The sequence below is a fragment of the Abrus precatorius genome, unplaced genomic scaffold, assembly GCF_003935025.1.
Source record: "Abrus precatorius isolate BTA unplaced genomic scaffold, Abrus_2018 Scaffold5, whole genome shotgun sequence".
In the NCBI taxonomy this organism is placed as follows: Eukaryota; Viridiplantae; Streptophyta; class Magnoliopsida; order Fabales; family Fabaceae; genus Abrus; species Abrus precatorius.
Genome location: NW_020874395.1, coordinates 12,197,661 through 12,339,910, shown reverse-complemented (window position 1 = coordinate 12,339,910; position 142,250 = coordinate 12,197,661). Strand labels below are relative to the sequence as shown.

The following is a 142,250-nucleotide window of genomic DNA, read 5'->3' as shown; positions in this document are numbered from 1 at the left end:
TTCGTGGTGGACTAAGTCGATTCATGGTGATAGTTCTTGGCGGTCTAATTTTTTGTAGTTCAAACTTGGTGAGATATGATGTAAGTGGGTGATTTAATCACAGATTGTGAGAAAAAGAAAATAAAAATAAGTTAGCGAACAGGAATATAATTTTTTATTCTATTTTATTTTTTAGTTTAATCACTAACTGTATGTGGTTATATATATATATATATATATATATATATATATATATATATCTATATATATATATATTTTAACTTTTTAAATTTTTTTATACATATACATCCCAAAATTAAATTAAAAATGAGCTTAATTTATTTTTCTTTTTTTTCTTTTTAGTTCCTATTTATTACTATATTTAAGTTTTTGAGAGGAACTAAAAGCAAAAATTGAAATAAAAAACACTAAAAGTAATTTATAAAGGTTAAAAACAAAATAAAAAAAGCATTAAAAGGTAGAAATAATAGACAACGTATTAAACAAAATTGAACATTATTTTTGAAGTCCTTAATATGTATATATTGAAAAAAAATTTCTTTTAGACATTATTTGAGAGTTTGGAAGGGAAGAAAAGAGAAAAATTTGAAGAAAAAAGGATGGGAGGGGAAGAAAGTTAAATCCCTCTCTTGTTTGAATGTTAAATATGGAGAAAGAAGGTGATAAGGGTTAATTATATAAATGAGATTATTGTCATTTATATATTTTATTTATATTTTTAATTTTTTTTAAAATACAAAAATTAAATTTTTTCTTCTTCTAAAGATTAATATTTTTAAAAATTAATATATTTTGAAACTATTACTCTAAAAATATATTTTTAAAAATTATATTTCTATTTTTTATAAATTTTTTAAAAAATATCACTTTAAAAATTAATATATTTTAAACAAAAATTGATTTATTATTATTCTTTTCTTTAATTGTTTTAAAAAAATACACAAATTATATATTTTTCTCTCTCTAAAAATTAGTATTTTTAAAATTTATATTTCTATTTTTTAATATTTTTAAAAATTAACATCACACCTTTTTTAAATTTTTTTCTATTTTATTCATTTAATAATTAATATGAAGAAAAATCTTCTAATAGACTAAAAATCCTTCAAAATGTGGAAACTCATAAAATCAAGGTTAGGAGGTTTTAGAAAAATCTCCTAACCCTTTCTCTTTAAATTAATTAATTCTCAAATAACAATTAAACCTCCCTAGTCCCTTCATGAGTTCATTTCCTTCCTTTCTCTTACTAAACTCAACTCCCAAATATACCATTAAGTGTTTACAAAATTGTTACTTCTAAAATTTTCCTTTGTTTCTATGCTTCAAACTTTAAAATGTGTTCGCGAACTCTCTTTTCATCATCGGTAGCAAGATGAGTTTGGCCTAATGGTGGCCTTTTAATCCACTAAAAGTTTAACAAGAAGAGTTAAGTCTACTCACATTGGTTCAACCCAATAACAATAACACTACAGTCATATCCACTAATAATTGTAAAGTTATTACAAATAAGTCCAATAATAATAATTATTTATAATATGGGCTAAATAACATAGTTTAATATTTTGGCATTGAATCAATCTGAAATTAAATTAAAGTTATAACAAAAATTAATTTATATTAGTCTACACATAAAATATCCAACAGTTACCCACTTGAACAACATAAGTAAAAAACATCATATCATTCTAGATTAATCAACAATATGTGGTTATAACAAGATGCCAGAATAAGCTAACACAAACTATAAGCATCTTAATAATGCAAAAAATCATATTTGAAGGAATAATGATATCATACATTATAAGACATATGTATCGATAACTCAACAATAAAGTGAAATATGAAAAAATGGAAAAGCACAACAAAACTGCATGTCAAGCTATAAATGAAGTACAATTTTTCTAACAAAATGGTCAAAGTATTTGCCCAAAATGCTTTATAAGATTTAATAAATCTTATTACAACAACAAAATTGAGATTGGATGCAAAATGTCTCCACACATAAACCCAATCACGAGAGTGTAAAGTTATTACAAATAAATTTAATAATAATAATAATTTATAATATGAACTATATAACATAATTCAATATTTTGACATTAAATTAATTTGAAATTAAATTAAGGTTATAACAAAAATTAATTTATGTCAACCTACACATAATAAAATATGACCACTCATTTCAATGTTAAAATGCAAGCTAAGAATTCATGTGTTTGTTTAATTTTAATTTTTAATTTTAGTTTTTGTATTTTTTAATTTATCAAATTTCATATTAAGTTAAGTTATTATTTAATTTTAATAGGAATTATATATATATATATATATATATATATATTTTATTTTTTTTTCTCTTCTGTTACTTTCTAAACCTCCTTTCCCTGCTCCTTGTACATCTCTCCACTTTTCTTCTTGACAATTGTCTCTATTCTTCACTTGTTCATGAGCTTGATGGTGTTACCTTCCAAGTTTGAGATCACGTGTGAACGGGAATCAAGTTGAAGATCGTGGGGATGAAGGACAAAGCTGCATGACAATGACAAGTGAGACTATTTAAGGTAATGACAAAGAGAGGAATATTGGGTTCAAGGAAAGGAAGGTCACTACAAGATCTTACTTGCATCTCGAATTCTATTTATTAATCATTCAATGAAAAATTTAAATTCAATATATATATATATGTATACTTAAAAAGAATCAAATATGCATTACTTGAATTAACCATCCATTAATTTTTAAATATTAGTTAACATTAAATTAATGACTCAATAAATAAACTAAACTGTATCGAAAATTGTGATGATAACGACAGGAGGTGTGTTATTGGAGCCACATTGTTACTGATTCAAATGGTAGTCTTTTGTGCCTCAGTAGTTGCGAAACTGACAAGCTAATATGGATAAGGAGGAAGTGGATATGAATGTGTTATCGGATGGATATCGTTGTAATTTTTTAGTTTATGGTGAACAAATTTTCAGTAGAAGGTAGATAAAAGCGAACAACACGAATAAAACAAGGTTAATTAATATGATTGCAATCAAGATAAAGATAGGATTGCTTTGATTGGACTGCAAAAGTCAAAACAAACTTTGATCAACAAAAGTCTCCTTGAATTGGTTCCGTGTTTCGGGATACCTTCGCTTGTGGAAAAACTTATTTATAAATATAATAAGAGGTATAGTTGAGAATAGAATTATGAAAATAAATAGTTTTATAATTATATAATTATAAGTATGATATTAATTTTATAAAAAAAATTATAGATATACATTTAAAATTACATTTAATTTTATTGTATTATTATATATATTTTTAACTCTTTAACGAGACCATAAAACTCAAAAATAAGAACAAATTAAGCCAAAAAGCTCTCAAACAATCAAGTCTAATAACGGGAGATGGATAAGGGAAAAACTCCTCAAAACTAGAATTAAGCTCACCTTCAACTCCAAACTTAACCAACGAATAGACTTCTCTTAAGATATATCTGAATCTAACAAATTTAATGCTTCTAAAAAGAGTTCTAATTTCCTGAATAATAGCAAAAAGCAGATGACCACTACTCTGAATATTTACAATTAAAGAAATGACCTCTTTACAATTACTCTCAATCCAAATAATATGGATATTCTTAGCAATAACCAACTATAGCCCCTAAACAATCCTCCAGAGCTCCACTGTAAGGGGAGAACAAAAATGTAAGGGATTTAAAAAATCAGCTATGAAGACTCCATTATGATTTGAATAAGACCCCACAACTAGCCAGACTCGAATCATGCAGAATAGACCCATCTGTGTTTAACTTGTATCGATTGACCAAGGGAGGTTGCCAACTTATTTGAACATAAGGCTTTAAGACCTCAGCAACAGACTTCAGGAAGTCCTTGCTACAGAGATAAAAATAATCAAATTCATGAACAATCTTATTTAGCAAAGCATCATTACTTAAGGGGGAATTCTAAAAAACACAGCAGTTCCTATTATTTCAAAGAAAACAAATCACATAACCAAAAACAAAAGAATTCCAAAAAGGCTGCAGAGGAAAGTTAGCATTACACAAATTAAAATTCAACCAATTAGAAAAGGCAAGACTAAAGAAGGACCCCCATTCATCATCTTGCGTTTGAAATGCTCTTCATTGGTTAATAAACGTCTATGGACCACTTTCCAAATAAAGACAGAGATTTTAGGAGGGCCTTTCCAATCCCAAATTAACTTAAACAACTGGTTATTACTATTCTTATCATGATTACAATTGACACTAAAATTATAAGCAGAACTGATAGAAAAGATACCATTGCCTGCACCTCTCCAGTAACACCGGTTCTGACTACTAGTTAAATAAGGCAGATCAATTAAAGCAATCAAACTACATATATGATTTGGTAAAAATTGTTTGATTTTCACCCAATCCCCACACCTATTTAGGGTAAACAGGGCTACAAGCAAATCGAACTCAAACTTATTTATAGGCTAACTAGCAAAATTAGTTAAATTTTGAACATTAGGTAACCAACTATCTTGCTAAAATTTAATAGTCATGCCATTACCTAAAATTCAACCAAGACCTATATAAAAATAGTCCCAAACAACAATTTTAATTATCATATACTTATTATTCTTATTAGTATTATTCAAGGAATGGACAGTTTCCTGCAGAACTAGGGTATTATCAATACCATTCTGCCCTTAATAAAGCTAGTTTGATTGGATGAAAAAATGTCAGGCAAGACTTCCCTAATTCTATTGGCCAACGTTTTGGTTATGGTCTTATAACTTACGCTACACAGAGAAATATATCTAAAATGTTTTACCTAAAAACGAATGTCAATTTTAGGGATTAGAGAGATCACAATATCATTGACCTTAGAAATGCTAGTTGAATTATTAAAGACCTCAGTGACAAACCTATAAATAAAAAGGGCTAGTAGATCCCATTGGTTCTTAAAGAAAACAGCATGAAGCCTATTCGGACCAGAGACTTTAAATTTACCTATATTGAATAAGGCAGCTCTCACTTCATCAGAAATAGGATCAAAACTTATAGCCTCAAGGTCAATTGAACTAAGAGCAGGAAAGTTAGCTGTAGTAATTAGAGGATTATCAGATGGATAGGTGTTAGAGTATATATTCTGAAAATAGCGAAAGATCATTTTTTTCCAGATTACTGTGATCAAATTCCCAGTCCCTTTGCTCATTTCTAAGGGCTTCAATTTGGTTGGTTTGTCTGCAAATCATCACAGCTCTATGAAAAAACTTATTGTTTCTATCACCTATGTTGATCCAACTAGATTTATAGTGATGAAATCAAAAGACTTTTTCAGAATCCAAAATACTCTGATATTTCATCCAAAGAGATTTCCTAAGGTTAACCAAAAAAGGATTAAACTAAACACCTAATTTGTTTGAAATGCCACTGATTTTATTGAGAAGTCTCTTTTTCCTCCTAAAAATATTGCCAAAAACGTTTAAATTCCAATCAGAGATATTACTTTTAAAACTATTAACATTATCAGTCCAAGATCTTGAAGGAATCTAGGAATTCCTAACTTGATTTTTAAAATCCTCATGAGCTAACCAAGAAGCTAAGAACTTAAAAGATTCGTTACAAGGCCTACTATTATTCTATCCTCTAATTTTTAACCACAAAGCAGTATGGTCAAATTTTAATATAGGAAGATGTATTACAAAACTATTATGGTATGATAATCTCTAGGAATCATTACTCACCACTTTATCAATTCTTTCTTTGACAAAGCTTTTTTTTTGTTTTTTTTTTTTCAGGTAAAGGGACTCCCTTTGAATCTCAAGTCGTGAAGCCCACACACATTTAGACAATCGATAAATTGGTTTAAAAGTTTAAGGTTCACAGGCCTTACTCCAAATTTCTCATTTTCAAAGAGAATTGAGTTAAAATCTCCAGCCAAACACCAAGGGCCTTTAACGGTATAACTAAAATAAATGAGGAACTCCCAACATTGAGCTCTCAACCCTTCTTGAGGGCTGGCATAAACAGAGGGCAACACCCACTCATGCTAATCAAACCTAACTTTTAGATGGATAAAATATTTATTTTTATCTAGAATGTCAACCTTAATTTTTTTAGACTTCCAACAACACCATATTTCCCCAAAAAATCCCACTGCAACTATCTTTACTAAACTATCTAAGTTAAGATTTTTTATGACTAGGTTAGCTTTAGTAAGATTTATCCGAGGTTCAAAAAGAGCTAAAAAATTCACATTATGTATCCTAATCAGGTCATTTATGAGTCTGGGGAAGGTCTTACCTCCAGCACCCCTACAATTCCAACATAAACAATTCATCAAATTAAGGGATAGGGCTTAAAGCATCCACATAATGTTGAACTAATAGCTGAAGGATTACAATTAATCAAACTAATCTACTCCTGACCAGCAACACTATCAAGCTCCATCTTTAAGGGCTAATCAGGTGGTTTATCTGTAGGAACTAGTTGAGGAAACTCTTGCTCTTTCCAAAACAATTCAGGGTTAAGGCCAATAAGGTCTTGAATACTATTACCTAAATTTTTCTTTTGGTGAGTTTACTGGTAAGTATTCATTAAGTGCATGATTTCTTTGCTTTCCTTATTATATGTACTTTTTTGGTCCACCTGTTTATTATTTTTAGTAGTATTTTGGGCAAACTAAGAATTTACTTCTAAATTTTTGTTCGTGCTGCCCTCTTTTGGATGGGTATTAAGTTTGGTTCCTTTCTTAGTAAGGTCTAAGGTCTTGGAAGAACTATAAGGCTTATTTGGATGTTTACTAGAAATATGGTTTCTATACGAAATAGCCTTGTTCTGGGAAGAGCCTAGTGATTTATACTTATCAGGTTCAGCTTCATGGTTCAGGTCCTTAGTAGGGTTGCTTAAGACATCAAATCTTGTTCCTAACACTTCCTTAAATTTATCAAGTTCTTAGATGGAACTCCAATAGGAAGATGAGGGCTAGATTTTCTCCTAAATTATTTTTTAGCTAACATCCAAGGCCCAAAAAGTTTATCCTTTTTTCTACCTCATTGTCCTAATTATCAATGATTGTGTCCTTACTTAGATTAGAGTTATTCCCTATTAAGTCCTCACCCCTTTCAGGCTTATATGGTATCCTAGAATTATGCTCCACACTAGGTTGATTAAATTTAGCTATCTGTCTACACTATTCCTGACGATGTCCATATTTACCACAAGTAAAATAGATTAAATGAAGTCCCTCATATTCCACTTTAAATTTCTGCCCTAAAGCTCTAAAAGCAGGAACAAATTTCCTTCTAAGATCTATTTCAATACAGATGTGAGAAAATTTGCCTCTAGAAAGCAAGGAGGTATAGAGGTCAACCTTTAACATCAACCCTAGACATGATCCAACTTGCCAAAGAAATTTATTGTTATACAATTCTAAAGGCAGATTAGGGATACGAAACCAGACCACAATTCTTTTAAGATGATAGTCTTCAGTCCTAAAGAGGGGTCTCTACCTCTGAACTAACAAATAATGGTCCAGGATCAACCAAGGCCCTTCAAACAAGGTCAGCTTATAATCCTCCATATTTTCAAACTTAATATGAAAAATTTTATTATTTAAGTCCAAGATTTTAGGTTTCCATTTCCCCCCCAAATATTATTCAATTTCTGATTCAAGTAATTAAATCTAACTATTTTTTCAAGAAGTTTCACTATTAAGGTATACTCTCATAATCCTCGAGAGAAATTTTGAGGTCAGGGTAAAGGTTTTGAGCAACACTTTGAACTTCTTCATTATCTTCTAGTTTAGAACTTATGTTAAAATTTTCTAAGACTGATTTAACAATTTTAGCATCATTCAAAACTAAGTTTAACTCATTATTTCCTATTACTTTATCCTTATATGAACAAGCTTTAGAAAGTTTAGGGTTAAAGGACACCTGATCCAACAAGTCAACATCAGATTTGCAATCCTCTTGCATGCATTCCTTCAGTAGATCACTTGATTCCATGGAAACAAACTTTACCTTCTTTATGCTCTGGTCTATCAAATTCGTCTCTTCCTTCGATCTCTTCTCCCTTTCAGTTCGCTCCATTCTTCAAAGTCAGATAGAACTAGGGACCAAGTCCAGGTTGCAACCACCTCGAAGAACTCTTAATTTCCTGCAAGTTTCTCTTAGATATGATTTGTGTGGTAAGCTAGGATGAGGACCCTAGCAACACCGCCCCACTCTCTGGAAAGACAAATAATGCTTCTTGAAAAAAAAAAAAAACTCTATTGTGTGATTTGTTAAGTATGATTTTATTTGAATTAAATATGATTCTATGAATGATAAAAAAATATTTAAATTTAAGACCACAAGTTAAGTTATAACAACTCATGTTTAATCTACATTTTTAATAATTATTGTGTTCTTATTTGTCTTATATTATTTGAATTTTATAATTTTATTTCTTATAAAACTTAAATGCAATATTAAAAATTCTTTAGTGTTATTTTTTCAATTAAAATTAAAATTTTATATTAATAATTTATAATAATATTTAATATAATTTTTTTATTAAAATAAAATTTTATTTTTAATTAATACTAAATTTAAAAAATAATGTATAAACGTGTCCTTTTAATTATGTGTTTGCATCATTCTTGAATGGAAGGTTCTCATGAAAGGAAATTTATATAATTTGTAAAAATAATATTAGTCCTTATTAAGGCGGTTTTGATGGTTTGTTTTTTAAGTAAGGTAGATTTAATATTAGTTAATAGATAAAAATTTAAGTGTAATATATTAAGTATTATTAGTATTTTTTAATTAAAATTAAAATTTTCATCAGTAATGTTTATTTATATTTAATGTAATTTTTAAAAAATTAGCATATCATCATTAAAAATCAACACATAAATAATATGAAACTTCAACATTAACTAAAATGGTAAACGCAACTTAAGAGCTTGTTTTATTACTTATGATACTATATTTAAATTTTTTTCTTTAATTTACGGAATTTACTCTTGAGTGAATAAACAAATTAAATGGTAAACGCAACTTAAGAGCTTGTTTTATTTGGTTCGCGGACAGTTGTCTACTTGTCAAAATAAACAAATAAAAAATAATTTTCAAAATAATTATTTTAAGAAAAGAAAGAGTTGATATTTATGAACAAAATATAATCTGAAAAAAACAAAAATAAGACAATCTAAGATTTTTTATAAAACAAAACATTAAAAAATGTTATACATTAATGAAATCACATGTTTTAAGACAAAGGATGTATAGCTAGCTATAATATTTCACTTTTAAGAACAAATAGTGGATTTAAAACGTAAAATTTTGGCGAAAAAAAAAATTGGTATGAATTTTGAGAAGTAAAAACCTCTCGATACTTATTTAAAAAATAAAATAATTATTGGTTAATTTCATAATTTTAATTATTATTTACAATCTGATAAAGCAAAACTTTTAAGAATTTCAACGATAACAAATATTACAACAACTGACATAAAATTTTGAATTAGAAAATCTGAAATTTTTAATTGATCGTTTTGAATCAATGGTGGAATCATTGGAAAAAAACAGGATCGATGTTCTAATTTCCAAAAGCTCTTCAACGCTGATTAGGTACGTGATGTTTACAAAATTGACTGAGATTAATTTGTCACCATGCAATATGCATTCATATCTATCTATCTATATAATTATAATTTACAAATTATAATATACAAAGAAGAAATTAATCAATGCCTTCCACATATATACCATTTACTTAGTACAAGTTTCAATATTTTAATCATTTATCTTTTTACTAAACCATTTACTGCTACAAAATAATTATTCGATAAGATAATAAATATAAAATTTAACCCAAAAAAACAGTAATTTATTATATTCAAATAAATAAATCTAGAGTAAAAAGTATGATATATTTTATCCATATTTTAAATATGTGCCGAAGGACATATGCTAATAAATAAATAATAATAATTTTTATTAAAAATTATAACATTAAATATAATAATTTTTAATTTTATGATATTTTATTATTTAAAATATTATTATATATAAATTCTTATTGTGTCTTTGACAACATTGAAAAATTTATATTTTATTTTAAATAAGCATTTTTTATTTATGTTTTAAATAAAATAAAAAAAATGAGAAATTATGATAAGATACCTATAACTTTATAAATATTTAACATTTATTTAAAGTTTAGGTAAAATTAGTTTTTTTGTCTATTAACTTCAGGATAAACTTTGTTTTAATCCTTTAATTTTTTTTATTCAACTTTGGCTTGAAGTATTATTTTTTTTCTCACGTTAGTCTTTTTTGTTAGCTTTGTTAAATAATCTAATAGATACGTCTTATGTGGCGGTAAAGTGACTTAATGCCATTTATATCCTACCTAAACCCTAGAAATAAAAGCTTTGAATTAGAAGCCATTGTTACATGTAGTTATTAGTTACTTGAAACATATTTAAGGGAGGAAAACCGTCACTGTGTTTCGGAGAAATTAGAGAGATTAAAATGAAAAATATGTTGGTAAAACAAAAAATTGTGTTATAAGGAATTTTTTTTGGCAAAAGCTTGGAAATTTGAAGTAAAACGAACATTGAGGTTATAACGTATGTTTATATTACTAAAATTTATTGTTTACATGTGTTGGGTATATTATTTTATTTATGTTTTGTGGGGTTATAGAAGTAATTACACCGTTGAATATTTGAAAATTTTTATCTTTTTGGAATTAAAGTTTTTTTGTTATTAACTTTTGTGGATCATAAAAGATGGATAAATTTTGCGTAGAAATTTACTATGATGGCAAGTTTTAAAAGTCACGAAAGACTAAGTACGTTGGAGGTGAAATAAAAATATGAGACTCTGAAAAATATTTTTTGAGTTATTTTGAGTGTTTGAATGAGGTACATGAATTAGGATATGATATAATTGATAATATGTGGTACAAAATAGGTTGAAAAGGTCTTGGTATTGGACTGAAGAAATTAAAAGATGATAAAGGAGCTATGGAGATGGCCATAGTGTCTAAGTGTTATGAAAAAAGTGGAGTTGTATTTAGTACATGTAGTTTCACAAGTTAAGATATGAGATACATATGAATGTTCTATTACTTGAATATCTCATGAATGTTGATGGGGCGCAAGTTGAGAAGATAAGTGTTGAAAGAGAAAATGTTGAAGTGGAACAGGAAAAGGTTCGAGTGGGACAAGAAGAGTTGAAGTGGAATAAGTAGAAAAGGATGAAACTAACAAAAAGGAAAAAAAATAGCTTGAAAAAAGGGAGGAAAATAGAGAAGTTAACCAAAACATCAAGATCAAGTGAGAAAAAAATAACAAAAACAACAAGAATAAGTGAGAAAAAGCAACCAAAACAGAAAGACAAGTGAGAAAAAAACAACCAAAATAATAAAAACAATCAAAACATTAAGAACAAGTGAAAAAAAAAGGAAAATTGAAACTCTTATTGACTTTCATATTGATTCGAGTTCTGATAAAGATTTTGAAGCTGAATATCAATTTGAGGTTGGATCTAGTTCTTTTAATACAAGGACATTTGTTGCAAGCAAGAATTTTTATTATTTTGATGAAGATTACAGTAGTAAGGATTGGAGACTGAGGTAGATTCTGATGAAGAAGAAGATATGAACAACTTTAATTTATTGAAGATGGCATAAAAATTGACTAATTACAAATAGGAGTTAAATTGACTGATTACAAATAGGAGTTAGGCACATTATTTGCATTAGAGAATATTTTAAAGAGGTTATGAAGACATATACTATTCACTTTGGTAGGTCAAAAGAATGACAATGAAAGAGTGAGAGTAGTATATAAAGGTGAATGCAGTGGATAGCATTTTATGCCAAGTTATTGAGAGAAGACACTTGGCAATTAAGAGAAATTATTGATAAGCACATTTACAATATAGAGTATAGTGTGAAGAATAATAATGAAAGAGTAAGAGTGGTGTGTAAAGATGAATGCAAGTGAATGACTTTTTGTGCTAAGTTAGCGAAAGAAGACACTTAACAATTAAGAAAAATTATTGATAAGTATATATGCAGCGTAGAATATAGGGTGAAGTTGTTAAGTTGAACTTGGTTGAATAAAAAATTATAAGATGGTGTAAGAGATTATTTCCTTTAATTAAGTGTTTATTATTGTTCTTAATACTTCTATGGATTGATCAACCATTGATTGATTTTAGATCCATTTTCACAATTGTAAAATTGATTAATAAATTGAATCTTAGAGTCATTCACAATGGTTGTTGATATCCTAAGAATATAAATCAATGATTATGTGATACTATAAATTCTTAAACCTAATAGTTGTTCTAATTAAGAAAACAGTAAGAATTAAGATTCTTGAACTCAATATAGTGAATATTATCCTTACTTGAATATTACAACTTGAGTTCAATGGAAATTTGTTTGCTTAAGGTTTAGGAAGATTATAATTTAACTTTCTTAAACTCTTAAATTTCACCCTTTTATATCAATTAGCTTTGTTTTTGTTACTTTGTATTTGATATAATAAACATATCCTTCAGTTCAAAAATAAGTTATAGTTATAATTTTATAAGTTGATAATTGAGTTTATTCTCCATAAAAATAATATTTGTTCTTTCTTTTTATTATTTGACACAACTCGATACACTGATTATTAATTTTACCAATCAAAGTATAAATAATAAATGAGAGTATTTTAGTCACGAGATCATAATATAGTAGATTAATTAAGAATATCTTAACTTACAGATTATCATATTTTTTAGATTACTTTTTTGCTAATAATAAGAAAATAGTAGTTGCTTCCATTCAATAAAGAAAAAAAATAACATAATATAAACTGTAACATTATTATCTAATGTTGATAAAATCTTATAATCTAAGTGTAATATAACATAATAATTGTGATAAGATGAAAATCTTATATAATAACTAAGAATCTAATCTATTTTAGATAGAATTCCTTTAAGATTATAGTTCATAACCATTAGTATTTATTTATAATATATTCTTCAAGATTTTTGGATGATTTCATAGTTTTTTATCCCCTTGAGAATAAGACTTTTTTACTTTCCTTATTTTATCAAAACACATAAATAAACTTCTATATTTGGTTTAAATAATATAATCTCACTTGTTCATAATCTTATATACATAAGAATCACTTTTCTCACTTAAGTATTGGAGTTTCTTTCTATAGCTACGTCTATTCATCATTCACCTTCATTCTAGATAAGTTATAGCAGAAAAATCATAAGATAGGAGTATGAGATTTACTAAATAAATGATTTCATGACCATAAGAAGATTTCAATAGAAAAAGATTATAGAATAAAAATAAAATAGCTTATAATTATTTGATATTTAAGATTTATTGAATAAATGATTTGATGACCATAAGAAGATTTTAATGGAAAAATATTATGAAATAAAATAAAATAGCTTATAACTATTTGATATTTACCAATTAAATGTCCAAGCAACATTTTATTATTATGCAACAAACATTCATAAACAATAGTATCAAAAGGATAGCTTATTACCTTGGAAAAAATTCACTAAGAGATGTTTCATTGATGGACAATGGTTTAGAACTATTGATAGATTGACTAGAACTTGATTCTTGTGCAATAGTTGTTGAATTCATTTCATCTTGTAATAAAAATGCAGGTTCTTCTGGCGTTGGCAATTCAGTTGAGTAATTATTGAGATACGAAACAATTGTTGTTATTGTTGGTCTAACATTTGGATATTGTTGAACACATAATTAACCAATTTGAATGCACTGTCTAACTTCAATTTCAGAAAAGTTTCCTTTGATATATGGGTACAATATGCTTAACGGTGATTGATGAGTCCATTGTCTCCAAACCTATAATAATTGTCAAATTAAATATCACACTTACTACAATAAAAATAAACAATTTGCTAAATGTTTATACTCACATAACTTAAGAGGGTATCACTAATTCGTTGTAATTCATCAGAATTCACATTTTTTCTTCCTGCGATAATTTCTAAAATCATGACTCCAAAACTAAAAACATCTGATTTTTCTGAGAATTGTCCAAGCATTGCATATTCTGGAGACATATACGTAAAAAGAATCAAATATGCATTACTTGAATTAACCATCTATTAATTTTTTAAATATTAGTTAACATTAAATTAATGATTCAATAAATAAACTAAACTGTATGGGAAATTATGATGATAACTGATAAGATATGGATAAGGAGGAAGTGGATATGAAAGTGTTATCGGATGGATTGCAATCAAGATAACGATAGGATTGCTTTGATTGGAGCATTGTCTACTTGTTTCCATTATTTGGAAGAAGCATCTTAACTTTATCAAACTTCGTTTTTTGTGTAAACTAAGTAAACATCTTGTGTAGTTTTTAAATTTTTTAATCAAACTATTAGAAAATTTGAAATTGATATTTTTACATATTTTAAGTTATGAAAGTGATATGAATAGTACCCACCACTTTTCACCGGTCAGAGAGGCCCTCTGTAATACATTAAGAAAAGATGTTAAGCCAGAAAGACTCGGTCATAGGAACTTAGACCGCCTATGCGCTGGTAAACGAAAATCACATCGACAGGATCAGAGTAAACAACAATGTCGAATCAGGCCTCTCGGTTCTTTTCTTTTAGTGCTTCGACCCGAAACGATAGCTTCTAGCTAACTCAGTGAATAAGATAGCTGCGCTCCAGCTCACTCAAGAATGGAACGGCAGTGGTCCATCGGCAAGCTCGTTCTAATCTGAAACGCAGTACATTGGAATGCTGAAGCATCGCCACGAACACTACCGTGCATTCGCCTGCGGTGCGGTAAATCACCACCCTGTTGTGCCAGCAGCTAACTCCAGCGTGTAATAAAAATATAATATATATTAAAAATTAAATTATATGGAGAATCTTAATTATTAGACCACACTCAAGGTAGGGTAGAAAGAAATTTATTTGAGAAGTAAAAACCTTTCGACATCTTATTTAAACACTCAAGTAAGTCAACGATAAGGTAAGTCAAGATAAACAGTTAAGGAAAAGTTAAGGCCGTCGATTTTAAGAATTTTTTTTTTGTTTTTTAATTATAGAAATGTTGACTTTTTTATTTAAATAATATATTTTTAAAAATAAGATTTTTATAACTAATTCTTTATGATTTTTTTGCCACGTCAGTTACAGTGCCATCCTCAAATAGCTGATATTATTTAGAAACCTATACGTATCACATGTATATCAGACAAAATAGAGTGATAGTAAAATATATTTTATTATTTTAAAAACTTGATATACATTGAAAGAAATGGTTCAATAATAAAATTTTTATTATTATTTTAATATGTTATTATACTGATATTACGTACACATTTGACTATTTAACTAAACTTATCATCTGAAAATAATTGATTCTCCATTCAAATATCAAAAATATTTATCATCAGAAAAGATTGATATTAGAATGTGTTATCGAGTAATTTTATTCCATAAAGGTCGACTGTCATTTCTATTAATATTTTGAGTTATTAGCCATTCCATATTTACACTTTAAATGTGTTGATATACAGTATTTACAGTATCATCACTTCTTCCCGTTAACTTGAGATATTGTAATGGAACATGATCCACAGGGAAGAAGCCCATTGTGGCACCATATTCAGGAGACATATTAGCAATAGTTGCCCTGTCAGCCAAAGATAATTCACCCATACCATCACTTAAGAGAACAAAACAGGGACATCTATTAATTAGCAAGGAGCCAAGGACAATCAGCATAGATTGAAAAAAAAAAAGAATAAATATAAATGTGACAGTAAGCCTTCAGAGAATTCAATTACCGTAAAATTCAACCAATATCCCCACAACACCATGCTTTCTTAGAATTTGTGTCACACTTGGAACCAAGTCTGTTGCTGTAACACCATTGCGTAGTTTTCCATTTCTTCCAATACATGTACCCAAGTGTTCTCTCTCGTATGTTTCAGTATAACTGAATGTGCAGTTTCTTAGTATATACTAACAAACAGCCAAACTTATTCAATGATGTGCACATAGTGTAGGATATTATCAAACGATAATATATTAAAAAATAATAAAAAATTTATTATTGTTTCATTTCTTTTTGATACATATCAAATCTACCAAAATAACAATAAAAATTTATTATTGCTCTATTTTGTTCGATATACAAGATATATGTTAATTTTTAAATATTATTAATTATTTGAGAACAATAATTTATTAAAATAATAATAAAAATTTATTATGGTTTATACATAGATGATACTGTTGCTAATATGGCAAAAAAAAAGCAATAGATAGAAAATCAGTTATTACTTATTTTATTTATTCATAATTAATTAATATTTATATAAAAATATTAAAATTTCTTTTTGAATATATTTAAATATAATTTTTTAAGTCATATATATTTTTTAATTTAAAATATGTTTGGATAAAAGAGACAATGAAATAGGAGTAAACCTATTGCATGAAATAAAGCTATTACATGAAAAAAAAAATAGAGAAAAGAAGAAAGAATAAAATTATTATGTTAGTAAAAAGAACAAAAGATAATAAATTAATGTAGGTGAAGTTTTAACTGTATAATAAATAAGTTGTCTAAAAGGATAAAAATATAATAAAAATATTAGTAATTAATTTTTGAAAGTTAAATATTATCTAAGCTCGTTTTCTTAAAAGGTAAAAACTTTTTTTATTTTGAATTTATTAAACCTATCTACAAGTTAATTGACAAAGTTAATAAATTATAAGATTCCTTTACCAAATATAACCTATGCCAAAGAGATTTTTCTATTACATAGAAAATGAGGCATCTTAGAAAATTTAGATAAGAATTATTTTACCTAAAAAAAAAATTTGATACAAATCATAAAAGTGTTTATAACAAAATAATAATAAATTTTAAAAGAGATACTTCTATTTGGCATAGGTTATATTTGAAAAATATTAATCCTGTAACCTAGTTTGAAAAATATCTGAGCATTCCAATATCTCATCATAAATCTTCTAGGTCTCAGTTCTCTTTCTTTATAGATAACGTCAAACAAAAGTTGTCCTTATAGAAAATGAATTATCTCTTATTGGTTGGAAGGGTCACTTTAGTTCAATCTTTAATAATGAGTATTTCTTCCTATCTAATGCAATCGTTGTTAATTCTCTCTTCAGTTTATAATGAAATTTATAGTATTTGTAGAAAGTATATTTCGAGATCTTTGGATAATAATAAATGTCATTTGGTTGGTAGAAACCATATTTGTAAATTCAAATCTGAGGGGGGAAGGGCTAGGGTTCAGGGCTCTGCATATGCTTAACAAAGCCTATGTTATGAAGTTGTGTTGGAGGTTAATCTTTAACCCATATGATCTATGGGCCCATATTCTAATCCATAAGTACAATTTTAGTCTTAGTAACTTTATTAGATTCAGTAGATCCAATAGAGAGTCTCACTTTTGGAAGAACTTCATGTTGGTTTGACCCTGTCCTCTCAGGGTCTAGGTTGGCAGGTTAAGGATGGCTGGTCTATCAGGTTTTGGACTGATTACTATCTCCATAACTTTGGTAAGTTGTCCAGTTATTGTAGTACTCCCTTTTCTGATCTTGATCTAAATTTTCCAGTGGCTCTGTTTGCTTGCTGCCAATGGAGCCTGGGATTGGAGTAAAATTCAACCTGTCTAATAATGGGAATTTCTCCATTAAATCTGCTTACTAGCTCCTTGTCTCCCATGGCCCATGACTTGTTTAAAGTAATTTGGGCATGGGATGGTCTAAAATTTTCTTTCCTAACTAATGAGTGAAGAGTTAGAAGAGATATGGCTAATTCCCAAAGCTGTCTTAGGCGTGGTGATGACTTTAAATCTATTATGCATGTTTTGAGAGATTGTCACTATGCTAGATTTGTTTGGAATTTTTTTATTTTACCTACTCATTTGGTTCAGTTTTTTAGCTCTGGTTTAACTGACTGGTTATCTTCTAATTTAAGTAGTCTATGATATTTAGTGTGGTGATTTGGCATATTTGGAACAATAGAAATGACTTTTGTAACGCCTTGAGTTTTATAATATATATTTAGAATATTAATATGATGTGTGGGTTTTTATTTGAATGTGTGTTTGATTCTATGTGATGATATGAATCTGCATATGTATATATATATATATATATATATGTGTGTGTGTGTGTGTGTGTGTGTGTGTATTACAGTTGAATGAGAATGTGGACTTGTGATTGGGCTAGAGTTGATTAGAAATGTAGGCTGGGTTGAATTGCATGGACATTCTTGTTGTAGCGAGAAGGTCTTGGACAAAAGACGTGATTCTGTTGCGTTCTTGCTATAGTGAGAGGCTCCTCGATGCAGCAAAAAAGCAACAGAGGAGGTGCATTTCTGGGGTGCAGTCTCGCTGTAGCAAGATTATGCAGAAACCAGAGTGCAATTTGCTTATATATTTTTGCTGTAGTAAGAATATCGTGACTCTTAGGGTATTTTAGGGGTCTAGGATTCAAAAAATTCATTTCCCACTTTTCTTCTCATTCTTTCTTCGATTCTCTCGACACTAAACCCTTTGCCACCGATTAAATTGCCTCGAAAGTCGTTTGTAAGCTAGTTTAAAGGTTGGAATCACATTTGGAACGTTTGTTTGGAGGTGTGTTTAAAGAGTTAGAGTTTATGTTTTCTATTCTTTCTTTGTTCTCATTTATTTCTCATGGGGTTTTCCCTATATTTAGGACAAAAATCTGTGTGGGGAGCACTTCAATCATTGATTTTGTGTTTGAATTTTTATTCCGAGATAAGAGAGGACTCTACCCTATCTCTTTGAGTTAGAACATAGGAAAATGAATATTTTTAACCAAAATTTCGTAGAAAGTATGATATGGTAGTTATTGAGTGATGTGTATGATGGAAATTATACAATTAATTATAATGTGATTGATATTGAGTATGATGTATGAAGAAATGTGTTAATTGTAATGAAATGGTGATGAAAATAGTATGGTTGGCTACAATGTGGTCGAGATATGTGGACATGTCATTGATTGATGATGAATAATGTGAAATGATTGAAAATACGTGTGATGACATGATAGGTGTGATTGTAGTTATGTCTAAATATGTTGAAAAACTATGAATGGTGTGTAGAAGATGGGAGTGGTAGAAATTACTTGGGGAAGAGAGGGTGGTGGTGACACCAACAGTGAGCGTGGGGTACACCGCAGGCCACACACTATCCTCCTGACTTGACCTCTGACTAACACCTTTATTAGGAAGGTTCAGGACTACACACGTTGTATCCGTGAAGTAGAGGCTATTCAACGATTATTCATGGTGTCTAACTGAATAAGTCCCTAAGGTTGAGGGCGTCAGAAATCTGTGATCACAGTTTCATAATGAGCGCACCTGTGTGTGTGAATTTGGAATAAATTATTTGAAAGTATGAGTTTGCGTGTGTTTGATGTATGATTTAATGTATGTTTGAAATTGGGTGAGATAGGCAAGGTGAGTATCTATACTTGTGTGTGGTGATAGTATAGAGTATTCACCTTTACATTTATTTTTCAGGTGATTAAGATGATTAGCACCAGACTTAGTAAAGGGATGGATGGACTTAATATAAGGATGGATGAAACTGCTATAGGAGTTAGAAAGTTATTTTTTTTAAAACTATGATGTATTTAAATTAGTCCTGTAGCAATTACTTGATTCAAATTATAATCCATCCTTATTTTAAAATACTTTATTGAGATGATGCATCGGGAACCATTTGAATGAAATTTTTATTATTCTCATTTATTGCGAAATTGATTTATTTTAGAAAAATACATTAAGGTGTTAGAATTTTATCTTTCAACAGCGCTCTATCCAGCCCATTACTCTTGCTCACAATGCCTTATTTGATGCTGGTAATTTTCCTTGGTGTTGTAGGAAAAATTTCAAGTCATTGTCCAACATGATTTTGGATCATGGAAAGGAGAATTGGATCCCTCCTCTTACTGACCAATTAAAATTGAATGTAGATGGTGATGTGTCTAAGTCCAACAGAGCTGCTGCTTTTAGAGGGCTAATCCGGGACAGCCTTGAAAATTTTAGAGCTGGTTTCTGCTCTATTTTCAATCCTTGTTCCTCTATGTTTGTAGAACTGTGAGATTTGTGTTTGGATTTTTAACTGGTTGTTCAAAAAAATATTTAGTATATTTAGATTGAAAGTGATTTTAAGGATGCCATTAGTCTTATCCTAACTATCTAGCCTCCTTTTCACCCTTTGTTTGATCTTCTATTTAATATTAGATATTCCCTAAAAAAATTTAATTTTTTTAAGTTGAATCATATTAGTAGAGAAGTGAACAACCTCCTTTCTCCACTTTGTCAGTTTGAGTCATTTCCTTCTCTCTTGGTTCCCCTGTTAGCCAGAAATTCTTGTAACTGCTGGTTAAGGGTTCTTATTAGTTGGGTTGATAAGTCCCGTTTATTAGCAAAAATAAATAAATAAAGAATATAATATAATAAATTAAATAAATAATGTGTTAATTCAATATGAATTGTATTTTTATGTTTAAAATAAGTTTATTTTAAATATAAACGGTTTGGTTTTCTAATTGCACGCCCATCCAAGCATGGAAATCCAGCAAAAGTCCATTAAAAACAAGCAAAAGTAAATAATAAGATCAAAATAAATACTAAATGTTAAAAAAACATTAAATGAGTTTTGATATTTGAATAATAAATATTCTTTTCAATTCTATTTTTAAAATATAATTAAATAATTCATCCAAATTAATAAAAATTATAAAAATTTAATAATTAATATATTTATAAATAAATCTTGATTTCTTATAATTTAGATAAACAATATTAATAATTATTTTTATGAATAAAATCAGAAAAAATATTAATTAATAATGAATTAATGAGTAATTAATTTAAGTAAAATTTATTTAATTTTATTTAACTACTTAGCAATGCACAAGTATTTTATTTATATACAATTTAATACTTAGAAAATTTATATATTTTGTAAATAATTATATATAAGATATAATTATTTATAATATTATTTTTAATAATATTTTAATTTAAATCTATAAGTACAAATAGTATATATCAAAATAATAAATATTTAATAAAATTACAATAATTTTAAAATATATATTATTTTAAAATAAAAAATATTAAGTATTATAAATTTTATATAAAATAATGAAACAAATTTTATAAATATACATATAGAAATCGAAAGTTTATATAAAATAATAACAAAAATCAAAGTAATATTTTTTATCTTTAAAATTTAAATAAACTTAACAAAATAGTAAACAAAAAATAAAGTTATTTTATTAAGAAAGAATGTAACTTTAAAGAGATTGATTAAAAATTTATATTTAAAATTTAAAATAAAAAGATTATTGTATAAAAAGGTAGCCTTGTTTTTCTAGGAAAAAAAAAAGGGTAGCCTTGTTACACGATAAATGTCAGTAATTTAAATTAAGCATTTTTTATTTAATTATTTGTTTTTACTTTTTAGGCATGCATATTTTAAAAATATTTTCTAAAACTGATAATAATGTTTTTTATTGTTTTATTTTATTAGAGAAAAAACATTTTTAGTTGGAGCAGTGATGGGACAGAAAAGCGTGAAGTTGGAGACCAAAAAACTGGTAGACGACAGCTAGTCTCCCAGAAGATTTGCCGTTTTGAAAAAGCAAAAAGAAGACAAAACATAATAATTTAATTTTATTTATTAAATAAAAATTAAAAAATATATTTTCGAGTAATTTTGGTTACATGTTCAAAGTAAATCACTCAAGATCGATCTATTTTAAAAAAATATAAATCTCGTATAAGCAGAGCAGCAAATAGCGTCTGTAAAGTAGTTGATGCTTTCTGAACAATAATTATTTTTTTAAAAGAAATAATTTTGTTTAATTAAAAGAAGTAAATTCCTTTTTTTAGATATTTAATATAAATAGATTCACTGAAACTAAATACATGACAATACTTTAAACTTTATTAATTATTTTAATAATTTTAAATTATTTAAATAAAATCATTTATTTAAATTATATTAATTATCTAATATTTTTATATTATTGATTATTTAAATTTAATTAAAAATATTAAATTTTAATTAAAAAAATATGTATTTAGTTAGTAAAAATTCATTTGATTTTGATTTTTAAAATGAAAAAAACAGAGAAAAATACATGGAAAATTTATTGAAAATTTAATTATACTAAGAAATTATTTTATTGCTTTTACATAATGTTTGTATTTTTTATTTAATTTTTTGTGCTAAATAAGTATTATGAAAAAAATAAACATGTGAGTTTTGCTAAATTTCTTCCACTACAAAATTATATGGCATTTTTCTTAATTTTTAAAATTTTCACTGAAATTGCATGTGACATTTTTTTTATATTTACTTTACAAATTGATGTCAAATAATTTTTTTAGGTACTAACTAAATATTTTAATATTTTCAATTAAAATTTCACATTTTATGAAATATATTCAAATAATTAATAATAGAAAACATTAGATAAGTAATACAATTTAATAATTAATTTAGTTTAAATAAAAAACTAAATTCAGTGTAAAAATATTTAATATTAATAAAATTATCTTTGAAATTATACAGTGTTATCTTTAATAATTAGTTTTTAAAAATATAAAAAAATAAGCTGAAAATATCATCTACTGACACATATATATTTTTTTATATATATAGGCTAATGACGCATGTTAGTCATCATAATTATAATATATAGATGATTATTTTATATTTCATTTGTCCATATTGGAAAACAAGTCTTGTTAGTACACTTCAATGAAAGAAAGGTACAAAATATGTTGGTAGAGATGATAACGGGTAAATGTGAGGACATATAAAATTTGCATATAACGAGTAAGATATTTACTCATTACATAAATATGAGTATGAGTATGAATAAATATTTATAAATTTTAATGGAAATGAGTACAGATATAAGTATCTAAATACCCATCTCACCTTATATATATATATATATATATATATATATATATATATATTAATTGTGTTATTTATATAAATTTTGATTTATGTTTGATTTTTGTTCTACAACTATGTATTAAAATTTTATATTATATTACTTATGTGAAGTTATATAATATTAATATAAAAATATATTCAATAATAAAGTAAACTAAAAAATTTATTTTGGTTCATATTTTTAAAAGAAAACTTTATTTACTATTTTATATCATTTAGTTAGACTAATATAATTTAATTATTATATAATTGATATAAGATTGACTTTTTTAAAAAAAAATTATTTAGATATGACACACATATAAAATATTTTTCACACAAACATTTTTATTAATAAAATCATATTGATATTTTAAATCATAAAGTGAATGATAAATAATAAACATATTATAAATATTTTATAAAATTTACAATCACTTACTATCAACATAAGCTTATTATTTATTGATAATATTTAAATTTTATTTTTTATATTTTAATTTAAAATAATATTTTTCTATGCAACATGTGCATTATAAACACTACTATAATCTATTGAATCTAAATAATATTATTATTACTATTTATTTATATTTAAATAAGTTTTTGAAAAGATATAAAATATAAAAAATATTATTAAATCTTATTTGTTAATTTTTTCTTTGGATAAAAAAGTATATTTTTTATTATAAAATTTTATTGTGACTATTTATCTTTTATTCAAATTCTTTCATTTAAAATTTATATACATTATAAATATTTAATTCATGAAAATAATTTTTTAAAATTTATATTTTTGACAAAATAGTTTTGTGTAGTACATGAGTTAAAATACTAGTATTAATATATATGTGTGTGTATTATTAATTATATTATATTATTTTAATTAAATCCATTATTTTTCTTATAATTTCAATTTAAAAGTTTTAAAAAATACGTTATGTGTCAACTTCTTATTGTTGTTTAATTCTTGAACTTCTCTGCCCTACTCTACTTTCATTCTTAATGTTTGCCTCATTCAAACTTATTGCAGCAAATATGAATCATTATTCATTAGAGCTAGTTGTTTAATGTCTCTGCAAGAGGTAAGTGATCCCACACGAGAGACCATCCAATATGCAGATCTATCTCGTTGTCGCTTTGTTATTGTCGTTCGGTCAGATCTCACACAAGATAAGTCATCCTTGATAAATAACTTGATTGTTTAATTTCGCTTATGGTTTCTAAAAATTTTAGTTTAGAAAATTATTGTATTAAGATACATTTAACACTTGTAATCTTTGACTATTTGTTTTTTTTTTTATCTATGATGGTACCTTGTTCGACAATTGCGTATTAAATTTTTGTATTATTATAATACTTATGTGAAGTTATATAAGCATATTTTTCTTTATAAATATCATTTTTTATCAAACAAGTACAGATAATGGGTACGAGTATGAGTATGCAAGTACTCAGAGAGTACAAGTACGAGAATTAATGTTCATACTCACATATGTAGGAGCCTAACTACGTGTATTATTTTAAAATGCGGGTATGGGAATGAGTACTATAATATCCTATCCATTACCATTCCTACATGTGGACACCAATAAGATCCAAAAAGACTGTCTAGTGCAAAAACAAAAACTATCCAATTAGACCTCCAAAAATAAAACAAAACAAGGGGTTGGTGGATTTGATTAGATTAAATTTGAAGTAAAAAGATATTAAGTTTAATTATAAAATTATATAATGTTTTAGTTTAAATTAATTAGAAAAATTTGAAAGCTAATTCGATCTAATCATAGAAAATTATTTTAAATTGACTTAGATAGTTCATTTTTTATAATTTTATTTTTAATTAAGTTTGATATTACCAATAAATTATTTTATTATTTTTATATAATTTTTAATTTAAAATAATTTTTTATGTATAAAGTTTATAGAAAAAAGTTATGATACATACTAATAATTTTTAAATTAATATAAAATAAAATTATAACACATAAAAATAATCAAATGAATCCTTAAAGTACAACTCGAAAGAAAAAAAATAAATATTGAAATTTAAAAAATACGATATTGTGTGATATATATATATATATGTAAAGTAATGTTATAAATTAAATTAACAATGTTACAATAACAATCAATAGTATTTGAAAAAAATATTAACTTTTAAATCCATCTACGTTTCTTTACATATAACTAAACATGGTTTGGGTTTCTAAAAATGATATGCAATTGAGGTAAAAAATAAAATGTAAGGTAGATAAACAGTGATACAAAGTTAAGAAATAGTTTATTTTTAACTTTTAAAATTTTTTCTCAATACTCGTATAAGAAATGATAAAACAATTTTTTATTCTTTCTATTTATTATATACATTTTCAAAATAAAAAATAGAAAAACATTGACAGATTTATACCATAAATGAAAATGAAAAAAAAAAAAAAAACTTTGTGAAATCAATTAGTGCGCAAAACAAAATAACAACTTAAACGAGAAATGTTATTTGTATAATTAAATTGTAAAATTGTTGTAATCTACAAATTAGAGAACGATTAAAGGGATTATTAATGTGTGATAAACTTGAATACCGATTTTATTACGTAAATTTTTAAGATAAATTTTTAATTTAAATTAAAAAATAACATTAATAATACTTCTAAGTTTTCTTCCGATACGAAATCATGCCTCAACTTGTGCACTTTAATTTTACTTATTTTGGTCGGAGAAATTCATTAAAAACACTACATCCCTCTTGTTTTCATTCTACAATAATAGCAAATACCTTAAAGTAACGATAGGTTAAAAAAAATGCCAAAAAAAAAAAAAAAAACAGTCCCACAACAAGCAAGCCCACCCATGATATTGAGACCCGACCCAAGCTATGCCACAAGCACAAGGTGTGATAAGAGTTTTATGTTGTTGTAATTGTGCAAATAACTCTCTGTTTTTCTTTAACTTTGATTTATAAATATTTCATTTGTGTCATCACCCTTAATATATGTTTCGTTTCTTTTAATTTAATTTCTTTTTAACATCACATCATTCATCGTAGTTATTATTTCTCTTTTCTTTTAATATTATATATCTTTGTGGATGTAAATGCTTTTTAGATGTTTACCAAACATTTCCTCTTTTCTTTGCTTAAAGTTAAGTAGTCCCAATGTTTAATGTTGAGTAGTATAATAGGATAAATATTTATAGAAAAATCCCAAAACTGAAGCCAGGGAATGCTTTGATTTAGGAGTCTATGTATACAATAAAAGTGTGTAAACTTGAGTATGTTAGTTGTTGTCCTTGGATAGGATCTCCCCTTTTTGTCCTTACTAAGCAGGGAGAGGCAATCCATAATTGGGACGTGCTTAATAGTCTAAGGATCATGCTCAACCATCTATCTTTTGATAATTATGGTAGTATCACAATTTTGACTTAGTAAATATTGATGAATACATGCAAATTAAAATTTTTCATTTTAATTTGATAGAATAATTTTAAAAGTGAAATAATCTTATTTAATTTGAATTGATAGAATTTTCTATTTTTTAAAATACATTTTTTATATTTAAAATATAATTTTAAATAATTTTTTTAAATTATTCTCTAAAAAGATGTTTATTTATTTATTTATTTTATAAAATTATTATAGGAACATCAACAAATATTTGTAAAGTTACAATAGAAATATAAAAATAATAATAAAAAACAAGTTAGTTAAATTTGTTAAGTCATTTATTAATTACTTCTTATTCACCACCATATTCTTTCCATGTCAAACCAATTCCTTTAAAAGATTTTAAATACTGTGTTGTAATACTCAAGGTACAACCCTCTTATCCTGCAAGTTTTAGGAGATAAAAAGAGTACAATTTAGTTAAATTAGGTAATATGGTTGATAAATTTGTTATTGGTCAATCACATGTTAATTGTTTATTGTAAAATTTTCTATCTAAATATAAGATTGTATTTCCATAATAGTACCCATGAATATCTTTTTGTATTACATAATATATTCTCTCTTAATTCTTCTTTTGCTATAGTGCAAAAACTATAATAATATAAATTTTACTAACTGTTGTCAGTTGTCACCCAAACAATTACAAATATATTTTTTTAAATGTATTCTCTCTTGTAACTTCTACTTTTGTAATCTTGATTTTAAAATATTTACAAATGCATCTTTAGTTAAAAAGAAATAAAATAAATATTAACACTTTAAACTTATAAATTAAATATAAAGGTAAAAGAAAGACATGACACTTAAGTGTATGAATTTATGATAATATATAAGTAAAATTTTCAGGAAAATAAATAAATATAATATTCATCTATAATTAAAAATAACACAATTATTTTTTATGCATTCGTGACAGATTTCTATCAATTTATATTGAGGTATATATTTATTTCTAAATTTATTTTTTCATTCTAGAAAATAATGGAAATATCTAAGCTCAATTTAGAAAAAGAGAATTGAACTTGAAATTAAAATTAAAATTGAAATATTACCAAAATGTATTTAAGTTGTGAAGTGTTAACACGTGGTTTAGCATCAAGCATGCTTGTTTTTCAAAAGAAAGACTGATTTTTATAAATTTATCATTAACAACATTGGAAACATAATAAGAAATATTATATTTACGCTAAGTTCTTTAAAAGGGTGCGAAAACTCATATATAATTAATATTTGTAATTTTTTTATATAGTTTTGTGTAATGAGAACTTTGATTCTCTCTCTTTGCATCATTAAGGTCGGTGAAGATTCTAACTTTGAGGAATCAAGTTCTAGATTCATCAAATTCTAACAAAGTTCTCTTATTTCTCTTTGATATTTTTTTTTATGATTTTCTTTTCTTCTATGATGTATAATTAGATTTGTATGTTAGATCGAACTTCTTGTAAATTGAAATCTTACATTTTAATTAAAGTTTGTTTCTTTTAATTAAGTGTTTTTTTTTTCTTAATACTTCTATGGATTGATGTTAGATCCATTTTTACAATTGTAAAATTGGTTAATAGATTGAATCTTAGAGTCATTTATAATGATTGTTAATATCTTAAGAATAAGAATTAATGATTATGCGATACTATAATAATTAAGAGAACAGTGAGAATTAGGATTCTTGAACCCAAGTGAATTTGACATTTAATTGAATGTTAGAACTTGAGTTCAAAGAAGATTTGATTGCTTAAAGTGATGTTGGGAGAATTATAACTTAACTTTTCTAAACTCTTGAAGGTTTCTTTTTTATATCAATTAACTTTATTTTTGTTACTTTGTGTATGATGTAATAAACATATTCATCAATTCAAGAATAAGTTACAGTGATAATTTTGTAAGTTGATAATTAAATTTATTCTTCATGAAAATAATACTTGTACTTTCATTTTATTATTTGACAACACAAGTCGATATACTTACTATTGATTTTGTCTATCAGAATATAAATAATAAATGAGAGTATTTTAATCATGAGACTGTAATATACTAGATTAATAAAATTTTCTTAACTTTCATATTATCATATTTGGTAGATTATCTTCTGCCAATAATAAAAATAATAGTAGTTGCTCCCATTCAATAAAGAAAACAAAATAACATAAAATAAACAATAACATTATTATCTTCTAATGTTGATAAAATCTTATATAAGATGAAAATCTTATATAATAACTAAGAATCTAATATATTTTAGATAGAATTTTTCTAAGATTATATTTCATAACAATTAGTATTTATTTATAATTTATTCTTCAAGATTTTTGGATGATTTTATAATTTTTTTTATTTCCTTAGAAACAAGACTTCTCTACTTTCTTTATTTTATAAAAGGTGAAATCTATGATTCCTAAATAAGTGAGAGGGTTTGGTATCCTTTCTTACATATAAAATAATCCTAACCGTTAATTTTATATGGATAGATAATTAAGTTAGTAGCTTAATTAAAAAAAACATTAATATCCTCTCATCTTTAAAATATTGAAGAAATTACAACTGTCAATCTCAAGAGAATATAAAATACCATATTAAATTTATGGGTATCACAACAAACACCTTTTTCAAAACACATATAAATAAGCTTTTATACATGGGTTAAATAATCTAATCTCACTTGTTCATAATCTTATATACATAAGAATCACTTTTCTCACTTAAGCATTGAAGTTTCTGTTTAGCTACATCTATCCATCATTCACCTCCATTCTAGATAAGTTATAACAGCAAAATCATAATATAGGAGTGTGAAATTCACTGAATAAATGATTTGATGACCATACGAAGATTTCAATAAAAAAGATTAAAATTTCAATGACCATACCAATTAAATTTCCAAGCAACATTTTATTATTATGCAACAAACATTCATAAACAACAATACCAAAATATAACTTATTACCGTGGAAGAAATTCACTAAGAGACATCTCATTGATGGACAATGTTTTAGAACTATTGATAGATTGACTAAAACCTGATTCTTGTGCAATAGTTGTTGAATTCATTTTTTCTTGTAAGAAAAATGCAGGTTCTTCTGGGGTTGGCAATTCAATTGAGTAATTGTTGAGATACGAAACAATTGTTGTTATCGTTGGTCTAACATTTGGATATTGTTGAACACATAATAAACCAATTTGAATGCACTTGATAACTTCAATTTCAGAAAAGCTTCCTTCGATCCAATATGCTTAATGGTGATTGATGTGTCCATTGTCTCCAAACCTGTAGTAATTGTCAAATTAAGCATCATAATTGCTATAATGAAAAGAAACAATTTGTTAAAGGTTTATACTCACATAACTTAAGAGCGTATCACCAATGCGTTGTAATTCATAAGAATTAACATTCTTTCTTCCTGTGATAATTTCTAAAATCATGACTCCAAAACTAAAAACATCTGATTTTTCTGAGAATTGTCCAAGCATTGCATATTCTGGAGACATATAACCTCTATAAAATAAAATTAAACATATATCAATTAGCTAACAGATACAATATGAAGAAGTAGCAAATGAAAACATAGGAAGAATATTAAAACTTACAATGTTCCAACAATTCTGTTTGTACTTCCTCGATTTTGATTTATTTCAACAATTCTAGCAAGACCAAAGTCTGAGATCTTTGGAGTCATATTTTCATCTAATAAAATGTTACTAGGTTTAAGATCACGGTGTATAACTTTGAGTCGAGAATGTTCATGTAAATAAAGAATTCCTTGAGCAATTCCTTTTATAATATTGTAACGCTCAAACCAACTTAATATCTTTTGTCGTTTCAAATCTACAAAATTGTTGAAGTAAGAAATGTATGAGAAATACACATTTGATAACTATTTAGTCAAATTGACTCAAGCTTAAAGAATGCACGCGTGCAAGTGTGCACACATAGGGAATGTACGTATAGTAAGAAGACTTCTTTTTAATGTAAGAGTGGGAGATATAAATCTTAAGCATACAATTACATATATGATTAAGATTAGAAGCCATTTAATGAACACATGACCATTTTAAAATGTGACGTGATTAAGATATTTTAATCTTAATCATATATTTATGGTTAAATCTAATACTTAAGACTTATTCCTCTTACTCTCATAAAAAGACCTCTTATTTGATACATTCCCTCTCACATAAATGCTAACTATTTAAGGAGTTTAAGGTGAAAAATGTCTAACCAAATAAGAAGTAATCAAGGCTCTTGTTCGGCACATATTCATAGATAAGTATTTTTTCTTGTTCATCTAGGCAAAAACCAATGAAGGCGACTAGATTTCTATGTTGAAGCTTAGCAATCAATAAAGTTTCATTTTTGAACTCAGTTACACCTTGATTAGAGGTTCTTGAGAGTCTTTTTACTGCTATTTCTCGTCCATCAAGAAGAACACCCTACAAATCAAAATATTAATACATTATAAACTAAGAACAATATATATATATATATATATATATATATATATATATATATATATATATATATATATATATATATATATAACAATAACACATTGTTAATAACCTTGTAAACTTCTCCAAATCCACCTTTCCCTACGTAATTCTCATCTGAAAAATTATTTGTTGCTGCTTCAATTGTAGCCAAATCAAATTGCAGTGGCTCTAAGGTAGCACTTTCATGACCGACTAAATCAAATATAATGAAGCTGTTAATCTAAATTCTTAAACTTCTAATATATTTTATTTAAAATATTTATTTACTTAAAAAATTATAACACGTACAATTTTCTCTGAGAATAGTTTTAAAACTCTTTCTTATTTTTCTCTTTAGCAAATAATAGCCAATAGAGAAAAGCATCACCAGAATAACCACGGACACAGTAATTATCAAGATAATTGTTCGTGACTTGCTATTTCCTTTTCCTGCAAATAAAATAAAATAAAATTATATATCTCACATAGAGTTGTATTATATTTCCTTAGTTTCTTTTTATTTGTCATTGTTTTTAAAAATGATTTTTATTTGTTACTTTAGAAGATCAAGTATTATTTTTTTTTATCATACCCTTACTCTTTAAAAACTATCAATAAATAGAAAAATTAATTAAAAAAAATAAACTTAAACAATAATTTTTATCTAAACTAGAATATTAATTAATCTTAAGCATATAATTTTCTTAATATTGAGAAGGGAAGATGATAATGAGTTTAATTATATAAATAATTTTAAAATTAATTTTTTAATTTTTTTTAAAAAATATCACTTGAAAAACTAATATTTTTTAAAAAAAATAAAATCTTATTTATGAAATAGTATAAAATAGTGAGAGAGAAAAAATTTCTCAAAATGGGAGAACTCAAAAAATAAACTTTTAGAGAGTTTTAAAAAACTCTTAAAATATTTCTTTACTAATTAAGTAATTCTCAAATATGATTAAACACTTTTTAATTCTTTCCCTCCCTTCTTAAACGTAACTCTCAAACATAGCCTTAATTTCTATAAAAAGTTCAGAGATATTTTTTCCTATTGTAATTTAATAAAATATTGATATGTGACAACTTTTTAATAAATTAAATTATCAGATTAAAAATAAAAATTTATAAAAACATAAAAATAAAAATTATTGAGAAGTAAAATATAAATAATTGTTAAAATAAAAAATAAAAAATGTATTTAAATCATATTTCTAAAAGTTACGTCATTTAAACTTCTAAGAATTTATATTATATAAAACATTATATAAATCATATATATATATATTTTATACAGATATACATTAGAAAACGCATAGGGACATCCCAACACGCCTCTTGAATCACCGTTCCTAGAATCAGGAACTGTGATCGTATGCCGTCAGAGAACATCTGCACAACATGTAATTTTAGTATGGTATATAAGTTTTAAACTGTATATACGATATATATATATTGCTTAAATATATATTTAGTTATTATAATTTAGTTATTTAAATTTTTTAGTTTAAATTTTATGTTTTAAAAATTATTAATTTTAGTCTATTTAGTTGATATGATTAAAATAATTAACGTTTAACAGTATATTAGTAAATTAAATCAGCGATGGAAACTAAAAAAAATTTAAAAAATACGGAATAAAATAAAGAAAGATTATTTTAAAAAAATTAATATAAATAATTCTTTAAAATACGAGGAAAAATATTCAAGTATATATTTTTACTTAAAATAAAGACAAAATAGTTAGATGAATCGTCTATACAGTTTCTATCCAAATTGCAAGTATTCTTGAGGGAGACATCACCTGATGAAGGAGGACTACTTGGCATGATAGCTTCATCAACATCCTTGTAAAATTGGTCCAATTCAAACCTGAGATTGCAACTCGGATATAGAACTCTTCCACCAACACTTCCCAAATTAGACCATGGAATTGATGTTCCTATCAAATATCCCAAACAACCCTTGCAGTCATCACTTGACAAATCTTGGGTACATTGAGCAAGAGTATAAAGGGTTTGCAATTCATTCAGTTTTAATGATTTTGTGCCATATCTTTTACCAATATCCCCTGCCTCAATTGCCACTTTTGATAATGTATTGGATATTGCATAAGTGAAGAAGCTTTGCTCATCCTGGTTGGGGTTGGAGTCATTGGTTACATTTACCTCCGAAAATATAGGACTTCTCTCCACTTTGGAGAAGAAATTCCAATATGAAAAGCGAAGCAAGCAGTGACTGTACCAAATTATAGCCTCTTGGGAAGAGCTACACTCTAAAGTTATTCTTTGGGTAGCATTCTGAATGCATTGTGCACAAAGTTGAGAGGAAAGGTCACCCCTACACATGTAGAGGCCAAACACTCTGTCAGCCACATCAGCCTTATGAAAATTCTTGCTACTTTTGGTTGCATTGGAAGACAGGTAAGAGAGAAGAGTGGGGAGGAGCATTTGGAAAGTGCTATTATTGACAGTGAAGGCTTTGTTTCTTGAGCAATTGTGAGAAAGATACAAAGGGTCATCTGAGAATTTTGAATCTGCATGGGAAGATTTTGTTGCAAGAACTAGCTTTGGTGATGATTGGGTTGAGAGATAAAAAGGGTACAATTCATACCTAACATTACAACTAGGGTATAGAACTCTGCCTCCTATCCTTCCTTCACAACATGATGGAAGTTCCTCTATCACTCCATTGAGACATGTTTTACATTCACTAGGTGATAAATCTGGAGTACATTGAGCAAGACAATAAAGGGTTTGAAATCTAGACACGTTTGCTTCCCTTGTGGCAAACTTTTTGTCACCAATGGGAGAATCAGATGCTTCATTTGCAGTTTGATTCATAGTAAAATATAATAAATGCATGAAGCTTTGTGGGTTTGAGACATTGGCAGTGTTCAACAAGGAAAAGCTAGGCGTAGTGGCCACATTGGAAAAGAAAGAGGTTGTGGAATACCAAACCATGCACTCATCGTACCAAAACACAGCTTCTTTGGACAAGGAGCATTCTGAGGATAGTCTTTGGGATGCATTTACCACACATTGTTGACAAAGCTGAGAGGGTATGTCACCCCTACACATGAACATGCCATAGATTGAATCATAGGGGTTTTCACCAGTGAATGTGGTGTTGTAGAATTGGGTGTCACCTGTAGCATTAGATGATAGGGAAGAAAGAAGGGTTTTGAGGTTTAATTGGAATGAAGAATTGGCTGTGGTTCTGTTGCTAGAGCAATATTGGTACAGATAAAATGGGTCATCTTGAGCCTCAATTGTTGCAAAATTTAGGAATATAAGAAGGATAAAGAATGAGAAAATCTTACAAGGAGTCATGGATTTGCTGCAGAGGCTGGTTACCTTTTGAGCACTGCTAGGGATGGATGGCTATCAGTGTTGTATGTAATCATTTCCACAAACAGTTCCCATATTTAAACCCTTAAAAATTGCCATAGGCTCATGTTGGGGAAGTTTTCGTAGAAATATACGGATAAATAAATAATTTTGTCATAAATTAAAATTTATTTTTTTATTTTTTAAAATTAATTGACATCTTCATAACATACAATATAAAAGGTAATTTTAATTTATGAAAAAAATATTTTATTTTATCTTTTTGCCCTTTTAGTACAAATGTTTCTGTAAAAACATTCAAATAACTATTGTATGACATATATTAAAAGTAGACTTTTAAATAGAAAGGAAATTGAGGTCTTCCACTAAGACAAAATTCTAAAGTCGTGTGTGTTACGGCGTGTAGGGTGCAGCTTTCTTTCCTGAAGCTTTTAGATGAATTTGGTTTCGGTTTTCGATTGCACAAATCCATGCGATCAAGTCAAGTCAATGATAAAGTAAGTCAAGCAAAAGTAAATAAATAGTAAGGTCTAGATAAACATAGAAAAAAAACAGTTAAGGTCCTTGGATTTCAAGGAATGTTTTTTGTTTTTGTTTTTGTTTTTATTTTTATTTTTATTTTTAATCATAAAAATGTTATTTTATTCATATTTTATATTAGTGATGCTATGATATCGTAATCTTAATTTTGGAAGGATATATATTTTTTCTAAATTAATAATTATAACTTTTCTAATATTTTAAAGATTAAAAAATATTTATATTTTTTAAATAAAATATTAAATTTCATTATTTATTAATTTAAAATTAGTAGTGATAATTATTTAATAAAAAATATCAAATGTTTCGTTAATTTATAAAAAATACCATAGAGATTATATTTTTTTATTTATATTTAAAAATTTGCGTAAATAAAAATTTATTTTAACTAGCTTTTGTATAAACCTTTAAAAAAAATAAATTAAGTAAATATAAAATTATACGTGACTAATTTTTTTTTATTAATTTTTATAAAAAACGAATTGTACCATAATTTCTCTCTCTCGCATTGTGATCATACGCAATGAATTATTTGATTGAACAGCAATCATGCAAGAGAGTCAACGATAAGGTAAGTCAAGAAAACTTAGGCAAGTAAATGATAAGTCAAGATAAACAGTAAAGGAAAAGTTAAGGCCGTCGATTTTAAGAAACTTTTTTGTTTTTTTAATCATAAAAAAATTATATTGTTCATTGTTTATATTTTATATATTTTCTTTAAAGATTTGTATAAATAAAATGTTATTTTAACTAATTTTTGGGTAAATCTTTAAAAATAACATAAATTGATATTTTATTATTATAAAATAAAAATAAAAATAATAAAACAATTTCTAAAACGACACACCTAAATTTGGGGTGCAAATAAAAGAAATGATAACCGCAGCTCTCTTGCAATAATTTGTGTTGCTTAGATATCCTCCTCACGAAATACAAATTATGTGTAAAGTAACACTTAACTAAATTTTTGTTATCACTTTTAAAATAAAAATAAAAATAAATTTTATTTTTATATTTTTACTTTTTACAAAAGTATACCTGATAAAAATTAATAAATAGTAATATTTTATGTATAATTACAGAATTTAACAGTATTGATGTATTAATTTGCATTAAAATTTTAATAAAAAAGTATTAAATATAAATCTTTATTATATATAATTTTACACAAACTAAAATAATTATTTTTAATATAGATGAAAACAGCTTGGATTTCTAATTCCACGCTCATCCAAGCAGGCAAATCCATCAAAAGTCTATTAAAGTCGAGCAAAAGTAAATAATAAAATCAAAATACATGTTACTCTTTCAATTGTTTTTATAAGAAATAAGATTAAGTATTTTTTTATTTTAATTATAAAAAACATATAATATATTTATAGAAGATTGTATTTACTGAATATGTTGTATGTCTAATACATACCACACAGTATATATTTATACTTATTTACAAAATCAAATACAATTAATTTTACCTAATAATGAATCAAATCAGTAACAGTTAAAGCTATTTACATTCTAATAATCTATAACGGCTAAGTCTATTTATATTCTAACACTTCCCCTTAAGTTAGAGCATATATGTCATATGTACCAAGCTTGTTACAAATGACTCAACTCGAGCGCCTCTAAGGAACTTGGTGAACAAGTTAGTCAGCTGATCGCTAGAATTGACAGAATCAGTAGTGATTTCTCCAGAGAGCACATTTTCTCTCACAAAGTGACAATCAATCTCTATGTGTTTGATTTTTTCATAGAAGACTGGGTTTGATGCAATATGAAGTGCAGCTTGATTGTCACAAATAAGTTTTGTTTCATGGACGTCCCCTATTTTTAGTTATAGTAGTAGTTGCCTAAACCACGTGAGCTCACAAGTGGTTGCTGTCATAGCACTATATTCTGCTTCTGCACTGGATCTGGTAACTATGTTTTGCTTTTTGCTTCTCCATGAGATCAGGTTTCCTCCGATAAGAACATAGTACCCAGAAGTGGATCTTCTACCTGATGGGGATCCTGCCCAATCCGCATCAGAATAACAAGTGATTTTAGTATTTCCTTTGTCTTCATACAATAACCCTCGTCCCAGAGCATTTTTTATGTACCAAAGAATACGTGTCACAACATCCCAATGGCTATCAAGGGGCATTTAGAAACTGGCTTACCACACTAATCGCGAAGGTGATGTCAGGGCTGGTGATGGTGAGATAGTTGAGTCTGCCTACCAAGCGGAGATATCTTTCCGAGTCTTTCAATGGCTCCCTCTGAATCAGAAGAAGTTTGATATTGGGATCAATGGGAGTATCACAAGGACGACAGTCAAGCATACCAATTTTAGTAAGAATGTCCATGGCACACTTATGTTTATTAATAACAATGCCAGAAGAAGATTGGGCAACTTCAATGCCTAAGAAATATTTGAGAGGGCCTAAATCTTTAGTATGAAATTGCTGTGAAATGTGCTTTTTGAGTTGTTGAATTCTAGTCTCATCATCACCAGTGATAACAATGTCATCAACATAAACAACAAGATAAATGCACTTACTGGAAGAAGAATGAATGTAGAAGACATAATGATCAGCCTCACACCTAGTCGTGCCAAACTGTAGCAACGCAGAACTGAAACGAACAAACCATGCCCTAGGAGATTGCTTCAAATCATAGAGAGACCAATGAAGCTTACAAGCAAGACGAGAATCACCAGGAACAATAAAACCAGGGGGTTGATCCATATAAACTTCTTCTTGCAACTCACCATGTAAGAAGACGTTTTTAGTATCTAGTTGATGAAGAGGCCAATGACAAATAGCAGACAGAGCCAGAAAGAGATGAATAGAAGTAATTTTGGCCACAGAGGAAAAGGTGTCCCCATAATCTAAACCAAAAATCTGTGTATATCCTTTGGCAACCAATGAGCTTTTAACCAATCAACTTGACCATCAAGTCTAATTTTCATTTGTAAACCCAACGACAACCAACACTTGTCTTGCCAGGAGGTAAAGGAACAAGTTCCCAAGTGCCATTGGAATGTAAGGCTGCCATCTCCTCTACCATTGCCTGGCGCTATCCGGGATCAGCCATGGCTTCACCTGTAGTCTTACAAATAAACACAGAATCCAAAGAAGAAACAAAGGAGAAATAGGATGGAGACAAACAATTATAATTAATGGTAAAAGCATAGAGAGGGTTAGGATTATGAGAGGACTGAATACCTTTTCGGATTACAATAGGAAGTTCATGACCAGGAGGCATGAGCAAAGGGCTGGTTGGAGCAGGAGATGATGCTGGAGGATAAGTGAAGTGAGTCACAATTGGATTTTGAGACCGTCTGTGGTATTGAAGCAATGTAAGTGGAGGAAAAGCAATTACTTCAGCTAGAGCAGGCAAAATGGATGAGACTTTTAAAGAGTCGTTGCAAAATTGGCATTATGTAATATCCTGTGAAAACTAGGATAATTCCAAAGTTCTAATCATTAACTTTTGACACATTTTGAAGGGAGTTTTTTTTTTCCTTTTCCTTTTCATTTCTTTTTTCCTCCTACTTGTCTTCATTTCTTTTTATATGTCATAACCTGTTGACATGGATTGCTTCCCTAGTATACAGTGTAATTGTTACCATTATTATTTCTTATTTCTATTATATCTTAGTATACTCAGAATTAGACCATTTTGCTGCAACAATTATTCAATTGCTAAGTATATTGTGAAGGTATTTAGTAATATATTTTATGCCTCAGTTATGTACTGGATGTAATGTTGGACCCTTCTCTCATCTCTCCTTGGACGATGAGCTTGTCTTGATCTTGTATGTAATCTTCCCTTTTAATTTTATTTTATTTTTATTTATTCCCCAGCCAAGGACCTTTGGTGCCTTCCTGAAATTTCACACCTAAAATTTCAAAATAAATTCTGCATGGCCTTCGCACAATATATTAGATAAGGTGTAAATTTCATACAAATCTTTCACATTAGCTGGCCTGCGTTAGATTTTCCCACTCATAAACTCTTCCATGACTAGATTATATAACGAATGAACCATGCTGGACAGAAGTTGGGCTAAGGGTCATACGGGGCCAAGTTAACTTATTAGAGAGGATCGCCAAATTCAAAGGCTATAGTGAAGGAGAGAGAGAGACGCAACTGCATTAAATGCTTCGATTAGGTGGCACCTGCTTAACATGAATCATCATGAAAAGTGACATTTCAATTGGAAAGGAAAGAAGGAAGTTATCGGCAAATTGGATAGATTTCAAAATATAAAGGGCACAAATATAAAATGGGTACTTAGCTTAGCACGTACCACTTTCCTTTCGTTACCACCTTGTAGAGGGAGAATTAGAATACTATGAGACTGAAGCTGGTATTCTCAAATTCCAATTGCCTAAAAGTACTTCACTCACTCTAAACTCCTTGTTCGTTGACGACCAACTCAGGAGCTGCTATTTTTTCCAGTTAAAACTCTGCTACATGAAGAAATCCCTGCACCTTCATCCTCTCTTAATATGCAGATAAACCACGGTAAGGGAGAGTCTTAGTGTATTTTGTAAGTTCGTGTGTGCATGTCTACATTTTGGGGGTACCTTGGTTCTGTTGAATCCTGAGTGTAATCCGATAGACTACATGTGCATTTTCTGAATGTCTATCATATTAAAATAGTTTGTTGAGTAATACATGACTAAATTTTTTTTCAAAGAACACAGCCATAACGTGAAAATCATTGCATATGGAAAAGTCTGCACCTTTATTCATCTTTCCTTCCTGCATGCAATTATTCTGACTTGAATTGGATGACCACGATTATATTATTGGCACAGTAGGTAAATTCTCTATGTCTAGACTTGAGATTTCATTTCAAATAGTGAGATTTCCCCACAATATTTGCTAGTGTGTGATTTCTTTTGTCACCTGGTAATTAAATGAAGAGTGGGAACGTGCTCTGTAACTGAAGACTACAAATTACTATATGCATGCATGGACCAAGTGGGTTATATGATGAGAAAGGAATTCTTTACTATAAAATACAAATTAGATTACTTACATTTGATTGTTTGCTAATAATCTGTAGAAGGATTAAATATCCGTTGGATTCCATTTTATTTTTATTTTAGTTTTAAATGGTCTGAATATACTGTTAAGTTAAAAGGAGATAAATCATGATTTCAATGACACCATAAAGTCTATTAACTTGATTGCTGCATTTAAAGTGAATCTAGGGGGAGTCCTAGTGTGTTTCGTAAATAGGTGTATGCATGTTTAAATTTTTGGTGTGTTGTGGTTTCTAGTAAATTCTGAGTATGATCGTATGGACTGCATGTGTGTTTTCTGAAGATCTACTACATCTAAATAGCTTATTGAGTAATAAATGATTTAAATCCCTTCCAGGGAGCACAACTATAACAAAAAATATGTTGTATGTTGAAAATTATGTACTTTTATTCATATTCATTTCCTGCATGAAATTACTTTGACTTAAAATTGGAGGATCACGATTGTATTATTAACAAAGTAGGTGGTTTCCTTATATCCTTGATTTGAGATTTTATTTTGACCAGAAAAGTACGTGAGCATGTACATGGCCATGTACTTGGCCGTGTATATCTTTGTCCCATGTTTAGTAAGATTTTATTTTGACTAGAAAAGTACTTGAGCATGTATATGGCCATGTACTTGGCCGTGCATATCTCTGTCCCATGTTTTGTAAGATTTTATTTTGACCAGGAAAGTACATGAGCATGTACATGGTCATGTTCTTGGCCGTGTATATCTCTGTCCCATGTTTTGTAAGATTTTATTTTGACCAGAAAAGTACGTGAGCATGTACATGGCCATGTACTTGGCCGTGTAGATCTCTGTCCCTGCATTTTCTAAAATTTTGTTAACCTGAAAAGTACATATGAGGATACATGGTCACGTATCTGACCATGTATCTTGCTGTTTTTACAAAACTCTCACAAAAGGTTGTAAGTGTCTATTTTATTCATTACCTATCAACTAATTCTTGCCAATTCATGCAAACCAAGGTTCTCTTAATTAATGGTACATGGTGTTTTGTTTTTCTTCCCTTACACGTTTCAGAATTTTGATGCAAATCAAATGAGTGGTTTTAGTTTGGCCTCAGGAGCATATTAAAAGATACGTGTATATATTTTCTGTGCTGTATTGATTTTGACTAATATGTTATTATCATTTTGGAACAAAATCAAGACTTGCCTATGAAGTAGAAATAGCTGTGCTTCTCAAAATATGTTGTTGTGCAACTTGCTAAGTGGAATGGATGATTTATGTTTTTAATGTTAGAGATTTCCTATAATTGAGAGTTTGAATGTATTGTATTGTTCCTTGTGTTTTGATGGACTGCAATTATGGACTGTCGTGTTGGTTACATCCGAGTTTTGGAGGTTGATAGAGAAATATATATATATATATATATATATATGTATATGTATATTGAATTTAGCTGTGTGTACATATACATTCATGGGAAGTTGCATGGATCACATGGAAGGTTGGAGAGGAGTCAAGATTTCAGAATAGCACACTGTGGAATGCAAGTGCCCAGGTTCATGGAGAACCTTGGGGGTAGTTAAGGGAGGGGATGGCCTAAAGGGCGGGGAGTAACGTACCTCTGTTGGGCCACGTCGCCGTAGGAACCCTTACTAATCCCGACGTAGGCACACATTACCAAGGTTGAGGTAGGCTCATTGCTGAACGCTACCCTGCTAGCAAGGGTTGAATGATTAAATCGAACGTGAAAAGGTGCTGTACAGTAGAGAATGGAGTCTTCCAACCATATCGACTGGAGGGACGTTGAATATTGAGGGAGAATAGATTTAGGAAGGATATGCATTGCATTCATCAATATAATTGTAGCATTGGTAACTTGATTATGATAATTACTTTCCTTCCTGCAAGTATTTTCACGTAAGAAATTACGTGTTTATATAGTTATTTCCTTGTGATGAATATGGCTGTGTATTTTGTCATTTGTTATTGGACTCACCCTCTTGTTTTTTGTCTCTATTGTATCTTGCTGTATGTTATGTATTTTAGACGGAACCCTATCAAGCAACGATCTGGATAGAGACCGGCTGCGATGAAACATGGACGTTCGATCTTCAGAGCCGGAGGTACGTCTTCAAGGGGATGGCTCGCTTGACCCTAGGCCCCATCACTGAGGATGAGTGGGACGCTCACTGGAGTGACCATGTATATACCCACATTTTTGTGTCAACATCTGAAAATGAGCCTTTTTCTTTGAATCCCCCTACTGCCCTGCCTACTATATCTCCAATTCATTCATCCACCTCTGGACCTTCTTTTGATATTGGGCTTGACACCACTCCTGAACTTGTTTGGAGGGACGTGGGCATCGTTGAGTCATCCATTCAGCCCACACCCTACTCCTTACCGAGAATTTTCTTGCCGCCTGCCGATGAAGCTGGACCTTCCTTCCGTCATCCATCTCCACCACCACCACCACCACCAGCCTCACGTTCACCACCTTCCACTTTCGAGTGGATCAATAGTGATGATGATAGTCCGCCTTCTCCGCATCCTCAGCCACGCAAAAACTCGCTTGATTCCGATGGGATTAAGTACGACCCTAGCGAAGATTCTCTTCCCTTAGAGGCTTATGATTTCATGTAGCTATGGATATGTCACTGCTCGTAGGATTCTGTTTTAGGGGTTTAGTTTTTGAAAAACTTGTTATTATGGGTTTTATTTTGGGATGTATTTACTTTGGTGAATATGTTGATCCCTTGCATTATATATATATATATATATGACAAGCATATACTTCAGTATTCCTTTATTGCATGAAGGTCTCCCATTTGTGCTTCTTTTGGATTAATTATATCCTGTGTTGTATAATTTCCTGATATAGGTTGTGGCAAGGACAAGAAATTATTTAGTGAGCTATGTGCAGTAATTTCACTTTTGGGTGAAAAAGGATTTGAAGATTTCAATTTGGATGGGTGCTTGAAACTGATATTAATTGGATGATGTAAGACTTAACAACTTGATTTTGCATGTAATTCCAAACTTAAATTATTTGGGAACATGCGACTGAGTGTTTGGTTGCATATACAAAATTACATTCTTTCAGGATCTTAATGTTCATGATTATCACCATTCGAGTCGTTGTCATTATGTGTCCAATAATTTTCTCTACTATGAATTGATTCGGGTGTAAGTGGCAGATTAGTAAATAGGGTGTTACACATTCAATATAGTAGAAGTGGAGAAGGGAGTAGTTTCGAAAAATGTGACATCAGCAGAAATAATATATTGTTGAAGTTGAGGAGAAAAACATCTATAACCCTTCTGAAGGCGTGAGTTGTCAGATTGGTGTAATTATATGTTTATTATTCCCTTGGAATTGTGTCGTGTATACCTAAGTGTATGAATTTTCATCTGTTGGAATGTATCTATATATATATATATATATATATATATATATATAATTGCCAGATAATAAGCAGTATATTCTCAAATGTCGTATTGTGATGTTGTCGAGTATGATGTGCAGAACGGGTTAGAAATTAATTGTTAAGTATGTTGTACATCAGAAAAGCTATGGAGTATGACCGAGAACCTATATAATCTCATCCGAGAGAGAGATTGAGAGTTCTGAGTGCAGGGTGTCTCGCTCAAGCGAGAAGTTGTCATGTAGAATTAGACATTTTGGAGTGTTCTCGCTCAAGTGAGAGCATATAGGATCTCCTCAACTGTCTCCTCACCCAGGCGAGAGGTGACCTCGCTCAGGCGAGATAATCTAGCCCAAGTGTGGAGTCGCAAGAAAAATGGGTAGCTCTTTAGACTCAATCTCGCTTAAGCGAGAATGCTGCTCGCCCAAGCAAGATGTAGCTCGCTCAAGCGAGAATAGTAGAAATCTAGGAGGTTTCACTGTCTGGTTTTCTCGCCCAGACGAGAGAAGATCTCGCTTAAGTGAGGTTTAGCTCACTTAAGCAAGAGCACGCGGGCCTAGAGAAGTATTTAAGGAGTCTTAGTGCATATAAACATCCATTTCTCATCAGACAGGTTTCCTTTCTCATTTTCTCTCTGTTCTCTCATCATTTTATCTTACAGAAACTTTCTCAAGGCTAAATTTCTTCTCGATCCAAGTGAGAATCACTGCTTAGTGTGGATCTATGTGAGATCTCAAGACTTTAATCTTTAACTCCGAATTTTATTTTTTGGGTTCCTCTTCTCTAAAGTCTTAAACTCTTGATAGTGAGAAAATCTATACCCGCGAGCGTTGTTTCTTTCATTGGGGACCACGTGGAGTTTGATCTGAGGAAAACTTATTCTAGGTAAGGGGAGTTTACTCTAGTTTGTTTTATCTACCCATCTAATGTTGAAATGTTTAGATGCATACATAAAGATGTTATTCTAACTAAGGATAGGTTGATATATGAACAAAACTTTAGGGTTGAACCTATAGTAAACATGGTTGAACGGTTTGATTGTTGTTGAGGTCTAGGATGAGCCTGGTGTGTATGTGATGAAATCTTATGCTGATTAGTACAATAATTATTATGTTGAGAAAAATCGTTGAAGAATAATTATATATTATGTTAAAAGTGACTAACGAATGATGGTGTTGAAATAATATGGAAATGTTGTAGGCAAACGTGTCGAGTGGTAGGCAAATATGCTGAGCTATAGGTTCTTTCTGGACTTACTAATGTTGTGATGCCAGTGGAGCTGAGTTGTTGTTATTATTATCATTGTCGTAATTATTGGCACTTAATAAGTTAATAAAAAGAGGTTGTATTACTGAGAAAATATTGAGGAATTGTTGAATAATGAGTTGTACAAACAATTATATTTACTTCTTTCTTCTATAATCATGTTTGTTAATTTGTAAACTCACTCTTGCTATTTTGTTTGTGTTGGTGCGTGTGTCTAGTAATAATCGTACTGTGGTACGTGAGCAGATATGACAGGTTCTCTAGCTGAGGAAATAATGAAGTTAAGAATTTTGTGAAGATTGTAATTTTAAATAATTAGTCTAGGTCTGGGTAGTAGGTCTAGAATATCGACTTACAGTCTTCAATAATGTAATTATTATTCTTTGAAACTTGTATTTTGAGCTCCTCATAGAACAATCGTTGAATATGTATAAACATATATATGTAACTTCTTGAGTTATATGAAAATGCCTTCAAGGCATTGTTATTCTGTTGATTGAGGTACTGAAATGAAAATTCTAAAATTTACACCCTAACTATGTGTACATTATTCTATGAGTAAATAATTAAATCAAAAATAGTAATGCAGAATGTCATCGATCCTTTATAAAATAGGTTGTGACATGAGTAATCAAGGAAAATACACTTGAGAGACTTGGCAGAAAGTTTATCTTTACCTGGAGTAAGGTCATGGACAAAGCATGTGCAACCAAAGACACGAAGAGGGATGGAATAAAGATCTTGTATTGGATATAAGATAGAGTAAGGAACCTAATTATTGAGGACAAAGGAAGGCATGCAGTTTATTAGATAACATGCTGTGAGAATAACATCTCCCCAAAAACGAAGAGGAAGATTATGGTGAAGAAGAAGGATACGGGCAGTCTTAACCAAGTGCCAATTTTTTCTTTCAGTGACATCATTCTATTGTGGTGTGTGAAAGCAAGATGTTTGATGAAGAATACCCTGTGAATGAAGAAAAAATTGAAACTGGGAAGATATATATTCACGAGCATTGTCAGTGCATAAAATTTTAATAGATGTGCCAAATTAAATATGAATTTCAGTCGAGAAACCTTGGAATATAGAAAAAACATCAGAACAATTTTTCATTAAAAAAAACCAAGTACATCAGAAAAAATTGTCAATGAAAGAAACAAAGTAATAAAAACCTAAAGTTGAACTAACATGACTAGGACTCCAAATATCTGAATGAACTAAGGCAACTCCAAATATCTGAATGAACCAAGGCAAAAGGTGACAAAGTACTTTTATTAACTTGAGTACCATAGGTATGACAAGTGTGTTTTCCTAACTGACAAGACTTGCATTCAAAAGACAAACTATGAGAAAAACTTGGAACCATTAGACGTATTTTGGTAATGCAAGGATGTCCTAAGCATTGATGCTCAAGAGCTGTAGATGCAGAGGAGATATAAGCAATTGATTATGACAGAAAGTATAATCTTCGAGACTCATATCCTACTTTAATTGTCTGTCTGGTATGTCAATCCTGAACAAGAACAAAATTATTAGCAAAAAAAACAAAGTAATTTTGGGTGCAAGTGAGTTTGCTTATGGAGAATAAATTAAAAGGACATCCAGGAACATAAAGCACAGAATCAAGAGTAAGATTAGAAGAAGATCGTGTTTGACCGATACCATGAACTTTTATTTGAGAACAATTTGCCATGGTAATAGAGGGTAAAGAATCCAAATAAGATAGATGAGAAAAAAGGGACTTGTTACCAGACATATGATTAGAGGTACCGGAGTCAAGAATCCAAGGTCCAAGGGAGGAGGACTGAGAAACAAAGGCTATAGGATTACCAGACTAAGCAATGGCAATGACAAATTAGGTATGCTGCATGGCTGCCTTATATTGCAGAAATTTATTGTAAGCATCAGCTGAAATTGAAACTTCATCAGATGCTCTTGGAGAAATAACCAGAGCAGTATTAGCTATCTTGGGTTGTTGTCTTGCCTTTGTACGACATTCTGCTTTAGTATGACCATACAGTTGATAGAAATTGCAACAATGGCATTGACCATGATGGCCACCACGAATTCCACTTCATCCACCTCAGTAGGAAGAGTGGGAGTAAAAAGCAGATGAATTGGTTGGAGATACAGGACAATGCCCAAACATGTGAGCAATTGAGAGGTGAAGTAATTGTTTACTAATAGTGTCATAGGATGGAATAACAGTGCTCGATAATATTTGATTGTAGACAGAGTCAAACTCAGGAGAAAGTCTAGCAAGGGCAATAACCATAAAAAAAACCTTCCACGTTATTCAGCGTGTTTGTCTGCATCATTGGTGAAAGGCATGAGTGCATCAAAATCAGCAATTAGGTGATCGAGCTTACCAAGATAAGTTTGTATATCATGATTTTTCAGCTTCACCGAAATAAGGTTAGAGACAATATTATAAAGGCAATGAATATCGTTAGAGTAGACTTTCTTAGCTTTGTTCCAGACATCATAACAGGTAGTAAAGGCTTGGTATTGAGGAAGCCCACCCAATATATTGAGACCCGACCCAAGCTATGCCACAAGCACGAGGTGTGATAGACTTTTATGATATTGTAATTCTGCAAATAACTCTCTTATTTTCTTTAACTTTTATTTATAAATATTTCATTTGTGTCATCACCCTTAATATATGTTTCGTTTCTTTTAATTTAATTTCTTTTTAACATCACATCGTTCATCATAGTTATTATTTCTCTTTTCTTTTAATTTTATACATCTTTGTGGATGTAAATGCTTTTTAGATGTCTACAAAACATTTCCTCTTTTCTTTGCTTAAAGTTAATTAGTCCCAATGTTTAATGTTGAGTAGTATAATAGGATAAATATTTATAGAAAAATCCCAAAACTGAAGCCAGGGAATGCTTTGATTTAGGAGTCTATATATACAATAAAAAATGTGTAAACTTGAGTATGTTAGTTGTTGTCCTTGGATAGGATCTCCCCTTTTTGTCCTTACTAAGCAGGGAGAGGCAATCCATAGTTGGGACATGTAATAGTCTAAGGATCATGCTCTCCCATCTATCTTTTGATAATTATGGTAGTATCACAATTTTGACTTAGTAAATATTGATGAATACAAGAAAATTAAAATTTTTACTCATTTTAATTTGATAGAATAAATTTTAAAAGTGAAATAATCTTATTTAATTTGAATTGATAAATTTTTTTTATTTTTAAAATACATTTTTTACATTTAAAATATAATTTTGAATTATTTTTAAATAAAATAATTTTTTAATTATTCTCTAAAAAAGTGTGTCGCAATTGGGCAGTCGTAACGGTACGGTGAAAAATGTTTTCAAAAATATCAGAGGAGTAGTCACCAAAGTTTATTTTAAGAAAACCTTGGAAATTTTTTTTTAAAAATATCATGATCTTTGAAATAAAAAATGAGTTCGGGGTCATTTACGTGTGGAGAAGGTATTAGCACCCCACAACGTCCGTTTAAAACGGTTACGTAAAATTAATTGTGCAAATTTATTTAAATTCTGAAAAATATTTATTTAATCCCTAAACATTTATTATTTTTATTTTAGAAGAAGAAATATTATTTACTGAGACATTATTTAGGTTATTTTGAAAATTATTTTGACTTGACGGGTACGGTTCCCGCTCCTACGTATCCCGAGTGCAATGGAGAACTCAAAGCCACGTAGTTCTATATAAAAAATTATAAAGTTGGTTAATTAAAATAAAGTTTAGTAAAGAAAATTTATTTTGAGATTAAAATTATTTTCCATAAAATTATAATGTTTAGGATATAAGATAACGCAGTTATACATGTACCCTACGAGAAAACAATACAGAAAGTGAAGGAAAATCGCACAATTATATTGCAAATCGTTAAAAATATTTTATTCGTAAATAAAATATTTGAATTTGAATTTTAATTATGATTAATATTAAAAGAGAATTAAAGATAGCGTAAGTTATACATTAATCTCTTATAATTTTTGGACAATCGAAGGTAATGTAAATCACACATTGATCTTATAAAAAAAAGTATAATATAATAAAAATGGAGAAACGATTTGTTATTTAATTTATCAAAATTAGAAATATGATTTAAGAAATTTTAAAATATGAAATTAATTTCATTTAATGAAATGAATAAATAAATTTGAATTGATTTAAAAAATATTTAATAATAATAATAATAAATAAATAATTAAAACTTTATTTGATAAATTTATGTTATATAGAACCTAAGGTAACGTTGGTACACACAGGTTCTAATAATTTATAATGCATAAAGGTAGATTCGCTACACATTAGCATTATAAATCATTGTGTTCATAAAATAAATTTTATTTAAATTGATTGATTAGTAAAATAGTAATTATAGAAAATAGATTTTGATTTCATTATTAAGATAATTAAATTTTAATAACATATGATAAATTAATATTGTCCAAAGTCTCGGTAAAGTAGGTACACGTAGACTTTATCAATTTATAACATAAGGCGATAGAGAAGTTACACGTTAATATTATAAATTGATGCAATTATATTATTTATTTGTTTAAAATGTAATTTATTAACTAATAAACAAAAGATTACTAAACATGAAATTAAATTACATAAATATTCTATAATTGTGTAATACAAATAATAATAATATATAAAAAATATTTCAAAAATTCATAAATATACCAAATCTAAGTAATAATACCATAATTATTATGAGAATTGTTATTCTCACATTACTTTACCTATCCTTTACATAAATTATTTATCTATTTATTTCCAGATTTAATTGGTTGAATCTGATTTTCTTAAAATAATAATAATGATAATAAAATATATAAAAAAATAAAAATAAAGTGTTCATATCTAACACAGCAGTAATTCTAGCTCAAATTTTTTTGAAGTCCCGTTACTTTTTTATTACACAACAAAGTAAACAAATAATTAAACAAAATAAAAAAAGAAAAAAAAGAAAAAGGAAGTAACTTGAATTGTTGTAGGTTGCAGCTTTGAGCATGTCTCATCTCCCTTCTTATCAATCACACAAAGCAATAAAATAATGCTATAATGGTGTAACTTTATCAATTGCATAATGTAAAACTAGTTGCATTCGTAAATGCTTCTAGTGCTAGCAATCACGTCAAACATTTATTGTCTTTTAATAATAAAATAATAATTCTATTAGCAATGATAAATGGTCCGTTGTTACTTCTCTTACCATTCGTCTTCTATCTACTGTTTTCATTTCATAAAAGCTAATACATAGGTATTTGGATGTAAGTTTACGAACAAAGATAATATCTTGTTATCAGCCGAGGAATATTTTCGAGCAACAATAGAAGATGAAGAGCAGCTGCTAACGGTGCAATTTTTTCTCCTTTTTTCAGATCTTCTCAACTTTTCTTAAAATTTTTGTCTTTCCCTCTCTCATCCCCTCTGAAAAGCTCTATCCTAATCTTAAAGATTTGTTGACTCTCTAAAATTTTTCTTCTTTTTGAAAACTCCTCCTAAATCTCTCGCTTGAGATTTTATATTGGGTTCATTTAGGGTTTTTACAAAACGCCAAAATCTTGAGTATTTTCTCTTTTTATGTTCAAAATTAATTTTTAATTTTGGGGTATAAACCTGTGTAATGCAAGTTGCTGTTCCGGGAAGCAAAATAAATTTTCATTTTGCTGTAAAACAATTTTATTTCATTTTATTTAATTTTTTTTTAATTTTGAAAGTAATATCTGGAAAGCAAAAATTGGTATTCACAATGTGTCTATTTATTTATTTGATAAAATTATTATAGGAACTTCACATGTTCAACAAATACTTTTAAAATTACAATAAAAATACAAAAATAATAATAAAAAACAAGTTAGTTAAATTTGTCAAGTCATTTATTAATTACTTCTTATTTACCGTATTCCTTCCATGTCAAACCAATTCTTTTAAAAGATTTTAAGTACTGTGTTGTAATACAACTCTCTTATCCTATGAGTTTTAGAAGGAGATAAAAAGAGTACAATTTATTTAAATTAGTTAATATGGTTGATAAATTTGTTATTGGTCAATCACATGTTAATTGTTTATTGTAAAATTTTCTATCTAAATATAAGATTGTATTTTCATAATATTACCCATGAATATCTTTTTGTATCACATAATATATTCTCTCTCAATTCTTCTGTTGCTATATTGCAACAACTATAACAATATAAATTTTACTAACTGTTGTCATTTGTCACCCAAACAATTACAATTTTTTTTAAATGTATTTTCTCTTGTAACTTCTACTTCTGAAATTTTGATTTTAAAATATTTACAAGTGCATCTTTAGTTAAAATATTTTAAGTGTATGAATTTATGATAGTATATAAGTAAAAGTTTCAGGAAAATAAATAAATATAATATTCATCTATAATTAAAAATAACACAATTCTTTTTTATGCATTTGTGACAGATTTTTATCAATTTATATTGAGGTATATATTTATTTCTAAATTTATTTTTTCATTCTAGAAAATAATGGAAATATCTAAGCTCAATTTAGAAAGAGAATTGAACTTAAAATTAAAATTAAAATATTACGAAAATGTATTTAAGCTGTGAAGTGTTAACACGTAGTTTAGCATCAAGCATGCTTGTTTTTCAAAAGAAAGACTAATTTTTATAAATTTATCATTAACAACATTGGAAACATAATTAGAAATATTATTTTTTTTATAGGCAAAATATATATTATTAGAGAAAGTTCGAGGGAAACTCAAAACCTATATACACAGAAAAAAATTACTAACTTGGAGAAATAAAAGTAAAAATATACTTATACAAAGCTAAGACGAATGCAATTTCGTGGGTTCAAATACCAATCAGCAAACGAAATAGCTTCTCCCTTACTAACAAGTGATAGCCATTTCCAGGACCTCAGAATAATAGAATCTAGAACTTCCCTCTCATACAAAACACCATTGGAAAATACAATTTTATTTCTATGTAACCACAAAGACCACACTGTACTTACTCAAACAATTAATAAGCATATCTCTTCTCTTTTACTATAGCCAACACCAATCCAAGAAAGCAAGTGAGTCGATATATCTGAAGGCAAAACTAGTGAGAATCCAAGCTAACGCGCAGTAAAGTACCAGATTTGAGATGAAACTAAACACGTTAAAAATAAATGAGTTGGAAGTTCCTCCAAACTATGACAGAAATAACAAGTTATATCATCAATTTAAACACCTCGATCAATCAGCAAACTCTTACAAGGAAGTGCATTCAGCAACAATTGCCAAGAAAATACCAGACACTTAAGAGGGACCTTTCCTCTCCATAGCCTTTGCAAGACATCTGCTGTATACTGATCTACACTATCAGGACCACCAAAAAGTTTAAATAGCCATGAATACGTAGATTATACTGAATAACAACCTGAAGAATTTGCCCTCCATACCCATTTATCTTTTTGTAGTAACTTAATAGAAACTCCATCCACAAACTCTAACAAAAGATTAAAGCTTGAGATCTCATGTTGAAAAAGTCCTCTTCGCCAACTAACATCCCAAACCCACCTAGTGCCATCATGAAAACCATTCTCCAATACATATGATTCAACATTCCTCGCCACCGCAAACAATCGCGGAAATGCTTCACACAATCGCACCCCGCCTACCCACTTATCTCTCCAAAAAAGAGTGTGTAAACTTGCACCCACACTCCTATCAAACTTCTCATCCAGCCAAGAATTTCCTTGATGAATAACCTCCATCAAATCATGCCACCACAAAGAACATCAGTTGTGGACTGATGGATGCTGAATAGAAGAAGCTAATCTTCCATATCTAGATTCCAACACCCGCACCCGCACCCACAATGAACTAGAACAATTAACACCTCGCCACAACCATTTACCAAGAAGCGCCTAGTTAAACCATTGCACATTCCTAATGCCAAAGCCACCATTCTTCCGCGATCTACATACCGTTTCCCATTTCACCCAGAGGATTTTAGATCCATCCTTAACACCCTTCCATAAAAAATTTCGTTGGATAGTGACAATCTCCTTTATCACCGACTTCGGCACCTTAAAAAAAGATAACGAGAGCAATGACATAGAATTAAGAACTGCATTAATCAAAGTCACCCTGCCTCCAATTGATAAATACCTATGCTTCCATGATGCTAACCTCTTTTTAAGGGCATCTAACACACCTTTCCATGCACTAGATTTTTTCGGGTTAATACCTAATTGTAACTCGAGATACTTTAATGAGAAACTACCAATCTTACAATGGAGGAACTCCGCAGCCATGTTTTCAAAATCATCACCAGTATTAATCCCCAATACACAACTTTTATGAAAGCTAATTTTCATACCTGACATTAATTCAAAGCTACGCAATAGTGCTTTCAAAGTCCACAATGTGTCATCCACAAACTGCAGCAAAGAAATATTCGGTCCCTCTATCCCAATCTTTACACCAGAGAACAACCTACACGCCACTGCCTTCCGCATAAGAACTCCTAACCCTTTCGCTGTCACAAGAAAAAGAAAAGGGACAAGAGGATCCCCTGTTTTAGGCCTCCCTCAATATGAACCTCAAATGTAGGATAACCATTAATCAAAGCTGATAGGCTACCCCCCACACACAAGCTTCCATCCAACTGACCCATTTTTCTGAAAATCCAAAGCTACGTAACATAAACAAAAGATATCCCCACTCGACTGAATCATAAGCCTTCTCATAATCAAGCTTTAACACAAAACATCTTTTGTTATACCTCCACACATAATCAACAGCTTCATTAGCCACAAGCACACTATCTAACATGTTCCTTCCCGGGATAAAGGCTGATTGTTCTTCTGAAATTATTGAATCCAAAACTCCCTTCAACCTATTTGCCAAAAGCTTGGAAACAATTTTATAAAGACAACTTAACAATGAGATAGGCCGAAAATCAGATATATGTTGTGGGTAAGACACTTTTGGCACAAGTGCTACAAAGTAAGATAACAAAGACCTAAGTAGTTTCCCATTTCTAAAAAATTCAGTAAGCATACCCATTACTTATTCCTTGATCACTCCCCAAAACCTCTTAAGGAACATAAAATTAAAACCATCAGGCTCTGATAATAAGAAATATTATATTTACGTTAAGTTCTTTAAAGGGGTGCGAAAATTCATATATAATTAATATTTGTAATTTTTTTATATAGTTTTGTGTAATGAGATCTTTGATTCTCTCTCTTTGCATCATTAAGGTCGGTGAAGATTCTAACATTGAGGAATCAAGTTCGAGATTCATCTAATTCTAACAAAGTTCTCTTATTTCTCTTTGATATTTTTTTTTTATGATTTTCTTTTCTTCTTTTAGTATTTTAGTCATGAGATTATAATATACTAGATTAATAAAATTTTCTTAACTTTCATATTATCATATTTTGTAGATTATCTTCTGTCAATAATAAAAAAAAATAGTAGTTGCTCCCATTTAATAAAGAAAAAAAAATAACATAATGTAAATAATAACATTATTATCTTCTAATGTTGATAAAATCTTATATAATAACTAAGAATCTAATCTATTTTAAATAGAATTTTTCTAAGATTATATTTCATAATAATTAGTATTTATTTATAATTTATTCTCCAAAAATTTTGGATGATTTTATAAAAATAATTTATCCCCTTGAAAACAAGACTTCTATTTTCTTTATTTTATAAAGGTAAAATTTATGGTTCCTAAATAAGTGAGAGGGTTTGGTACCCTGTCTTACATATGAAATAATTCTGACCATTAATTTTATATGGATAGATGATGAAATTAGTGGCTTAATTAAAAAAAAATGTTAATACCATCTTATCTTTAAATTACAACCGTCAATCTAAAGAGAGTATAGAATACTATATTAAATTTACGGGTACCACAACAAACACTTTTTTCAAAACACATATAAATAAGCTTTTATACTTGGGTTAAATAATCTAATCTCACTTGTTCATAATCTTATATACATAAGAATTACTTTTCTCACTTAAGTATTGAAGTTTTTGTTTAGCTACGTCTATCCATCATTCACCTCCATTCTAGATAAGTTATAGCAGCAAAATCATAAGATAGGAGTGTGAAATTCACTGAATAAATAATTTGATGACCATACGAAGATTTCAATGGAAAAAGACTAAGAGATAAAATAAAATAGCTTATAATTATTTGATATTTACCAATTAAATGTCCAAGCAACATTTTATTATTATGCAACAAACATTCATAAACAACAATAGCAAAATATAAGTTATTACCGTGGAAGAAATTCACTAAGAGACATCTCATTGATGGACAATGTTTTAGAACTATTGATAGATTGACTAGAACTTGATTCTTGTGTAATAGTTGTTGAATTCATTTTTTCTTGTAAGGAAAATGCAGGTTCCTCTGGCGTTGGCAATTCAATTGAGTAATTGTTGAGATACGAAACAATTGTTGTTATTGTTGGTCTAACATTTGGATGTTGTTGAACACATAATAAACCAATTTGAATGCACTTGATAACTTCAATTTCAGAAAAGCTTCTTTCGATATGTGGGTCCAATATGCTTACTGGTGATTGATGTGTCCATTCTCTCCAAACCTGTGATAATTGTCAAATTAAGCATCATAATTACTATAATGAAAAGAAACAATTTGTTAAAGGTTTATACTCACATAACTTAAGAGCGTATCCCCAATGCGTTGTAATTCATAAGAATTGACATTCTTTCTTCCTGTGATAATTTCTAAAATCATGACTCCAAAACTAAAAACATCTGATTTTTCTGAGAATTGTCCAAGCATTGCATATTCTGGAGACATATAACCTCTATAAAATAAAATTAAAGATATATCAATTAGCTAACAAATACAATATGAAGAAGTAGCAAATTAAAAGATAGGGAAGAATATTAAAACTTACAATGTTCCAACAATTCTGTTTGTACTTCCTCGATCTTGATTTATTTCAACAATTCTAGCAAGACCAAAGTCTGAGATTTTTGGAGTCATATTTTCATCTAATAAAATGTTACTAGGTTTTAGATCACGATGTATAACTTTGAGTCGAGAATATTCATGTAAATAAAGAATTCCTTGAGCAATTCCTCTTATAATTTTGTAACGCTCAAACCAACTTAATATCTTTTGTCGTTGAGAATCTACAAAATTGTTTAAGTAAGAAATATATGAGAAAAGTATGTTTGACAACTATTTAGTCAAAGTGATTCAAGTTTAAAGAATGCATGCATGCAAATATGCACGCACGGACAATGTATAATAAGAAGACTTATTTTTAATGTAAGAGTGAGAGATATAAATCTTGAGCATACAATTATATACATGATTAAGATTATAAGTCATTTAATGAACATATGACTATTTTAAAATGTCACGTAATTTGATATTTTAATCTTAACTATATATTTATGATTAAATTCAATAGTTAAGACTTACTCCTCTTACTCTCATAAAAAGGCGTCTTATTTGATACATTCCCTCTCATATAAATGTTAACTAATTAAGGAGTTTAAGGTGAAAAATGTCTAACCAAATAAGAAGTAATCAAGGCTCTTGTTCGGCACATACTCATAGATAAGTATTTTTTCTTGTTCATCTAGGCAAAAACCAATGAGGGCGACTAAATTTCTGTGTTGAAGCTTAGCAATCAATAAAGTTTCATTTTTGAACTCAATTACACCTTGCTTAGAAGTTCTTGAGAGTCTTTTCACTGCTATGTCTCGTCCATCAAGAAGAATACCCTACAAATCAAAATATTAATATATTATAAACTAAGAACAATATATATGTACATATAACAAGAACACATTGTTAATAACCTTGTAAACTTTTCCAAATCCACCTTTCCCTACGTAATTCTCATCTGAAAAATTATTTGTTGCTGCTTCAATTGTAGTCAAATCAAATTGCAGTGGCTCTAAGGTAGCACTTTCATGACCGACTAAATCAAATATAATGAAGCTGTTAATCTAAATTCTTAAACTTCCAATGTATTTTATTTAAAATATTTATTTACTTAAAAAAATTATAACACATACAATTTTCTCTGAGAATAGTTTTAAAACTCTTTCTTATTTTTCTCTTTAGCAAATAATAGCCAATAGAGAAAAGTATCGCCAGAATGACCATGGACACAACAATTATCAAGATAATTGTTCGTGACTTGCTATTTCCTTTTCCTGCAAATAAAATTAAATAAAATTATATATGTCGCACGGACTAATATTATATTCCGTTAGTTCCTTTTATTTGTCATTGTATTTAAAAAATTAATTTTTTATTTGTTACTTTAGAAGATTAAGAAAGTATTTACTATTTTTTTTATTATACCCTTACTCTTTAAAAATTATCAATAAATAGAAATTTTGATTTTAAAAATTAAAAATTAAAAATTATCTAAACTTGAATTTTAATTAATTTTCTTAAACCGTCTGAAATAACACTAAGTAACAAATAACAGAGAGTAGTTAACTCACGAAAAAAGTCATGATATAAACGATTCATTTCCTCCATGGATCATGAATTACTTTTATTGGCAATTGGTGACACGACACTGCAACTAGGCTAATTATTTATTGGAAAAATTTTTAAATTTATCCTTTAAGGTGGAATGATTAACGACATCAATGTAATAAATCACTCTAAGATACGTAATGATTATAAACTTTACAAATAAGTAAAGATGCACATTGTCTCTTTAATATTTAAGTCATGTTATACAAATTAATCATTAATATTGTAAATTTACAAACACCGTTAACTTTAGCAAAAATTAGTGCATGCAAGTAAAAAGTGCACTCAAAATTTTAAGGGAAACGTGCGTAAACCTAACTATATATTTAGTTTCTACGAAAAGTTCAGGGATATTTTTCGCTATTGTAATTTAATAAAATATTGATATGTGACAACTTTTTAATAAATTAAATTATCAGATTAAAAGTAAAAATTCATAAAAACATAAAAAATATTCAAAAGTAAAAAAAATAAATATGTATTAAAATATAAAATGAAAATATATTTAAATCATATTTCTAAAAGTTACGTTATCTATAAGAATGAAAATAGGTCAGGTAGTCCGACAGAGATCTACAGCCTAGCTTTTTTAAAGCCTAACTTGATTTAATCTATTTAATTAATAGGCCTAATTTAAGCTTTTTAAAAAGTCTAATTAATTAAATAGGCTAGGCTTGAACTTAATAATAAAAATAATAAAATCTTATATTAAAAATCTTAATCCTTGTTGTTAAAGTTGAATAAGATTTTTACTGCATACTTTCTCATAGTGTATTTAGATATAAGTCTTATGAATTTTAAAAAGATATACCTATTTAGATAGTTTAATAACATATTTACCAAGAAGCTTAATAACCTATTGAATGTATCAATACGAAGTAGGTCGTTAAACAGGCCAAGCTAGAATAAAGAAAAAGCCTATGACAAGTACTAGGCCAGACTCAAACTTTAAAATTATTAAATAGGTTAAGTCTATTTATGTAAAGTCTAACTTAACCTAACTTATTTCTATCCCTAGTTATACAATGGGTAAGTTTATCATTGAAATTTTTTTGTAGACACAAGTACCCAAACCCGAGACCTTGCTACTCATATCAACTTCTGTTATTCATAACATGTAATTTTAGTAAGGTATATAAGTTCTAAACTATATATACAATATTTTTTTTTTTTTGCTTAAATATAGTCTTAGTTATTATAATTAAGTTATTTTTTAATTATTTAATTTTTTTAGTTTAATTTTTATATTTTAATAAATTATTAATTTTAGTCTATTTAGTTGATATGATTTAAAAAAATTAACGTTTAACAGTATGTTAGTAAATTAAATCAGCGATAAAAACTAAAAAATATTTAAAAAAATAAGGACTAAAATAAAGAAAGATTATTTTAAAAAATAAAAATTTCTTTATACGAGGAAAAATATTTAAGTATATATTTTTACTTAAAATAAAGACAAAATGGTTACTTGAATCGTCTATACAGTTTCTATCAAAGTATTTTTTGAGGGAGACATCACCTGATGAAGGAGGACTACTTGGCATGATAGCTTCATCAACATCCTTGTAAAATTGGTCCAATTCAAACCTGAGATTGCAACTCGGATATAGAACTCTTCCACCAACACTTCCCAAATTAGACCATGGAATTGATGTTCCCATCAAATATCCCAAACAACTGTTGCAGTCATCATCTGACGAATCTTGGGTACATTGAGCAAGAGTATAAAGGGTTTGCAATTCATTAAGTTTTAATGATTTTGTGCCATATCTTTTATCACTATCCCCTGCCTCAATTGCCACTTTTGATAATGTATTGGATATTACATAAGTGAAGAAGCTTTGCTCCTCCTGGTTGGGGTTGGAGTCATTGGTTACATTTAACTCCGAAAATATAGGACTTTTCTCCACTTTGGAGAAGAAATTCCAATATGAAAAGCGAAGCAAGCAGTGACTGTACCAAATTATAGCCTCTTGGGAAGAGCTACACTCTAAAGTTATTCTTTGGGTAGCATTCTGAATACATTGTGCACAAAGTTGAGAGGAAAGGTCACCCCTACACATGTAGAGGCCAAACACTGTGTCAGCCACATCAGCCTTATGAAAATTCTTGCCACTTTTGGTTGCATTGGAAGACAGGTAAGAGAGAAGAGTGGGGAGGAGCATTTGGAAAGTGCTATTATTGACAGTGAAGGCTTTGTTTCTTGAGCAATTGTGAGAAAGATACAAAGGGTCATCTGAGAATTTTGAATCTGCATGGGAAGGTTTTGTTGCAAGAGCTAGCTTTGGTGATGATTGGGTTGAGAGATAAAAAGGGTACAATTCATACCTAACATTACAACTAGGGTATAGAACTCTGCCTCCTATCCTTCCTTCACAACATGATGGAAGTTCCTCTATCACTCCATTGAGACATGTTTTACATTCACTAGGTGATAAATCTGGAGTACATTGAGCAAGACAATAAAGGGTTTGAAATCTAGACACGTTTGCTTCTTTTGTGGCAAACTTTTTGTCACCAATGGGAGAATCAGATGCTTCATTTGCAGTTTGATTCATAGTAAAATATAATAAATGCATGAAGCTTTGTGGGTTTGAGACATTGGCAGGGTTCAACAAGGAAAAGCTAGGAGTAGTGGCCACAGTGGAAAAGAAAGAGGTTGTGGAATACCAAACCATGCACTCATCATACCAAAACACAGCTTCTTTGGACAAGGAGCATTCTGAGGATAGTCTTTGGGATGCATTTACCACACATTGTTGACAAAGCTGAGAGGGTATGTCACCCCTACACATGAACATGCCATAGATTGAATCATAGGGGTTTTCACCAGTGAATGTGGTGTTGTAGAATTGGGTGTCACCTGTAGCATTAGATGATAGGGAAGAAAGAAGGGTCTTGAGGTTTAATTGGAATGAAGAATTGGCTGTGGTTCTGTTGCTAGAGCAATATTGGTACAGATAAAATGGGTCATCTTGAGCCTCAATTGTTGCAAAATTTAGGAAGATAAGAAGAAGGATAAAGAATGAGAAAATCTTACAAGGAGTCATGGATTTGCTGCAGAGGCTGGTTACCTTTTGAGCACTGCTAGGGATGGATGGATATCAGTGTTGTATGTAATCATTTCCACAAACAGTTCCCATATTTAAACCGTTAAAAATTGCCATAGGCTCATGTTGGGGAGGTTTTCGTAGAAATATACGGATAAAATAAATAAATAATTTTGTCATAAATTAAAATTATTTTTTTATTTTTTTAAAATTAATTGACATCTTCATAGCATACAATATAAAAGGTAATTTTAATTTATGAAAAAAAATTATTTAATCTTTTTTCCCTTTTAGTACAAATGTTTCTGTAAAAACTTATTCAAATAACAATTGTATGACATATATTAAAAATATACTTTGAAATAGAAAGAGAATTGAGGTCTTCCACTAAGACAAAATTCTAAAGTGTTGTTTGCCATTGCTGTCGGGTGCAGCGTTCTTTCTTGAAGCTTTTAGATGAATTTGGTTTCGGTTTTCAATTCCACCATGTGATCAAGTCAAATAAAGTAAGTCAAGCAAAAAAAAAGGTTAAGGTCCTTGGATTTCGAGGAATCTTTTTTACTTTTATTTTTTTAATCATAAAAATGTTATTTTATTTATATTTTATATTAGTGATGCTATGATATTGTAATTTTAATTTTAGAAGGATATATATTCTTTCTAAATTAATAATTATAAATTTTCTAATATTTTAAAGATTAAAAAATATTTATAATTTTTAAATAAAATATTAAATTTCATTATTTATTAATTTAAAATTAATAGTGGTAATTATTTAATAAAAAATATAAAATGTTTCGTTAATTTATAAAATACCATAGAGATTATATTTTTTATTTTATATTTAAAAATTTGCGTAAATAAAATTTTATTTTAACTAGCTTTGTACAAACCTTTAAAAAATAAAATTAAGTAAATATAAAATTATACGTGACTAATTTTTTTATTAATTTTTATAAAAAATGAATTATAAAAATATAAAGGATGTAATATGATAAATTAAATAAATAATATGTGTTAATTTGATATTAATAGTATTTGGATGTTTAAAAATAAAAATAATTTTAAATATAAATAGTTTGGTTTCTAAATTTATATTTATAAAAAAATTTAATTATGTTTTTAGTACTGTAAATGTAGGATATTTTATGATAAATTTTTATAAAATTTTTTATTAGGATGTAGTCTTAGAAAGTTAGAATGGATAATTATTTTTTAAAATGGATAATAATTATTTTTATTGTTTCATCTTAAAACACTCTCTTTAGTTGGAGTAGTGATGGGACATATAAGCGTGTAGTTGGGGGCGAAAAAAATCGGAAGACGACTTCTAATTTCTTTGAAGATTTGCCGCTTTAAAAATGCAAAAAGAAAACAAAACATACTAATTTAATTTTATTTATTAAATAAAAAGTAAAAAAATTAATCTTTTAAAGTAATTTTGGTTGCACTTTCAAAGTAAATCACTCAAGATCGATTTATTTTAAAAAAATATAAATCTCGTGTAAGCAGAGCAGCAAATAGCATCTATAAAGTAGTTGATGCTATCTGAATAATAATTATTTTTCAAAAGAAATAAATTTGTTTAATTAAAAGAAGTAAATTCCTTTTTTTATATATTTAATATAAATAGATTCACTGAAACTAAATACGTGACAATACTCTAAAATTTACAAGTTGTTTTAATAATTTTAAATTCATTAAATAAAAGTATTTATTTAATTTATATTAATTATCTAATATTTTTATATTATTAATTATTTAAATTTTAATTAGAATTTAATTTTTAAAATAAATTATGTATTTAGTTAGTAAAAATTCATTTGATTTTGATTTTTAAAATGAAAAAATCAGAGAAAAATATTTGGAAAATTTATTGAAAAATTAATGTTGCTTAGAAAATTATTTTATTTCTTTTACATAATGTTTGTATTTTTTTATTTAATTTTTTATGGTAAATAAGTATTATGAAAAAAATAAACATGAGTTTTGCTAAATTTCTTCCACTACAAAATTATATGCCGTATTTCTTAATTTTTAAAATTTTTACTGAAATTGCATGTGTTACTTTTTCTTATATTTACTTTACAAATTGATGTCAAATAATTTTTTTAGGTACTAAATAAATATTATAATATTTTCAATTAAAATTTCACATTTTATGAAATATATTTAAATAATTAATAATATAAAATATTAGATAAGTAATACAATTTAATAATTAAGTTATTTTAAATAGAAGATGAAATTGTGTGTAAAAATATCTAATATTAATAAAATAATCTTTGAAATTATAGAGTATTATCTTTAATAATTAGTTTTTAAAAATATATACATGATTTATTTTCTATTTCATCTCTTCACATTGGAAGTCAAATCTTCGTAGTACACTTCAATGCAAAGAAGTTACAGAACATGTGGGTGCCAGTAAAGCCCAAAAAGACAAAACTATCCAATTAGACCTTGTAATATAAAATTATATTGTGTTTTAGTTTAAATTAAAATTTAAAAGTTAATTCAATCTAATTATAGAAAATTATTTTAAATTGAATTAGATAGTTCATTTTTTATAATTTTATTTTAATTAAGTTGGACATTACTAATAAATTATTTTATTATTTTTATATAATTTTTAATTTAAATTAATTTTTATGTATAAATTTTATAGAAAAAAGTTATGATACATATGAATAATTTTTAAATTAGTATAAAATAAAATTATAACATAAAAATAATCAAATGAATCCTTAAAGTACAACTTGAAAGAAAAAAATAAATATTGTAATTTTAAAAATACGTTATTGTGTGATATATATATATATATATATATATATATATGAAAAGTAATGTTATAAATCAAATTAACAATATTACAATAATAATTAATAGTATTTGAAAAAAAATATTAACTTTTAAATCCATCTACCTTTCTTTACATATAACTAAACATGGTTTGGGTTTCTAAAGATAAGATGCAATTGAGGTAAAAAAATAAAGAGTAAGGTAGATAAAAAGTGATACAAAGTTAAGAAATGGTTTATTTTCAGAAAATATTGTTAATTTTAATTATAATATTGACATTATTTTTAAAAAAAAATTTCAATACTTGTATAAGAAATGATAAAACAATTTTTTATTCTTTCTATTTATTATATACATTTTTAAAATAAAAAATAGAAAAACATTGACAGATTTATACTATAAATGAAAATGTAAAAAAAAATTATAAAATCAATTAGTGCGCAAAACATAATAACAATTTAAACGAGAAATATTATTTGTATAATTAAATTGTATAATTATTTTAATCTATAAATTAAAGAACAATTAAAGAGTTATTAATGTGTGATAAACTTGAATACCGATTTTATTACGTAAATTATTAAGATAAACTTTTAATTTAAATTAAAAAATAACATTAATAATACTTCTAAGTTTTCTTCTGATACGAAATCATACCTCAACTTGTGCACTTTAATATTACTTATTTTGGTCGGACAAATTCATTAAAAACACTATATCCCTCTTGTTTTCATTCTATAATAATAGCAAATACCTTAAAGTAATGATAGGTTAAAAAACAAATGCCAAAAAAAAAAAAGCCAGTCCCACAACAAGGAAGCCCACCCAATATATTGAGACCCGACCCAAGCTATGCCAAAAGCACAAGGTGTGATAGACTTTTATGTTGTTGTAATTGTGCAAATAACTCTCTTATTTTCTTTAACTTTGATTTATAAATATTTCATTTGTGTCATCACCCTTAATATATGTTTCGTTTCTTTTAATTTAATTTCTTTTTAACATTCACATCGTTCATCATGCATATTTTTTTAATTTTTTATCACATCAAGTCTTTCATCACATTTATTATTTCTCTATTCTTTTTCTATATCTTTGTGGATGTAAATGCCTTTTAGATGTCTACCAAAGATTTTCTCATTTCTTTGCTCAAAGTCAATTAGTCCCAATTTTTAATGATGAGTAATATAATTGGTCATGAGAAACACAGATATCGCACATAATCCAAAATTTTAAGATTGTTGACTTATGAGTACTTCTGAACTTTTTATTTCTACTCAACTCAACGTTAAACTTTTTCTAATGGATACTTAATCTCAACAATAATTACGTATTCAAGATGGTTGTCGAGTTTGCCCGCAAATAAATGATGTGATCCATCTCTTTACCCAAAATTGCTTTTTCAGTTTTCTAGGGAATAGATTTGTGTCATGAAATTATTTGCTTGTTTTGGAAGTTTGTCAAAGTAGAATATCGTCAAGGATTAACCTAGATAGTGAAGAAATTGTTGACTGTTATCTAGGATAATGACGTGATATATATTGCTTGCATGTTGATGATAACACTTTGAAACACATCATTTAATATATTTGTTTGATTTATTTATTTTTAAGAATTAAAATAATTTAAAAAAAAGACTAATTAAAAATAATATATTTTAAAATTATATTTGAAAAACGTATTATTAATAATATTTTTAAGTAAACATTAGATGGAGCATACACACAGCAAAGGAACTGGGAGGTCTGATACAAATATATTTCAGGCCTCTTTAATTTCACAATTGTTCTACTTTAAGTCTCTTGTTCCTAAATTTCATCCATTGATAAATAAAAATATAACAAGATATACCAAATGTAACAAAGGTGTGATACAAATAAAAAAGCTTTTTATCATTACCTAGTATACATGTTACTTGTTTATTTAAATTTATTTAAATATTTCATATAATTTCTTTAAGAAGCTGTATAAATCAATAATATATTATACTTTTATTACATGTTTATTAATTATTGAGTGAGATTTTGATCCAAGATAATTAATTTTAATAATTGAGAAGGTAAAGGAACAAAAAATAATAATTACAACTAATGAAATCAAACTCACCTGAACAAAAAAGTATTAAATTATCTTTTCGAATATATATATATATATATATATATATATATATATATATATATATATATATATATATATATATATATATATAAAGGTTCCCAAGAAAATGTTGGGATATAGTATATAACAAAGTATATATTGCATCAGGGAGCTGTTCGTTATCACTGACAATAGTTTTTTTCTTGTCATTAATTTTTACTGCAGAGAGAATATTTTCTCTATCAGCCTCAGTGAGATAATTATCCCATCAACCTTTGAGTTGACCAGTAAATCTTACAACTAGAATATAAACAATAGTGTCTTGAGGTATATTTTAATTAGTAAAATAGTCCATAACGACAACAGACATGTTTTGGAGTTTGGCAATAAAATTATATTCAGATAGTCTATCAATATTCTAAATATAAATATCATTAGAATTAAAACTTTGGATAAAATCTTGTTTATCTTCTAATATAATATCTGGGGCAGTGGCTCTATTATAATAGAGTTTGGAAGAATTTTTTCAATTATTTACTGGATTGATAGCTAAAATGGAATCTGTTTCAAAATTTTGTTCTGAATCAGCTTTAGAGATAGCATTAATTGTTTTGGCAAGGGATCTAGTCCTAGGTTTGACGCTAGATTCTTCTGAGGCTTGAAGAGTATAAGGAACAGTAGTAAGCAAACTAGTAATTTTACTAAGTAGCTCATTCTGGTTATCATCTATGGCTTTGGCCTTTTATTTTTGTCTAAGCTCAAAGATTTTTTGTTTGGCTTTGGCACTAATCTTAAAAGGCTTGAACAGAGGTTTTTTTAATTGAGATTGAGAAGAGAAAGAAGCTATTTCTTCCACTTTAGGTTTAGCATGATTAACAGAGATTTTTTCTCCTAAAACTTGGAGGTATTTGTTTGTATAATTATCCTATTCCATGAGGACTTGGATATCATTAGGAGTGATAAACTCATCAGGATTTTTGGTCTTGAAAGGAGTAGTAGTAACAAGGTTATCGCTTTTGTCTTTCAAGTTTGGTAATTGATTTTGAGTTGTAGGTGATAGTTCACTTTGAACAATTTGTCCATCCTTAATCTGCCAATATATAACATTAGCAGAGGAAGTACTAATAACATCCTCTTGCCAGAGATAATCAATATTATTATAAATGGTATAAGCATGATACCAATCAAAGAAAGGGATATTTTTGCTTGACTTTTTCAAGAAATTGGTAGAATTTCTTGAAGATATCGGACTTATTTTTCCCCTTATAATTTTGGAAGAACCACTCTCTTTGAGGTTTCCATTCTTCAGAGTAGAAATCTTTCCTAAGAGTTTCCTTATCTATAATGAATTTATGAAATAACATCATAAGACTCATTAAGAGAAGAGTAAGTTGAAAATTTGATACTCTGGTTTTCTTCTTCTTTTTCAGAGGTTTGATAGACATTTCTAGGAATTCTTAGAAATTTTAAGTGGTATAAAGATACATTTATGTCAAGGGTTTTAACCAGAGAAGATTGTAACCAAGCCTATTGAAAAAAAAAATACCTTGATGGGCTTCCAAAGTCTTTCGGAGATCTTATTAGAAATAAACTCCGAAGTCATTCTCCTAATGGAGAAATTAATTATGACAGTTATGACTATGGTCAACTTACTGCCATTATTGTCCATAATGCTATCAAAGTTTGTCAAAAAGATAAATTCCAGAAGCAGCTTGCTAAAGAAAGAGCCTTCAACAAAAAAGAATTAGGATATTTCTGCGAGCAATTTGGTCTTCCTTCTTGCTCTACCAAAAAGAAAAAACAAACTCCCAAAAGAGAGATTGTTGAAACCAATAGGAAACCTTACAAAAGAAAGTATAATAGGAAAATATAATTCTATGAATTCATCTTGGTGGACTCAGATTCTGTTTCCATTAAACATTATAAAGACCAAAAAGATCTTTCAATTATTACTCACTCCACAATCAAGATACTTTAAGTTCTAACACCAAAAATTTTTGGAAAATGTCCAAATTCATTTAAGAAATTTTTCCAACCTTTTGACCTGGTAGGATACAATTATTAAAATTATATTGATGCCTGGACCAGAACTTTTTGGTTCTAAAATAAACTCAATCGACACTCTTGGTTGATTTATTTTAAGAAAAATCAAGATTACAATTTTCTAAATTGGTTTCTTCAATGGTGAGACTTTTTTGGTCTTATAGAAGCAATTCTTCCTCCCCCTGTCAAAGAAGGACATGAAATGTTCAAATCCAGATATGCTTCTAACCAAGTTAGTGCAGATCTCAAATATTTTTCTGTCCTTGCTCTGGCCTATATATATATATATATATATATATATATATATATATATATATATATATATATATATATATAGAGGTACAAATCATGCAAAACGTGTTTTTGTATTTGATTGTGATTAGCACGTGTAAAAGGTTAAGTGGAAAGGTTCAGCGTATCACCGGATAGTACGAATGTTAAACAGAACCTTGAGTTTTCGCCGTTCCATCATGTTCCCTACCAAAACACGGATTGATACCGAAGATGTTAACATTATATAACTAAAATTAGGCTTATTTACCAAAATATTGTGTAAAAACTTTTTTATTAAAATAATATAAAAACAAAGTTAAAAAAAAAAAAAATAGTTAATATGGTCTAAAGCACAGTATATTTCATCTCCTCAATGTAATGAATGATACGATGTGACAGAAATTACCCAGAGACAAATAAATAGTTTTATTTTAAATTTTATAATTTTTTAAAAATATTATTTTGATAAATATGTCCTCATCAAAATTTAGCTCCATTCGATTTCGACGGTCTTGAATAACATTGACATGGCTTGATTTGCATCACATTGTAGTATCAGTCAAACGATTTTATTAGTCTTACTAATATTTATATGGCTTATTCTTGATATAGATAAAAATGGAAAATTGTTAATGTAAATATTATTGATTTATTTTGTTGTATGTTACAAACAATTCGTTTTTTACTCTTATTGATGCTTAAGAAATAATACTTTTTTATATCATCGACCATCATTTCTATAATTTATTTTCCTGTGCACTGCAACTTCAAATCCACTGCTACGAAAATTGAACTTTTCACCATAGTCTTGTTTTTCAAACATAATTTATGTCGCGCGTGTAAGGACTTTCATTTCTCCATTAATTTATGTTGCGTAGGTACCTTCATTTATTGATTAATAGAAATTATGGTAGAACTGAAGTGCTATTGATGAGTATATAGTGGAGCAAAACTTGTTACTGTTAATTCATATTTTATAATTTTCGTAATTTATTTAACTCTGTAAATTTGCAAACGTTATTTCATGAACAAGAATATCTTTCAGTTTAATATTAATTAGATTTTAATGTTTTAATAATTTTTTAATTCAATATTTTATTTTAAAAATAAAAGTATGTTTAATTAAATAAAAATACTAAAATTAAATATTATATATATATATTCATTTAATTTAAAATATTAAATAAATTTATCAAACAAGTTTTTTTTATATTTTCTTCTTAAAAAATTTTTTTTGAAATATAATTTTTAAAAATTAAAATAAAACAGAAACAAAAAGTACTAAGTATTTAATATTTTTATCAAAAGCTAAATTTCTTAATCTAACATATGAAAATAATTTATTAGAGAAATTGTACCTATTTAGTTTATCTCTCCATCTCATAAAGAGAGTGTCAACAATCAACTAACAAAAACGGTTGGTGAAAAGATAAAATAAATTAGTACATTGTACTATAGTTATCAAATTTGGATTGAATTAGTTAGTTTGGCTAGTTCAACAGAAACTAATAAGTTGAGCTTAGAAAATCAATCAAGAATAAAGTAAAAATTAGTGTTAAGAATTGGTTTCAACTCATCTACTCCAAAAAATTTATTATTTTTTGTTTAGTTTTATTAAAATTTGTTTATTCTAAAATAATTTTTAAATAATTAAAGACTCAAACATAATATATAATTTTATTATTATTTATCTATTTATTATGATCTTTTATTTTATAAAATCTGTAATACGATTATTTTATATTATTTGAAATTTCAATTAATGTTTTATAATTTTATATTAATTTATTACTGAATATGTTATGTAACCTTAAAAAAATATTTTAATATTACTCGACGAATTTAATAACAATTATAATGAACTATGAGTCATTATGTCAGAATGACTATCGGATTCAAAAAACAATTGCATTATACATCCCGCTAAACTATTCATGGACCATCTTTGTCCTATGCTGTTGCTGTTATTATAAATACAAGCTCAAGCTTCAGCAAATCCACATCCACACTAACAAAATATAATTGCTACTACACTATTGCTTTGTTTGATTACCACACAAGATGGTCCTACAAACTTCATCCCTAGAGTTTACAGTGAGGAGGCACCCACCAGAGCTAATAGCCCCAGCTAACCATACCCCCCATGAAATTAAGCTTCTATCTGACATAGATGATCAACATGGCCTTCGTTGCCATGTTCAATTGGTACAATTTTATCGTTACCAACCTTTGATGGAAGGAAAAGACCCTGTTAAAGTCATCAGAGAAGCACTTGCCAAAACACTTGTGTTTTATTATCCACTTGCTGGTAGGCTTAGCGAAGGTCCTAATGGTAAACTAACGGTGGATTGTAATGGAGAAGGTGTCATGTTCATTGAGGCTGATGCAGATGTGACACTTGAACAGTTTGGTAACAATTTTATGCCCCCATTCCCCTGCTTCGATGAGCTTCTTTACAATTTTCCTGGCTCTGATGGAATGATTGACACTCCCCTCCTGGTCATGCAGGTTATCTTATATATTTAGACTTAATTTAGAAAGGTTTATATTAATTTTTAAATTATAAAATAAACTAAAAGATAGAAGTGCATATAATCTAATTCAATCCGCTAAAAACTAAATTAGAAAATGAATAATCTGAAAATTTATGAGATTTCTTGATTCAAAGAGAGAGTTAACAATTACAACATAAGATTCAATACATGTTTAAGTCATGAGGGCTTGTTCAAGTTATCCTGTGGATTAAATAACTTAATCTTAAATAGATTAATGAAATTTTGTCTATAAAAAAATTAATATGATTTTTAATATAACGTCTTAAACAAATTTGAATGCGCAAATGACAGGTAACTCGACTTAACTGTGGTGGTTTCATCTTTGCTTCAAGTATGAACCATACTATGCTGGATGGAATTGGAATGTCAAAGTTCCTACATGACGTAGGTGAAATAGCACGAGGTGCAACAAAACCTTCGATTCTTCCAGTGTGGCATAGGGAAGTTCTATGTGCAAGAAACCCACCAAGAATCACTTGCACTCATAATGAATACCAACAACTACCACCTGATTCAAGAAGCATCTTCACACCCCATCATCGTTCCTTCTTCTTTGGCCCCAAAGAGATAGCTTCAATGCGTTCTCTTCTCCCTCCACACCTTGCAACCAAATCAACCTCCTTTGAAATCCTCACTGCATATCTGTGGCGTTGCCGCACATTTGCATTGCAGTGGCAAAACCCTGATCAAGAGGTTCGCTTGTTGTGCATTGTGAATGCACGTTTTGGAAGTTGCATGTTCAACCCTCCTTTACCTAATGGTTATTATGGCAATGCTATTGTGTTTCCTGCGGCAGTTACCACTGTAGGGAAACTCTTGGGTAATCCATTAGGGTATGCATTGGAGCTAGTGAAGAAGGCAAAGGATGAAGCAAATGAAGAGTATGTGCACTCTGTGGCTGACCTAATGGCTATCAAAGGAAGACCTTGTTTTACTATGTTAGGCTCGTTTATGGTGTCAGATCTCTTAAAGACTAATGCTGATTTGAATTTTGGGTGGGGCAAGGGTTTGTATACTGGGGTGGCCAAAGGTGGTCTTGGTGACTTTCCTGGATTGAGCTTTTACGTTCCCTATATCAATTCCAAAGGAGAGCAAGGAAGAGTGGTTCCAATTTGCCTTCCAAAAGATGCTATAGAGAGGTTTGAGAAAGTGCTGGATGACACCCTCATTATCAAGAATGACACTGTTGTGTTAATGTCCAATATGTGAAGGACGTTAATTAATAACAAGAGAAAGAGACTCTTTTATATAAACATAGCCTTGAGTGGTGAAATGTTTTAAAAAGTTGAAGTATTTATTTTATCAATTAATTATGCTTTAACTTTCTAAAAGTTTAATCATTTACAATATATGTGTTAAATAATGTATCTAAGAGACAGCATTACTCTTAATAATAATTAAGTGGAAGTTATATTGTGGTTGTGTGAAGTAATAATACGTTTTTTATGTTTAATTTATATTAAAAAAGAGTGTAATATTTCTCATAAGATAATTAGTGTTCACATGGTTCCATGTCTAGATTATGTAAGATGAAATAAATTTGTGATAATAATTCTGTGCGTTGCGTTTTGTCTTACTTCTTTTTAAGAATGAAAAGTATCTATAAGTTAAAAATAATAAATTTTATAAATAAGAATTTTATGTTAAGCATGTCAAATTTCAGGAGTTAAAATAATGCTACAAAAAGAAAAATCTAAAAGTATGTGAAATTGGATTGTCTTTTTCGTCGTTGTTTGTGCCCTAATTAATTATTAAAAAGATCATGCTGAATTTGAGTTCAAAATATGCAAAAATAAATACAACAAAAGAAAAATAAATTTTCTAGCAAAAATTTTAAAAGTTAAAGGTTCTAGAATTATGGTGTCTCACTAAAAAGATACCATCTTAACCTAGGAATTTGAAGGATTACCCAAATATTTTTTATTTGGACGAATATAAATTATTCATGTTTATAAATTATAATTATCTAAAAAATATGGTAAAATAAATTTTAAAATTCTTATCAAATTTATTATTATAAATATTCTTATAATATTTATTTCAATTTTTTTAAATCAACAATAAATAAGATATTTTTCATTGCACGGTAAATTAAACTAAAATAATAAAAATAAAAATATCTTAAATTATATAATATTCATAATGGTCACAGTGAGTTGATGAGTGCATATGTTAAAAACATAATTAATTTTTAAAAAAAAATTATAAAAAATTATTAAATAAAAATTTAAAATACTTAATTTTTAAACTAATTTGAGTTGAAAGTTATTTATATATAAAAAGAAATATTAACACTCAACATCGTATTTTTTTAAAAATGTTATGTTAAATTAATCATATAAATTTATTATAATTTTAATTTTATTATTGTTATTATTATTATTGAGGAAAAACTCAAAAAAACTAACTAAACAGGTAAAGAAACAAATTCTCCTGTTATCCTTTTTAAAGATAAAAATAAAGTAAAAAACTAATTCATTCTCGTGAATTTAAAAAGTTTAATTGGTTAAATAACTCAATCTATATAATAATTAACTTCTCTAAAGATATAATAAATACTAATTATTCTAATAAAATGAATTAGTAATTTGATTTTCCTAATAACTAGATACAATTTATGATTTGAAGATAAATTTGAATGAATTAAAAAAATAACAAATTTAAAATCCATTTCAAACACAGTCTAAAAATATGTTTAGTTTGAAAATAAATTTAAAATAAATATTAAAAATATTTAATTAATTTCAAATAAATAATTTTTATCTTTTTTTTATTTTAGTTTTAAAAGGTAAAAATTTACTTATACAAAATGTTAAATAAAATTTTTAAAAAAATTAAAAAGTTGTTTTCATTCGAGGAGTTCAATTCTCACTCCTCATTTTAAGTGTAATAGAAAATTTAAAATCAAATAATTTGAATTAAATATTATGAATTTTTATGATTCTATATATTGTATTCTAGATTGTTGCACAAATGAAGTGAAAAAATATTTAATTTAATTAATAATATTCATATTAAAATAAAAATATAAACTCAAATAAAATTTTAAAGATTTAAATAAATTATTGGTCCTTAAAAATATTATATTTTTTACTTTTAGTTCTTATAAAATTTTTATTCTATTTTAGTCTTTATATTTAATAAAAACATGTAAATTTAGTCCATCATTAAGAACTAAAATAACATATATCATTTTTATTTTTGAGATAAAATCAAATATTTTTTATAAAAATAAAAACAAAAACAAAAATAAAAATATATTATTTTTAGAGACTAATAACTTATTTAAATTATTTTAAAATATAATATTTTAAAATGTATAAGAGTCATTAAGACTTAAAAAAGCCTAAAATAATAAACTACTATATTGTTAATTTTATCACTCACACAATTTTTTTAAATATCTTATTTTTTAATTTATATAAAAAAATATTAATACTCCCTTAAATATAAAAATACTATAAAATTTACCACCAATAAAGTGAATTTTCATTCAACACATTTTTTTTATTGACTCTATTATAGCAACTAATATTTAAATACAATACTACTGCTAATTTTATAGTGTTCCTAAAATTAAATTTACGCAATAAAAGTGAATATTAAATATTGACATATAAAATTAAAACTCTAATATGTTGTAATGAATTTTCTCTTCTCTTGTCTTCAACTTTTAAATTGAACTTGGTTAATTATTAATTTATTTTTTTCATAATAATCAATTTATGCAAAAAAGATTTGACAATGGCATGAGAAAATGATGAATCCAAATTGATCTGTTTTGAACAACCCAAAATAACAATCAAAATAAGAAAATGTTTAAATTAAGATTAAATTTAATGTACTGTGAATTAATAAAGGTCTTCTATACCCTATGCAATGTGAATTAACTAATGAGAAAGACGTACACTTCAATACTCTCTTGAATTAGAATCAGAGAAAGAAAGAGTATCTTGTTACACAGGAATATATATATATATATATATATATATATATATATATATATATAGAAGAAGCCATCCTAGTTGTAACAAATAATTATTGAAAAATTCTCTAGTTACTGTTGTTTTGATATACAAACAGATTTGAATTTGACAAAGCTATATAAAATAACAAAATAGCATGAAAAATAAACCCAAGTATAAATTAGCCGGAAAAAAGAAGAAAAAGGAAAAACCGTCAGACAAATTCAAAATCCAGGTGCAAGGAAATTAAAACCAAGTGCCATGTTGTCTGGGAATTTTGTTAGAGTTACCAAATACAATACTCACCTACCATTGTTGGCACAAAGTAATGCTAAATATATAGGTTTCCTTTTTAAAATTTAGCAACAAATAGGGATATGTGTATAATTGAGGTAAACTATGTAGTGTCACCAATTAAAATATTGGCATTTTCAACGTTGCATTGTTAATGTACTATGCAATTTACTTTATGCCACAGAAGAATGCTGGGAACCCGAGAGTAAGAGTGTAGTTGCTATCCCTGTTATAATGGCCCTATTTTGGATTGAGAAAATGAATTTGAAGCTACCAAATCATTGTTTATCAAAAGCTCCATGAAATCATTCACATTTTGTATTAAAAAATAGAAAGATGCACTAACTGCAAGGATTCTGATCCAAAAATTTATGGAAATTCATACGATGCATTGACCTTCCTATGACAAGTGTGATCGATAAGAGTTTTTTTGTTTTACTTAATTAGTATAATTTAGTGTAAATAAGTAAGTCGTATATGCAAAACTTTTTAATGTATTATTAGATAGTGTCACTTCTAATGTTAGAAATATTATTAATGGTTTTAGTGAAGAAAAATTATAAGAATACTGTATTAAATATGAATGAAGTTAAACTAATAAAAAATATAATTACAATTTTTATATTAAATTTTAATATATAAATATATTTATTCAAAATTAAAATATAAAAATCATATATGGCATATATAAATTACTAATTTATTTATAAAAAAATACAAGTCGTACACTAATTATATAAATAATTTAAAATTTATATTAACATGTAATTTTGATTTTACATTATACTAGCTACGTAAAAAAGATTTGACATTGGCATGACAAAATGATGAATCCAAATTGATCTGTTTTGAATTACCCAAAATAACAACCAAAATAAGAAAATGTTTAAATTAAGATTAAATTTAACGTACTGTCTCAAAAGTAAGATGTTAACATTCTTCCTTTAAACATAGATCCGGAATATTCACCTGATAATTGATTAAGAAAAGAAACAGAGTATCTGAAACAACATGGGCCAACCTTTACGAAGATGTCATTATTTATATTTTCCTACAGCATGCAAAATCGAAACCGGTAACAAGACACAAAATTTTATAGACCATCACAAAAAGACCAAGTTAATTAGCATCAGCTTGATTGTCAACTATCCTTAGAGACTAGACATTAACACCATATAGTTATTCTTAATCTTCAGTGTGTCATTCAACTCTTTCTCAAACCTCTCCATTGCATCTTGTGGCAGGCAAATTGGAACAACTCTTCCTTTCTCCCCTTTGGAGTTAGTATAGGGAACATAGAAGCTCACCCCAGAAATGTTCCCAAGACCACCTTTGGCTACCCCAGAATACAAAGCCTTACCCCACCCAAAGTTAAAATCTGTGAATCCACTCTTTAAGAGATCTGACACCATGAAAGAGCCTAACATAGTAAAACAAGGTCTTCCTTTGATAGCCATTAGGTCAACCACAGAGTGCACATACTCTTCATTTGCTTCATCCTTTGCCTTCTTCACTAGCTCCAATGCATACCCTAATGGACTACCCAAGAGTTTCCCTACAGTGGTAACTGCCGCAGGAAACACAAAAGCATTACCATAAAAACCATTAGGCAAAGGAGGGGCGAACATGCAACTTCCAAAACGTGCATTCACAATGCACAACAAGCGAACCTCTTGATCAGGGTTTTGCCACTGCAATGCAAATGTGCGGCAACGCCACAGATATGCAGTGAGGATTTCAAATGAGGTTGATTTGGTTGCAAGGTGTGGAGGGAGAAGAGAACGCATTAAACCTATCTCTTTTGGGCCAAAGAAGAAGGAACGATGATGGGGTGTGAAGATGCTTCTCGAATCAGGTGGTAGTTGTTGGTATTCATTATGAGTGCAAGTGATTCTTGGTGGGTTTCTTGCACACAGAAGTTCCCTATGCCACACTGGGAGAATCGAAGGTTTTGGTGCACCTCGTGCTATTTCTGCTAAGGCCTTCAGGAATTGGCAAATTCCACTTCCATCGCACATGGTATGGTTCATGCGGAGAGCAAAGATGAAACCACCACACTTGAGGCGCGTCACCTGTAATTAATTTATATATTTATGTAGCCTACGTTTAAGCATGTATTGGAATGTTATCGTGACTGATTAACACACTTTGATGGCTTATTTATTTATTATTTCCTATTTCATTTGTTTGACAGTGATAGTGGACAAAGCTCTATGAACATTTCCTTGAAAAGTTAATTTACCTATTTTCATGGAAAAGTTTATTTTACTCATTTTTTATTATTCAATTTTTCTAACATATGATTAAGAATACACAATAAAAATCTATGTATGATAATTATTTATTAAAAATAATAAAATATCAGAAAATTCAATGTATTAATGGTATTCAATAGATGTGTTCATGAATTGGGTCAAATTGGATAATAAAAAAATTATCTGACCCCATTAAAATATAACATATTGAGTTGGATGAGATTTTTCACTCTTTGACGTAAAACTCAAACCAATATAAACTAATCATGAACGGCTTAATTCGAATAGGTAATCATCTATACTCACAAAATTTAAAAAAATTATAAACGAAAAATTAAACAATTATCAAATCAAATTTAAAAAATTATCTATATTTATATAAAACATCTCATTTATACTCAAATAATAAATAATTTATCAAAAATCACATTTTAAAATATACAAAAATAAAATAAAATACAAACATTATATATATATATACACGCACAATGTTAGGTTGAGCTGGATTCATTATATTGCAAAAAGGAAAACTTGATATCAAATCTAAAAATATCAAATTTATCACTTATAATCCAGTTATACCTAATCATTAAATTTATTTTGGTTTGAATTAAGTTGATTGAATAGATTGGCTATACTCAAATTGGGAACACTCTTAATACTAAATAATAAGTTTTTAATAAAAAATTATTATTTAATTTTTTTTAATGTGAATATTTAGAGACACGTTAGAAAAACAATTGATTATTTATTGCATGTTTCAAAACAATAATAAAAACTTTTTGAGAAAACTTTTCAAAACATAAATAGTAATTATAATTTCTTTAAAAAAGCGTTCTCAAGAGCATCAATATTAATGATATGATACAAAATAAAACTCGTGAGAATATATATAAATGTATAAAAAAGATAAGTATAATTAATATAACCTGTAAGAGCAGGAGTGGAGTGTCAATCATTCCATCTGAGCCAGGAACATTGTAAAGAAGCTCATCGAAGCAAGGGAACGGTGGCATAAAATTGTTACCAAACTGTTCAAGTGTCACACCTGCATCAGCCTCAATGAACATGACACCTTCTCCATTACAATCCACCATTAGTTTACCATTAGGACCTTCCCTAAGCCTCCCAGCTAATGGATAATAAAACACAAGTGTTTTGGCAAGGGCTTCTCTAATAACTTGAACAGGATCTTTCCCTTTCATTAGAGGTTGGTAAGGATAGAACTGTACCAATGGAAGTTGGTAACGAAGGCCATTTTGGTCATCTATGTCAGATAGAAGCTTAACTTCATGGGGAATAGGTTTAGCTGGGGCTACTAGCTCTGGTGGGTGCCTCCTCACTGTAAACTCTAGAGATGAAGTTTGGAAAACCATTTTGTTTGTGAAGCAATAAGAGAAGAGTAGTGTAGTAGCTAATGTACCCTTGGTTTGAGTGGATGTGAAATAGTTGAGTTTAGAGGTTGTGTATTTATAGTGGGAGAAATGGACAAGGACATTGGAAGCTTGGTCAACATGCAGTGCGTTTTTTGTGGGATTTTTTTTTATTTAAATAGAAATAGAACCATGTATTTGACTTATTGTGATTTGATTCTTTTCCTGGTGTCTTGACGAGAGTTTCACTTTGTTTTTACTTTTACATTAAAAAGCAAAAGCAAAAGCAAAGTCATTAGCATTGTAATACTTAAATATTTTGTGATCTGCCATTATCTTACATCAGCTGGTAAGATAATATAATTGAAAAGTATAGTACGTAACCTTCCTGTTGTTTTAGTTGGTTACACAATTTCGTAGCCAAAATTTATGTTTATTATAAATACGCTACCCGTAAGTGAAATTTTCTTATTGTAAGTTTTCGGCACATCGTACAAACTCCTATTTTTTTCAAAAAAAATAATCTTACATAAAATTATTAAATATTTAAAGATTTTAAATAACATAAGAGTAATGATTGGTGTCAATTTTAGTAGTTTTAAGTATATATTTTGTTCCTTATTTAATTTTTTTTATAATTTATATTTTAATGCATTTAAATTCATGTTATTTAAATTTAACAATTTTAACTCTAATTTTGTTAAATAATATAAGATATTTAATTTTCTTTTCTTATGTGAATTTTCTTAAGGGTAAAGACTTTATAAGTTTTCACATTTATAATTTTATTGTATCTTCAAAACACTCTTTATATGCTTCATTTTGAGAGTTTTTATCATTTTTTATTAATAAAAATGTTTTAGGTTTATTTTGCATTTAATATTTTAATTTCATATTTTTAGTTAATCTGACATTTGTCTATTCTTTTTGTCATAACATTTTCTATAGATATTATTTTTAATTGATTTTAGTTGCATTGAATTCTACACATTTAGGACTTCAAAATGCATATATAATTTTATGAATTTAGAATTATTTTCTATTTTTTATGATTTTTTAAAGATGAGACATATTTGTTGAAGTTGCCAAATTTTTAAGTCTTGTTTAAGCGAGAATTTTCTACTTTAAGCAAGAAATACAAAATTGAGACCAAATTTTTTATTAATATTTTTACTTGAGCGAAAATGGCCCTCGTTCAGGTGAGACAATTCTTGCCTGAGCAAAAATTTGAGCGAGAAGACCGAAAGTCTCGTGTCATTTTCTAGAAAGAATTCACTTATTGTCTTATAAAAAATAGAAAATTCATTTCGAAAAGGGAGAGCTAGAAAGGGCTTTGGAGCCTCAACACATTTGGCATTGCAAAGCATTGCAAGAGCTTGGGAAAGTGACTAAAAACCATTGGAAGAACTAATTTCTATTTTTTCTTACATTTTTTTATTGTAATGTATGCCACGAACAATTAGAATTTTCTAAGAATTAGATATAATCTTTATACTTTGAATGTTTTGGTATTTTTAATATATCTTTATTCATTTGCCATGAGTTGGGTATATTTATTTTGATTGTAATGTTTGTTTTTAGCTTATGGGAAATAATTCATGATCCATGAATTCAAATTGAGTGTGACAAATAACTTGAAACCCAATTGGGGTAAACTCACACAATAGGTTAAGTCTCTAAGAATAAATTTTAATATATTGTATGTTATATAACTCTTGCTAGTAATGTGACATTTATTTTCTATAAATCAAACTATCAAAAGCTTAAAATTTGACTTAGTTGTACATTCTTAAATATTTAGGAGTTTGTTAATTTTAAATTATATAATTGAAATTACTTAAGTGTCCATATTCTCTGTATAATAACCCTTCCTCTTTATATTACATGGAAGATTTGGTGCACTTGTTAATGAATTAGATTGTTACAACACAAAATAACCTAACAAGTAACAAGAGATAAATAATAATAATAATAATAATAATAATAATAATAATAATAATGAATTATAATTTCATAAATATAGATCAGTATTTTAAAACTATTGCAGTAGAAATTCAACAAAACTTAATGACATTAATCGTAAACAATTTTATTCCAAAAAGCAGCGAATCCTAACACAAAACTTATTCAAGTTTTACAACACACTACATAAGAATGGGGAGTAATATTCAATGATGTTTGAAGTTGTGTCCACACATTATTAATTTGTTGCGTGTAATATATTCTAATTGTAATACGTTTGTAAAGAATGAGGAATACGTTTATGAAGTATGATCTATATATACAGGTTTAAGCAAGGTTTTAAAAGAATTCCAAACTACCACCACCAGTATTGAACTCTAAACAATGAGCTTGGAGACAGATGATGCTTTGAGTACTATATTCAGTGTGTATTGAAGTGTCTGTGTCTATATATATATATATAAATATTTTTTTTATTACTTAGGCCAAATAATATGATTTTATAATGCTAATTAAAATTTTAACCTTAACTTTATTTCTTATAAATTTGTGCCAGTACTTAATTGATCAGACAATAGAATGAAATATGATTTTAATTTTTATAGTTTTAGTCATTTATAAAAAAAAAAAATAGTTTAAAGATGTATTTAGATGCAAAACTTAATTAAGTGTTTATTTAATAATTTTTTAATATGATAAGTTAGATCATAACTTTTATAATAAAATTAATTAGAATAAGTTAAAAATAAGATTTTAAAAAAATATATTGAAATAAGATTTTAAAAAAATTATGTCATTTTATGCCATTTTACTGTTAATTTTCTTTTTTACCTTCATTAAGATATTGTTCTTAGTTTAGAGTGAAAAAATAATTGAACAAAGAACAAATATAACACATCTAAAAAAAAAAAGAATGCAAAAAAGACAAATTTGAAAAAAAAATAGCAAACTAATGATATTTAATTTAAGTGATAAATAAGCTAGTGATAAGTATTTGACTTTTTACATAAGTGTATTTGTCAAAAAGTAATAACGAGTTCTAAAATAAATTTTTAAAATATCATTTTACATTGTTTCTAATTACTAAGAATTTTAATTTAATTTTTGAATTTAAACAATGCAAAATAAAATAAAATAAAAATTTAAATTTAAAATTAATTAACAAAAAATTAAGATAGTGCAATCTCTAACAATAAAAAATAATATAAAGTTTATAGTTTTATCTTTACACTTTTTTATATTTTCTATTAATTTATTTTTAATTACAGTTTTTTTTATAGTTTCTAACTACTTATACTAAATCTATTAATATCCAATGATCATGTAATATTGATATTTTTTTTCTAAACTATTGCCTGATGTTAGGTAAAATTAAAAAAGAGAAAGCATAAAAAATATATAAGTTGTTAATTTAATAATAATTTTAATTTAATATTGATTCAATTCAATTCCTGTAACTGAATAAGAAATTGATGCGAATCAATAAAAGAAATCTAATTCTGCAAAATAATACATTATTTTATAAGAATAAAATATGGTATATACATGTAGTTTCATTAGTTTGATCTATGCAGGATCAACTGACGAGATAAACCCACTTAACACGGGAGATACTGAGTGCCAACATTAGAGGGCCAGCCAAGTGAAAGTGCAAGAATTCAATTCAGTTACTTCACCTGCTACTTGAGTACACTAGAGATCATACATATTAGTTGCAAATTTTCTTTTGAATACCGATAAACCTTCATAGGATAAGTTTATAGATACCCATTATTTTAAATTTGTCACGTTTCAAATTATTGCAATTCTTTGGTTTTCTTTCTTCCCCTGTTTGTAAATATTTCTCCACATCTTGCTCTTACAGAAAACGTAATGTATAACTTTATCCCTCATGTCTAATATTAATTTTCAAACAAGTTTTGTAAGTGCATCCTACATCAAACAGCATTATGTCATTGTTATATTAAAAGAGAAGTTTGAAAAAGTTTTCTATTTGATTATTAACGTATATCATACAAATTCAACTGATTTCACCATACACAACTACCATTATTATTACAATTTTATAATCATGACTACAAGAATTGTGTCACTAACTAGCTAGCACAAATTATGCAAAGCACAATGTGCAAACTGCAAACCACATCAACCAAGAAAAAGTGTTGCTCAGATGTCAGAAGACCTTAATCATATTAACATCTAGTACTAGCCACTAGGTGGCTCTTTTATAACTCTTCATTCAAACTCGTCATCCACAAAACAACCACCAACCTTTATTGCCATGGCACAGAAAAGATCACTCTTTCTTCACTCTATTTAATACTTCAACCTCAAGAAGACAGAAAAATTAATGAAGCACAAACCCCCTTTTAAAATCTCTTCACATATCTTCACTTTTAACTCAACACCTTTCTTCAAACACTCTTAGTTTTCTCCTTCTTGGGTGGAAACATGGCCAAGACCCCAATGGGAAATATGGGTTGCATTCTAACAAGCTATATGCTATTCAGCACATTGTTGTTCTTTGCAAATGCACAGTTTGCTAAGAAGACTTACCTCATTCAAATGGATAAATCAGCAATGCCAAAAACCTTCTCCAATCACCTTGAATGGTATTCATCAAAGGTGAAGTCAGCACTGTCCAAGTCTCTAGAAGCTGATATGGACAATGAAGAGAGAATAATCTACAATTACCAAAATGCTTTTCATGGATTTGCAGCCAAGATGACGGAAGAAGAAGCTGAGAAGCTAGAGGCTGAAGAAGGTGTTGTAGCTATATTCCCGGAAACAAAGTATGAACTACACACCACAAGAAGTCCAACTTTTCTTGGGCTTGAACCAGCACAAAGCACTAACATTTGGTCAGAAAATATAGCTGGCCATGATGTCATTGTGGGAGTGTTGGACACTGGGATTTGGCCAGAGAGTGAAAGCTTCAATGATGTAGGAATGAGACCAGTACCTACTCATTGGAAAGGTGCCTGTGAGGTTGGAACAGGCTTCAGAAAAAGTCACTGCAATAAAAAGATTGTGGGGGCAAGAGTGTTCTACCATGGATATGAAGCAGCACTGGGTAAAATCAACGAGCAAAAAGAATATAAATCACCAAGGGATCAAGATGGTCATGGCACTCACACTGCAGCCACAGTTGCTGGCTCTCCAGTGCTTGGTGCTAACCTTATGGGCTATGCTAATGGCACAGCAAGAGGAATGGCACCGGGAGCAAGGATTGCAGCTTACAAAGTATGTTGGGTTGGAGGGTGTTTCAGTTCAGATATTGTGTCAGCTATTGATAAAGCTATAGCTGATGGAGTGAATGTTTTGTCCATTTCTTTAGGTGGTGGAGTCTCCTCTTACTACCGTGATAGTTTATCTGTAGCTGCATTTGGAGCAGTGGAGAGGGGTGTTTTTGTTTCATGTTCAGCTGGAAATGCTGGACCTGACCCTGTTAGCCTCACCAATGTGTCACCTTGGATCACCACAGTTGGAGCTAGCACAATGGATAGAGATTTTCCTACAGATGTTAAGCAAGGGAATGGTAAAACTATGACAGGAGTTTCACTCTATAAAGGGAAAAGTACGCTATCAGTTAACAAACAATACCCTTTGGTATACTTGGGTAGTAAATCTAGCAGAATTGATCCAAGATCTATGTGCTTGGAAGGGACTTTGGATCCTAAAGTGGTTTCAGGAAAGATAGTAATTTGTGATAGAGGACTTAGTCCTAGAGTGCAAAAGGGTCATGTGGTGCAAAGTGCAGGAGGGGTGGGAATGATTCTTACAAATACTGAAGCAAATGGAGAAGAACTTGTTGCTGATTGTCATCTCCTTCCAGCTGTTGCAATAGGAGAGAATGAAGGAAAGGAGCTCAAAAATTATGTCTTAACAAGCAAAAATGCCACTGCAACTCTATCTTTTATGGGCACAAGGTTGGGAATTAAACCATCTCCTGTAGTAGCAGCATTTTCATCAAGAGGGCCTAATTTTCTCACACTTGAAATTCTGAAGCCTGATTTAGTGGCTCCTGGAGTGAACATTCTTGCTGCTTGGAGTGAGGCCGTTGGTCCATCAGGTTTGAAAGTAGACAACAGGAGAGTGAAGTTCAATATTCTCTCTGGCACATCAATGTCATGCCCACATGTGAGCGGTGTAGCAGCATTACTCAAGGCTAAGCACCCTGAGTGGAGTCCAGCTGCTATTAAATCTGCATTGATGACAACAGCATATGTTCATGATAACACCAAGAAAACTCTCAGAGATGCCTCAACTGCTAAACCTTCAAGTGCTTACGATCACGGTGCTGGACACATTGACCCTGTTAAAGCTCTGGACCCAGGTTTAGTCTATGAGATTGAGCCACAAGATTACTTTGAATTCTTATGCACACAGAAGCTGACTCCAACACAATTAGGAGTTTTTGCCAAATATTCAAACAGAACTTGTAGGCACTCTCTTGCCACTCCAGGGGACTTGAACTACCCAGCTATATCACTTTTGTTTAATAAGAGAAGTCCCAATTCACTTTTCAGTCCTGTGATTGTTCACAGAACTGTCACCAATGTTGGCCCTGCTGTTTCCAAATACCTTGTTACTGTCTCAACATTCAAAGGAGCTTCTGTCAAAGTTGAGCCAGAAACCTTGAATTTCACCACAAAACACCAGAAGCTATCTTACAAGATTACCTTCACACCAAAGACAAGGCAAAAATCACCTGAATTTGGAGGTCTGGTTTGGAAGGATGGCGTGCACATTGTGAGAAGCCCAATTGTGATAACATGGTTGCCACCACCAATATGAATTTCAGTGGGATTTACTTAACAACTTCAGTAGTATTTCTTTGTTGCAATAAGAAAATCTTTTGTACTAGGAACTAGAAGTATTCCCTTCTGTATTACAAGAAAAGTTTTTAGTACTCAATCCTATTCCTAAGTGTCTCTTCCTCCACCTTGAACTCAACCAACATCATTCACATATTTCTTACGCAGATTCAAAGTTGCAGAATGCTTAAAATTGCCACTAAATGGAACTTATTGCTAATTCTCAAATATTGTGGTTACATTAGCTCTGTTTTGTTCCCCTACTGTTATATATTACATGTTCATGCTTTCCTGATCTTAATCTTATTTAGTATCTATTTTTTTAGCATAAGGAATTAAACAATTGGAAGACAATATGTAGTATGCACATCCAATATTTTGTTTATGCTGAAAGTATTTAATTTTCAGATCAAGTAAAGAATAAATCTAATAATAAAACTAGGATGCCAAGAGTGAGAATTTCACTCGCATATACCCTGTGACCCTACTAAAGGTTTGTGTTTGTGCAACTGCTTATTTAAATACTTATTTAATAAATTCTTTTTAAAACAATGACTTATGTTATAAATTTAACAATAAAACTTAATAAAATAAATTGAAAACAGTTTATTTTTATACGTTAATTATACTAAGAATCAATAAACTGAAAACAACTTATGAGTTATAAGCTCTAACAAAATAATTTTCCTTATGAAGTGAGTATCACTCATCATTTATGATAGCTGAAAGACTCTTGAGTATTGACAGACCCTTTTGACCATTTAGAACTGTCAATTTAATTGAATAACAGAAGGATGAATAGAAGCATTTACTTAGTAGAGAGCTCCACAGTTCTTTGCCAGCTATTTCTTTGATTCTTCACCTCTCTCGGTGCATGTGAATTTATTTTGAGTAGAACACAAACTCATTGCATGTGCATGTCAAATGCATAATTGCTGGCCTAAAAAAATCTGTGATCCAAAGTACTTGTACAAAGTTAGACACTCTATTCATTAGTAGTACGTATTGGTTCAGTTTTTCATATAATGCATTAAACAGTTCATCTGCAGGCTCAGGGCCTATATGTCAATGGAATTGATGAGCAATTTTTTTGGTCATAAAAACACGCAAATTCACAGCTGGACATTTAATATGCAATTGTATTGTACAGCTATAACTGTTATTCTTTTCTTAATTAGGATTGTAACTGCTATTCTCTCCTTAATTAAGTTGTAGGATAAATGTAAATATAGCCGTATAGCTAATTATTGGGCTGAAAATCAGCTTGTATTAAACAGTATATATATGAGAATTCTCCAGCAGGAGAAGACAGTTTTTCTGCCTACACTTCTCTAAGTTTGACATGGTATCAGTCTGGCTTACGATCCTACCCTAGCCCTGTCCCAGTTTTTTCGATCATTGTCTTAGTCCAAGCTTTTACGGTCCTTGTTTTTTTTCTCAATTCTATCCTAGTCCAGATTTGGTCCTTAGTTACCATTTCATTTTCTTTAGCATCATGTCTATTGAAAAGTATGACGTATTATTGGTCTGCCTAAATGGCAAGAACTACTCAGCCTGGGCATTCCAATTCCAGATATTTGTCGAAGGAAGAGATCTTTGGGGTCATGTTGATGGTAGCACTCCTGCTCCTAACAAAGACTAATAGAAGGATGAACATCGCAAATGGGAGGTCAAGGATGCTCAAGTCATGGCGTGGCTCATAGGTTCTGTGGATCCAAACATTATCCAGAATTTACGACCTTTCAAGACTGCAGCAGAAATGTGGGCCTATTTAAAGAAAATCTATAGTCAGAATAACACTGCACGCAAATTTCAGCTTCAACATGATATCGCCATCTCTCAACAGGATAGTTTCTCCATTTCTGAATTTTACTCTCATTTCATCAATCTTTGGGCAGATTACATTGACATAGTTTATGAAAATTTGACTTCTGATGGTCTTACTTCAGTGCAATCAATTCATGACACTACTAAACGAAATCAATTTCTTATGAAATTGAGATCTGATTTTGAAGGTGTCCGATCTAATCTCATGAATAGAGACCCTGTACCCTCACTAGATACATGCCTCAATGAACTGCTTCGTGAAGAACAGCGTTTTCTCACACAATCGACCATTGACCAACAAAGCTTCTTTACTGTCCCAGTGGCTTACGCAGCACAAGGAAAACCAAAAGGCCGTGACATGAGTGTTATTCAATGCTACTATTGCAAAGGATTTGGACATTATGCTTCAAACTGTCCACAAAAATTATGTAGTTATCGCAAAAAGGATGGCTATATTATTAAAGAATGCCCAACAAGACCACCAAAGCGATCTACAACAGCTTTTACAGCATTGGCTGGTTCCTCTACTTCTAGTAGTTCTACGAATACAGCCTCTGTCCAACATCCTGCTCCTGCTCCGGTTCCAACATTGACTCCTGAAATGGTTCAATAAATGATCATTTCTACATTCTTTGCCTTGGGACTTTCAGGTAAACCTTTTTCTACATCTTCACCTTGGTACTTTGATTCTGGGGCTTCCAACCATATGACCAACAATGCTCAGTTTCTTACTAATATCACCAAATATTCTGGAAATCTCAAGATTCATACTGCTGATGGAAATCATTTACCTATCACAGCAACTGGTGATATTTCTTTATCTCTAACCGATGTTTTTGTCTCTCCTGGTCTGACTAATAACTTCATTTCTGTTGGTCAATTAGTTGACAATGGTTGTCTTGTAGAATTCTCAAAATTTGGTTGTCTTGTGCAGGATCAACAATCAAGGAAGACAATCGCGACGGGGCCTAAAATTGGACGCCTTTTTCCACTTCATTTCCCTTTGTCTCCAAATCTTTCTTTACCTTTTGTTTCTTGTAATTCTGCTACTGTTGACTATCAGATATGGCATAAGCGTCTTGGATATCCAAACTCTAATGTACTGCATCACATGTTAAAAACTGGTTTTCTTGGAAATAAACAGTCCTCACCTCTTCATGTTGTTCAATTTGATTGCCTTTCTTGTAAACTTGGCAAAAGTAAAATTCTTCCTTTTCCAACACATCAATCAAACATAGACAAACCTTTTGATATGATTCACAGTGATGTATGGGGGGTGGCACCAATTATTTCTCATGCAAGTTATAAATATTTTGTCACTTTTATTGACGATTATAGTCGTTTTACGTGGCTCTATTTCTTGCGCCTAAAGATGAAGTATTGTCTGCTTTCAAACTTTTTCATGCTTATGTTCAGACCCAATTTTCCTCTAAAATTAAAATTCTTCGTTCTGACAATGGAGGGGAGTACATTTCTCATTCTTTTCAGAACTTCTTGCAAACTAATGGTGTTATATCTCAAAGGACATGCCCCTCAACCCCCCAGCAAAATGGGATAGCCGAAAGAAAAAACCGCCACTTGCTTGATGTGTGCCACCTCGGTTTTGGTGTTAAGCTCTCTCCACTGTTGTTCACCTTATAAACCACTTGCCATCTACATCATTAAATAATGATTCTCCTTTCATCCGGTTATTTGGTCACCCACCCAATTATTCTTCTTTTCGAACCTTTGGTTGTGTGTGTTATGTCCATCTTCCTTCACAAGAACGCACTAAACTCACTGCACAATCTATTGCATGTGCTTTTCTTGGATATTCTCCTCACCAAAAAGGTTTTCTCTGTTATGATCCTAACCTTCGTCGGATTCGAGTATCTAGAAATGTCATCTTTCAGGAAAATAAATATTTTTTTGTAACTTATCATGATCCTCTCCCTTCCCAAATTTCTATTTTGCCATTGTTTTCTACCTCTTCTGCAGGACAGCCTTCATCTAGACCTCTCTTAACCTACCACAGACGAAGTCATACCACTCAAAATCAGCCACCAGATCCTCCTGGGCCCCCTCAAGATTATTCCTTGGCTGCTGATCCGGTACAAGGGCTACAACCAGTTCCCCTACGACGAAGTTCCCGCACTTGTAACCCCCTAGAAAAGTATGGTTTTACCTCTCCCTTATCCTTGACAGCAACATTATCATCAGTCCCTATTCCTTCTTCTTATAAACAAGCAATGGAGCATGAGTGTTGGCAGCAAGCTATTGAGATAGAACTCCTAGCACTAGAACAAAATCAAACATGGGATGTTGTGCCATGTCCCCCATCTGTTAAACCTCTCGACAGCAAATTTGTGTTCACAATAAAGTTTCGTTCGGATGGGTCCATAGACCGTTACAAAGCTTGTTTAATTGTGTTAGGAAATAAGCAAGAATATGGACTTGACTATGATGAGACTTTTGCCTCAGTTGCCAAGATGACTACTGTGCGAACCATACTTGCCCTTGTTGCATCACAATCTTGGCCATTACATCAAATGGATGTCAAAAATGCATTTCTCCACGGGGACCTCAAGGAGAAAGTTTACATTAAACTTCCTAATGGTATGTCCACACATTCACCTAATGTTGTTTACAAACTAAAACGCTCTTTATATGGCTTGAAACAGGCACCTAGAGTATGGTTTGAAAAATTTCGATCCACATTACTTGGCTTTTCCTTCACACAAAGCCAATATGATTCGTCTCTTTTTCTACAGAGGACTTCTAACGGCATTTTAGTGCTTATTGTTTATGTGGATGACATTGTCGTGACCGGTTCTGATCAAGCCGCTATTTCTAAAATTAAACACTTGATGCATTCAACTTTTCATATGAAGGAGCTTGGCCACCTCACTTACTTTTTGGGGTTAGAAGTACATCATCAACCTAAAGGGATATTTTTAAATCAGCAAAAGTATATTCAGGATCTGGTTCAGTTAGCTGGCCTCACCAATGCAACCTCCGTTGACACCCCGATGGAAGTTAATGTGAAATATAGCAGAGATGAAGGTGAACTTCTCACATATTCCACTTTATATCGCAAACTAGTTGGTAGTCTTATCTATGTGACCATCACTCGTCCGGATATTTCTTTTGTTGTCCACACAGTGAGTAAATTCATGCAATCTCCTTGACATTTCCATCTTTCAGCAGTACACCGCATCATACAATACCTCCTTGGCACCTCCAAACGTGGTCTATTTTTTCCTGCTGATTCATCTCTCCAACTCCAAGCATATAGTGATGCTGACTGGGCTGGCTGTCCAGACACAAGGAAATCAACTACTGGCTGGTGTATGTTTTTGGGTAATGCTCTAATTTCACGGAAATGCAAGAAACAAGATTCAGTTTTCAAGTCATCCACTGAAGCAAAATATCGTGCAATGTCTACTGCATGCTCTGAAATAATTTGGTTACGTGATTCCTTACAGAGCTTGGATTCTCTCAAGCCCAACCAACTCCGCTGCATGCTAACAACACCAGTGCCATACAAATTGCAGCAAATCCAGTTTATCATGAACGCACGAAGCACATTGAGGTTGATTGTCATTCTATCCGAGAAGCCTATGATCGCAAAATTATCACTCTACCTCATGTCTCAACATCTGTGCAGATTGCTGACATTTTCACTAAAACTTTGACATGTCAGCGGCACAATCTTCTTGTTGGCAAATTGATGCTTGTAGACTTACCAACATCAATTTGAGGAGGGATGTCAATGAAATTGATGAGCAAATTTTCTGGTCATTAAAACCAGCAAATTCACAGCTGGACATTTAATATGCAATTGTATTGTACAGCTGTAACTGTTATTCTTTTCTTAATTAGGATTGTAACTATTATTCTCTACTTAATTAAGTTGTAAGATAAATGTAAATATAGTCGTTTAGCTAATTATTGGACTGAAAATCAGCTTGTATTAAACAGTATATATATGAGAATTCTCCAGCAGGAGAAGACAGTTTTTCTGCCTACACTTCTCTAAGTTTGACACTATAAAGCCATTTTTCAATTTTCTTTTCTTCAAAGTAGGTGCATGATTTGTGGATGCTATCCCACAACTATTAGAGTAATTTAGTGCAGTGCGTATAAGCTTAAAACAAGTAATTATATATTGGTTAAAAGAAAAGTTTATTTTTTATTATAACTATAAAAATAATCGTTATTTTTAAAATATAGTTAAAATTATAATTTTTCAAAATATTAAGCAACGCACTGAAAATTTTAAATGTATTTTTTTTCAAATTAAAAGATATTTTCATAAAATTTTTAGAACAAACGAAATCTTAATTCTTACTCTTAAAACAAACACCCATGGAGATGTTATTTTATCGTTCACATTTACTTGTATTTTTAAAATAATATAATATCATATAGGATGAAATTGATTATGAAGTATTAATTAATTTAATAATTGATGAAAAGATTATGATACTCATTTCCTAACCTATCACAAGGTTGTTGACGATGGTGTTCATCACCTAGAATAGCAATGAAGGGAGGAAAATATGTTAAATTTTTTACAAAGGCAAAGGAGGATCAAAATGTAGGAAATGTATAGGGACCAATTTGATGATTAGGAACTTGTATTATGTTGGCATACTTATTATGTAATGAGATAGTTATGAGGGGCTTGCTCTTTTAAGGAATAATCAGATGGTTATGGAGTATAGTGAATGTTTTAATTTGAATGCATCAATCATAGACAACTATAATTCATAAATATTGGGAATTCATTGAATGAAAATGAAAAAAGAAAATGACAACTTTTAGTGGTTATGATTGAATAGATCTATACGATATTTCAATTGTCATACCCCATCCTAAAGAAAAAGTGTAGCCAGCAATATATGAGAAGAGCTAATTTTCAATTCCCTCTGCCAATAGCACCACAAAAAAAAAGGCAAATTCAAATTAAATACAAAAATGATCCCAATGACCCTTTGCTTATATATGTCCATTTTAATCTTGATTTATAGCATCTATTAAGTTATTTTCTTAAGATTCATGGGGTTGTCTTCTCCATGTAACCATCTTAATTGTAACTTTGACTTTATTTGGCTTGTGTTAATGGTTTAGGAAGGTTGGTGCAAAAGGCTACAAATTTGTAGCTACACACTATGATGCTCCTATTATTCCTTACCTTTTAATATTTGAGCTTGTGGCAAGAAGTTTATTGTTACAATGGAAGGGGTGTTTCTTTTTTTAAATTTTCTAATAAGTATTTTAAGGGTACTAATTAAAAAATATATTTTAAGAAAATCATAAAAATATATTCTCTTACATATTTTTTATGTATTCTAACATAACTTTTAATACTTTTTTACTATTTATTGATCTGTAATCATAAAAATATATTCTCTTAAGATATTCTTGTGCCTGAATGAAAAAAAAATTAACGGATGATAAATTTTAAGGCTTTTTCTTATTTCATCTCTTGATTTGTTTCATTTTATTACTATTTTAAAATTAAATATAAAACAATTATTTTGTGTTGTTTGATCTATCCTTCATTTTAATAGCAAGAGAAAGACACCCACATAATAATTATTGGAGCCAGTAAAATAAATATGTTTAACTGAATTAATTTGAACTTTCTTGATAAAATGTAAGATTTAAATTTTAAACTTGGAATTAAAATTAAATTTGAAGTATTTAGTTTAATCCAATTAAACTCAACGTAGATTAAGCCTGTAAAATCTGTAAAAAAAATGAAAAAAAACTAGACGTTAGCAAGTTTAAACATCATTTTTATGAAATCAAATTATATCTAAATTTTTTAACCCAATTTGCTAAATTCTACTGGTGGTAATAGACTAATTTGAATGGACTAAGTAGCTAGTTTCGCTAATTCTAGTAATGACATGTTTAATTAGAGTTTACATAAATCACAATATAAGAAAGTTTTTTTCTTTAACTCTAAAATAAATGGAATTTTACAAATATAATAATAATAATAATAATAATAATAATAATAATAATAATAATAATACGATCGTACATAAAGGCATTTGGTCAAACACCCAAAAGATTGTTTTTCCCTGTCGGTTTTTGTAAAAGTAATTAAAAAAATTATTAAAAGGTTACAAGGATTGCTATTTTCTTTTGAGTTTCCAATATATTAAAATTTTATGGTTTGCTATCGCAGAAAATTGTTGGTTACATCATTATATTTTACCAATTTGTTTTCTCTACATTTTCTTTGTTATTTTATAATTTTTAATGTCCGTTAATAAAATAAAAAATTATGAAAATGTACAGACTGTAATAAAAAAATTAGAAAAATAAAATAAAAATTGTGTTAAAATATAAAGATCATAAATATATTGGATTATATATATTATCTGTGTAACTCAACTTTTTTTTATTTTGGTTGTTATAAGTTTTTTCTAATACTATATTTTTGAAAAAATAGTTTTATCTATAATTATTGTTAAGATAAAAAATAAAAGTATATTTAATTTAACACTAAATAAATATTTATACAAATAAAATTAAATAATAAAATAAGTTAAACTTTATTTGTAAATTAAAATTAATTTATATTTCTCTATTTTGTTTAAAATAGCTTTTACTTAAAAAATTTTAAATTTAAAAATATATTATTTTTTAATTTATAAAAAAATTATTTATTTTCATATTCATGTTCTTATCTTACTTTTATATTTAACCGCAATTTTTTTATTCTGTTTTGAGATTCTTGTGTCGTTTACCGTTCTATGTCCCACAAAAGATGTCGTTTTGAAGAACTGTGTAGTGTATCGCTTCGCTTTGAAGCGCTCCACACGGGCAAACATGGCGACGCAAAGGAACATCATCATCGTCATCGCGATCCATTCGGATCCGATACCGAATGTACATTGAGCCATGTCCACACTTATTCAAATTCGAGACGCCGCCGTCGCCGATGCAGGCGACGGTTTCTATTCTCCGGCGAAGCAGAAAGCAGCCAACCGAAGCGCCTACAATAACCGCTCTCTTCTCTTCCTTCGCCGAGCCAAACAGTTTCTCGGCGCCGCTAAATTCAAGCTCTTCTTAGCGTTCTTCGCCTTATCAGTCATCGTTTTGGTCACTTCCAGACTCAATTCATGGATGGGTTGGAACCCTCACCACTCCTCTTCCGTTTCTTCTATTTCAAGGTAAACAAAAAATAGTAATAATGGATCTGTTTTTTCTCGCAATTTTATCTGTTCTTCTTGTTTTGTGTTATGGATCTGTTTAGTCGATGATTTTGTTTTTTTGTGGATTTGCACAAACGAGGTTTAACATGAATTTTCTCGTTACTTAATTTTGCAATTTTTTAAAATATTTTGTTTTCTTTTTCGATGAAATTCCATTATAAACCTTTTTTTTTTTTTGAAAAGTGATGATGTTTGTTTGAACTAGTTTGAGCATAAACGTTGAAAATTCTGTGCATAATGAAATTGGAAATTTTCTATAATATGGAACTTCCAGAGAGATTTACATGGTTGCACGAGGAAATTTTGATCATGTAGGTGGATCAGGACTCTTCATGGCATCGTTTCGAGAATTTCTCAAAACAAAAGATACATTTTGATGTGTTAGGTTGTTTAACTCAGCATCATATGTGCAATCTCGGGACTTTTGGATTCTTATCTAAGGATATTCAGGATGGTATATTCCTTAATACCTTGTAATTTGTAATTGATTTTGGGGAAGAGTGGTGTTTATTGTTGTGGTTTTTTCTTGCATGTAACGATGTACAATGCGACTTTTGCTCTTCGTAGGATTTTAATTGTAGGATTTTTTTTTTTGTTTTTTCTAGTTTGAGGCTATGAGCTTGATCTGCTGATACAACTGATTTAATCTGTAATTCAGGGGTGGCTATACTGTGCTTATAAATACTTGGAGGCAAAAATCTCTTCTGAAACAAACTGTTGCTCATTACGCATCCTGTCATAGCGCTGATGCAATACATGTGGTGTGGAGTGAAAGTGAACTACCATCTGAAATGCTGAAAAAATATCTGAATAAGATTGTGGTCTCTAAGTCTCAGAAAGCTCACAAACCCAACTTTAGATTTGACATCAGTGCAGATGATACATCAAATAGCAGGTTTAAGCCAGTAAAGGACATCAGAACAGATGCGATATTCTCAGTTGATGATGATGTGATTGTTCCATGCTCTACTCTAGATTTTGCCTTTTCTGTCTGGCAAAGTGCACCATTCACAATGGTGGGATTTGTTCCTCGAATGCACTGGATAGATAAGGAGGTTAGTTATTAGTAATTACTGCCTTTCCTATTCAATTACATAAATTTTCTCATGAACTGCCTGAATCGGAAGCATTTTGTACTTTGTAGGATGAGCTATTTTGTCATACTAGTAGAACCCAACTAATTCAAAGCTTGACTTTCGATTTTGATTGATTACATGATGAAGATGAGCACTTCATTAATTGGTTATTCAAGAATGGTGCAAGTGTAACATCCATTTGGGGGGTAGTTGGGAGCAAAGGGAGGAAAAATGGAATTAATATGGTTAAGACTCTTCTAATGTGATATTATCTCTAAAATGAGCAAGTAGGGTTGCATAAGTCCTCAATTTAATTCAAAGCATTTCGTGATTTTAATCCTCTAAATTTTACCAGTAGATACGCCCATGCTCACTTTAGAGACAAACTCACTTCAAGGAAGCTTTTTTGGAACTAATATACTGTGCAGAATGATGGGAAATGACTTATTGGTAGGAAACACTCATGGCATGTTACTAAATTTTTATTGGAAAAAAAGGAGGAAGAGGGGGAAATAAGATGCGGGTGTCCACTGTATTCATGTCAAGTGGCAACTCTCTTGGTGGTAATCTCTGAAGCCTAGATACTCCAATTTGGCCGAAGTATTAGTATTAGACACATATCCGATACCAATACGTGTTAGATACTTCTGGATATATATCTAAAAAGTATCCAATTTTTTATTTTATTTTGAAAAATACATTCCTGCCCCAATACGGCTTTGATATGGTTGAGATACTGCTCAATATATTTGAGTACAGCTTCTGGCCAGTAGATATGATACACTTAACTTAACTGAAATAGTGAGTTTCAATTCAATGATTGTTCAACACTTGAGACAGTCTTCGACTAGCATCATCACTTGTCTCCTCTAGCTAGGACTTATGGCTGCCGCATGGGTCTCATTTTACACAAATTGGGGTTACAATGCTCAAAACTTTTGTACGCAACATCTTACACAAAATTAAAGACCCCTGTAATAGTACTTAAAGCTTTCGCACGTAGTAGTGGTTTAGGGTCTTGCAAAAGTCACTTGTTACTGGGTCATGGGTTGGTGGTGATGGCTAGCAAGTTGAGTCAGTGATGATGGTTGACAACTCGCAACACGCAGTCCTTGTGGATCTCATCTTCCATACAATTTTAATATACAAATGTAATACGAAGTATTTGGACTTCACAGGAAATAACATAATGGAACTCTGATTTACCCTAATTGCCTATAACTTTACTTACTAGTTTGCATATTATGTCTGACTCATTTGTCTTTGTATACTACAGCAAAATAATGTTCCATATTACAGATATGGAGGATGGTGGTCTGTCTGGTGGATGGGAACTTACAGTATGGTTCTCTCAAAGGCTGCATTCTTTCACAGGAAATACTTGGATTTATATAGTCAAGAGATGCCTCCATCAATTCAGGACTATGTTTCCAGCGAGAGGTAATATTCACAATTAGCTCTCTCAGGAATATTAAATTTATTCCAGTCACTTATTCTTTTCCCATGTCCTTGATATTTTTGAGTTTCAACTTTGTCACCTTCAATAGAGCTTGTGAAGACATTGCAATGTCCCTTCTTGTTGCCAATGCTACAGGTGGTCCTCCAATATGGGTGAAAGGTACTTTTTCCGTTCTTTCTCTTGTAAGACTAGGATTTAGTTTGTTGCGCATGATCTACGGTAATAACTTCAATTTAGAAGAAAAGATTTGTTAAAGTTTCCATGCACGTATTTTCCCAAGTAAATAAACTTTTCATGTACGCTATCTAGTTGAAGATCTTGCTTGTTATTTGAAAATTGTGCAAATATCACTGCTTTGGAGATTACTTCGGGGGTCTCAGAAAAGCTAGATAATGATTGCTTGATTTCTATGACTTGGCTAGTATTTCTATCTGTCACTCAGCTTGCAGATAATGAAATATCAAACCATATACATGAATTTTGCAGGCAAAATCTATGAGATTGGTGCATCAGGGTTTAGCAGTATGAGAGGGCATAGCCACCAGAGAAACAAATGCCTCAATGACTTGATCTCACTTTACGGAACACTTCCACTTGTGTCAACTAATGTCAAAGCAGTTAGTGCTAGAAATGAATGGTTATGGTAGTTTGGATATTTCATTAATCAGCCACCAATCTATTCCACCCACCAAAGGATAAAAAAGGGAACTGAATCATAGATTAGAAGTCATTGGTTGAAGAATTTGCCGGCATTTTATGTGTATATACAAGTCCTACTGAAGTGTCTCACTAGATTTTGATTCATTGATGTCTGATGCAAAACTTGAAGTGATTTGGATCCTAGTTTTTTTGCTTGTACTAATTCTGCAAAATGCATAGTGCAGATGCTCTACTAGCAAGAGAGGGTTGATTTAGTGAATGATCTGTTTTTTATTCTCTCTCTTCAATTGTTTTTCACTATAAGAATGAGTTTACAAATATATTAGCACAAAACCCCTAGATTTGTCCCCAGAAACAAGTGGTCTTGTCCAGTTACCAACATAATATCGCTTTTGTGAGAGTCGTGCCTGTTCTAGGCTTCTAGCTATTCTTCTTGTATTGCAAAATTAAGTACAAATACCGGGCCGTGGTGAGCCAGCTCGTCGGCCCGTTTTAAAAATAAAATAAAATTATTTATTAGTTAAATATTATTTTTTATTAATATAGAAATATTATTAAGTTTTTATTATTTTTTCTATTTTTATATTAATTTTGGTGAGCCTGTCCATTAATCTACTGGTCTGTCAACTTTTGTTTTTGTCGGGTTGGCCTATTAACCCGTCAACTTACTTTTTAACGGTTAAGTTAAAAATTTAGTTAAAATACGGAATAGGATGGACCGACCTACTTTAACATCCATATTTATCAATTCTTATCTAGTTTTTAGAAATTTAGGTTTTGTATGTTATTTGGATTACTTGTTTAGTTTTCCTTGAATCCGTTGGTCTGATTTTTAAACCATGCAAGAAGATGGAAATGATTTTTTTTTTCTCTATGAAGCCTTTTATAGGACATGACAATAGTTTAGGAAGAATGCGACAACACTCTTGTCTGATGGAGTAAGACTTGTTGATTTTCCTGTTATCTTTGCTGGTTAGTGCAAAGCAACAACGACAATGTTTCTTGATTATTTAGCTGAAAATAAACAAAAGGTCAGTAATAAAGCTTAAGTTAATTGAATACCACTGCAAAAAAAGATAATTTAGTTAGAGCTATGCAAAGCACGTGAAATTATTTCTTAATTTGGATTAGTGAATTTTTTAAAGCTCTCGCAGTAAGTTGTAAAAAAATATTTTTGTTGGGTATATATAAAAAATGTATTAAAATAATGAAAAAATATATCTTTTTTACAATTTCCTTTATAATATTTTGAAGATAAAAATAATGTGATATTTGTTTATAGATCATAAACAAAAAACTGTATCAATTTAAAAAAAAAATCAACCTAACTTCATAATCGGTTGTGTGGAAAAGATTTCCAATCACGGTTGTGCAAGAAAGATAATTAATTTGGTGTTTTTCAGATGAGGATAGAGAGAATAGATCAGTGAGATCTAAATAATACTACCGTTGCAAAGCTATACGTAAGGTTGACGATGGTGAGAAGATATTGTAGCTACAAAGGCACTAAAATGCTTGAGTCAGTGTTTGTGTCTATAGCGTAACATCCTAGATATATAGTACTTGACATAGGTGATACATGACTTTAATACAAGAGCAAACTTGCATGCTGCGTGATGAGTGTGTCAACATGGCATAATTATAGCGGATTATGGTATCTTTATGATCATATATAGGTGTAACCCATGACCATGATCTCCCGTGATGAGTGTGTATATAAACATAAATATTGATTGGGCTGTAGAATATGAGTTGTCTTAATATGGAGAAAAGATTTGTGAATAGAGCCTATAAATAAATATACAAGATGTTGGGATAATTTGCTTACAAATAATCACAAATTTAAATTAAAAAATTTGTTAACAATAAGTATTTTGTTAACAAAATGAAATCAAATCAATTGATTGTGGAATACAAATTAAAAATATTTTCAACGAAACAGTCAAATTCGTTGTGCTCCCTGTATTCTTTTTAAATTCTCTTTTATGCTGCCTTCGCTAATCAAAATTCCGTTCACAACATGTAAACACAACTTTGAACAATTATTCTGTTTGACTCCATTGATCAACTATGAATGTCTGATTGTCAATACTTACTACTCTAAGAAGTTGGACTGAAAAAGCCAATTCCCAGACGAGTTTGTTTAAGTAACTATATAGGGTAAATCTTTTGTCTTCGATAGACTAATAAAATTAAGTTATTGTATTATAAATTGTACTAATTTTTTATTTACTTTTTATACATAAAATTATATTAGTTCACCTAGGTTGTATAGTAGTGGGAAAATTTTTATTAAATTTAGTTATGACGTTAGGTCATGTTTATATGAAGCGATAAAATGACCCTAACTTGCAGGGATGTTAATAATAATAATAAAAAAAAAAAATTCATTTCACGTAAATTGTTGAACAAAAAAAAATGATAAATAAATTAATTGAAAATATAAAAAAAATGGCAAAAAAACAAACCAACTAGGACACCCCTGCTTGCTTCAAAAAGCAGTGCTACACGCTTCTAAATTTATACGAATTATCACTATCATTGTGTCTATCAATCAACTATAGTCGTTATCACCACCATACCCATCACAAATTACCACCAACCATGATTCATGTTTATCGAAACACATTCCCATAAGAGTCAATCACTTGCACAAACACAAGTCATCACCACAGCAAGGTCGAGGTTGTGGTGGCTTCAGATGCCATTTGTGATAGTTTGCAACATCGTTGCAATGATTGTGAGAGACGATGATTTGTGGTGAGGGCAATTGATGGTGGGAGAAGGAGGAAGAGGAAGCAAGAATATTAAAAGAGAAGATATGAACAATAAAGAGGAGAAGCAAATAGCATGGGAAAAAGAAGACATGAATAGTAAGTGATCAATATTTAATAACAAAATAATAAAAATAAAAGTTAAGGAATGTAAGCACCCAATTTTGTTTGTTCTAATTTTTTTACTTACTTGATTAAATTTAAATTTAAAATAATTAATCTAAGTAATACAAATACAAACAACTTTTTATACTAAAATAAAATAGACAATAAATTCACAGACCTATCACTATTCCCTCTTTCACCTTCATTACCACTTCACGTACAATCACTATTCTCTCTTTCACATCACCATTTCACGTAAAAGTAGATATAAAAATAGATTGGCTGTCTAACAAAAGCTTAGCCTATTTAAATTCTAGCCTATTTAAATTTTAGCCTAATTTAATCTATTTAATTAATAGACTTAATTTAGGCTTTTTAAAAAGCTTAATTAATTAAGTAAGCTAAGCTTGAATTTAGAAAAAAAAACTATTAGATCTATTAAAATGACATATTTAAAATTTATAAAATTTATAATATAATAATATATTAAACAAATTAAATTTTAAAATTATAAAATTATAAAATAAAAATCTTAATATTTTCGTTAAAATTAAATAATATCTCTACTACATATTCTTTAAGAGAGAGAAAGTTTTAATTATTAGAGTCTTTTACATATTCTATACGCATAATACTTATTTACATTGCGCATTTTCTCAATTACATTTATTACGAGTTTGTCTCATCTCATCCATATCGTTTTACAATCTTATACGCTTGTTTATATTATATTATTTTTTTAATAATTTATTTAGATATAAACTTTATAACTCTTAAAAAATATACCTACTTAGATGATTTATAGTTTATTTATAAAAAAAGTTTAATAGCCTGTTAAATTTCTTAATACGAAATAGGCTATTAAAAAAGCTAATACACCAAATAGACTTTTAAAAAGGCTAAACTAAACTTAATAAAAAATCTATAATAAATAATAAACTACACTTAAATTTCAAAATTATTAGACAGACTCAATTTATTTATACAAAATTTAGACTAGCCTATTTTCATCCTTACATAGAAGCACGTTGACATTGATTTCACTTTTTCCCATCCTTTCATGCACTTCAATTTCCCTCTCTCCCGGCACTCACTTGCACTACTTTAGAGACATCACAATTTTTTTCCCACTAACACACACTTGCACATTTTGGGAGTTTTATGTTTTTTTATGGGTTTCGACAATTAATGGCATGCGAGAGGAAGATAAACCCAAGAAATATCATCAAGTAAAATTTTTGCAACTATTGATTAAATGATTGTTTTTTCTTTAAATAATTCGTTATTGTTTTCTCATCTCCGTCATCTCTTTAGTTACCTAACACGGGTTGCTTGTTATAATTCTTCAATTCATTTGTATACCCATTTCCGTTTCTGTACTTATGATCAATGTCTTGCTTCCAAGAATCGATCACATATTTCTATCGTTTGGCGAAAAAATGATTAGATGCATTACGAAGAAGAGATAACACCCAAGAAAGGAAAGTTAGAGATTAATGAAAGGAACTTATCTTTTCTTAAGTTTGTTTATTGTTTGTAAATGTATTTTCCTTGATTTCTTGGTCATTAACTGATGGTGTATTTTTATTGCTTTGCTTAAATTTTGTTGGGGCTAATTACTTTAGCATGTATATGAGCTATTTGTTTGGTAATAATAACATTGAGAGAGAGGATTACAAATAGTGAGACATGGATAACAATTTATGAAGATAAAATGAATGTAATTGTGAGCTAGTTTAGTTAATATAATCGCTTAGTTAGAATTACACTCTAATACATTTCTAAAGTGATACAGTGTGATAATGAACTTTGAATGGAGGGAATTTGTTTTTTAAAAAAAAAGAAAGAACAAAAAAGAATTTTGCTTCTAGTTGATATTGAACAATTATACTCACACGAAATAATAATAAATTAACGATAGGCAATGAGATAATTTTCCTTCTTCTTGTCTCAAATTTGGGCCAATGATCTAGCAATAATTTCAGCCATTTTATAAATAATGATAACTATATATACTATTAAAACTTTGATAAGGTAAAATAGCAAATTTTCTTAATTTCTATTTTTTAAAATTAGATTGTTAAATAATAATTCTTTTTAAAATATGTCATTTTATCTTTTCTTTTATTAAAAGAAATAAAATTAAAAAAATACACATATAACGATTTATTATATTACTATATGGATTACTTTTTCATTCGCATATTATAAAATTAGATAATGTTAAATTTTTCTATATGATTACAAAAAAATAAAATAAAAAAGTTAATTTTAAACTAAAGTATTAAATAAAAATTTATTTTTTATTTGTACTTAATTAATTAGTTTTAATTTACACAATATTTTATAATAATAATGTGTAAATTACTTTATCATTTACATATTATAAAATAAGACTATAAGAGTATTAGTTTAGCTATTATATCTTATACCTGTTAACGATCTTTTAATTGTTTTTCTCAAGAATTAGATATTTTTTTCGAAATATTCTTATTTTAAAAAAGTAAAATAAATTTTTAAAATCTGTGCAATAAAGACGTGGTGTATAAATTACTTTGTTATTCATAAATTATACTATCCTAAAATTAAATTGTTCATCTTTTATAAAAAAAAATAAAAATAAAAAATATCTTTTTTTGAATTATTTTAAAATCTTTAAATGGTTAATTTTTATTTTTTAAATATCTTTATTTTAAAAAAAATTTATTCAAAGCTACATAACCCTTATTTTCCTATTACACTGAAAAATACATGAGTAAAGATCAAAATTTTTCAAGTTAAATTATTTTAAAATCTATTACCTTATATTTTTTTAAAATATCAAATTTAAGAATAAAATAAAATTTCAATTTTTTTCACAATTTATAGTAATTGTTTTATTAATATCTTTCTCATGCGTAATTAACTTTTAAACTTGTATCTGATTGAATAGATTATTCTTTCTTTTTAAAAAAATCAAAGTTTTTCAAAAATCTTAGTGGTAATTTTTTTAATTTTAATTTTTTTTAATTTTTGATTTTTATTATTATTATTATTATTATTATTATTATTGTCATGACTATAGTTGAGACAATGAAGTTTAACGAGAACTTGTTCAAAGTAAATTTAAAAGTTAGAGAACAAAAATAAAATAAAAAATCTTCAAAAATCAAATAAAAAAAACTAATCTACTAATGTTGTCTTCTTTTAGAGTGTTTATCAGTGTAATTGTTTTAATATATATATATATATATATATATATATATATATATTATGTGTGTATATGTATGTTACTAAAAAAAATAAAAAAGTAATAGTAAAACAACTTTTTTTTGTTTTTTAACTAAATTAAAAAATAATTTAATATAATCCAAATTTTTGAATTGATTAAATAATTGGATATAAATTTGATTTACATCGATCCAAATTAAACTATAGTGTATTTTTATAATTATATCAAATGACTTTTCCAATCTAAAGATGAATTTAATAGGCAAGAAATTCTTTTAGTAATACGATAGAGATGAAAACTTCAAAGCCATTCAACCAGCTAACGAGAGTGTGTTATAACAAAACTTTCAACTTGAAAATAATGAAATATTGAATGCTTTCTATATTTTTAAGATATGAAATGAACTTACCTTTTTAATTAATACTTTGTTGTTATAAAGTAGTAGAAAAATATCATACAAAAATTAGTGTTATACTTAAAAAAAAAAGAAAAAGATGGAGCTGAATAGTAATAAATATAAGTTTGGTGATTTAGGGTTTAGTGGCATGGTCCAACTTCCAAGCTAATATATTAGTGTAACAAATAATTATAAACCCAAATGTAGCCTTAGTGTGTGGGGAAAAAAAGTATTTATTCAGTGAAAAATTACATTTAACTAATATTTACAATTAAAAGATTTTCCGAAAATAACAGAAAAGACAATATTTGAACTTGGAAGATGTAGAGAACTAGAAATGATCAAAGGTAGGCTTTGAAATTTGAATCTTGGAACTTCTTCTTTAATGCTGTCTGCATGTTGCATTGCATAAAAACAATAGCTTTCTTCCAAAAATATAAATAATATAAGAGTTTGACCTAGTTCTCTTGTACCCTCAATCATTTTGTTAATGAGAAAAAAGCTGCTTTTCACTTCTTCTTCTTCTTCTTTTTATTCATTTTCTTAACTTGCTTTGATAAATCAAGCAATTTTTTTCACAGGTCAATAAATCAAGATAAATCATTGTAGTCTAAATTGAGTTAACTTACATAGAAATTCTTATAAAATATAGTATACAGAATAAGAAAATTTATTTTTTAAATTTAAAATAATTTATTTTCTTAAATTTTAGAGAAGTTATATAAAAAAGTTATTAAAAATTTAAAAAATATAAATTATTTTAATTTATGAAAGAAGTTAAAATTTATTTTCTTACACTGATTTTTTTTTTTTCATAAAAACTTCTCTAAAAGTTTATTTAAACTAAAGTTCAGTTTGGATAAACTTTAAAAAAATTCATTATATATAGGTGGAAAAAAATAAGTGTAAAAAATAAATAAAAATTCTTTCAAAAGTTAAAAATAACTTATACTGCTATATTTTTTTAGAAATTTTAAAAACCTCTCTCGTTTAAATTTTCTAAAATTTAAAGAGATAAATTATTTTTAACTTATAAAAAAAAGTTTATTTATTTATTATACTAACTTTATCTTTACAAATATTTTTACAAAAGTATCTAAATTGAGCCTAAACTTGTATGTTTACCTATATCAATTGGCTCTATAAGCAAATATCATTTGAAAAATTCACCATGTCAAAATAAAAAAAGTTTAACAATATGTTTAGGAATGAAGTTTTAATCGTGAATGAAGGGTTGTAAATATTAGGATTTATAAATATTATATAATTTTTTAATTTAAAAATAAAATATTTATCTTCTGATGTATGGACCAAAATTCGAGCAGCTGATGTTGCACATTACTCCCCTTCTTCACAAAACTGAGTTGTTTCAACTTTAATTTTATTATGACTCATAATATTGTTAGATAGATTGACCAAATTTCTAAGTATTGTATGTCACAATTGTGTAATTAAATTCCTTTAAAGTGACCTTTTGTGGTATAAACATCTGACCTTTGTGGGGTATTGTTTTAGCTGGATTTCCTCCTTAACATCACAAGAAAGTAATGTTATTATTTTGACTGGAATTTTTCTTTTCTTCTTCGATGGAGTATATTATAGGACCCGTTTTATTGAAACTTTTAAAAAGTGAAAGTGATTTTGTGATATATTTAATTTCAAAATTTTTTCAGAAATTGATATTTTAACTTATGAGAAACATACTAGAATGCTATATTGAATTTTTTAAAATTATATAATATATAATAATCAGCCTTAATTAAATAAGTCTTAAGACATTAAATAATATTAATCAGCTATAGATTTCAAAATTCCTAGAGGCAAAATTCAGGGTTGAAATTTTGGAAAATTGAATTTGAAAATCTTGACTCTTTGTCGCCATAGATTGCGGGAAATTAAATTGTTACACTCTTTGATAGGTGCATCCAACTCAAAACACACGTAGCCTTTATTTAGGACCAAGCAGGGACCGATTTGTGTTACTGTTTTATGACAAATAATGAAAGATTGAGTCATTCCTTAGTCCCACAAGTTACACACGGTCGTGTCCTTCATGGACAAGGGTACCCTACAAGTACAACTACCATCCTATTCCTATGTCTTCGTGATCAATCGCTTTCTACTCAGATTCTACTTAGTCGTATCTAATAATTTACATAAAATTAATCAAACAAGACTCTGCAAAAATATGCACAAGTTTCTATGGTTTTGAGAATTGAAGGTAAAACAAGTTATTTCAATTCAGAAAGTCAAAATCCGATTTCATATGTTTTGGAGTCTTCAAAAGAATCAAACCATGCGTAAACGACATTTTTTTAAAAATAAAATTTTGGGTCTGTTTGTATTGTGATTGAAACCCTGTTTTGGTACAATTAATATTTTCTTCCTTCTCATAAAATTATCTCATGAGAAATATAAGAAATGTGAATGATTAAAACCCTTTTCTGGTTAATTGAATCCAAATTAATGAATTGGTCTCGTACCTTCATTGTTGGTGCTGTGTCAAAATCAGACTTTTTGTTTTTGTTGTAAAGTGAAAAGGTAAAGGTAAAATTGTATGATAATCAGAAGATCAAATTGCATGTGTTTGAACTTATGTTTGTTCAATCATAAATTTATGTTTATTTTAATCCTATTTCGTTATTTAAAGTATATTGAAACACGGTTTTAAACATGCTATATTTGGTTTGTAATGGAAATATTACAAGAACTCTTTATTCTCTGTTATTATCTCATCATTTATTGTTATATACTCATTAAAAAAAATTAAATTCTTTAAAAAACTTTATCATTATAAAATATTTTTAAAGATATGTGCAACAATTCTTAAATCCAAATTTAGTGTCGCAATAGGATTCATCTCCATGTGTAAGTGGGAATAATTAATTAAGAGCATGAAGAATAAAAAGGGAAGCCCAAAATTCTTGCTACATTTTGACTAAATCGTTGATTCCCATATTTTCTTCCACCCACAGCAAATAAACATTCTTAAATCAAAGTTCATTTAGTTAAACCACAGACAATTATGTGTGTGTGTTTTTTTTCTTCCTATTATATGTGAAAACTCAATTGTTGCAATTATATAAATATTAGAAATCAGTTTAATCTTCTTTTAAAATTTAAAAAAATAAACCTTATAGTATATGTAATTTATTTTTAACAAAATTATTCCCCAAAATTTTTCTGTTATTTTAAAAAACAGCATCAAATCATCAAACTTATCTAAGTCAGATTTAAAAAAGAAAAAAACAACCAATACTCAAAGTGATAAGAATATATGGTCTTCCTTAAATCCTGTCTAAAATTCAAGTTATGTATGTAAAGAAAATAGAAATTTAGAACAATTTACTCACTTAAATGGATTTGCTTGGATTAATATATAAGAATTGAAAATAACTTTTAAATATCAAGAATCTAAAAAGTAAAAATAAAAACCTATCTAAAGAAAACTTTGTTAATAAAAAAATGCTACTATATCTAAATTTCTTTTCAAAGAAAACCTTTAAATAAATTACAAATCATCACTGAAAAAGAATGGGTCATTTTCTTTTACATATACATTGATCAAAATTAAGAAAGGCAGTTAATGCGTATTTGTCACTATCACCATACAAAGTTGGCAATTAGTAGATAACAAAGTCAAAATCTACCAAAAGAAAACAACAAACATGTTTTTGGTGGTCTTCTATTACCACCACCAAGTGTGGGTCATGATCTCATGTGTCACTATGAGTAAAACAAAGCACGAGAGGTTGGTTTGAAGATCACCTACTCCACTTGTCATGCCAATCTCCAAACTCTACTTTTCACATCTTTTCTTTATGTTTATTATTTAATATTTTGTGCAAACCCTTCTTTTCTTTATTGTTGTTGACATGCCATTACAAAAGTAGTAGGTTTCACAATGACCTTACCATAGACAAACATCTTTTTTACTATTACATATTTTTCATAAGCAAAAATAATATTTTAAAAAAAATTTTGTTGCCTTGCAATAAAAGAAAAGAGGCAATGAAACATTGAGCATATAAAAGCAGGTATTATGAAATTTAGGCAATGATTTAATTGTCATAATGTTCACATGGAAAGAATGAATCATAACAACTGGAAAAGAGCTTTTTACAGATATGTGTTGAGACATAGTCAATCGAGTAAACATCAATTTCCAGCCTGTGGTGCCATTGAAGCTGTGCACAAAAGCAAACTATAAAACAAGAAACAGAGTAATAAATAAACAATAAAAGAGTATCCACAAGCCACAAGGATTAGACACGTGTGTAAACCAACTTTTAGGATACGTCACAAGTTTCAGTGTTGAAGACTCGCTCATAGCCTCATAGGAAACGTATAACCGTAAGGTTAGATGTACCAATCAAACTTGTTACAAATAGCATTTATGCTCAAATTTTGCTAAATTATATTAAATACATTTGAAACTTTATTTATTTATTTTTAACAAGAAGACATCAATATTTCTATTCTTCTTAAGAAATTTAATATCAAATACTCATCTTTTCATTTATCTTATTAATTAATATTTTTCTAATAAATGTTTTTAAAATATTAATCGAAAGAAATAAAATCAGGTAAAATTAAATATTAAATTTAAACACTTGTATTTTTTAATAATTTTTTTTACAATACAAGATTGATTAATCTAATTGTTAGTTTAAATATTATTATTAAATATACCAGCTTTATAAATTTTGCTAAAAAAATAAAATAATAAATACTTAATCATGTTACTTTATTTTAGCATATCATATATTTTAAAAATACAAGTAAATATTAAATTTTAAAAATACTTATAAAAGTTATGTAAAATTTAATACTTTATTTAATAATAAAATACTAAATATATTGAAAATACAAATTTTATTAAATATTATCTTCTAAAATAGTTAAAATATTACTTAATAAAGTATCTTAAGTATCAGTTGACCAGAATTAATCTAAGTTTTGTTTGTCATTTTTATTATGATAAATTTTTATCCTATATAATATATATATAAAATAAATAAAAGGTGAAATATCAATATATATATTATATTAAAAAAATTAAAAATAATTTTTTTCTTTTTTTAATATGTAATTAAAATATCACAAAAAGATATTTACTATGCTTTATTCTATGCATAAGAATAAAAAATTATTATTCATACAATAATTTTTATAATATTATTTTTTTTCTCTTTATTCCGTTAACAATCCTACTTTATATATTTTTTTCTTTTTTATTATTTTATATAAAAACTACACGGATTAATTATATACATATAATTTTATATAAGAAAAATACCTTATGAACTTTAGGATGAAAAAAATATATCTTATTTAATATTTCGTATATTTTTAAAATACATGCATTAAAGAATAATTATATACAATAATCTTAGAAAGACATCAGTAAGAAAACTAATAAAAAATTATGTTAAATTTTATTAATAAAAATAAAAATAAATATATCTTATATTTTTAATAAATATCTTAAGATATTTAGTTTTACTTATAATAATTATTCGTAGTCTAGACTATATATATATATATATATATATATATAATAGTTTTTTTTTTCTAAAATAAATAAACTATCACAATAATGCCATAAAAAGTATTGTTGTATTGTGTGTGATGCAAACTCAATGAAGACAAACAACCAAAGTAAAATCCAGCAAGAAACAGTCATTTCACAGTTTCACCCACATCACAGACTTCATTCTTTCAACATCTTCCACTTCTCAAAAATATCCGCAAACACAAAAACATGACTTCGACTTCAACTTCAACACAACACGAACCAATGAAACCATAACCATTTCCCCAACAGACATGCCATCCCGACAACCTCAAACCGCCCCGTCAGCCATACCTCACCATCACCACCACCACCGCCTTCTCACTCCTCTCCTCGCCGCCGCCGCCGCAGCATGCTCCCTCCTGCTCCTCCTCCTAATCGTCCTCCTCCTCTGCCGCCGCAAGCGCCCCATCCTCGACTCCAAACCCCCCCACCGCCTCTCCTTCTCCCTCCTCCGCCGCGCCACCGGCTCTTTCTCCACCCGCCTCGGCCACGGCGGCTTCGGCCCCGTCTTCGCCGGCGCCGTTGCTGGCAACCCTGTCGCCGTGAAGCTCATGGACTCGGCCTCCCAGCAAGGGGAACGCGAGTTCCACAATGAACTCTTCTTCGCCTCGAGGCCCCTCCTCTGCCGCCACGTCATCACTGCCATAGCATTCTCCTCCGACCCCAAACGACGCCGTTTTCTTCTCGTCTACGACCTCATGCACAACGGCAACCTCCAAGACGCCCTCTTGCACCGCAAGTGTCCCCAACTCGCCAATTGGAACACGCGCTTCTCAATTATCTCTCACATAGCTCAGGGGCTTCTTTACCTTCACACTTGTGATCCCCCCATTATCCATGGTGACATCAAACCTAGTAATATTTTGCTTGATCGCGATTTTTTGGCAAAAGTTGGCGATTTTGGACTTGCCCGGTTGAAATCGGAGCCTCCCCGGTTTGAAATTGAGGTCCTTGATGATGGTGGTGGTGGTGGTGATGAGGAGAAGAAAAAAAAGGATGATTTGGAATTTGAGGGTGGTGGGGTTGTGAATGATGATTGTGTGTCTGTGGAGAGTGTGCATAGTGTTTTTCTTGAGGAGGGTAGCTTGGGAGTGGGGCAATCTCCTTCGCCGGAGACAGCGGCGATGGCGATGACTTCACCAGAGACGGGTTTGGCAGTGGCTGCGTCGCCGGGGAGTGAGAAGGATGTTGTTAAGAAGAATGGGAAAGGGTTGAAAAGTAATTCAGTGAAGGATTGGTGGTGGAAGCAGGAGAATGAGGTTGGGGAGAGTAAGAAGGTGAAGGATTATGTGATGGAGTGGATTGGAAGGGATGTGAATAAGGAAAGGGGGAATGAAGAAATTGGGAAGGGAGAGAAGAAGGAGAAGAAAATGAAGAAGAAGAGGAAGCAGGAATTGGAATGGTGGGAATCAATGGATGAGGAAAAGTTTGATGGGGTTTTGAAGAAGGAGAAGAGAAGGCCAGTGAGGGAATGGTGGAAGGAGGAGTGTTGTGAAGATGTTGCAAAGAGGAAGAAGAAGAAGAAAAAGAGAAAAGGAGTGAGTGTTAATGGTGATGATGACAATTGTGATGATTGGTGGGTGAGTGATGATGCAATGTATGGTGATAAGAGGAAGATGAAGAGCAGAAGTAGGAATAATAACCGTGGGAATATGGATTGGTGGTTAGAGGGGTTAAGCGGTGAGTTATGGAGAGCACGTAGGAATAGCTTTGATTCTGCTAGTGGTGAAATTCCAAAGAGTGGTGGTGTGAGTAGTACTCCTAGTATGAGGGGAACTGTCTGTTATGTTGCACCCGAGTATGGTTATGGTGGTGATGTCTCTGAGAAGTGTGATGTGTATAGCTTTGGTGTCCTGTTGCTTGTCATCATTTCTGGGAGGCGCCCACTTCAGGTGAATGGTTCGCCGATGTCTGAGTTTCATCGCGCGAATCTTCTTTCATGGGCACGCCATTGTGCCAGAAATGGGAAGCTCATTGAGCTGGTTGATCAGTCCATTGAGTCATTGGATGAGGAGCAGGCTCTTCTCTGCATCAAGGTGGCTTTGCTTTGTTTGCTTAAGTTGCCTGCTCGTCGTCCTTCGATGAAGGAGGTTGTAGGAATGCTTATTGGGGAGTTGGAGCCCCCCCAATTGCCTGTTGAGTACTCACCTTCAACCCCTTCTCGCTTTCCCTTCAAGTCTAGGAAAAAAGGCAGGTGATTTTCTACAATCAAATAACACAATTTCATTAGTAGTAACAGTAACATACAAATAATTTGTATATGGATTTAGGAGGGAGAAGTTATGTTATCAACATTGGAGTTCACTTTCTCTCCTCTTTCTCTTTTTGGGTTAACCACTTTGCTCTTAGTCCTCTCACTTTTCCTTATTTTGATACCATTGTGGCCTACTGGTTAGAGTTTGATCTATGTACATTACATTCACCTACTTTAGATATTTTTTTTCATGCTGACTTATAGCGTGCCCTGTGTGAGTTCGTGTTTTGGAAATTCTGGCCCATGTTCTAGTGGCGAGGACTGTGGTCATCTTTGTACTTCTCATTCTCTTACTTTTGGAAATGAAATAACAGCATACCTTTTGTTTACTATGGAAACTACTCCCTTGTGGGGTTTCATTACGGTTTTCCGCTTTTGTAAAATGTAGCATTGTAGCTAGACTATACAGTTTTCATCAATCAATTTTCTTCCTAGGTGGATGGGCCATGTTATTCATACCAGTTACAACAGAACATTAGAATTTGAAATGGTTAAATCCTTTGAAGCAGAATCTATCTAGAAGCTTTTCTTTTGTGGTTATGTGTGAAATGGTTGTATCAGTCAAACGAGGCACTTTTCCTTGTACATATGAACTCAAGATGCAATATTATGAAGTACTGAAAAAGGAACTTTTACACAATGTCATTTTTAAAAGCCTCAAATTGCATGTTAAATTATCAACTGTTGCAATGAACCAAAGGAGACAAGAAATTGGCCCCATGACTTCTTGTGTGGAGTAAAATAAGGTCATTTTCACACCTCCCTTTGTGGGTGGGTTCACCTATGCAGAACTTAAACAACTTGTGTAAATACCAGCTTTTATCATATGCTTTAAGCGTTGATTCATTGCTATAGCTCCATCACTATATTTAGGAGCCAATTTTTTTTACAAGCTAAAGATCTAAACATCAGTGTTTGCTCTGAAAATTTATGGTAAGCACATCCCAAGATTATTTACTGAGAGTGGGTATTATTTTGCTTTGCATGCCTCGTCTAGCTCATTCAATAGCAAATAAAAATGGAAGAGTTTCGTGGAAGCAAGACTATATGATGAACCCAACAGGAATGAACATCCTTCATAACTAGTGCTAGTTAAATGTGTGGGAGATATTATCATTAATAGCATGTTTGGATTGTAATTTGCTTCCGATTTTGGAGTGTGCAGAATTACTTTTCATCAATAAAAAAAAGATCATAGTTAGGATGCGTTTGAACATAGTGTGGGTTTCAAATTATAATTTGAGAGGAAATAGAAAAATGTTTGCTTTGCAAACTATAATCTAAACATCCTCCGATAGGATTTTGGAACACCACTGATTCAAAAAGGGGAAAAGCAAAGAAAGGAAAGAAAACTCAAATTCGTAATTGTATCCTGTAACAGTTGAATATGTGGACTAATTTTGTTCGTGACTGAAGGGAAAATGGATATTATTTTGTAGAATTCGTTGTCTGCTAATGTCCATTGTATAAATAAAGTTTAAAGAGGATTTCTTATTTAAAAAACAAACATTAATTAGTTTGAATTGTAGGCTGACATACCATATACTATTAGAGCGACTTTGATTGAGTAACTACATTTATCACAAGAGAAATAGTAGCAACACTCTCTCTAACATATTTTAATTATTGACTAAAATTTATCAAAAACTAAAAATATAAAAAAAAATATTAATTTAAAAGTAAAAAAGAGTGAGATTCAAATAATTTTTACAAATTTTAATAAATAATAAGAGATGTGTTATAAATAGTGCTTCAGAGATTATGTTGCTACCTTTACTCTTTATCACAAAATGAAATTGAAATACCATAAACCTTTTCTTTTTTTTTATTTTTTTGTTTTTGGTCCAAAATTAAATGAAATGGAGATACCATATTTCTCTTTTTGTTCTGACCCAGATACCAATTTGTTTTGGGTCCAGAAAATACAAGATATCTTTAAACTCCAAACTAGGGCCAATTTTGTTATGTCGTTATAGTAAAAAAAGAGTGATGTTTGACAAAAAGCAAAAGTTCAGAAAGATGTCATTGTTGGTGGGTTGTTCCAAACCCATGCCCCCATCACTAGAGTTGTGTATAAAATTTATGCAAATATCATAATATGTTTGTCTTTTATTATTTGACTTTTTCAGATAATATTTTCACTTGATAAGGTAGAACCTAGTCTTCTACAATACAGCCAAATACTAAAGTGAGGACCACCTTCAATATTCTTCTCTCCATATACCTGAATTATGGGATCAAATCACGTGCAAAAAGAATTTAAATCCCTTCCTTTCAAACCAATGGTTGTTAGTAATGACATGTTTGGGGTGATTATTTTCCAAAATTTGCATTCTCCTTTTAAATAATAATTATAAAACATTACATTATTTCTTATTTAACATTACGTTTTTAAACATTTATGTTAAAAATGATTCCAAATATTTTATTATTTTTTAAATAAATATTTTTAAAAAATAAGTGACAATAACAATTAAGTCTTATCCTAATAGGCAGAAGAAATAAAATAACAATAAAGTTAAATTTTATAGCTATTAATAAAATTTGGAACTGAAAAGAAATTTTTTTCTCAGATAAAACAGCCCCATAAAATCATTTATTTCAAGAATACAATTTTTTTGGAATTCAATGGTTGTTTCAGTATGCGCTTGCATAATCCTATTCCTTGTGACAACATAAGATCTTAAAGATGCATATCGTCTGTGACTGTTGGCATGCGGTGTTGCCATATTTTAAAATGTTCTGGTTACGGTACTTTTAAATTTAAAAATATATTGAATATTTTTTTAAAATTATATTAAGATATTAAAAAATATTTATATTTTTTTAAATATATCACTAACTCTATTATTAAAATTAACTATTATAATTGTTTCACTTATACAAAAGTATAGAATACTTCATCATTTTCTAGAGCACCATAGAATTTAACGTTTTAAAAACTAGCATACTAAATGCATTTTATAAGTTCAAACTTATTTCCATTTCTGTTTTCTTATAGATCAAATATATTATCTAACTCATAACTAGAGATTAATTCTTTTGACATGTAATAATTCATTCATTAATTTTTATTAACTATACTTTGTCATTTGTGTTTATGTAAGATGGTGGTTAACGTTTGAAAAATTCTTTTAACTATATATCAAATCTTAAAAATCTGTCATGTTTTGATTTTTTTTAAAACAAATTATTGTGTGCTTCACGACCGTTATATATTCATTATTTTAACTAATTAATATATGACATGTGGTTTAAATTTTCAATTATAAAAAGTTATTAAAAAAAATAGTTATGTATCATGTGATAATTAGTAGAAATTATAATATAATTTTTTCATTTGTTAAACATAAGGTTATTTGATAATTTTTCATTCAAGTTGTCCGACAACTTTTTCTATTGATGCTTTAAATCACTTGGTTAAGTTGAGAAATCTACTCAACAAAAGCTAAATCATAAAGAATTTTTATGTAGCACTAGGGTTATGAAATTTTTAATTCCATAACAGTGTATGCATGTATGAAATTATGAAATCTCCATCATGGGTATATTGTCATCTTATTGCCAGCCAAATTTAAACACAGAACAGAACAACAGCATATTCACTCAAAGCCTTAATCTTAGATGATATGATCTTATGTAAAATTTTGCATAATTAAATATTATTCTGTCAAATGTACGAGTCTATTATATAAATAAGTCCATTCTTAACCTAATGTAACACTTTACATTCTCATTTTAATTTTCAACAATTGAATCATATTCTCATTCAGAATATATGGATCTCAAATGGTTTCAATCCAAATGTATAAAAATATGGGTTAGATAATAGATCAAGGCAATTTTAGAACAGATCTATTTATGTTTACAACAAGCTCATGTTACATCAATTGATTCTTTAACTAAATTTACCTGCACAAATAGGTCTTTATATGCCCAACACCATTATATTTTCAAATCATGTAAGAGCAACAATCTTACTGTAAAGCCACCCATTTGACATCATTTGGCTCATCCAACAAAACACCTACAGAGCAAACGCAGGTTCACACATTTAAAGATGGAACTTCATGCACTACAAGTTTCATGAACTAATTATTAACGAACTTTATTCTAATCTATTAATTAAACAAACTTGATCATTACCATCAGATTACTTTGGAAGAGGACTGTATATGTTCAGATGTTTCCATGCATCATATCTACACCATCTCTCTCTCTCTCTCTCTCTCTCTCTATATATATATATATATATATATATATATAATTAAATGTTTACTTATTTCTAATAAAAAACTGTCACAACAGCACACATCATTTGTTGGTTGAAAACTCACGATAGAAAGAAAAATGCAACACGAAGCATACAAGTTATACCATCTGAAATGTTTTTCCTTCTCTTTCCGGAATGTTATCTTACTATTGAAAAAGAAAGTGTTAGATATTAAGATCTTCTTAACATAATTTTTTCATTAAAAATTAAACTGTTAATTGGTATATATATCATGGAGAGATATATCTATCTTATAACAACAGAATTATCTGTTACAATCATACATATCACATTGCTAATATAGATGAATAATATATATGTTAATTAATTGAGAGCAAATATATATATATATATATATATATATATATATATATATATATATATATATGTTAATAGTTTCCATTAGAGAAAAACTATATTGACAGACACAAATACAATGTATATAATTGCTAACCTAGTCGGCAACAATTTTGCGCCCTCGTGAATTTAAGAGAAAATCGAGCTATATATATGAAAAATTTTCTATCACTCACATTCGCTACAATTTTTCAAGCAAATTAATGGATCTCTAAATATACACAGTATACATAAATAAGTTATATATGATTTGAATTGCGGAGCATCACCAAAAATTTAGGTCACTATAATATTCCAGCTGTATTGATTTCTACAGCAACAATTGCTGTCCATTTTTGGAGCAGTTTTTGTGTAAAAGGCAGCTTGGCATAAGCCTCATTGCCAAACACAATCTTGGGTAAGGCAGTAATTTCAGTTTTTAGAGTGATATTAGTAAGTAAGTCATGATAGAAAATCAAGCTGAAATCTTCTCTAAAGTCATGTCTTAATAGTTCTACTTACATACAGACACATATATAAACTAATTATAATATCTTCTTGTGTTTGGTAAAGTTTCATCTAACATCCAAATTTAAAATCAAAACTCCAGTATAAGATACAACTTACAACCCATGCTCAGTATCACACAACTCTTCTACCAATATTCCCGGTTTCAATTTGATGGCATAATTCAAGAAATCATGGGTGAAAATTGAGCTAGAATAATTATCTTAAAACCATACACATGATGAAAAAGAGATCTGTCGGGGTAAATCAACTCGATAAACTTGTAAGTCCAATTAGAACAGACTCAATAAAAGTAAAGTTGGCAATGAAACAATCAGTACTCATCAGTATGAAAAACAAGGAAATGAACTAAATCCATTTGATCGCCAAAAAAAACACTGTAAGATAAAAAATAAAAAAAAATAGGGAAAAGAAATGAAAATTTTGATCTACACAAATTTTCTTTATTCTTCCCGCTCTCCACAAAAACAAAGAAGAAAAATCTAAGGGCTTATTTGAAATAGCTTAAAAAAAATTATGATTCTCATAAGTTGTTTTCAATTTAGTTTAATATTTTTCATGATTAAATTTAAGACATAAGTTATTATGTTAAAGATTATTGAATAAGTACTTAAATAAGCAGTTATCTAAACAACATATTCTAAATCAAAGGATGAAAAGAGACAGTGGCAGCGTAAAAATTGTAAGCAAACCCATCCACAAACAAATTCTAGCCAGTTAGAAAGGTCTAAAATGCATGTTATGTGGTAATTTCTTGTCAGTAGCCAGATTGTGAGCCTAGAACTCCAACCATAAAGTTAATCAAAACATTTATGTGTTGGAATTACATTAGCAACTTTCCTTCTCAGCTCAGATAGATCTACGCTGTTGGAATCATTAACCTGTGAATCAATTTCAATAGGGAAAGCATATAACATTAGAGTAAAATTTTGGAATGAAATTATAGAAGAAACCCTTAATTACTTACCTCACACTGGACACTGTGGAGCAATCTACCATTGGCTTCAGTTGAGAGGCAACTAACAACTTCAAGTCCTTCTTCAATCAGTAACTGTAGTAACTTTGAAAGTTTGAAACTTTCTTTTCTAAAGCCGCTGGTGATTTCAATTCCCACAATACCATTGTTCTCATGGACAGTGAAGTTTCCATATGTATGCAAGGTTTCATGGTTATTTTCCATCTTGGAATAGTTGGAGAGTTTCTTCAGTTTATCTCTTTTGGCACCAAGTTCTTTGATATTGTGCTGCATGTGCTTTATGTAATTCACTGCCTCGCTCATGTGGTCAGATATTGAACGCTTTCCCTGAAAAGGAATAACATATACATGCAGTGAAAGATAGGAAGGGATACAGAAAAACGAAAGATATAATAAGTTCTGAGATATGATAGAGAAAGAAAAATAATGAGAAAATTGAGGTATAAGAGAGGTAAAAATATTATACAGGTGAATAAAAATCAAAACACCCCAAAAACCCATCATAGTAACCCTAAACAACCCAGAAAACTTTAAGCATAGAACATAATAAAAAAGAAAAAGAGAACAAAAGCAAACAAGCTTCAGTTAAGTTGTTGAGTGAATTTAAATAGATTCATCAAACACAAGAAAATATATACGGGCCTCCACATTGGATTCTTAATGAGAGAATATGTACAAGTAGAAATAAACTGATGGAGTAGTCCAATCTTGAAAGGGTATACATCCACTAAAATTGAAACAGTTTACTTGGTGATTTCAAATCAAGGAGTTTATAACAGTGTACTGAAAAGGTACAAATAAAAAAATGAAGGAAGAAAAACCGAACATAGATTTCTCTCACCTTGATGAACTCAAGAGGGAGAAGGGATCTAAGAGAGGCAATAAAAGTAGCCATTTCTTGTCTCCTTTGCCTTTCAATCTCCCTATGGATCATCTTCTTCTTGTGTTCATTAGAACTACCATGATTCTTATCAGCCCCATTAAAACATTTCTTCGGGTGGCTACTACTGAATTTTTTATCGGAATAATTGACATCCAGAGAAGCATAATCATCCAGAATCAGATCTTCGGAGATTTTGTGTTGCTGTTGGTGGGGGCTATTAGAAAACTGAATGACCAGCTCATTGCCTCGTTGTAAAGGAAACATGGTGTGCTCAATTCAGTGAGTAGTGTCTAAATTATCCTTTATTTTGGATATGGAAGAAACAGATTCATTTCATTTGGGCATGGCTATTTCTAGCAAGCTTCCACGAGCATCTCACATGTCAAAGATTCTTCTCTATATTCTCAGATAAATGTTAGGGAGACTTTTTCTTTTCATCTTTTTAACTAATAATAAAGGAAAATAATTCACTTACTTTAGGGAATACGATATAATTAACTCACTTCGCTTAATTAATTTTTTAAAAATAATAAATTTATTAATTCAATTAATAATTTATTATATGTTTAAAATGTTATTTTATTTATAGTCAAATAATTTTATTTTAATATACAATATAATTTTTAAAATAAAAAATTATATATTTTTAAATGTTCAATTTATCTAAAATATTATATGCATGGTTACGAAGAGATATTATAAAATTTAATTCTTATCTTAAATTTTATTAATTCAATAATTAAAATTTTTCTGTTGAATATAAAAAAAGTAATTATTGAATTAGTAAAATTTAATATTTGTAAAAAAATTATTAAATAAAGTAAGTAATTAATTAATTTTTAAAATAAAATACTTATTAAAAATAAAAAAATATGTACATAAAAAGTAAAAGAAATATATCATTTTAAACCTTTCGTCAGAATGCTAAATAGTACACCAACTAAAGAAAAATAAAGTATAAAAACTATTTATCATAAAAATATATTATGAAACATATTAAATATATTTTAATAAATCCATCAAAGGCTTTTTCGTATCGTTACAGGCAAAGCCATAGTATGTAAGAAGTGACCTCATTTGCTGTATTTTATATCGTAATTATTTGAGGCACTGTTCATATATGCGACTCCTACACCTCCCATGAGTGTTCACATCATTTGCCTTTCGTTTTCTTTTTCTATGTTTAAGTGTAATTAAATAACAAATTCATTTCACTATTATGCTTTTCTTTGATTGAGACAGTGTTTAGTTTGAACTTAAATTTATAGATAGTTGTGTGAAATTTGCAGTTGCATAATTTTAATGAAAACGAGAGTTCAGAATTATTAGAATATGAAATGATATAAAAATATATTTTAAACATTTAATCTAAAAAATGAGATACTAAGTAATCTTGTTAATTATCATATATTTTTAGATATATTTTTTAAGTAGTAGCTAGAAAAGTTATATAGACCTATAAAAAAGTTTATAACTTAAAGCCTGTGCTTTAGTAACAATAAATTATTTAAAATCAGCCAATGGCATGTCACTTATGAAGAATACTAATTAATACCAAATGTTAATTAAATAATTAATTTTTTTTAATAAAAGTATAATATTTAATACTATCTTAATATTTCCACAATTATTTATAAGACAAAATGATGAGATAAAAATACTATCAAACTTTTGAGAATGCAAACCCTTTTTTTTTTTGTCAATCATCAAATTTATTTCTTTTAATATGAAGATTATGATTCTCTAACCCAAATTAAAAAAACAAGTACGAAAAGCAGATTAGTGGTGGGAACAGCCTTATAAATAAAAAGATAGAACAGTATCAACGGAAGGATTTCTCTGACGTCAGGAATATATGTTCCTAAACCTCCATACCATATGTGATTAATTTGGCAAATGAGTTTAGAGGTAAATGTTTTTTCTTAATCGAAAATACATAATACACCCACATATGCATAGTTTAGCAACAATAATATCAAATGTAATACATTTTTTTAACATACTTTTAATAAGTAGTTAAACTTTATAAAAATTACATGAATTTTATTATTTTTTACTCATAAATTAATATTTTTTTATATTTTCATAATTTTTAATAAATTTTAGTTAATAAATAAAAATTTATTAAAAATATGTTAAAAATATATTATTGTAGTTATTATTCTAAAAAAATTACACCATGTTCCACTTTCTTTGTTATTTTAATATTTTTTTAGTCCCAATTTATTTATTACTTTAGAATATCAAAGCAGAATTATTTTTTTATTCAATTTTACTCTCCCTTAATTAATTAATATGCGAAGTACAAAAATGTATTTACTTTTTCAACAACTATTCTCTTTATATTATTTTATTTTTTAAAAATACCTCACTTTCACGTTATTAGTGAAGTATTCTTTATTCTTCCTTAGAGTAAAGGACTTAATGTAAAGAGAGGAAAGATATAATAATTATTTTTAATTTTCATAAAATTTAAAATAACAATTAAATTTCTTAATTATGTGTTAAAACTCAATGATCACTAAAATAATAAAATAACAAGTAGGTGTAGGAGGCAGTAGTTATGAAAGGAAAAGTTGGGATATGTGTTGCGGAGCCGTTAAGGTCAAACGTTGTGGCTGAATGTGGGATATGTGTTGCTCACACACACAACAACCCAAAGAAGTTGCTACGACGGAATTGACTGATTGCGCCATCATAATTGCTTTTTTACGAGTAAATCATCACTTTTATTTGTTTTTATTCAATTAACCACATCGTGAAATCACCATTTTATCATTATTTTAAAAGTTGAGCACGTGGTGTTTTTGGGATAATGCATAATTATTTTATTCAATTATCTCTAAATCCATCATTGTTGGATCCTACTATCTAAATCAAATATGATCTTAATTAAACTTCATCCTCTGTTTCTTTCTACCTCATAAGCACTGTCATACCTACTATATAAGTATTTAATGTTCTTATTTTATTTAAATATATTTTTATTTCTTATATTTTTAAAAATAATTTTAATTTTTTCATTTAAGTAAAGTTCCTGATTTTTATTGCCCGTTGTAATTTTATTCATCTTGGACATGATTCATTCGGCTTGAACGAGATTCTCCTCCGGAGAATATTTGTGTTATAGAAAAAAAAAATGATAATTTATTATGTTTGGTTGCAAGGGAATCAATCATAGGAATGTCTCAGCCAGCACCACACTGTATAAATTGTGTGCAAGATCAATCACTGGATATCCAAACATTGCACTGGGTTTAGTTCCCAACTACCACAATCCAAACAAAATCCCATTTTCTTGGTCTGTAAGCATAACCAGAACCTAATTCTACCAGCCACAGCAAATCAAAATCTGATGCATTGTTTGAGTTGAAAACACGTTGTCCAAAATAACTGCATGCCAAATCACCACCTATACATTGCTGTCTTTTGTCTTTGTTACATGAGGGAAATGTTTTACTTTTAGATTAATAAAATTGTATAATATTTATGATATTAATAAATAATTAATACCTTATGCTAATCAACAAGGGTTGTATATGCAATTTGGTTTGCAGCCATGTAGTCCAAATGCTGCACAAGAATGCGATCGCATTCCGGAATGAAGGGGCTGATTGGGTGAGTTACTGAGTTAACCACAATAAGACCAAGGCAATGGATTTAGGCAAGTTTTCATATTTAGTATATAGATTTGAAACTTATCTTTAATATATTTTCTTTCCCTAGTAAAATAATACATATTATTAAAGTTAAGGAGTAATCTATATGTAACTCAAAATTTAACGAAATAAATAGATCTTTTCTGTGTGGAAGATTATATTTCAAGTATATATTTTGTTGATGCCATTGTAAAAACAACTCATTAGATGAAAAATCATTAGAGATTTTCTTCCTAAAGACAAATTAGAAAATAGTAGAAGAGATTTTGGAATTGAAATTATGGGAACAAAATGTGGCAGCTGAGAGGGACAAACCACAAGCTAGATTTACTTGTTTGCAAGGGGTACTCCTAAACAAGAGAAATTGATTGCTACTTACTACTAGATTTATGTGTTTGAATTAATCTTTTGAATTTCAATTTTAGGTTGCATATAGTGACTTAAACAAAGTATGGACAGCATTTGAAGTGCAGTGTTACGGTCAACACAGATGTGTTAGCTGGAACCCCTAGAGTTCTGATGCGTGGCAGCAGATATTATATTGTTTTTTCTGAACCTTTAGCAGCATGTTTTTAATTTTTTGTTTTTTAACCTAAGCAAATCTTCCGTAATCTCTCATCAATTAAATAAGGGATTTGGATTCTAAAATAATTAAAGCGAACCCGATTAAAAATTTCATTAACAGCTCGGCAGGATAATGAAATTCTAAAATATTATATTCTTTTGTTTTGCTTAATGGGCCATACTTCTTAAAACTTAATTATATTATGTTTATAATCAAACAACTTAGACCAAGGCTGGGAATCCCAAGGGCCCTTAAACATTGAAAATGATCAAAAAATGAAATAAAATAAGATAGAAAACGTTTGTGGTGAAGATTAATATATAGTTCAGTAGGCTACGTAATGACATGACACCAACCAAATAAAGTAAGCAAATTAATTAATATGGCTTGGTTTTGGGATATCCGTTTAAATCCAAATTATAGGGATCCTTGTAGTCATTGGTTCATGACTTAAGTGCTGGCTTTACCCAATTTTTCTATGCTCTTAGTCGTTCCTTTTCTCAAAACTTTCTATGATAATCGGTTATTTTTATTCATTTTTTAAGTTTTCTTATTCCACAATTGTAGCTAAACGCTGCAAACCCCTATATTTGCTCTTTACAATGTTTGGAATGAATATGTCTTTTTACTTGAGCAGCTCATAAGCTCATGCGTGGCTAAATGCTCAGATAACAAAAATTAGGTGGGAAAAAATTATTTATAATTAGTTGTTAAATAATTTATAACTCTCATGTTTGTAATGTTTTTGGAATTGATCCTTGATGTTACATGTAAATGGGACAAAAAAGTTACTTTGATGAACAACTTATTGTTGAAGAAAGCTACCCGTTCTTTAGTCCACTGATCTTAATTTATTGTATCCATTTTGTTCTTTTCATCTTTTCATATGTGAATCGAGAATTTGAAAAACAACATATTGAGTTTCTGAAGTTGACAATGATATTGATAAATAACCAAACGCTGCGTTTTTCAATCACGCATGAAAAGGAAAACAATGTAAGAAAATAGACAACATCAATGAATCTCTCTAATTATTTGACTAACTAATTAATCACATTTAAATTGTGCAGTTTCATCCTCGAGAATTTTCTAGTTGCAAGAGATAAACAGCCGAAAATGTCGGTATATAATTGTAATTGTATTCTGATTTCTTTGACGAATAAAATGTTTTTAATTCATTTTAAGATCAGGACACAATCACCAGACTTACACCTTATAAATAATTTTTTTCTCTTTTTCCGATAATAAAAAAAATCAAATTAATGTAGTACAACTTAATTATTGATATTTATTTTAGAAAGTTAACAACACATCAAAGAATATATAGAAAGATTTTAAATTTAAATTGCTAAAAACATTGTAGATATATAGATTTCTTAAGTTTAAGTTCATTTACTTCACTTTCTCTTAATATTATTTAAAATTCTAATAGTATCAAGACAAAAAAAATTATAAAATTTTGACAACAAATTCGCAAATTTCTTGCAAATTCGGAGGTGAAGTTTCCCAAATTCATCTTGTCTTGAAGATTCTGGGGCCTTCAGGTCCATCTGAGACCACTAAGACCACATCTGCTGCTTTTTTTGGTACACAGATAAACTATGAAAAAATAAAAAGATAAACGAGAGAAAATATGGATTTTAGTTCTACATTAATATCTTTGTGATCAGAAAATGATTATCAGAAAATAAAAAGATACACTACATAAGACTCGATGCTTCTAGCTAGAGGAGAACTATTTTTGTAACAAGTTGTCAAAGTCCAGCAACCAATTGATCACATTAGGGACGAGTAAGGTTTAGGTAGTGAATTATTAGTAACCCAATCTTATATTTTAAAAGATTATCAGTGGTCTTCGTATGTGTGGAAAATAATTTTGATTCCCATATCAATTTAGTATTTCAATTCTCATACTTGCTTTTACCGTCCATAATTTGTTAATCAAAATAGAGTCTCTTTCCTAATATAATTTTTATAAATTAATAAAAAAAATATTATTATAAAGAGCACAAAATTACTAAAAAAATATTCATTTAAAGTCAAAGACAGTGTGATAAGATATCAAAACGAAACATAATAGATGTATAAAATTATAATAGAATTATTTATTTGAAGTTTTACTTTTAATTCTCTGTGTATGATAAATAAATAGATAGATATTTAGCATACACCTGAATGTGTGTTATAATATCCATTTCTATAATTTTTTGTTGAATTCTATCCATATTCAAAAGTAAACCTATTAAACACTTACCTTGTTTGTTATTATCATTTTTTGCAAGTACTTAATAAATATCAGACCCATTATAATCCCTAATTCACATCATGATTACAATGATGAGAAAAATGATGTAGACAATATGTAAAATAAATTAGCTATAATCATCAATCATGTGAATGGAAAAAAGGGAAAAAATGATGAATTGACTGAGGAGATGTAAACAAAAGAAAATGTTTTAAGAGAATCATAGTCTCATAGAATTGTATATGAACTCAAACGATAGTTTGATAAGACAAAAGGTTCAGCTGGTTGAAAAAGGAAGAAAATAACATATCTTTCTTCCACAAGTGTACTATAAAAGCTAGACGAAAAGAAGACGAAGCAATATTTTCATGGTTCGAAATAATTGGTGAAAGGATAAAAAGAAATTAAAAGAAAAGAGGGGAATATGGTTGCCTTCTCGACAAAGCTTCTAGGAGTGGACCAAAAAGAGAAAACCTGATTAGCCTTTTGAGTATATACAAATTGCTGAAGAGGATAGCCATAATTTAGTTAGAATATTCGAGCAAGAAGAAATATTAAATGTTAGGTAAAATTAATAATTTGATCTTTACTTTTTTATTTTTGCTTCAATTATTTAATTATTTTTAGTTTTATTTCAGTTCTTTATTTTTTATTATTTTTATTTGTTAATTATAGCAGTTTTTTACTAAAAAAAATTGTTATAATTTCATACTTTCAAATTTAACAAATAGGACTAAATTTAAATAAAAATATATAAAAATTTAAAATAAAAAAAAATATAGGATTTAACTTTAGGAAGTTTAGGAAAACATTAAAACATTCATATAAAAAAGACTGGGCATGTATTTACAGCTATCAGAAAGACTTGAGGAGCTAATAAACTTTGAAGAACTAAGCTAATATGAATTTCATATTAAAACATAATTTTTTATCATCAAATACTGAGAATTAAGTATAATTAAGCTAAGAACCGGGTAATTAAGCATTATCTTGATAACATTTTTGACTTTATGATGCAAGCTTGTCAGATTGGGTAGCTATAAAAGAAATAAATAGCGTCAATAAATTTTTACAAACTAAGAGAAACACCGTTTAGAGCTAGCAAAATAGACTTGTTTAATTAAATTGGTTTAAATTTGTCTAATAAAATGTAGAATTAAAATTTTAAAATTTGAGTTTAAATTATAAATTTAAATTTTTTTAATCTGATCTAATTAACTCTAACGCAATTTAAGTTTGAAAAATGTTTTTTCAAAAAATTATTCTGTGAGATTTGAGTATTACTCCTGCAACCTGAATTGTATCCTTTTTTTTTTCCAACTTATTAAAGTTTGTCACTAGTACCGAGCCTATTTAAATAAGTCGGATAACCCATTTTATTATATATTGCAAGAGTTTAGCTCGTCAAACGTGTAGGTATGAACAAAGAATAGTGTAGAAAATGAATTTCTCTATTAATGTTTTGCAAGGTGTGGGTAGCCTAACTCGTGTACCCGAAGATTATTTGTCACTTAGAAGTGCCTCTGTGAAAAAATACATTGATACTTTAGTTTTGGGAGATGAAATTAAAATCATACAAATTTTGTAAAAAGTCCCAATTAAACGGCTTCTTGCGATCAATGATTTTGTCTTTCACCATTGTCGTTTTTCCCCCAAAAGGCTTTACAGCAGAGACCGTTGACCAGTACATTTTATTATATGCAGCCGTTAAGGCAACAGTGAAAAGCCATGTTTTGCATAAGGTTACTAGGTTAGCATTCTAGATGTTCAAATTGTTCAGCATCGAGACAAAGAAGAAATGGTTAAATTTTCAGTGGTCTATATTAAATTATTTACTACAGTAAATTTTAATTTGGTTGTTTTAAAATTTTATTATATGTGTATGTATTTAATAATTTTAAAATTGTAGTTAACGGCTTATATCAATTAGCTTTCGGTCCACGTTATTGTTGTTATTGTTAACACTGAGTCTTTAGGAACTATAGGTAATATTATTGCATGTCTAGTTTGTATAACAAAATATTTGAAATATCGAAAGGACGTTTTTATCAATTTTTATTGCTTTTTTCATCCTTTTACATAGTTGTAGTTAACAATGTTTGTATTAATCATGTGCTGGTTAAAATGAAAATATTAACTCATATTAACAGTTTAAATTAATTATGTGAACATTAAGTAACATTTCATCTTAATTATTTACTAACTATTTATGTAAAATTGTATAATTAAAATTTACTCGTCTCATTTTCAAATTGAAAAAATCCGTATAACTAGATGCATACTCCCTCCTCCTCACACACATTCTATCCCACTCTAATCAGAAGCCTCATTGATTAATACTGACACATATCAATATAAAATAAGCAAATATTAACCAATGTTATAAAAATATTGATTAAAAATTAAAACTATATTTTCTTTCAATAAAAATACTATAATCCACACTATAATAAATTTTAATATAGTTTTTCAATATTTTTAATTAAATATATGCAAGAATTGAAAAAACTCATTTATTATAATAAAACATAAAAAGAAATATATGAATTCAAATATAAAGTTGACGCTTATATCTCTTTTACTATGATGATAGAAAAGAAATATTCAAGTTGAGTTAAAAAAAAAAAAAGAATTGTAAAAAATTTGGGATGTGAAAGAAACCTTAGTACAAAATGCTGGGTCATCCTAATAAAAAATCCCCCTAATTAATTTTCAAATGAACGGTTGAAAGCAAGGGACAAGCAGTAGCTGGCTGGATCCAAAAAAGGGAGGTAAAACTGTAAAACATAATTCAGGCTTGTAATTTTCTTTTAAAATATATTTATAAAAAAATTATCCCACAATTAATTGCATATTCTCTTTAAGGTGTGTTTGAGAATGAGATCCTAAAAGGGTAGAGAAGGAAAAACATATTTTTTAATTTTAATTAAAATAATTATATATTATTTATGATAAAAAAATACATGATTAATATATTAAATTTATCTCAATATATTAATTTATATTTTTATTTTAAATTAATATTAATTTTAAACATATTTATTAAATAAATATAAATTTTGTGCTCCCACTAAAATTCTCATTCTCCATTCTCAAATAACACCTTAATAAAATTTAAATTATGGCCTGAATATAAATTTTGTATGAAGTATCTTTTTTTAAAACAGAAAAAATAAATAATATAAAGAGATTACAAGGATGAGTCAACATGAATACAAATAAATAAAAAAAATTAATTACAATAAGTTGGACAAATCATATAATACTAAACCAATCTTAAATAGAGCCAGAGAAGCTTGACTTAGGTCTTATTTTAATAACTTCTAGAAAAGTTTTTATAAAAAATTAAAATAAATAATAAATAATGATTTTTTTATAAATTAAAAATAAATTATATTTTCTTAATTTTTTTATTAACAGAATTATATTTGTTTCTTTTTTAATTTGAAGAGATAAGTTATTTTTAATTTATTAAAAAAAATTATTTATTTTTATTTTTTTCTTTGATATCAACTTTTTAGTTCACCAAAACTGAACTCTAATGTATAGTTAAGATCTAATTTTAATAAGCTTTTAATTTTTTTATTTAAATTATGATAATGATTTTTAATAACAATTTAAAGTAAATATTTATATTAGGTTATGTTTGGAAGCTATGTTTAGAAGAGGAGAGGAAAAAAAGAGTTAGAAGGGATAAATTATTGTTTAGGAGTTACTTAATTAAGAGAAAAAGGTTTTGGAGGTTTTTCTAAACTCTTTAAAATCTTTCTAATTCTTATTTTTTGAGTTCTCCTATCTTAAAAATTTTCTCCCTCTCTAATACTCTTTTGTACATAAGATTTTAACTTTTTTAAAAAATATTACTTTTAGTACATAAGATTTTAAATTTTTTAAAAAATATTAATTTTAGTACATAAGATTTTAATTTTTTTTAAAAAAATATTAATTTTTTAAGTGATGCTTTTTTTAAAAAATTTATAAAAAATAAAAATAGTAGTTTTTAAAATATTAATTTTAAATTTATTAATTTTTAGAAAAATAAAAATATTTATTTTTTTATTTTTATAAGAATAAAATATAAATAAAAAAATTAAAATATAATATCATTTATATAATTAAATTTCAATCACTTTTCTCTTTCAATATTAAAAATTCAAATAAGAGAATAATTTAACCTCATTTTCTTCCTTTCCTCTTTAAATTCTTCCTCTCTCTCCTCCAGCAAACTCACAAAGAAAGCCTTATTAAAATAGGTTAATGATAAGAAATTTAAATGACTTTTATAAAGTTATAAATTAGAATATTATTGCAATCGTTATAAAAAAAATCATCATAAATTTATTTTGACATTAAGTCTTCTCTTATATTGAAATAAAATCCCCTCTTATAACTTTTAACATAACGTTGAAAAATCATAAAAATTGACATTATATAAATAATGATAAGTGTTGATATAATTATCTTCGAATTCTTTTGTATAATAATATGATATCGATAAATAATAAGAAATTTAAATTTTCTTACACACACACGTGTGTTAATTCGTACATTCAAATAAAAAAAGTTATTGAATCCTCACTGTTCTAGTAAAATCAGTCACCCATCATTGTCTTTAAAGTCGCTATTAGTTGAGTTGAATTTATGTGATCATGATGAAGAGAAAATAATAATTAGATTCTGTATGTAGTGAGAGGAAAAGGGAAAAGAATTTAACATTTTATATTTAATAAATAAATAATTGGTTCAAAATTATTTAAAATAAAATCAGTTATTCAAAAATGCTAAAAAATTTAAATTAAATATTAAATTAGATTTAAAATTTCTTCCATATCTGTATCAATCATTTTTTCTTTACGAATTTTATGCAATTTTTTCTTTTGAAGGAGAACTTTATGTTAACTCCAAAATAATCAAAATAAGTAATAAAGAATTGATGATTATTTACATTTGAAAGATAAAGAAAACACTATGCCCCACCAGAGTTTTAACTTGGAAAGGGGAAAGGAAATATAATAGTTTATATTAATAGGATCCCTCATATGGCAGGTTAGAAGGATTCTGATCTTATAAGGGAAGGATTTCGGAATCTTAGCATATCAGGCGAATGGAAAGTAGTCTCAAACCCTAACAACCAAATATACCATAATTTTCTTGCTTTGGTATCTTTGCCACCCAAAAAGAGAGCATACACAATGATGAAAATGCTCTACACCCCAAATAATGAATAGTTGGTCTTTTAATTTTAATTTACTTATTATTCTCTTCCCATCTAATCCCCAGAAAATCATCAGATCTCGCATGATCTACTGCTTCAGTGATCTTCTTTGTACAAGTCAAATGAAAAAGTGGAAGGAGTAAGAGTAGCTAGCTCCTACTTTTCCGGGGGAAGATTACAACATTGTCATGGATGAAAACAAGAAATGGATGCATAAGGAAACAGAAAGACAAAGAAGGCAAGAGATGAGAAAATTCTGCACCACCCTTAGATCACTTCTTCCTTTAGAATATATTAAGGTAATTAAGCACAGAAACATAATTAATGTTTCTCTTGATTTTGAAACCATTTATTTATTTTAATATTTTAATTTAAGAATAATTGAAATTTGAAACCCACTAGTCATTAGGGGTGCTTTTACTGCATATCTTGATGACTATCATTAGGGAAAGCGTTCAACCTCTGATCATGTGTTTGAGGCTATGAATTACATCAACCACTTACAAAATAAGGTGAAGCAATTGCAAGCAAAGAGGGATGAGTTGAAGGTGTCTAATTTGACTACTATTTGTCCTGAGAATAAAAACTCAATTGCCCATCTTCCACCTTTTGCTATTGTTCATCCTTTCCCGGGTGGCCTTGAGATTATATGCAGTTACAGCTTCACAAAGTATGTGTTTCCTTTGTCAAAATTGCTGAAGATGCTGCTTAAAGAAGGGCTTAATGTGGTTAGCAGTACTTCCATCAAAAGGAATGGCAGATTCATCCACACTATACAATCAGAGGTACTTTTACTGAGGTCCAACAAGTAGTTATACAAGGATAAAAAAAGAAAACAAAATATTTTTTTATAAACTAAAATTAATTTAAGCTGTATCTATATTATCATTCTTAAATGCATATTCATTTCTCTCTTTCTCCCTAATCTTTTAAGAAGTTTTTCTTAGTTAACTTCTCTAAAATTTATATGTATAAATAAATAATAATAATTTCTTTTATTTTACTTTCTGATCTCTTCTTCTATAAATATTAATTAAAAAAAATTATCAAACGAACATGTGTTAATTGAATTATCACTGAGCATGCAGTGCTAAATTACAATGGCCATTAATTGGTTTCAAAACTGATTATTAATATTGTTTTGTACAAACTGACTTGAAGGATTCGATTCATGGGAATACGATTGGCATTGATTACTCTGAACTGCAAATAAAGCTTACCGAAGCAATATCATCTTCAAGTAATACTCTGCCGTAGATTTTGTGTACTCTTGACAAAAGATTTTTTCATTTTTTTTTTCTCAGCATTCATATCACAGCACTAGTCATAAATACTTAACCATTTGCAGGTTTGCAAGAGGAACCTGAAAAATGCTAATATATTGAGAAAAATGCATCAGGTTGAGAAGTTTCGGATCCATGTACCATTAAATTGAGTAATTTTGTATTGCATTGTACTTGGTTATACATTTGCATGATTATTGGTGCAGTACAAAATTATTGAAGTTAATTGACACTTATTCAAGTTCAGAGTCATCATGCAGTATTACATGAAGTCGTTTATATCCTTCTCATGTATTTAATAAGAAATAAGTCATGCATATCGTTCAGAGTGCTGTTGATTAATGTTTTGATTTTGAGCTTTGTTATATCTTTCTAATGTTTTTTTATTACTTTGGAAGGAAGATATTAAATAAAAATAAATGAATAATTCATTGTCTTAAAAATAATATTTTCTTTATTTACTAATTAGAAATTTTGAAATCATATTTCTTCATCAATTTAACATCTTACAAAGAATTCTAACCGCAACATCATATAATTTCAACTTCGTGAGTACTGCCACTACTTTACTTAATTCATCGATATCAGATTCATGACAACAATAAAGTATATTGGAATATTGCTCATTATGTTCATTGATTATTGTTTCATGATCCACTTCGACTAATATAATAACTGCACCTTTGATAGTGAATTGGGAAAATACATATAGGGGTCCATTTTGTGTTTGGGTTCAACTTGGTACATTTTCAGGGCATAGTCTTTTAAGTTAAACTTTTTTTAAGAGTTTTAAAAACACATTTTTAATACATTTTTTAACACTTTTAATTATTAAAAAAATTGATTGGAAACTATATGATTATGCTTGGATAAGAAATTTTAAAATTACTACAATTTATGTATTTAGTTAGTAAAAAAATAGTTTTAAAATATCACACAACTTTAGCTAGAGAATTTTTATATATGTTAATTAGAAAAAAAAAATTAAATAACTTATTTTAAGAGAGAATTTAAAAATCTCTTTATTATACTTAACTTTAATATTTACAATTCATAACTTCTCTTGTACTTAACTTACACTTTAAACATCTCTCATTATTTCTTTTAAAATTTTAAAATTGTTTATTCAAACACAACCAAAAAGTGTGAAAATGAAATATTAAATAATTATAAATAAAAATCATTAAATTAAGTGTGCTACCTACATAATTTTTGTACTTTTAATAAATTTTATTTAATAACTAAAAATATATTAAAAATATTAAATAAGTGATCGTAGCATTTCTCAACTTTTTTTTCATCCCAAAAAGAGAAGAGGAGAGCAATCCGATTCTATGAAATTCGATTTTCAGAAGATTTATTAATATCTCTCACACTAAGATATATATATATATATATATATATATATATATATATATATATATATATATATGATAGTATCAAATGTTATTTCATGGTGTCTATTGTTATTTAATTTAATTTTATAAAATTTCTCAAAAACAATAGTTTAATTAACAAAAGAAAAATGGATCTCTTAGACAAAATTATTTGAATATGAGCAATATTTAATAGAACATTTTTTTTAAATGTATTTAAGAAAATATATTTAAAATATATATGTATATTTATTAAATTTTTATTAAAAATCAAATTTAATATATTAATAATATTGAACACTATAATTTTTAATAAAAAAGAATATACTATTATTTATTAAATTTTTGTTTTGTATCATTGGATACATGTTAAAAACACAATTAATAAAAAGTTTCATAATTAGCTATGTATAATCATGAAAGTAGCTTTTAATATTGAGAAGTCTTGTTGATAAATTATGCTAATGTAAACTAGGGATGAGCTGCACATGATCGATAAAATCAAATCGTAGAAAAAGTAATAAAAACAAGTTAAATTTACAGTGATTTTAGGCAGGTAAATTTTATTAAGTTATTTGGTGAAAATCGGTTAATTATGGGTGCAAAAATATAAAATTGTCGATACACAAATTCAACGGAAAAAAAAAACAGTTTGTTAACTTATATCATTATCTACATTCAATTAATTCATAGATTCTATTCTACTTTAATTTTAATGTTTCTTCCATCAAAATTCATTTTTTCAAATTGAACCCACGTTTTTTAGAATCTCAATCTTCATAATTTCACCTTTATCTTTTATAGTTTTTTAGAAAACCATATTCATGGGCTTATCACTTTGCCATTGGTGAATATGGCTTCAACGGTGGGATTAGAGAAAATAAAGAGAATTAGTTTAGACATTTTTGTTATTTGTATCAATCTACCTGCCTAACTCAAATACTATGCGAGAATAGAGATCTGAAAGCGTTGAGAACTATTTTAAAATATTGTGTCATCTGATGTGTTATATTTAAGAGAGCGGTTAAACAACAGTTTTTAAAAGTTAAGATTGGACAGTAGTTCTACGCGGAACCGCTATCCAAAATATAGGTGTAAGATTAGAGAGCGGTTTCACGTGGAACCGCTCTCTAAAGTATAAATATAGACCGTGAATCTGAAATTTAAAATTGGTTTCTTTTTAAGTTTTCTGATATAAAGTAAAATAATATTATTACGTTTAAATCAAAATTTGGAATTGATTTCTTTGTGAGTTTTCTTTATTTTTATCACAAATCAAAATTGAATCTTGAGTTTATAGGTTTGGTATTAACCAAACAGTCCATATCTGCATGAACCAAACAAAAAAAAATAAAATTAGTAGGATGATTTTTAATGTTAATAGAGAGAAAAAAAGAAAGAGAGAGAGAATAGATGATTCACCTTAACAAAGAGAAGAAAAAAGAAAGAGAGAATGTAGAAGTACCTATAGATGTGAACAAAAAATTAATTTGTTAGTACAAAAGATATGAAGAGGGCAAGCTAATAAAGAATGAAAAGGTACCTACAGATATGAAAAAAAACTAATTGTTAGCTCAAAGAAGATGAAGAAAGCAGGCTAACAGATAATGAAGAGGTACCTATAGATGAAAAAAAAAACAAATTTATTAGTGAGAGAAGACGAAGAGAGCAAATTAACAGAAAAGATGAAGAGAACATAAAAGAGTAGAGAAGACGAACAGAACTTAACCACTCTCCAATGTGTGACTTTAGAGAACCGCTCTCAAAAGTATAGATATGAAACGGTTAATAGAGAACCACTCTCTAAATATATACTTATAAAATAATTTTTACTAACCGTTATCTAAGTTAGCGCTCCAAAAATTTATTTTTGGCGTAGTGAAAATTTGTATAATCTAAAATCTGATCAACCTGATAATTTATTTGAACGAAATTGATATACAATTTTATATGATTAGATTGTAATGGTTGTTTATTTTTAGCCCGAACTCGTCTTAAATCACCCGATAAGTTAGAGGAGATTTAAAAACTTAAATAGAATAGTAAATAAAAACAGAATATTGGATGTACAACTTGAATAAGTACTAATATTTCAAGACAGATAAGAAAAAAATGAACGGAGAAGGAACTTGTCTATGTCCTGATATTTTTGTGCCTTTAGATATTTAGATATTGTTTAAATAGATAGAAATAATTAAAAAAAAAAAAATCTTCCACGCATTTAGATAAGTCGAAAAAAATAAGCTAAGAACTTATTTATAAAAATTTAAATTATCCCCAAAAAAATATTCATTAATAAAAATATTTTTAGATTTTTATTTTTTATTTTATATATATATATATAACCAAAAAGGAAATCGGACACTTTCCTGCTCTCCTTTTCTTCCATTTTGGAAGTCTTTTTATAAGCCACACCTTATTTTTATTTCCTCCATTCAAATACATTTCACTTTTTACATTTTTTAGTTTTTTAATTCTCTCCCTCCTAAATACAGCCCTCCAAGCACTGTAAAGAACCATCGTGCATAAAACCACTGGAAAACATTGTAATCTCAATCATGTAGGCAGCTAGCTAATAATTAAAATTTTAAGTGTTACAGCAAACAAAGTATCATTTACTAACAATTATATGTTGGATTAGTTTTTATTAGTATAAATTTTTTGAACAAAAAATTAAATTGATAGGGTGGACATTTTAAATTTGCATCAACAATATGATATATTATCTACAAATAATTTTATTAGGATAAGATATCAATATATATTATCATTACTTAAATATCGGTACAATGTATTATTTATTATTGTAGATCTATAAATTATCTACTAATAATTTGATTTTTGTTAGATAAAGTTATACTAACAAAGGTTATTTTTAACACTTTGTACTAATATATAGTCGTTAATAAGTTCAAGTTTATTTAAATATTTTAAAAATATAAAACTTTATTTATCAAATTTTATTTAAAAAATTAGCAAAATAATAAAGACTTTTTGCATAGATTATTCAACTTAAGTACAAAATATTAAAAGATTGTCTTAAGGGGGGAGATTGCCTTACTATATAAAATATGTTCAATTGCTTTAGGTTGTATTAGAAAATAATAATAAGAACGTTGCGGAGTGAAAGTATTACTTCTTTAAAAGTAAAATTTTGGTAAACATTAGTGCAATTGGATTCTGAATATGTTTTTCAAGGTTAACACAACAATACACAAAGGTGGTACATTCAAGACCTATGTGTTGGACTCAAACAAATAATATCCAGATAAAAAGAAAAGAAGAAGGAAGGGTCAGAGGAAGAGAATAGTTTGATAAAGTTTGTTCTTGAGCAAAAGAATAACCAAATTTGTTTTCTATAAGTGGCTATCAACCTTCGACACTCACCAAGTGATATGAACTCAGCAATGTGAAACTTGGGAAATGATATTCCTTGCTTGCCACTATACAACATGTTAATTAGACAACTAAAATATTGTTATGCGATGATGTGAGAAATTCTTTGGCCTTCTTTATTGATTGATAGCTGTGGCTATTATTTAGGTAAATCTTTATTAGTGAGATATGAGCAAATTATATAACATCTAATTTAAAATCTTAAAATATGAAACTTTTCTCACTCATACTTATTAATTTAAGAAGGGTATGAATTGTTCCAGAGATGAACCATTGATTTAATCCAAAATACAAAACATCCCAATTGTTACTTAATCATTCAAGATGAAGATACCTGACACAAAGGGTAAATATACCTTCTCATACCAAAATGAGTTGATCAACAGATTAACTGAGATGATTTAGTCCAAAATACAAGACGTCAAATATGGAAAATAATTATTTGTGATATGAAGAAAAAGCGTATGAATTTGGGCAAAATAGTCGGGGCAAAGAGAAGCTTTTAAGTATCAATGATTTACCCTTGATTTTTTCTTTTTAACTGAAAGTTTTGATTTTCAACAGAACAATATTAACATATATTTCGATGCTATATCAGTGTTTAAATCCATATTTTATATCCTTTGGGATGATTTGCCCCTTCAAGGTTGGGTCATCTCCTAACAGAGAAAATGTTCGAAATACTTTGTAACACATTTTTTAACACATTTTTCATTATCAATTAGAACTTGTTAAAAATTACTTATTAATTTAATTAATTTTTATATTATTTAATAAATTTTAATTAATAATTAAAATCATGTTAAAGAGAGTCTTCTGTGACACTCCATAACTGAGATGGTCCTATATGATTTTGTTTTGCGACCGTTCACTTCTTGTTCTTCTTTTTTTGTGACAAGACTTAATTATTTAATAGGCTTATCCATATCAGGTTTTGATGTCCTGGAAGGCCACAAGACGAATTTTTGGTCGACATATGATGAATGAGTGAATACTGAATGGGAACAAGATAGGCGTAGCAGGTAGCTAGTCCCTACTAATCGACTACCATATTAATGGAAGGTGTCTCACGCCCACAATGTTCTTCCACCCTCTATGCATCTTAATTTGGATTCATCCAAAGTGTCCCAATCGATCACCTTTATTAGTACCATCTTCACCCACTGTATTTAGTTCTGAGCAGCTTTGGAGATGAAGCTTTCCAATCACTGTGTGGGGAAAGATAAGAGGTAGCTGTGGTTAATAATGAAAGGTATTAAAAAATTTATTTCTTTAATATGCGTAAAATTACAAATGATAAGCAATTAAGAAATGATTTTTTTTATTAAAAGTTATATTATTTAATAGTATTAATGCATTAAATTTCATATTTTTAAATAAATTTTACTATAAAAATATAATAATTTTGTAATAAAACGTTTATTATTTTGAAATGCAGGCTTAAACTAAACATTAAAAGTTAAAGATTAATAAAATTATAGAAATTTTTTCTCTTAATCACGTTTTATCATCTCGATCTTCTGGGATCAGCATCATTGAAAGCTTCGTTCAATTAACATGCAGATATGCGTATCCATACACTTAACTTTGATGTACTGCTACAAATACTTGCGTATTATACACACATTTTTAAATTTAAAATTAAAATATTATATATATATATATATATATATATATATATTGTAAATTATTTCATACATAAGCCTAAGCTTATTAGATAAAAGGCAAGGATTTGCATTATCTATGTTGTAGATAGTAAACTTAAAATTTTGTCAAATCATAATGGTGTGATTGAATGTGTTAGCGTCATTGTTCAGAAGCAACAAGTTATGTGTCTTGAGAGTAGTATCATGGCAAATAAAATTTGTTGTATCACTGCCTAGATGTAATGGAAAATAAATTAGGGTTTCACATTATCATCATTAATTTTAGGTGAGAAATTTAGTTCAGGAGAGTAGGATTTATTTGAATCAAAGGACGTAGACATACTTATAAGAAAATTCCATGGAAATAATAGTGATGTAACTGAGCCTTTTTAAATTATAGACCCACTAATTTGCTTCTAGATGAAGCTAAAGAATTGAATATATGAGATGCTAAATCTATAAAAAAAAAAAAAAACAAAAAGAGGCAAAGACACCTACAAAGTAATTTTAATGTTCAAGCTAGTATAAATTTTAATAGTGTAATAATGTATGAGTTATGTTTCTTCTTGATAATGTAGGAGATGACACTTAAATAGAGTTTAGATGCAGGTAAGTCATAATTCCGATAAGAAAGCATAGTCATGAGGAAAATCTAGCATGGCATAAGCCTCCTTGTCATTGAATATCTTAGAAGCCCTAACATGAAAAATATTGAGTTAATATCTTAGGTTTTCTCTACAAGATAACATGGTAAATTACGCTTTTGTTTATTTGGGCCTATATATACGCTAATAAACTTTGATTTGCAAAAACTATTCAACAAGGATATCATTTATAACGAATGTAAAAAAAAGAAAATATTTAATATGTCATATATGTTATATGTTTGTTGAAACCCAATTTTTAAGAGTTTACATTGTAATTATTTTTTTAGTCATGCGTAATTGTATCACTAAGAGGAAAAATTATATATAAACCGGTGTTTTTTTTTATTAAGTAATTTAATTTGAACCATGAATATTTATGATCACATAGAATTAGGTCTTTCAGCAGAATTTTTTATTTATTTTTTTCTTATAGAACTTGAGCATAATACTAGAGAATCAGATATATAATATATGAATCAACTACCAGTTAATAATAAATTCTTGTCATTAGTTATTTATTTATGAGTTTCAAATTTGGGGATGATTTAATTTTTGACAGTTAATATATTTATATTCCTGAAAACAGGAAGAAAAACACCCGAGTTAAGAGTATATATGATGATACAAGTTCATTTTATTTTTCATTTTCTTCTCTCAATGTTCTTGTCCTACGTTTCTTTATTTTTTTGTAAAAACACAGTGATTTTTGTTTTGGGTCAGTACAAGCAACATTGGTTGGGCTTAAGGAATTAAAGCACTTTATTCTTTATTTGGGCCTCCTTTCCTGTGTTAGTTTAATCAGAATGGGTTTTTTCTGTCAAAAGCAGAATGGATAGTTAAAAAAAAAAAAGCAGACTGGATAATAGCTCTAATTTATCCTTGGAGTGATAGCTCAATGGTAAGAACTAGCATAACATGTTGACAAAAAAATAAAAAAACACTAGCAGGATATTACACAAGCACCATGACTAGGGTTTGAATTCTGAATTAAGAAAATTTTCACATTCTCTTCTCCTAATTCTCTATCCCCTCTCTCAATGACAAAAAAAGAAAAAAAAAAAGAGATAGCACCAATGTTACGACCAAAATATAAAACAAATGAAGATGAAGATAAAAGAAATAGCACCTCTATCTGTCATTTTTCTTTAACGGCTCCTTGTTGATTTTATGCACACATTGTTATTCCAAGGACATTTATTTTTTTACTTCTTTTTGCTCTTTTTTCCATCTTAACAAAATTAAAAGCAATATAGCCAATCACATATTAAAAGAAATGTCAATAGCACATATTTTTAACACACTTTGTATGATTAATTTAAATATTTGTCTTATAAATTGATTATTTGTTTTAAAATTGCTTTAAGTTTTTAAAATACTTGTCAATGATAATAGATGTGTTGAAGAGTGAATTGCTAGTTGATCAAATATGCAATTTCTCATCAACTTCTAGGAAAGTAAATGATAGAGTTCAAATTAAAAACCAAGTGCTAACTAAATCTAATATAAAACATTTTCCCATTGTTCTTAACCCGAGTTGAAGGAGCAAGAGGACACTTAGTTACATTTTCCCATTGTTTTACTTGGCATCTCTCAAATCAATAGTTTTTCTCTTGGCCTTTCCCAATATTGAAACCCATATTGTGTGTTCTTGTCTTATTATTTTATAGATGCTGAGAAAAGTTCAGCGTTGAAAGCCTTCTGTCCTTGGTAAACGGTAAATATAGAATTATAAAATGCTACTATTTTATTCTCGAAAAGATTCATGATGAGAAATTCAACAATAAATTTCAATTAAAAGAACAAAGACCCGCTAATAAATAATCATTTGCCGGTGGATTATAATTGTCAATTGTTCTTCAATATGCTTTTGGACTAAACATTATCTTCAACTATCAGGTCCATTTTTCCATCTCCTTTGAGGAAATAGAATGGCCAGATCTTCCATATATTAAAAATTATCTTTTTTTTAATATTCCCTTAAAAATAAATAAATAACATATTGCTTTTTCTTATAACAATTTGCTACTTAATTTCTTCAAAGACTTCTTATTGTCATCTAAAAGCCTTCTCCAAACAGTTCCTACTTTTGATTCCTTTTTACTAATGGGAATATATTGTTTGAATACCATCGTTCAGATTCCTCTTCAATGAAATGTCGTCGTGGTTTCCTCTTTGAAGAGGAATAAAGAGGGGACTTTTTCTTCATCAAACCACGACAAAAAAATATTTTTAGGGGCAAAAAATCCGATTCTTAGTGGCAATAAAAAATAAATATACAATTTTTCATCAACAATTATAAATATTAGTGCCACAATTGTTGAAACTTTGTGATGGCTATAAAACTTGACTTTCTAAATTCCTTTTCCTACACATTTATCAGCTTTCAACAATTGCCACTAACTTTTTATGTCAATTACTGTAACCATTACATAAAACACTTCAAAGCTAACCCATGTAAAAAGGGAAATTATTACAACTATCAATTAAACATGATCCTATACAACAGAATAAAAGGAAACCAATATCCCTTAAACAAGTTCATATTCAAAGCATACTTCTTTTTTTTTCAAATCAAAAGCAAATCCACCAAGTAAACAATAATACAGCATGTCAAATGAAATTAATTTGCCAAAAAATAAACCTACATGCATGTAATAGTAATAGAAATACTTAGCTTAAACAATGAAATCCGAATCTTCTGTCTCAAAATTAGCTTCTCGGTGTTAAGTTGATCTCTCGATTTCTATATTACGTTGATGACAATCTCATTGTGTTTTTTTTTTTTTTTAAAAAAAAGGCCTACATCTGTATCAATTAAGACATCTGTATGTTTAATTTAATATCACACTTAATTTGTTGCCTGCAAGGAATTTGTGAATAAAAATATATGCAAAGATAAATAAAATAGAGAGAGAAGGGTTAAATCTTAATTATATAACTACACATAGATAGTTAAAATTAAAAAGCATTTAATAGTAACATAATTATTTTAAATATCATACCAGTTGATTTTTAATGTGATTTTAATACTTAAGATTCATCCTTCTCACTTTTATGCTAAAAGGTTTTTTCATTTGATAGGTGTTTACATATATATGACAAAGTTGCCTTTTCAATTCCGTAATATTAACGGGAAACAACTAATTTTGCTTGATTGAACATTTTGTCAATTTACAGGCTTAATTAAAAAAATATGTTTAGTTTATACCCAGCTTGGAACCCCCCTTCCATAGCCAATTCTCATCTTTTTAATAAAAAAAAAAATGGGGGATGGCAGTGATAGCATCACTTTCCATCGATTAAAATAATCTAAAATCGAATTCTAATTGTTCTATTAATTTATCCATACGACATATGCAATTGAATAATCGGCCTATTGTTGTATCTACACAACTTATAACAAAATAAAGCTCTCTCTCAAGAGCGTTTAGTTGTGTATTCCAACAAGAATATAAAATGTGTGACGTTTCCAACGAAAGAGGGTGCTTCACGAAAGCTAGCAAACAACTGCATATACCAAAATTTAAGGCATATAATAGACAGAGAATTGGCTTGCGTTTCCACCATTATATTAACCATCAAAGTCCTTGACTTCCAAAGCATCCCCTTGCCTTGTCCCCATTTCGAAGTCGATTTCATCTTGGTTTTGCATTTGCCGATTTAATTTTTTTTCTTAATTTTTTCTTGAGGAGTTTAGTTAAGGCTATTAATTTTTCATTTTCTTCTTCTAACTTCTGTCCTTCAATCCCTTCCAACTTTTTTCTTCTTTTGCCACAGTGAACTTAGATTCTACAAATTCTTCCTCGAAGAAACAATGCAGTTGAAAAAATACTGTTGTTTTCTCTTAGATGAAGGGCAAAGCAAAATACAGTATGGTTTTTCATTAAACCTTTGTGTTTAATTTTCATGCCAAAAATTCGTAAATGGGTGTTGTTATTTTTGTTTTTGCCCTTGATATAAGCGTGTTCACAATCTTGTTTTCTTTTTTTCTTATACTAGGAATGCGAACAAGAAGAACAATAGGGACTATCCATGGGAAATGTACACGTTGAAGGAGTTGCTTCGCGCAACAAATAATTTTCATCAAGATAATA

General features: G+C 28.6%; 8 protein-coding genes and 2 pseudogenes across 8 annotated transcripts; 6 read left to right on the top strand and 4 right to left on the bottom strand.

The window, feature by feature from the left end:
* Positions 1-29,423: 29,423 nt before the first annotated feature.
* On the bottom strand, positions 29,424-34,282 carry LOC113866691 (annotated as a pseudogene).
* Positions 34,283-54,823: 20,541 nt separating this feature from the next.
* Positions 54,824-60,137, bottom strand: LOC113866690 (cysteine-rich receptor-like protein kinase 10). The gene is made up of 7 exons (XM_027501501.1): positions 58,607-60,137; positions 56,613-56,753; positions 56,394-56,515; positions 56,105-56,315; positions 55,478-55,715; positions 55,231-55,384; positions 54,824-55,156 (listed from the first exon to the last, which is right to left on the bottom strand). The coding sequence occupies exons 1-7, from the start codon at positions 60,135-60,137 to the stop codon at positions 54,824-54,826; spliced, it is 2,730 nt and encodes a 909-aa protein (XP_027357302.1).
* A 9,276-nt stretch (positions 60,138-69,413) lies between these two features.
* LOC113866689 (13-hydroxylupanine O-tigloyltransferase-like) lies at positions 69,414-71,116 on the top strand. The gene is made up of 2 exons (XM_027501500.1): positions 69,414-69,860; positions 70,199-71,116. Exons 1-2 carry the CDS (start codon positions 69,414-69,416, stop codon positions 71,114-71,116), a joined length of 1,365 nt encoding a protein of 454 aa, XP_027357301.1.
* A 4,201-nt stretch (positions 71,117-75,317) lies between these two features.
* LOC113866688 (13-hydroxylupanine O-tigloyltransferase-like) lies at positions 75,318-77,797 on the bottom strand. Its single transcript, XM_027501498.1, has 2 exons — positions 77,351-77,797; positions 75,318-76,238 (listed from the first exon to the last, which is right to left on the bottom strand). The coding sequence occupies exons 1-2, from the start codon at positions 77,795-77,797 to the stop codon at positions 75,318-75,320; spliced, it is 1,368 nt and encodes a 455-aa protein (XP_027357299.1).
* Positions 77,798-82,207: 4,410 nt separating this feature from the next.
* LOC113866687 (subtilisin-like protease SBT1.3) lies at positions 82,208-84,553 on the top strand. The gene has a single exon (XM_027501497.1). The coding sequence runs from the start codon at positions 82,208-82,210 to the stop codon at positions 84,551-84,553; it is 2,346 nt and encodes a 781-aa protein (XP_027357298.1).
* An 8,630-nt stretch (positions 84,554-93,183) lies between these two features.
* LOC113867825 (glycosyltransferase family 64 protein C4-like) lies at positions 93,184-97,093 on the top strand. The gene is made up of 5 exons (XM_027503317.1): positions 93,184-93,572; positions 94,273-94,669; positions 95,967-96,130; positions 96,238-96,308; positions 96,636-97,093. The coding sequence occupies exons 1-5, from the start codon at positions 93,301-93,303 to the stop codon at positions 96,794-96,796; spliced, it is 1,065 nt and encodes a 354-aa protein (XP_027359118.1). The 5' UTR covers positions 93,184-93,300; the 3' UTR covers positions 96,797-97,093.
* An 11,882-nt stretch (positions 97,094-108,975) lies between these two features.
* Positions 108,976-111,455, top strand: LOC113867404 (receptor-like serine/threonine-protein kinase At4g25390). The gene has a single exon (XM_027502708.1). It carries the CDS (start codon positions 109,126-109,128, stop codon positions 111,070-111,072), a length of 1,947 nt encoding a protein of 648 aa, XP_027358509.1. The 5' UTR covers positions 108,976-109,125; the 3' UTR covers positions 111,073-111,455.
* A 5,607-nt stretch (positions 111,456-117,062) lies between these two features.
* Positions 117,063-118,388, bottom strand: LOC113868100 (transcription factor bHLH118-like). Its single transcript, XM_027503666.1, has 3 exons — positions 118,083-118,388; positions 117,233-117,568; positions 117,063-117,146 (listed from the first exon to the last, which is right to left on the bottom strand). Exons 1-3 carry the CDS (start codon positions 118,386-118,388, stop codon positions 117,063-117,065), a joined length of 726 nt encoding a protein of 241 aa, XP_027359467.1.
* An 11,608-nt stretch (positions 118,389-129,996) lies between these two features.
* LOC113868134 (transcription factor bHLH118-like) lies at positions 129,997-130,877 on the top strand. Its single transcript, XM_027503698.1, has 3 exons — positions 129,997-130,107; positions 130,255-130,597; positions 130,867-130,877. Exons 1-3 carry the CDS (start codon positions 129,997-129,999, stop codon positions 130,875-130,877), a joined length of 465 nt encoding a protein of 154 aa, XP_027359499.1.
* An 11,093-nt stretch (positions 130,878-141,970) lies between these two features.
* LOC113866686 overlaps positions 141,971-142,250 on the top strand; it is a 5,198-nt pseudogene continuing 4,918 nt past the window's right edge.

Bases quoted from the DNA above. Each gene is read 5' to 3' on its own strand.
- LOC113867404 (XM_027502708.1), top strand. From the start codon at position 109,126: ATGCCATCCCGACAACCTCAAACCGCCCCGTCAGCCATACCTCACCAT.
- LOC113868100 (XM_027503666.1), bottom strand. From the start codon at position 118,388: ATGTTTCCTTTACAACGAGGCAATGAGCTGGTCATTCAGTTTTCTAAT. The intron at 117,569-118,082 runs GTGAGAGAAATC...ATTCCTTTTCAG, and splicing joins TCCCTCTTGAGTTCATCAAG to GGAAAGCGTTCAATATCTGA. The intron at 117,147-117,232 runs GTAAGTAATTAA...ATTGATTCACAG, and splicing joins TCCACAGTGTCCAGTGTGAG to GTTAATGATTCCAACAGCGT.
- LOC113866687 (XM_027501497.1), top strand. From the start codon at position 82,208: ATGGCCAAGACCCCAATGGGAAATATGGGTTGCATTCTAACAAGCTAT.
- LOC113866689 (XM_027501500.1), top strand. From the start codon at position 69,414: ATGGTCCTACAAACTTCATCCCTAGAGTTTACAGTGAGGAGGCACCCA. The intron at 69,861-70,198 runs GTTATCTTATAT...CGCAAATGACAG, and splicing joins CTCCCCTCCTGGTCATGCAG to GTAACTCGACTTAACTGTGG.
- LOC113866688 (XM_027501498.1), bottom strand. From the start codon at position 77,797: ATGGTTTTCCAAACTTCATCTCTAGAGTTTACAGTGAGGAGGCACCCA. The intron at 76,239-77,350 runs GTTATATTAATT...AATTAATTACAG, and splicing joins CTCCACTCCTGCTCTTACAG to GTGACGCGCCTCAAGTGTGG.
- LOC113867825 (XM_027503317.1), top strand. From the start codon at position 93,301: ATGTCCACACTTATTCAAATTCGAGACGCCGCCGTCGCCGATGCAGGC. The intron at 93,573-94,272 runs GTAAACAAAAAA...TCTGTAATTCAG, and splicing joins TCCGTTTCTTCTATTTCAAG to GGGTGGCTATACTGTGCTTA. The intron at 96,309-96,635 runs GTACTTTTTCCG...TGAATTTTGCAG, and splicing joins TCCTCCAATATGGGTGAAAG to GCAAAATCTATGAGATTGGT.
- LOC113866690 (XM_027501501.1), bottom strand. From the start codon at position 60,137: ATGACTCCTTGTAAGATTTTCTCATTCTTTATCCTTCTTCTTATCTTC. The intron at 56,516-56,612 runs GTATGTGTTATA...TATTTGATTTAG, and splicing joins AACTATTCTCAGAGAAAATT to TCGGTCATGAAAGTGCTACC. The intron at 55,157-55,230 runs GTGAGTATAAAC...CAATTATCACAG, and splicing joins GGGATACGCTCTTAAGTTAT to GTTTGGAGAGAATGGACACA.
- LOC113868134 (XM_027503698.1), top strand. From the start codon at position 129,997: ATGGATGAAAACAAGAAATGGATGCATAAGGAAACAGAAAGACAAAGA. The intron at 130,108-130,254 runs GTAATTAAGCAC...GACTATCATTAG, and splicing joins TTCCTTTAGAATATATTAAG to GGAAAGCGTTCAACCTCTGA.